General features: G+C 41.2%; 6 protein-coding genes across 16 annotated transcripts in view; 4 read left to right on the top strand and 2 right to left on the bottom strand.

The window, feature by feature from the left end:
- The first annotated feature begins 4,256 nt into the window (after nt 1-4,256).
- On the top strand, nt 4,257-17,531 carry acana (aggrecan a). 2 transcript variants are annotated; one of them, XM_035520841.2, is made up of 19 exons: nt 4,257-4,493; nt 6,940-7,025; nt 7,159-7,542; nt 7,689-7,863; nt 8,178-8,305; nt 8,390-8,683; nt 8,874-9,218; nt 9,599-9,773; nt 9,959-10,086; nt 10,363-10,656; nt 10,785-10,868; nt 11,011-12,708; nt 12,828-12,941; nt 13,780-13,893; nt 14,768-14,926; nt 15,056-15,138; nt 15,253-15,397; nt 15,503-15,685; nt 15,809-17,531. In XM_035520841.2, the coding sequence occupies exons 2-19, from the start codon at nt 6,947-6,949 to the stop codon at nt 15,880-15,882; spliced, it is 4,656 nt and encodes a 1,551-aa protein (XP_035376734.2). In that variant the 5' UTR covers nt 4,257-4,493; nt 6,940-6,946; the 3' UTR covers nt 15,883-17,531. The 2 variants fall into 2 exon arrangements, with proteins under 2 accessions (XP_035376734.2, XP_035376735.2); XM_035520842.2 differs by lacking the exon at nt 13,780-13,893.
- A 543-nt stretch (nt 17,532-18,074) lies between these two features.
- On the bottom strand, nt 18,075-21,732 carry LOC113579691 (hyaluronan and proteoglycan link protein 3). The gene is made up of 5 exons (XM_027013815.3): nt 21,628-21,732; nt 20,857-21,006; nt 20,145-20,513; nt 19,688-19,990; nt 18,075-19,356 (listed from the first exon to the last, which is right to left on the bottom strand). The coding sequence occupies exons 2-5, from the start codon at nt 20,978-20,980 to the stop codon at nt 19,073-19,075; spliced, it is 1,080 nt and encodes a 359-aa protein (XP_026869616.2). The 5' UTR covers nt 20,981-21,006; nt 21,628-21,732; the 3' UTR covers nt 18,075-19,072.
- A 1,256-nt stretch (nt 21,733-22,988) lies between these two features.
- On the bottom strand, nt 22,989-32,028 carry mfge8a (milk fat globule EGF and factor V/VIII domain containing a). 3 transcript variants are annotated; one of them, XM_027013810.3, is made up of 11 exons: nt 31,969-32,005; nt 31,778-31,877; nt 30,509-30,634; nt 30,274-30,405; nt 27,507-27,620; nt 27,112-27,293; nt 26,766-26,921; nt 26,528-26,672; nt 26,141-26,343; nt 25,793-25,948; nt 22,989-24,315 (listed from the first exon to the last, which is right to left on the bottom strand). In XM_027013810.3, exons 2-11 carry the CDS (start codon nt 31,851-31,853, stop codon nt 24,172-24,174), a joined length of 1,434 nt encoding a protein of 477 aa, XP_026869611.2. In that variant the 5' UTR covers nt 31,854-31,877; nt 31,969-32,005; the 3' UTR covers nt 22,989-24,171. The 3 variants fall into 3 exon arrangements, with proteins under 3 accessions (XP_026869611.2, XP_026869609.2, XP_081562670.1); XM_027013808.3 differs by having other exon boundaries at nt 31,778-31,880; nt 31,969-31,999; XM_081706544.1 differs by having other exon boundaries at nt 31,778-32,028.
- A 288-nt stretch (nt 32,029-32,316) lies between these two features.
- Nucleotides 32,317-45,096, top strand: cpt1aa (carnitine palmitoyltransferase 1Aa (liver)). 6 transcript variants are annotated; one of them, XM_027013806.3, is made up of 19 exons: nt 32,317-32,491; nt 33,364-33,530; nt 33,626-33,768; nt 33,889-34,060; nt 34,901-35,005; nt 35,447-35,584; nt 35,703-35,780; nt 35,860-35,967; nt 36,331-36,418; nt 37,611-37,806; nt 38,279-38,467; nt 39,227-39,332; nt 39,495-39,611; nt 39,766-39,930; nt 40,503-40,634; nt 42,349-42,501; nt 42,809-42,922; nt 43,363-43,455; nt 43,590-45,096. In XM_027013806.3, the coding sequence occupies exons 2-19, from the start codon at nt 33,390-33,392 to the stop codon at nt 43,662-43,664; spliced, it is 2,313 nt and encodes a 770-aa protein (XP_026869607.2). In that variant the 5' UTR covers nt 32,317-32,491; nt 33,364-33,389; the 3' UTR covers nt 43,665-45,096. The 6 variants fall into 6 exon arrangements, 5 of the variants coding, with proteins under 5 accessions (XP_026869607.2, XP_026869608.2, XP_026869606.2 ...); XM_027013807.3 differs by lacking the exon at nt 36,331-36,418 and adding an exon at nt 36,911-36,995 and having other exon boundaries at nt 33,361-33,530; XM_027013805.3 differs by having other exon boundaries at nt 33,361-33,530.
- A 6,757-nt stretch (nt 45,097-51,853) lies between these two features.
- igf2a (insulin-like growth factor 2a) lies at nt 51,854-56,510 on the top strand. 2 transcript variants are annotated; one of them, XM_027013840.3, is made up of 4 exons: nt 51,854-52,093; nt 52,444-52,582; nt 53,479-53,624; nt 54,922-56,510. In XM_027013840.3, exons 1-4 carry the CDS (start codon nt 52,019-52,021, stop codon nt 55,156-55,158), a joined length of 597 nt encoding a protein of 198 aa, XP_026869641.2. In that variant the 5' UTR covers nt 51,854-52,018; the 3' UTR covers nt 55,159-56,510. The 2 variants fall into 2 exon arrangements, with proteins under 2 accessions (XP_026869641.2, XP_026869640.2); XM_027013839.3 differs by having other exon boundaries at nt 51,855-52,093; nt 53,479-53,654.
- Nucleotides 56,511-91,602: 35,092 nt separating this feature from the next.
- The window catches only part of si:ch211-288d18.1 (USP6 N-terminal-like protein), a 21,568-nt gene continuing 1,488 nt past the window's right edge, over nt 91,603-111,682 (top strand). Inside the window, exons 1-14 of one of the 2 annotated variants that reach the window (XM_027013841.3) lie at nt 91,603-91,791; nt 103,084-103,157; nt 105,244-105,329; nt 105,654-105,693; nt 106,397-106,477; nt 106,813-106,920; nt 107,499-107,608; nt 108,696-108,744; nt 109,021-109,141; nt 109,330-109,424; nt 109,594-109,659; nt 110,774-110,873; nt 110,966-111,118; nt 111,216-111,682. The exon at nt 111,216-111,682 is cut by the window's right edge and continues 1,488 nt beyond it. In XM_027013841.3, coding sequence (XP_026869642.2) covers nt 103,092-103,157; nt 105,244-105,329; nt 105,654-105,693; nt 106,397-106,477; nt 106,813-106,920; nt 107,499-107,608; nt 108,696-108,744; nt 109,021-109,141; nt 109,330-109,424; nt 109,594-109,659; nt 110,774-110,873; nt 110,966-111,118; nt 111,216-111,682 — 1,542 coding nt within the window. In that variant the 5' untranslated portion in view covers nt 91,603-91,791; nt 103,084-103,091. The remainder of the gene's footprint in view (nt 91,792-103,083; nt 103,158-105,243; nt 105,330-105,653; nt 105,694-106,396; nt 106,478-106,812; nt 106,921-107,498; nt 107,609-108,695; nt 108,745-109,020; nt 109,142-109,329; nt 109,425-109,593; nt 109,660-110,773; nt 110,874-110,965; nt 111,119-111,215) is intronic. The other variant, XM_081706542.1, reaches the window with a different exon arrangement.

The raw sequence follows: 111,682 nt of genomic DNA, 5'->3' as shown, positions 1-111,682 counted from the left end.
CAGTAGATCTAAGAACTGAGTGACTTATAAAGATACTTTGTCATCTACTCATATATGTATAATTTGTTAAACTGCATGTTTACTCAATAAGTATATTTATTGACTAGATATATAGTTTAACTTATTTACATATGTCTTTTTGATCTCAGGATCCAAAAAGGAAAAGTTTGCTAGTACTGCTATACCTGTCATACACAGCCACACTAACCCAGTTACCCTGGTTATGGCCAGACATCCCATATATTCAGTCAACCTTATTTAGTGGTGTAATGACAGCCAGTATATCATGTGATTGCAGAGAATGTACAGCAGATCTGGAAAGGTAGATCAAATACACAAGTATTTCTAAGCATGAATGAACATGGATAAGAAGATTTAATATAGCAACTTTTAGAAAACATATAAATTATTAAACATATATCTTATTTGACCTATGTCAAGTAAAATATATAAAAGAAAAAAGGGAACGAGTCAGTGATTTCAACAGAAATTCACAATGATTGAAAGAAATTGAGGAGGATCCGTAATTAAATGAATTTATCTCTTCAGAATTGAGGTCATTGTGGCTCTTAGGCTTTGCAACCCTCTCAGAACACTGTAAGGAGTGTTCAAACATATTTGCAGGTATGTGAAACACGCTAATAGCAATGACCTCAGATGTAGACACAATCTTTAATCAGCTGCTGGGCAGAGACAGAAGAATGCCGGTTCTGTTCCTTAGCATAAGGATATAGTGTTCTGCCACTCTCTTCTCCAAACATTCACACACTTCAGAAACACATACACTCTTATAAAAACCATGACTGGTCCAACTTTCTTATAGGCTGTGTAAGCTAAGGGGAAATTTATCTTCTACTCATTTAAATTTGTGTAACTCTTATGACGCGTAACCCTCCTGACTCCAGAGAGGAATGGAAGAGGAGGACTCGGTTCTAAGAATTTCAGGAATCCATATTTACTTAGGCAAGAAGATTTGGGGAGGGGATATTTGTCCGAAATAAAGGTCATTTTGAGAAATTGCCTAAAAAGGTTAAATTAATGGACCTTATATATGGATTGCCAACAAATGCACATTTTTGTATATGCACATCTATGTACAGATCAAATTCAGGGTTACCTATCACTGTGGTACAATGCAGCCCTTATTGGCCTTTGTACTAGTAAGGATAGTCACATTTGTAAGATACAGTTAGCCGTCCTATGCTAGAGTGATAAGACACTGTAAATTCTGTCTCTACAATTTTAAGCCTGCTGGAATAAACAGAATATGAACTCACAATTTGTATTCTTATTTTATTTATTTATTTATGTTATATGCTTGTCTGGAGCCTTTTGAATGGGTCAGCAAAATGTTATTATAACAGTAAGGTCTAACAGTATGGCTGTATGTTAGAGAGGTTATGATGCACAAGATAGTCACTATTATGAGAGTGAGGGTACGTGCAGTGGGTTAAGTGCTTGTGTGTAAATGGGGACTATTGAAATAGTGCTCTTTCCCTTCTGCTCTGGGACTATCACAGAGCTCTAGTAACCTGTGGCTTACAATGGCCTGTTCAATTCCAGCAGGAAGTCAAATAAATATGTTCGGCTCTCTCCAAAAACATCATGTGAAGTTTTAACAGAAGGTCCCTGTAAGAGAAAGCCCATTTCCTGACAGCAGGGAGTCACTGAGTGTAAAATGTCTGTGAGCAGGTTATGGTTTTAATGAAAGCCTGAGAAATTTAATCCAAGAGTTACATTTTCTTGCTGATACTGCCTTGTCAACCTCTCCAGTGCCATGACTGCAAGTAAAAAATCAAGATGTATAAAATATTTGTTCCTGGCAGTTTGTAAAGAAAACTAAACATCAGAAATGTATTGTGGTCCAAATGTGACACAAGTATATGCTTTAAAAGAAAGGTTCCACATATTAAAATGGAGAGTCTCTCACTTCTCCTCATCCTCCTGCCAATGTGCAGAGCAAACATTTGACTGCCACTGGGCAGAAAAGGTACCTGAAATGGCCGCCACCTGAAGGAGCTCAGCCTCGTTGCACAGGTTTGTGAAGAAGCTTTCCTATTTCCCCTGAGGTTGGGTTTTTTCTTCCTCTATCAAAACAAGGTTGCCAGAGAGAGAGAGAGATGCCTGATGCCTTTCAAGCATTTGGCCTTTTGATGAAAAGAGCTCTTGAGCCTATGGAAATGTGCACTGGTCCCTTAAGGCTTCATCTGAAACCGCATGTCATCAATGTCAATCACCAAGCACTGACTTTATTAGGTCTGCTGTTTGTTGATTATAAAATGGTATTCTGGCTTAATACTGGGGAAACAAAAAATATTATTAGTTTGGAATAGAATTAACTTTACTCTGTCTGTCTTCTCTGTATCAACATGTTCTAAAGTAATTCCTGAAGCAACTTGATTTGGGAAAACTGAGATGAGTTTGGAAGAGCTAAGGTAACACTGGGTATTTGTTGATTCAGGAAAAAAAGACATATCCCTTTCTCATGCTGAAAGCAAGGAAATATATCTGTTGAACTTGGTTTTAAGAAACTAATTTTCAGCATATCAGCAATTTACCTCTTGCATGACAAATACAGTCAACCTCCATTATTTAGACCCCAGTGTCATCTGGTACTATGAAAAAAAGGCATATCATCAAGAGCAGAGGTACTATATTTCATAAACTTCTTCAGATTTAGTCATGACATTACCATGAAAGTGAGAAAGAGTTAGTGATCAGAGGACAAAGCACTTATACAGAGAGACAGTGGGGACCCATTTGAAGTTTGTTCCAAACAGTTCAGTTACAGTTTTCAGTTTAGTTCCATGCCAGAATAAGAAACCCTGCCCCACTCACTTTCCAGGGTTTGAACTCAGTGTAAACCGCATGTTGTGCTCATGAGGTTAAACTCTGCTGATTACATTAGTGAGGTGATGGTGGAAAAAATGCAGTTCTGTTGAACAGGTTAGGAATTAGTTTTCAAGCAGTTATCCCCTTAGGAACACCAAAGACCTTATTGATGTATTCAAATAATTGCATGGAAATAGCTTCATGTCATTCTGATGCAATGAGAATGATTAAAAAAACAGACCATGGGAAAGTATTTATTGTTTGGAAATACTGCAAAAGGGCATATCAGAGTAACAATAATACTATTAATACTATTATTAATAAAACATTAAACTGAAGTATATTCTGTTGCTGACTGCCAGGTACATACAATAATGATGTGTGCTGAAAGTGTTGACTCTGAAATGTCTAGAAATGTGGTTACTTTACAAATTAGTTTAATACACACTTACTGAAAAGGAATGCAAGTAGCTGAAACCCGTATGTGTACAAATTCTCAAAAATATTTAAAACTTGACCGAACTACAAAGCTTAAAATCTTTGGAGTGAATGGCTGGGAAGGAAGAAGTTAACAAAATAACAAACACTATTGTTTTATACTACGGGAGACACAAGACTCCGACATTCTCACTTGTAAAAAGTGCATTGGCATGCCTTTTAATTACGTATACAACTATTTCCTTTGCTGCAGAATGTTTTTGGATAACCGTAGGGGTGGCTCAGGCTGCTCAAAGAAGGCCTCTGTCTTCGCTTTCTCCTACTCTGTTACTGTTTGTTCACCTCCACCAATTAATGTCATTGAGGGTTAAGACAATTTATGTTTTTTAAAGCGTCTCAATTTAAATACGTATTTTGGGCACAATAACATAAAAGTTGCAGCAGAATACAGGAAAACGACAAGTAGCTACACAATGTTTTTTTTTTTCCCAGAATCTCTTTTTCAAATCAACATTTTATATTTCTAAGAGGTACAGTAGAAACAATAACCACAATAATGTTTCATGATTCCACAGAAACCAATAGCAAATAATTAGGTTTACGTGATGATTTGGGAGACGTTATGAATGTTTTCGCTATGCAATTATAAGCTAATTCAGAACATGGCAAGAAAAGCAAATTCTAATTAATAATTAAGAAGTAATAATTAAGGCCATTTGTTACTCTCATTTTAGAGAGTTTAAAGAATTCTTTTCCTGGAACAGAAGCAAGCAGACATTAGACACGAAGGTAAAAATCGTAAGTAAGTAAGAAGTGCCCATTTATCATTGCATGCCATTACTTTATTACAGAAAACGCGTCGACAAATCTCCCCTGGATGTGAGTATGTTCAGTCACGCAGAAGTACCATTACATCATTTAATGCAACTGCCAAAATAAAGTTGGCTCTCCCTACATTCTTAACGCTCTTTTCCCTTCGCCCCTTCCATACCCTTGACATCTAAACGCATTTCCCTTTCCAGTGGCTCTCTCTCTCTCTGCTCTTCGCTCTCTTAAGCGAAGCAACGTCTTACCTGAACCGGTGAACAGTAGGGGTGGATCGGATTCTTAACGGACTGATTTCTGTTTCGTGACGGAGTAGTAAAACGAATATAAAGTAATCGCCACCAATAAGAAAAGGGGGATTAGGTGTACATGTACAGGATTGCCTTTCCATCAAACAGGTAAAATGAGATACCATTTTCCGATTCGAGCTACCCACTGTCAGATTAATTTTGTTTGTTGGTGGGTTGAAATATTGTTTTTGAGTAGTTGTTAACGTGAAGATGCTTCCGTACCATGAACGACTACGCAATGTGAACTGTATCCATGATGTTCACTACATTTATTTTCCGGTGAATATTACGGTGTAATCTTCAGTAGCAAAATGTATTTCTCTAAGTGACCATAATTTTGTGTATAGACACATATCATTTAGTGACTGAACGACAAATAATTCAGAAGTATAGTGAATGCAGGCAGCCTACCCCAGAGACAGGAGATTTTAACACTTATCATCCCCCTGTTTTCATCTTTCATATGTATAAAGTGCCATGTCTGACCATGATCCCATAAAGTGGTTTAAAAGAGTCCTATCTGTTGCATATTCTGGATAAAAGTGATATGTACCCTCAAAGTACATACTGCTTTTTTGGGCAGTATTGTTTGCCAGTTTATTAAAATGACAATCAATTTATTCAAATGCTAAAATGGAAGATTCATAAAAATGATCATTCATGGCAATGTCACATGCTAAAGTTATGCTGATTCTTAAATATTCTGAGCCCTCATCCCAAAGTGTCCAATCTTACCTGTAATTGAATTCACTGTAGAATATATTTGTCTGTATCAGTACTGACAGAGCTACAGCCATTCCCCACACTGATGTATGATCAGTATACCACTGCTCTCATAATATGTTTTTTTTTTTCTTCCATTTATACTCCTCAGCATGCAGCATAGATGAATTTACAGCCATTCAGAGTGTATTCATGCGTTGACTACTGCAGTACTTTTCCATTTTTCAGTGTTAAGGTCTGGAAATGATCTTCAGCCGTAAGGGTTTAAAAATCTGGCTGCTACAGTCAGAGCTGAGAGAGCCAGACACCCACACACTGTAGCCACTCTATCTTTTTCTCTCTCTCTCTCTCTCTCTCTTTCACTCACACACACACACACACACACACACACACACACACACACACACACACACACACACACATACACACACACACAGACATCATAAGACAATAGAAGTTAAAGAGCTGAAGTATCAACATATAAAAAAAATCTGCTGGTCTTCTGAAAAACAACCCAAATTATTAAGAAAAGCTAAAGGTATGGAATGCTATATGCTGACTGAAAGGTTGCAATAGGCTGTGAAATAGAACACCTTTATTTTCTGCAGTCAGAGTCAGTCAGTATACAGGTTACGTCCTTTTTCATTCACATCATAAACAAAAGAACCAGAAACAGCATGGATGTACTACAAACTTGAAATATAAAAATATAAATTGCTTCCCCTTTAAATGTGCAGTGTGATACTGATTTCTATAGTGTCTGAGACATGTAGCTTCCAGTGGCTCAAAAAGCTTTTGTTTGAATATAATTATAAATAATCTAGTTTTACATGAGGACATAAAAGGCAGAAGGCTTGGTGCCATATATTAACCAACAAGACTGAAAATAACCCACCTCCCCCAGTGCAACTGATACTGTTTTATCAGTCAATTCCTGATAATTCAGCATCTAATTATAGCCTAGAATGCTTTACATTGCCACAATAAACATTTGGTGTATTTTCTAAATGACAGTTCTAGTATGCTCTATATGGACTGAAACCAAGTTATTTTTGGCTTAAGGGGTTCTGTATAAAAATGCTGTTAAGTTACATGGTTCAACAGATTAATTTATTTAACACTATCGGAAATGAACATTAATGTTGTTTACTTAGAAAGAAGTGAAGCAGGAGTTGCAGGGAGCTAGACAGGAGGGTGACCCAAAAGCATTCCCAGCATAAAGGTTTACTCTGCTAGGAATAAGGCACGCTTGCCTTTTCATGGCATGTGTAAGATTAGTCTCTATTAGGAAGAGAGGAAGGGCTTCTCAATGCTCTGAAGAAAGTCAAATAAATGCACTCTCACTATTAAATACTGGCCAAAACTTGCGTACTCTCATACCAGACAGCAGTTTTCTATGTGAGTTCATGTTTTCTCAAAGCAAGTCTTAAGGAACAATGGACTTTTCTTTATTCATCATGGTAACTAAGGACTTTTATTTCCAACTTGCCTGATCTAATAGTTATGATGTGGAGCGAAGTGTCATACAGCAGCATGGGAGCAGTATGTTTCCCATGCTTCTTTGTGGAAATTGGAAATTACAATGTGGTCTAGTTCTCAGAGAGGTATGAATTCCATAGACCTACAATAGGCAGCTTGTTCTGGGTTGCTTTTTCAAGGCACTTTAAGTAGACTGGCTTGATTGTATGCATCACCAACATATGAGTTTTAAAGTTTTTGTTATCCTCACTGCACTGTGAGATAATTGTTAGTTTTAGTTATTGCTGTATATTGCTAAAAATCTTAATCACTGTATAACATGGTCTAAAAAGTTTTTAACTTTTAACTCTAGGTGAGCCATGACATCATTGCTGTTACTGTGCTTGTGTCTCCGGGTCATCTCAGCCACTCTGTCCTTTACAGACTATCTATATACTGGTAAGTAATTTTCTCCTTTATTTTAACATATCCATTTTTTTTGCAACATCAGGGGTGTAAAAGCCCTGGATTATAGGCCAGCATTAAAATAATCAGTGTGGTAATTCAAGCTGTCTTTTCTGATGTATCCCAGAACCTGAAAACACTCTGAGTGTCAGCATTCCCATAGCGGGTCCTTTGCGACCCTTAATGGGGGACAAGATGGTTCTGCCCTGCTACTTCCTGGACAACACAGTCCTTGACCCAGGGGCCCCCACCATAGCTCCTCTCGCCCATCGTATCAAATGGAGCCTCATCACCAAAGAAAAGAGTACAGACATTCTGTTGGCCTCAGAAGGCACAGTTGCACTTAATAAAAGGTATATGGACAGGGTATCCATGATAGCATACCCCATGACCCCTACTGATGCCAGCATTGAAATCACCGAACTCCTCTCCAATGACTCGGGAGTGTACCGCTGTCAAATCATGCATGGAATTGAAGACAGCCATGACACTGTTGATGTGAAGGTGCAAGGTAATGCCACTGTTTGCAGTTTTCCTAGGCAAATCCACTTTCAGTGGCTTTAACTTAGTGTGTTCTACAAAAAGAAGAAATACTCACTAGTACTGTTGATCGTCATGGTCAAAAATGCATTCTAACCATCTGATGCTCTGATTTAGGCATCGTGTTCCACTATCGTGCCATCACTAGCCGTTATACCCTGACGTTTGAGAGGGCGAAGGAGGCCTGTATCAAGAACAGTGCCATTATTGCGACTCCTGAGCAACTCCAGGCAGCCTATGATGAGGGCTACCATCAGTGTGATGCAGGCTGGCTCTCTGACCAGACTGTTAGGTCAGTCCATGGAAAATAAAATTGGTGTACTTAATTTTGCATATGGAAACTAGCCCATTTTAGTGTTAAGAACAACCTCTTCAAAGAGATGACTACAGATTAAATAACCAGTAGCCTATGTAAACCATAATCCAGAAGCTACATTTTTTTGTCAGCCTTGTCCATCACCTGAAGAATGTTGGGGAACCATTCAGGACCATTCATATTTAATTGGTTGTATGCAGAACCTCATAACCCCATCAGAAACCCTTGTATGCTTTCTTTTGTGTGAAAATTACAGTTATTGTCTCATTTTATTTTGCTGTTGATCCAAGGTATCCTATCCATGAGCCACGAGAGGCATGCTATGGAGACAAATATGAATTCCCTGGTGTGAGGACGTACGGAGTCAGAGAAATAAATGAGACTTATGATGTGTACTGCTTTGTTCAAAACATGACAGGTACAGGAACTTCAATAAAATCATTGAAAGTTTTGATTTGACCGAACACTTCAAACATTGATATGATCTAATATTCTCTTACAGGAAGGGTGTTTTTTGCTATGTCCCCTGAAACATTTACCTTCACTGAGGCTGAGGCACAGTGTGTTAAATGGGGTGCTAAATTAGCCACTACCGGGCAACTATACCTGGCCTGGAAGGGCGGTATGGATATGTGTAATGCAGGCTGGCTAGCAGATGGGAGTGTCCGCTATCCAATCAACATTGCCCGGCCTCAGTGTGGAGGAGGCTTGCTGGGCGTGCGCACTGTCTACCGCTTTCCTAACCAGACTGGCTATCCTCTACCAGACTCACGTTATGATGCTATCTGCTATACAGGTATTCACTATTCAGGATTATAGTGGAATCCAGGGACTCCGTTATAATCCCTATTTTCTGTTTGTGTAGTATTTCAAAGTTTGCCGTTCTTTATGGTTTGATATTTCAGTTAGTGCTATTGGGCCTATAGCCAAGTAATACTGTCTGACTCTTTGAGTCCTCACTGGGTGACATGCTCTGTTTCACTTAGAAGAGGATGAGGAGGGTTCAGCTGACATATACCCAAGTATACGGACGACTACAGAGACAGGAGGTGGTGCAGTAAGTGTGGGAATGATGACAGACCGTCCCCAGCAATTCACCAAGCAGACTATCACAGAGAGTGAGCTACAAGGCCAGGTTGTAACCCACAAACCTCTCACCACCACTACTGGACTCCCAGACACCATGCAGAACGTTACCCAGCAGCCTCTGTCTCCACCTCCCAGTGCCATAGAGGATCTTGCAGAACTGATACAAGGGGTGACTGCTCGACCTGAACTGGGATCAGAGATCCCCCATGAAAATGCAACAGAAGCTGCCATGTCTCCAACTGGTAAGAAAACGTAATACTAATGCAGAGCTTTTAAACCTTGCACTTGATTCTGTAGGTTTTTCACCAGACCTTGATACAGGAGTCAGGTGTAATCACAAAGTGGCCAATCAGCTGAATTAATTGCTCACTAATTACAAATACCTGGATCATGGCTCAATTCAGCAGGCAGGATTGAGTATCAGGATAGTAATGTGTAGCTCTACTGAGTGATCACTTTTAGTACATTTTCCACAAATACAAGGGAATGTATTTATCAGAGATATTTTCATATATTCTTTGGCCATGCATTCATGTGACAGACTTGAATGAGTTTATTTTCTTCTACTTTAATGTAAATTGATCCACCTGCCTCTATGTTTCTTATCTTCTGTACCACCCAGGTGTTGTGTTCCACTACAGGGCAGGCTATGATCGTTATGCACTTACCTTTATTGAGGCGCAGATGGCCTGTCAGAACATTGGAGCAGTGATTGCTAGTCCCCAGCAGTTGCAGGCTGCCTATGAGTCTGGCTACCACCAGTGCGATGCAGGCTGGCTGCTTGACCAGACCGTCAGGTAAGAAGTTTCTGGAGCTATTTTCAGCTGCATTTGCAAGCTCCTTCATGCATATCTCTGCATGATAAAGAAGCAAAAGAGTCAAAATGATAACAGTGAAAATTAATTGGAAAATTAATTGGAAAATGAATCTATACTTTATTTGTTGTGATATTAATGTGCTGGTTTTCTTTCTCAAAATGAAGGTATCCTATCACATCCCCACGTGAGAAATGCTCTGGGGATTTGGAGTATCTTCGCGGTGTGAGATCCTATGGACTGCGGCCTGCCAGTGAGCGCTATGATGTATACTGCTATATGGACAAACCAAGAGGTACACCAGCTGCAAGTCTGAATCATACAGCCATCTAAAACTATGTGGATAAAACTAAAACAATGAAGCTTAAATTACCTAGTTCTGGTTGAAAAAAGTTGAGCATTTTATACAGTAAATGTTTTGTCCTTTATATAACAATATATAAACAATATAACAGACACAAGCCTCTGTTAGGCTCTCATGTTGCATACTGTAAAAGAGCAGCTTTTCACTTCACAGATTAAACACAAAAGGAGCTGTTATATAATTAGCCACATTTGCCATTCATTTCAGGGGAGGTTTTTCATGCGAGTTCATTCATGAGGTTCACATACGATGAAGCAGTGGCTTACTGCCAGGGTCAAAACGCCTCGCTGGCCTCCACTGCTGATCTGAATGCGGCCTGGAAGCAGGGCTTTGATAAGTGCCGGGCTGGCTGGCTCATCGACCGCACTGTGCGCTACCCCATCAATAACCCCCGGCCCCAGTGCGGAGGAGGGAAAGCTGGTGTGCACACAGTCTATAAGTTCCCCAACCAGACGGGATATCCTGATTTGCACTCCAGATTTGATGCCTATTGCTGTAGAGGTATGCTATATCTACTGATATATACTGTCCATCAAATTGCTATGCTGATGTTTAACAGAGGATAATCATGTCATTTCAGCAGTGGAACATAAAGGTCTAAACAAAGCTCTATATAAATATTTTTGCAGTTGATCTCCAGCTATATCTCAACGAGACAGTAGTAGAAGAGGAGATAGTAAACCTGACATCCATACCTAGCCTTCTTAGGCCTGGTAATATATGTTTATATATAATATACATTGTATAATGTATATGTTTATACCAACCAGAGTAACCCTGTGACTATATTATTAAATGTTTTTAACACTGTTAATGCTTAGTCTTTTAATTCTCTCTTTCATTCTATATTCACAGTGAGCCCCTCTGTTGCACCTCCCATTGCAGTGGAGCCATCTGATTCTGGCCCTGCAGACCTGCCTTCAGGGGATAGTGGCTCTGCAGATGTGCCTTCAGGGGACAGTGGCTCTGCAGACGTGCCTACTGGGGACGGTGGCTCTGCAGACGTGCTTACTGGGGATGGTGGCTCTGCAGACCTGCCTTCTGGGGATGGTGGCTCTGCAGACCTGCTTTCTGGGGATGGTGGCTCTGCAGACCTGCTTTCTGGGGATGGTGGCTCTGCAGACCTGCTTTCTGGGGATGGTGGCTCTGCAGACCTGCTTTCTGGGGATGGTGGCTCTGCAGACCTGCCTTCTGGGGATGGTGGCTCTGCAGACCGGCCTTCTGGGGCTAGTGGCTCTGCAGACCTGCCTTCTGGTGATAGTGGCTCTACAGACCTGCCTTCTGGGGCTAGTGGCTCTGCAGAACTGCTTTCTGGGGATAGTGGTTCTGGCAATGTATTTGCAAGCGGGAGTGGGGAGCAATACAGTGGGGCACTGGACATGACAGGAAACCTTTCAGGATCTGGTTTCGGTGGAGAACTGTCAGGCTCAGGCCATATTGGTGATGGCTCACGTATACTTGTGACCTTCTCAGGCAGCGAGTCCATCTTATCTGGGGATGAATTAGCTTCAGGGTCACCCCAGGAAGCTGGAAAAGGCAGTGCACAGATCCCCACTTTCATCCCAGTCCTGGGCTCTGGCTTCTTCAGTGGGGAAGGGTCTGGAATTGGAAGTGGTTCAGGTCTCAGCTCAGAGGAAAATGGGTCTGGACTGGACTCATTCAGTAGCTTAGGAGAGAGTGATGAGAGTGGAGATGTTGCAGGCATCTCTTCAGGTCTTGGCTCCAGTGAGGAATCCTCTGGTTTCAGTGGCTTACCATCAGGCCTGTTTCCGTCTGGAGATTACAGTAGTTTCTCTGAGATTAGCGGCAGTGGAATTATCATGGTGGATGGCGATTGGGTAGAGGTGTCCACTGCTCCAAGCCTCACAGGTCAGGAGCTGAGTGGAGCAGAGGTGGATTTCAGTGAGTCAGGCGATCTATCAGGGTCTGGCCTGAGTGGCTCCTTCTCTGGATTAAGCAGTGGCCTCAGTGGGGCTGGGAGTGGTTCTGTATTTCCTGAGACCACCTTTTTGGGATCAGGGTTCACCGATCTCACAGACCAATCCAGTGGGGAACAAGAGGCTACTGGGGTTTTGGTGTATGGATCAGGAAAGTGGAGCAGCTATCTCTCCGGAACCTCTGGTCTCCCTTCAGGAGCCTCATCAGGAGTATCTGCCAGTGGAGATGTTATGTTATTGACTGATGGTAACATGGTGGAGGTTTCTATCTACCCCACCCAAAGACAAGAGCTCAGGAAAGGGCCAATAGAGCACAGTGGGAGTGGAAGTGAACTATTTGCTGAGAGTGAAGAGCGCCATGCCACACCTGGTAGTGGAGACTACATTTCATCCCTGGCTAGCAAAGACCAATCAGCGGTTGATTCAAATGATTCAAATGTTCCTGCTGTTGTATTAACACTCCAAGCTCCGTCAAGGCTGCTCAGTGACATGGCAGGGCCACTGAAAGCTATGCCAGAGCCTGCCGAAACTATTTGGAATCCTGACACTGCAACTACTGAACCTACCTTCTTCCTGGAAGCACCTGCTGTCATGGCAGCACCTACCACAGAGGACTGTGAGTTCAGTCAGCAATAGCAATGTGGCTGATTGATGCAAAGATGCAAAAATATTCTGACTTAAAGATACATGCAAGTTTTCTGTTCATGTTTTTTCTTGTCTGTATTACTGTCACAGTTGCCATGGACCCATGTAATCCAAATCCCTGTGGTGCTGGCTCATGTTCTGTACAGGACGGGGTTGAATTGTGTCACTGTCCACCAGGACTGACAGGAAAAGGGTGTCACTTTGGTGAGTCCCATAAATTGACTTCATGTTGTGTAAAATACTTCTAAATCCCTCACGTTTTACCTGTGGTTTGGTAATTTGAGAACAGCCATTTTTGGCATTAATATCAACTTCTTATTGTGTTTTCTCTAACCAATAAAATTGTAAAAATGTACTTCCTCATAATTTTATAGGACTTTAACATTTCCCAGTGTTTTCTCTCATTAACTGATTACTTTATCTCTGTCCGACATTGTTCTGTCAGTGTGTTTATATCTTTTGGTCTGTTCACTGGTGCCTAACTGTCATCCTCACAGAGACATCCATTTCACAAGTTGTCTGGCATGCGTGTGGTTGCCTGATTCTTACATTTACAGGACCTCCCAGTAATCGGTTCGTTTCATTGACTGCCACTCCCGTGTGTTTGTTGTTTTTTGTTCTTCTCTGCTTTTGCTCAGGCATGGCTTAAACACCACTTCATTTCCAGTCTTCTGCACATCTACTAACACCTGGTAAATGCCCTATCCTTCTCCCTCTCCTTGATATGAATCTGAACCTTGAACTGATGCAACCCTGTGATCCATCCATGTAGGTTTTAGTATACACCTTTCAGTTTGAACCACCATGGAAACAACATCTGAAAAGCTCCTATCATTAGAGTACTGATGCAAATAATAGTTTGCTCCAAATACCTCAATGGGTTTAGTTTACTGATTTGAATGGGTTGGATCAGCATGTTGCACTGGTACATGATTTCTTATTCCATAAGAGCTGGTGTTCTACCAAAGCGTGACCCCATTTCACCCTCTGCCCTCCACCCTGAGGGTGTCATCAGTCTTAACTGCAGAACCTTTATTTACAGAGGTTGAAGTGTGCCATTCAAACCCTTGTGCCAATGGAGCCACGTGTGTGGAGGTAGAGGATTCTTTCAAATGCTTATGCCTGCCCAGCTATGGAGGGGATCGCTGTGAGATCGGTACGAGGTCTGCTTCAGCTAATTTTACTAACAACTTCTCAAAAACAACCAAAACTAATGCCATGAAACGCAATCTCAGTGGGAAGTACTGGCACCATCTGGCCTTTTGGTGGCAGCAGTGTGTTGGAACTGAGGTCTGTTGAGCTAGATGTTGATGTTTCCTGTGAAGTGGTGAGTGGCTGGGGGGAAAGGTGTAGGGCAGAAGATGTGGTAAAGGAACAAATGACACCTTTGCAGGTCAATATGAAAGGGCCAAGGGCACAACACAGCTGTCCCTCGTTAACTCAAACAGGTATAAGAGTCTGTTCTCCCTGTGATGTTCATATTTTCCATATGAACAAACTCAGGAAATAGGATTGGGTCATTTCAGTCCTCATCGTTTTCTCTGAGATGTTTATTCTTGACCCCATATAGAAATAAATGGTTAACTAACTTGGTGCTAAGGGTGTGTGCTGTGGAAAAAAACACTCTACTGAGGCTACATTCATTGATTCCTTACCTACTGCATACATCACTATACAAACTAGATTTTTAAAAGCCTCAGAGATGCATTAGCTTTATCTAAAGAACCACTGACATTCATTTCACAGCAAAAGCAAAAAAAAAAAAAAAAACCTCCCATTTACAACATCAAGCACAATTTATTTATTTTTTGTTCATTTTGGCCAAAATGTTATGTAAGTATCTGTGTCCTACATTATTAGTTTTTTTTTGTTTTGTTTTTGTTTTTTTAAATTTCACATAGCGCAGGGGAAATAAAAATATATATATATAATAGTTGCTTGTGTCCCTAAACATTGGTATATAGGTTTGCACGTACAGGTTCCATGGTAAGAGCCCACCCTGACTGCCACCCTCTCATGTGTCACTGCAGACGTAGAGAGGTGTGTGGAAGGCTGGACTAAGTTTCAGGGTCACTGCTACCTGCATTTCTCGGATCGGAAGGCCTGGGAGGAGGCTGAACAACACTGCCAACGTCTTGGAGCTCACCTGGTTAGCATCACCAACCGGGAAGAACAGGCCTTTGTCAACTGTGAGTTATGAATGTAGGCAGGTCGATGTGGTCAGTGCTTGTATTTGCTTTGTGTTTGTGTGCTATATACATGCATATGTAGATGTATGTGTTTCCCATCCCAGCTTAATGTCTCTCTATTTCTTGTAGCCCATGCACAGGACTACCAGTGGATTGGACTAAATGATAAGACATTTGAGAATGACTTCCAGTGGTCAGACGGAACCCCAATGGTCAGTGCATTCAACGGCCCACGCTGCCCACCCTGCTGAGATGCTCTGATGCTACAACCAGTCTTTTTTGGCTGAGATATAATTCTTGACTGTGTTCAAACGTTTTCCCCACAGCAATATGAGAACTGGAGGCCTAATCAGCCAGATAATTATTTTAACTCTGGTGAGGACTGTGTGGTGATGATCTGGCATGAAAATGGCCAGTGGAATGATGTACCTTGCAACTACCATCTACCATTCACATGCAAAACTGGCCCAGGTATGTAGTTGATATAAAACTGGGAATAAAATATCATGCATTTAGCCTTAATCCAGTATTAGCAGTTATTCCAGACCTGTGGAATTTTCTATTTTTTTTCCTTAGTCACATGTGGCCAGCCTCCTGAAGTGAAGAATGCCAGGATCTTTGGGAACAGGAAGGAGCGCTATCAGGTCAACTCTATAATCAGGTATCAGTGCAGTGATGGCTTCAGACAGCGCCACCCGCCTGTGGTCCGCTGCATGGCAGATGGACAGTGGCAGAAGCCACAAGTGGAATGCATTGCCCGTAAGTAACATGGGTAACACACACACACACACACACACACACACACACACACAAATGCATACAATTTGCTCATTTATTTACATATTTAAATATTCATAATTCTTTCTTTCTTTCTTTTCACAGAAATCAACAGCAGACTTCTAAAGAGAGCTATTCGGCAATGGTCTGCCAGGAAAACACCAGTCAGAAGACTGTAATGAATTATAAAGAGTTAGTTAAGAGATGTTAAGAATCAAAGTTATTTTCTAAGTAAACATTTGACATCAAAAAGTGTTATTTTTAAAACAAGTTCCCCTCTTGTATATAATGTCCTTACCCACATACATAGTTGAGTGGCTTGAGTGTCGCTCAGTGACAGAGACAGTAACTGATCTTTTTTGTGATTTTTTTTTTTTTCACCTCATTTTTTTTTCACTTTATTTATGAGAGTAGCATTATTAACATCGGTAGTGTAAATGGATCACTGTACTTGCAACTGAACTATTTTGAAGGTTTTACAGACTATGTTATACAGGTTCGTTTCAGACTTCTGGCATGCTTCAGGTTGTCTCCAAATATCTGATGAATTTTTACTAAACCTTGCAGAGGAGGAACTCTCATCTAGACTGTCTGGAATTTTGCAATGAAAGGGAACAGCTAAGAACTTGATAAGGCCTGTGTCTCCACACGCTTTTTTCTGAGAGGGACATAGGAATGGGAATTTTTTATTTTATTTTATTTTTTTGCTTTTTTTCCCGCTTTGGGCACCATAATATGCAGTTTGTGAGGTACAAAGTTTTCAAAGCACTTACTATATATAACAGTATATGAAAGATGACATGAAGTATTATTTTAATCTATAGTCTCAAAGGATGGAAAAAAAATCTAGAAATGTTTATAGCCATAAAGAAGAGGTTTACATTAATTTATTTTTGTGTAACCATAGAAATGATGAAACATTTTAAAAGTGTAATTGATTTTTGATACACCTAATAACAGCCAAGGTAATGTGAAATTAGGAGTATTTATTGATTTGTCACAATATGACATTGTATCTGGCAATTTGATGGGGTTTGCCATTTTTTATGTCCAAAATATTCAGACAAAACAATGCAAAATCCATACCAACACATATGCATTACATTTGTCAAAAGCGGGGCTAGACAGGCAGATCCTGTCAAACTGTCAGCTTGAATTTGTGCTGTGTTGTTTTCTCGTTTCAATTGTCTTGCCAAAGCTGTGCAGGACGCAGCACTGTGAGACCATGGCCTGAACTAGCTTACTGCCATCACTGTCATTCTCGCTTCTCTTAAAAATTCAGAAATGTCTTTTTTTTTTACTGTCTGTTACGACAAGTGCCTTATGATTTTGTTTTTGAAGCACATTGCTCTGGTGTCTGCTCTAGTACATGGGAGAGGCGGTGCCTCTTTCCCCCGGAGCATTGGGGGAGCTCTTTTGTAGACTGCAATCTTGTTTTCATCACCAGTGTTGACCAGTGAACCAATTAGTAAACTTTCCAATCATGCAAATTTTGATGTAAGCAAAATGGAGATTACTTCATGCCCAAAAGACTTGGTTCTTCATGTTGGAAAAGAAAGGGTTAAAAAGTTCTCTTGTACTCTGCTATGATCTCATATATTTGCCCCACTATGACTTAATTCATATCACAGTAAAGGAATGAAAGTAATGCTTCACAATAACATTGAAGTACACCTCAAGAGTCAGAGGTTGCCATGAGATGGGAATGGTTATCTTCGGAGATGATGTATATTGTCACAGATGACACACAACATGTTTTCGTTCAAATTAGTTTATTGGTGAAAAGGAAAACCATGAAAAATGTCCAAATAAAACATTCCATACATCACTTTTCACACAAGGCTTGAATTCAATGGGACTGTTGGGGGAAACATACCAACAGTCAAGAATATACTTTTTTTCTTTTTTAGATTTTTAAAAACATTTTACTAAGAAAAGCTAATTACTGTTCACAGGTAATGGAAAGTTAAGTATTATAACCTTGTCCAACTCAGTCGAAATGTATTTGTGGTCAGTGAAAAGCACATAAGTCCCTCTGAGTTATAAGAGTTGTAAAATTACAGGAGTTGCTATATGCATGATGGGGAGAGGTTCTGGCACACAGCCATCCTTTAGCTGAATGGGCTCTTTTAGGGCTCTGCTGAAGCACTGGGCCCTTTCTCCTCTCCTGCCTAGTGCTCCTTCATGTCCAGTGGGAAATCTCATGAACTGAGACCCCTAATGGTGGGATCATAGTATGGCATCTGTTACAGATTTTTTTCATGTGTGAGACTGAACTGCAACCACCCATACTGATCAATGGCTTTGCACTTATCCACAACTAGATACCCCTTGGTAATATTTTTTTGGAGGTAAATGACAAAAACTGATCCCTAGCTCATCAAAGGTGAAAGTACAGGAAAATAAAGCAAATTGAAAAATACACTCTATGTACAAGGACTATGTGATCATTTTAACATGTTTTAGCTATTTGTTTTACCAAAATGACATTATGTATTCAAATGTAACAAAAAGTAAAGATTACAGTACAAAAAAGCATTCAGATTTTAGAGGCATTATTCTGTAATATGTAGCAAGAACATTTTTTCTATTTCTTAGAAAGCACTGTAAACCTTTTAAACATAATTAAAAGCAGGTATGACTAAGTACTTGATGAAATATCCACAAGACCCTTTTCACATTATAACATTTGTTTCTGCATAATATGGTGAGAAGTTGACTTAGGTTTTGGAACCGCTCACTGAAACGATGGTGAGCAAACCAGCAATCCTAAAATAGAGCTTACCAGTTTTCTTGTGTCACTTTCTTATTCTAACCAGGTGAGGGCAAAATTGTTCCTGTTGTTAAAACTCATCAATGATCAGAAAATGCATATTCAGTAAATGTATGTAAGCCTTTGACTTTTTCCTGTCCTTAAGGAGCAAATATATAGTATTACAAAATATGAAAGTGTAAAACACCAACACATTTTCATGCCATTGTTCACCTAAGATTAATTAAACATATAAATAAAAAATAAATGTAAAAAAATAAGATGTCTAGCCAACACACTATTAACATTTGATGCTTTAGGTCACCAACCTAATCTGATGAGAATAAAGTGGAAAAGCATAGGAATTTGCCACTGGAACTGGCAAATATGTTTTGTACAATTTCACCTACTGGACTAAAGTGTTGAAAGCAACCCAGGAATTAATCTGTATTAGCACTGGATCATCTGTAAATTTGGATAGAAACCGGAACATTTCCATGTATTCCTACAACTCACCTCATGCAACCACTGTTGCTTAGCTGGTTGGAAGGCAATGGCACCATGGTAATTCACATTCACTATGCAAAGGCAGACTCCTGGTAAGTCTCAGTAGGCTTTCACCTAGAGCTATAGCAGTACACCCCATACTTGTAATACGGGGAGGGGAAGCCGAAGCTGCGGACGCCTCGTTTGTGAGGCCCACAGTTCAAGCGAGGAGTGGTTATCGGGTATCGCACACTCCCATCAGCCAGCCAACCGGCATCACAGCGATCCAGGCCTAGGAACTTCCATGCTGCGAAAAGGTGACCCACCTTAGCTATCTGAGTGTCATCCTCAATACAGGCCTGGATTGCCTCAGTGAAGTTGAACTTCTGAGCATGTTCAAGGTAATATACTCTCCCTGAAGAGCAGTAAGGGAATAATATGTCAATAGGTTAAGAAATTATTGATCAAAGTATGAGTGATTTAACTACATCTCTGTGCTGTGGTACTTAACAAAAATTAGCAGTGATTCAAAATGATAGCTATAGAAACAAATTATCAGTGAACTGTGGTGAAGGCTGTTATTTAATTTCCTATAGTGTTACAAAATGACATTATATAGCATTAATTAAAAAATTCAAAATCGCATTATGAATTCAGGGTTTGAAGTTGTCTGCCTTTGTGCTCCACAGAAGACTCCAATGAGTATAAATTCAATTCAATTAGAGAATAATGAGGTCCCTTCTTACCCCGAAGCGAGGAGGAGAAACAGAAGACGTCATAGCGATGAAGGTGTTTATGCCTGGGTCCATAGCTGCGTACCCCTGGGGCCAGTCCAAGGCCCCCACATGGGTACCGGGGCAGGTTAATTGGGTACTGCACTGTGCCGTCTGCAAGCCAGCCGGCATTGCACCAGTCCAGCCCCTCCTGCCAGGCCATGTAGAGCTGGTCAGAAGTGGCTACCATGGCATCCTGCTCCTCACAGACCTGCCGAGCTTCTGGGAAGGTCAGGTGGTAGCGGCCATTTTGAGGCTGATAAGGAAAGACCACACCTGAAAGAGACAGAGCAAGACCCCAGAAGTCTAAGGAAACGGTGCCATGACCAAGCTGATCAAATTGCAAGGTCTTATTTGTGCCAAGAATAAAAGGGACTGAAAGCAAGTGTTTAAAACAGAATTTAATTAAAGTTGAACTGGCTTCCTGCACCTCTGAGCTCCAGGTCAACTGTCACACTTTCATCTTCCAGGCCATCAATGATCTCACAGCGGTATTGGCCTGTGTCACTCATGCTGACATTAGTGATGACCAATGCAGTATCTCCTGGGAGGTCATGCTGAAGGTACACTCGATTCTTAAAATCCCCAAAGCTGCGCTGGTGGTGACCAATCGCGACCAGGACGTCAACCTCACGGTCTCCAGTGATGGGTGACCAGGACCACTTTACCCGCACACTGCGAGGGCTGTTTAGCGGCGGCTCGTACCAGAACCGACAGGGGAGGGTCACATTACTGCCCCTCAGAGTGAACACAGAGGGCAGTGTGGTCTCAACTCGCAGTTTTATGCCATTGAAATGAACTACATGCAAAACAAACAAACAAACAAAAAAAACAGTAAATGAACCTGCCTAAAGAGAGAGCCCTTACCTAATTACATCTGATAGATGGATGGATGGTACTTGCTTGATATATATATATGTTATAAAGGCTGGCACTTGGCTAATATATATGTTGTAAAGGCAGTCAGCCCAGTGTGTGTTTAGGTAAAATAGCTTAAAACTAGAAATTCTACTAATCCATTCCTATGGAATACTGTCAGAGCAAATAAACATCTGTAAAAGATTTAGTAATTAGAAAATATTTTTTTCACTGCATAACTAAGATTGTCTTTTGAAGTGCTTATCTTTCAGCAGGGAACATACGTTCTCCATTTCCGTTGCCCTTGAATATATCTTGATAGAAGAAGGTATTGTAGCTCGTGGAGACTGCCTTGCAGTAATAGAGTACTTGCAAGATCAGGGCCAGCAGAGTGCGTGATTTTTCCATTTGGCGCCGATCTTTGTGAAAATGTCCTAATTGGCGGTGAAAAAATTAGACATTAAAAAGAAAATCAGGAAAACGAAACAGAGCTCCTTAAAAAAGAAACGAAAAGAAACGAAAAGGGCGTTCTGTTGTATTCTGAAAGATTCGAAGGATCGTATATGTAGAGTGCTTATATAGAGTGCAATCCTAGGAACGGCTAAGATACTACACAGGACTCTCAAGCTCCCAGGCCTCTGGTAGAGAACCCTATCATGAATGGGCAAAAAAAAAATGCAAAAAAAAAAAATATATATATATAATATAATATATATATATATATATATATATATATATATATATATATATATATATATATATATATATATATATATATATACACGCACACTATATAAACATAGGCCTAAATATATATTTGTTTAAATTATTTGTTAAGAATTATATGTTACTGTAAAACACGTTAAAAGTGTTTCATATATCACAGCATAACAATGTAACAAATTCATAAGGAAACAATGTGGATTAAAATCGTCCATAAATATTTGCCAACGAAACATTCTAAACATCTGCTGCGCTTTATTAACGCGAATTAAACTTCAAATAGCACCTGCAACCAAAATCGAACCAACCATGCATTTCAAACATGTACTCACACTGTTGTCCTTAATTGTTCTGCTGTCTTTAATCCCTATTCCTGGAGTAAAACACAGGAACAGTACAACGCAGGTCAAGCACAGCTGCGGGCATAAAGAAGCCTGACCGTGACGTAAGCTTGAAGCTAACTCGTCAGTCTATCTCACGCATGTTTTTAAGATGTTTGGAAAACTCGCACTACATTGCGAGGAAACCGCTACCGCAACCACGGGAATTCCATTGTATTCATCTGAAAAAAGATATCCCTATCACTGTTTACTTTTGAAATTCCTAAATATAAATTCATGAAAATATAACAGGTTTACCTACAGCTGATTAACAATAATATGTACAGTTAGCTAATTAATTATAGTCTGCTATTACCTAATAACTGCTTGTTTCCACGACCTACAGACGTTTCACCCTCTTAAATATACTCTCCGTTAAGTACTGTAGTGTCTGCTTCCCATTAGTGCATTAGTGCAACGTATGGTCTACCTATCACTAACGCCTAAGTCATAACAAATGAGCTCATCCGGAAACGGCTGTCATGCAGCTCTATGAGAAAAAGATTGTTCAACACAACACTATGGGAAGGCATTCAACTGGCACGGATCTAGGAAGAGGTTACGACATTGTCTATAAGGTAACGATGGTTCTGCAAAAAGTCATTATTGTATTCAGGTGGCCTAGGGCCCGAGGGGATCTTTTTTTAAACCTCTACCTGTCACTCCATTTACCATTGTAAGCCTGAAACACTGCAAGCCAGGTCTTGAAAGGAGCCAAGAATGACTGCTCCCCAGCAACACCCACCAGTGCAGGCAGCAAGCACCTGGACAGATACTAATCTGATACTGCAGAGAAAAGGTTCTTAGCCAGTTCATTAGCTGTCTGCTTTTGGAGTACCTCTCCATTCGCCTGCCTTTTCTCAGCCACTCGGAGCCATTACGGCTGTTTGGATGGCGGTATGCATTAAGATGAAAGGGCCAGCCCCAGGCTAGGAATGCTAAGCCGGTGTGAATAGCAGACAAGGAGGTCATCTGTAGGAGTCTGTAATTTGTGCAGTAAACTGTAGGGTGAAGGAGGACTATGCTGTGAATGGTGAATATATTGGCTTCTTGGAAAGCTGTAAGAGGAAACACAATGCCAAGATGAGATGTTGCTTTGTTCTCTTTTTCATAATCATTCTCTGAAACACTGTAACTATAATTAGGGCTTTACAAATCCATAGTGATGTCTGGAGGCTCAGTTAAGATTTTACCCATTATAATTTGAAGCCTTCTTGTTGATGTTTGCTGTTTAACTCAGCAACAAAAAGATCAAAGGCGTGCACAACATAGATAAACTTGTACAAAGGCAAGCAAAAACAAAGCAGTGTCCTTCAATCTTTTATTAATGACTGTTAAAGAGAAACAGACAAAATATTTACAATTGGTAAGAAATCCTCAAGATTCTACACTTTTCTCTAAATTTGGTTGTTTAAACTTTATTGTTTAAATCAATAAATAAAAAGGAATAGATTTCAACATGAATTAGAAATCACACTAAAAATGCAAAGAAATATAGCCACTACAATGCAAATGTTGCCACTTCAGATGAATGTGTTGGTACATGTTTAATGTCAATATACTGTTTAAATATAAACTGTTTTAATATACATTTTCAATTAAAGTCTTTCCACAATATTCATGTTTTTTTTCTGTCAATTTATTGCACAATCCCTGACTATACTATAGTCTGATTATAAAAATGAACTCCAAAAACAAAACTCCAAATGAGTATTGAGTCACATGCTTTTTACTTGTGCTCCATTCCTTAAAAGCTTAGGGTAAAACCTTGGGGTAAAACGAGTCACTGGACACCATGCTGATTACGGGGGGCAGTCAAAGGTCCACATAGGCTTGGACACACAGTGAGGTCAAATGACAGGTTTCTGATCTGGCACCACCCAAGAGTAGCAGGAACCTATCCAGAGCTTGTCTGTGCAGGCAGAGTGAAATCTACACTAATGACTGGGGCATTTTACCCATACAGCAGACTCTAATAATGGAGAAGTTGCACTTAAGAAAATGTGTAAGCTAGCTGGACTGTACAAACATTTGGTTGTACATCAGACCCATGGTTAGTGTAAACTAAAAATGTTTGTAACAAAGCGTGTAGGTGTTGAAGAAAAACAAGCCACTGCTAGAAACCCACTATAACATCTCATTCAACAAGCATGTTCAACTTGAACAGTGTCATCTTTCCTTGTGTGATAACTTTGCAGCAACATGCAATACAAAAGAAAGTGCAAATATTAAAATTATAAGCATGTTAAAAACATAGGCAGAAGAGCAAAAGGAATGCTATTACAAAATCCTACAATTCTTAGTTGCAATGCCATTAAGACAATGCAGAGTCAGTACAATTGACGTTTTTGTGCTAAACCCAATCATTAACACACAGTGACTGCGCTATCATCTAGGCATCATGGGCATCAGCAGGAGTCTGAAAGAGAGAGGCCTGGGGCTGTGGGTGGGAAGCAGGGAGAGGGGTCAGGCAGCCCCCAGTCCTCCACAGGGTCTCTAAGCGTCACATCCCAGGAGCTCCATCCGGACAGTGATTCGTTCATGCCACTCCCAGGGGAGGAAGCGCACGAACCGGGCGAAGAAGGGAGGCTCAAACAAGTTCTTTTTGTGTGTGTTGTTGTCAATGTTGCCTTTGAAAATCTGGAATGGATATATGAACAGGACATATGCCAGTGAGTTTGGTGGGTCGGTGTTGGGTGGGTTACGGAGGAAGAAGTTCAGGTATCACACATACATTTTGCATTGAGCAAGGCCATAATTGGGGGCATGTGGAGCGCAAAAATGATTTCAATATAGGAAGATGTAGTTTCACAACTGCCCATAACAACAACCCATAATATGGAATTTTCCACATAAGCCTTTCTTTAGAGAAGCCACAAACTAAACCATGTTGAGAGAATCTTGAGAAGAAGAGACTGCCTATGATCCCAATAAACATCTCATGATAGGCAGTGAGTGCCTCGACCAGAGAAAAATAGGAAACTGTGGATTGATATACCACACAAAGAAGGTCTGGCTTGGGTGGGGCTCCTGTACTTCTTAAAGACTCATAAACAGAACAAACTGAAACTTGGTCACATAACCAAACCCAGCCCTGAAGTCTACTAAGATTCTAAAGACTTGTGTTTTCTTTCTAATTTGCTTAATATTCATCTTTTGGCCAAACAGTGTACATATTCAAAGTCCAGTAAATGCCTAATTTAATTTGCCAGAATTTCTCCCCTTTTGATGTAAAACAGGTGGTCCTTCTGTTACCTAAAGCTTATGTCAGCCTTACTCTCAACAGTCAGAAAGCTGATGCCCCTACAACACACCCGCTTTCTAAGAAAAATCCACATCTATGGTATAATTTGTGTGGAATTGTTACTGTACGCATAGCTGTGCTGTCCAAGTAAAAAATGTTTTTACACATTGATCAATATACTGTGGTGATTGTCTTGGAATAATTGATTCCATGCAGTCTTAAATTTGATTTTATAGATCACACAATTCACACATATCAAGGCATCCCAGTGATGTCATGCTTGCATCTTATAGAATCAGGTGTTATGGTGTTAGAACAAGAAATGCAGACATTACCTCCAGTAAAAGATGCTGGAAGTCAATGTTAGGCTAATTTATTCTACAGTGATTTTTTTTCTTTTTCTTTTCACCTTCCTCTGAGCTAGCCATTTGTGCCTAAGCCTATAATTTAATTTTTAGCATAACATAAAACAAAACAGCTTCCATTCTCTAAAAATGAGGCTTATCTGGTGCCTGAATTTCAGAAGGATTTGCATCGGAATCCTCATTGGTAGGTTCATAGATATATGGTTGTATTACACCAATGCTCCATCTTTGAGAATTATATTCAGTTCCAGTGGAGTACTATAGCAGGAAACAATCTGTGACAGACAGCTGTCAGTCAAGGACCATGCTCAGTCTTTTTTCATGTAGGACTGAAGAGCTAATTATATTGGTTTTTGAGCAGTGCTTTATCATAATTCTGTTTTTACTGAAAATCTGCTGGATATTAAATCATACAAACATTTTTAGGACTCTAACAATTAGTCCCCGAATCTTTAAAATTAAACAAAATTCTAATGCTGTATGTAAAGATGAAAGTGTGCTCACTGACCTTGTCTGCCCTCCTTGTTTCATCTTTTACAACACTCCACGATGTACCATCATCACTGAATGCAATCTTGAAGGCAGACACAAACTGCACAGTGCCAAAGTCTTTGGCTCCCTGCGTGATAATGCCTGCGATTCTTTTAGGCTTCTCCAAGTCCACCTAATGAAGGTATGGCGGAAGCTAATATAAAATCTGTGCACATACAGTTCAAATGAGTTTATTTGGCAACACTGCCATAAAGGCACTATAAATGTTTCTCACCAAAATGAAAACAATATCGTTAAGGTACATAAAGTCCCATGTAGTTATAGGAAATGATAATCCTATTGCTTTTAAAAAAGAAGGTGTCACCTGAAGCCACTCAGATTGGTTGTTGGAGGCTGGAGACCAGGCATTGGTTTTGCCTAGCTTGTCCAGGCGAGCGTAGTGGGGGAGCCAGGTGAACGCATCGATGCCCCAGGTGCGGAAGGCACTGGAAGCTGACAGTTGGCTGTCCAAAACAAGGCGAGACTTCATGCCCAGAGACTCAGCACAGCCCACCGCATTAGATTGCACTGCAAAACAAGCCATTAGATGAGAGGAATCAGAGCGGCACTTTGGCAAAAGTCAGGAATACAAACTTCCCTGCGTGCATTTCCACTACAGGCCAAGAAATAACAATGAGAAATAAATAGGGAATGCATTAGGAAAATGCTGCTAAAGAGGAGGCGATACTCCTCCCTGATTAGGGCACATTACCATCGAGTTCACAGCCAATCAGTTCCATGCGCAGAGTACATGCCTGCCGGCATATCACAGGAATGATGCGGATGTACTGAGTCACAATAGGTGGGTCAAAGAAGTTAGTCTTGGTGCCTTCGTTATCCATGTTCCCGATGAAGACCTGCAGGAACAGCACCTGAGGAGTGAGCAGCAAACCGAGGAGTGGCAATTTAAAAACAGGGAACAGCAGCATTGTTTCAGCTCTGGTGCTCACCACATCTTTCTTCTGACCACGAGCTCTGTACATCATGTAGTTTTTGCCATCAAAGCTAGATGCCACCTTGAAGGTCTTGATAAACTCGGCCGTGCCCATGCGACTTGCTCCTTGGGTAATGATGCCAGTCAGACGCATCTTCATCTGCAGGTCAATCTGCAATCCCAGCATTGGAATATGAGCAGACATTCATATAAAAAGACATGATGAACTTTCTAGGTTTTGTAATCTCATAACTCAATGTCTTCTAATTTCAATAACACCTAAAAATGTCAACAGGCTAGCATTTGCATGCCAAAATTATACCAAGAGACAGTAAGCTGTCCATGTGATATTTCTGACTAACCTCAATCCAAGGGTTCTTGTCATGCGGGTTAGAGCTCCAAGCATTGACAATTCCCTGGTTGTTGAGGCGGGCAAGCTCTGGGCCCCAGCGCTGTAGCCCCAGAATGCCAAAGTGGATGGAGGAGGCGGAGATCTGGGACTCAACTATTCCCCCATCTTCCATTCCTAACAGAGAGATACAACCTGCCAAGGCAGAGACATATTAGCACTAATATATTACTATTACACTATAAACCATTTGTGGCTTTTTAAAAATGTAAAGATGCTATATTGATGCTGCTATTTGGTCAGTCGCTTTTAAAAGTAATTAATTAATTAACTAACTAAAACAGTGTGAATTGTGGCATTAAAAAGTGCGGGTGGTAAAGAAAATGTCTTATTAGTCAGCGTACATACTTAGGTGGCATTGCTTCCCTACGTAAGGGGAGGGGCACTGGCAGGTGTAGTCTCCATCCAGATCTCGGCATATGCCCCTGTTCTTACAAGGCTGGTTGGCACAGTCATTCACATCTAGAAAAATCATACAAGATTCTTATGTTACCTTAAAAAGTGAATTGAAAACAATACAAAATAATGCAATGTTATTATTATTTTTATTATTATTATTATTTAGAGTTGATTAAAGCAAATCTCATTTTAATGCATGTAAAGATTACGAAACCATCCTTTTGGTTTCTCTGTTAGCCACAGCTGAAGGTCTTTGAATCTGCCTTCAGGTCCCTTTAATTGAGCTTCAGGTTAGGCATTTGCTGAGTGATGCGAAGAGCACTAAAATGGAGAGACTGTGTGTTTTTGCGGACAGATGCAAGCCCTACTCTCTCCTCCTTAAAAAGAGCCAGTAGGCTCAGTGGGGCATATCCCACTGTCATCCAGGAATCCTAGACGGCAGAGCGCAGCGTGTCTAGGGGAGATAAACACATCGTGGTGTCCGGAAAGGAACAGGTCACGCCACCTTTAAATCTTCTGTTTACTCCCAGACAATCTAATGACTATTTTCAGATAGGAGGCTTTGAGGGAATGTGGTGACACATGAAGAATGCCTGGGCATGCACAGTGCAGACACACTGCAGCTCCAGGGTCATGACCTCAGACAAAGCCTGGACAGACTCAGCAGTAACACCTGCACAGGACACACAGCGGGGGGAAGGGAGTACTGAAAGTCCAGAAAAGCATTTACAAAAAAGTGAAAAGTAACATAGTTGTTACTAATCTTACTATTCATTTGTTTATTTGCAGTTCCCAGTAATCACCACTAAAGGGTGATTCTTGCTTCCCTTTCATCAAAGACTGAAGCTAAAAAATATATTACAGAAAATGAATGGTGACAGTTTTCTTGTCACCATTTTCCTTATATGGTAACACACCATTCAAATTTAACACACCCTTCAAACTATCATTCAGAACAAGGCTAGTGTTCTATAAATATCGTCCAAAAAAGGAAACAAAAAAACAAGCACATGTTTACTGCTGCTAGCTCAAAACTTGCTCTATCCCAATGTTTATCACAGGCTTGGCATTCAGTAATCCAAAGAGGACACAAAACCCAAAGCAGCATTTACGTCAGCACCAATGGTCCTCATGGAACTGCAGCTCTCTGAACAGCTAATAGGATTGATGAAAACGCAAAACAACTCTGTCTCAGTAGACCATAATTCATTACAATGTGATTTAGTGCATGGAATAATTAAAAAACAAAGTAATCTATGGGTTTTCACCACTCTGTGTTTTCTTTTATCCCAGTGTAGAGACATCAAAGGTTTGCGCTTTGGTCTTCGGAATATGACAAAGTGCATATTTCACTGTTTTTGTTTATGTTTGTATTTTTCACATGGCATCATTTACAGATTAAAAAGAACTCTGGATTGCCTTGGAATAAAAAAAAAAAGAAAAAATGTTAATGCGCCCCTGAACCTCACTGAATATTCTTATTATGTTTGATGAAAATATGTTCTGGATCATTCTTTATGGTAAAGTGCCCAGACTGTTTTGTATAAAACTTCTTAGTGCTTGATGAGAGCTTGCCTAATTGTACTGAACATGCCTGAATGGCGGCTGTTCCTGGCGAAGACTGGTGCTCTCTCAATGCCAGCAGCTGGGATTACATGAGACAAATAAGGATACGTTCTCTGTAAAATCTACTTGGAATTTTCCATCACAAAATAACTAATAAAATTCAAAATCTTAGGGACCAGTGCAGAATTGGTTCAGATGCTGTGTGACTCTCAGAAAGTCTTCTGAAAATAGCAATGTCTCATTTCAGTAATCATCTTAACATTTTACCTTTGTAAAAAGCCATGAGAGTCTGCTACACTCTACAGAAGACTCAATATGGGATACATACAATTAGGAAACAAGCACTTGGGATCTGTCAAGCTAGCAGAAGTAATAAAAGTCACAAACATAACTATTCAACATTGAAAGCCTTTTACCACTTCAGTCCACATAGTTTCACTGAAGATGATATCAAAAATACCCATGTCCTTATTACACACAACAGACTGGAAGACTTCATTCTGAGACCTAAAGTTAAAATAGTTCTGCAGCACAACCTATGGGATATTTGACACTTAAAAATCACATCAGAACAAAAATCTTCCATTTACAAGTCAAGCCTGACCATGGAAATCAAATAACAAATCAAATAACAAATTTATAAATTCCTTCAGTTATAGTATTCCCTAACCATAAGCGCCGTCTGCATCCTGGGCATGTCTGCATGAGTATGAGTAGTTACAGAGCGTCAGAGAGAAAGAAAAATCATAATTTGTCAGAGGGCCTTTCCATTACCACAAGAAAAGTCATGTAGCAGAAATGTTCCTGCTGTAGCTGCGATGGGGGAAGTGTGTCGCAAGAAAACAATGTATTCCAGAACTATGGCCAAAGGCTGGCTCATTCATGTTCCTGTTTGCTGCAAAGTCCTGACTCCTCAATGAGAATTGACATTCAGTTCTTCACCAGCAGAATGATAAATGACACGAAGACAGCATAAGTCATTTTTTGAGTGTCACTTTAAATAATGTAGGCCATGAATATGCAGTTTCCTTTTGGACACATTTTACGATACCCACTGTGCGACGTACGATCAGTAGTAGAATGAATACACAGTTCTGCAAATTAGACAGCTCCTTCTCCCAGCATTATTATGATAAGGTACTTTACTCACTGATTTGACATTGCATGCCCTCAAAGCCAGGCTGGCATTTGCAGATGTAGCCATTAAAAACATCTCCTCGTCTGGAGTTCATGATCACCTCACACTCCCCGTCATTTTTACATGGGTTTGGGCTGCATGGACCTGATAGGGCAAGTTTATTAACACAAGAATAATTTTCCACTGACACTGTTTGAACATATGCAGGTTCAACCTATGTGCTTGACCAACATGAGCTAACCATTACCATTTTCCATAGTATTGCAAGTGTCCCCTGCAAACCCTTCAGCACAGATGCAGAGGAAGGGTTCTTCTCCCACACCGGTCACACACGTACCTCCATTGTGGCAAACATTCACCTCGCAATATTCTCCTACAAGGACACAGAAATGCACGCACACACACGCACACACGCACACACACATAGACATAGACATAGACATAACCAACCAACCAACCCCCCCCCCCCCCCCCCCCCCAAACATGCACACACACACAAACAAACAAACAAACAAGAATTCAGCTAATTTCAGAGTTAAAGTATGAACAGAATGGTTATTTGAAGCATTTTGGGAACAGATTGCCTTGCCCTGCATGTTAAGTTTGGCGAGAGAAAAAGAGGCGAACAGGGAGGGCGTGTTTTACGTGGCTCAATTGGAGCAGCACACAGAACAGTACAAAGGGGGTCCGAACTGTGAGTAGCATGGGCAATGGGGCTTCGGCATCTGCAAAGGCTGACAGACCCCATGTGTCAAACAATTTCTGTAATAATTCATAAATAATTAACAGGAAACGACAGTGGAATAAAGGGATGACACCTACTGTGAAACTAATTAATATGGAAATCGCTCAGGAAAAGAGCGATGTAAATGTAAATATTCAGGATAGCAATTGCTGCTGTATGAAGATGTCTGATGGGAATGTGTATAAAATGGTACATCAAGAGCATGTGGTTTCAATGTAATATTGGTTTCAGCAACAAAAAGGAAACTTAATGAGAGATGACAAATAAATCTGCCTTGAGAAGATCCTTGAACGGTACCGTATACCTAATCTTAAAAATTTGTTAGGACACCAATCCTGGGAATTAGGTCAAACAAGCTATAGAAATAAGATTTAGCAAGATAGCAAGAGAGTTGCTATTATTAAATTCAGTCAATAAAAACTTATTACACTTTGTAAAGAATAAAACACAATGTAGGAGAATGTGTTATCGTAAATACAGCGACGCCAATGAGACAACACAATACAAATGGTAATAGAAATATGACAGAGTCCGCCCCCGTCCAGTCATTTGTTAATCGCATTGTCACTTTGTTTTAAATCGTATCAAAAATTAAAATGAGTTAAACTTAACAAAATCAAACCATGTGCTGGTTTTATAGATAGATAACTGATCCCATATAGGCAACTAACGAATGCCTTGAAGATATTCAAGTTCTGTTTAAAATGAAGAGAAAAATACCACAAACTACGTGACATGGAACATAATCCCTGATCTCACATAACGACTTACCATTTACACCGCAAATACAGCAAACGATTAAACCGGCGATGCCGAGATCAAAGGGACGGAATCGTCTATACCTCATGCTGGTTCACTGCTGAATGTATTTCTGCTGAAATGCAAGTATGTTTACTTTTTCAAAAGTTATCCTGACGTCATTCAACAGCACATAAGGTTCCTTCAGCTTAATGAGGTTTTACCGGGACTGGTGTAAGCAACCTTCAGCTTAATGAGGTCGGTTTTACCGGGACTGATGTAGGTTAAGGACCAAATCCGTTCTTTGAACTATTTTTGAATATTGTGCGTTCCTATGGCCACCTATTGGTAGAATCGAGGTAATGTCAAACCGGCAGGACAACCGTAAATATATATAGCTATTTGCTGGTAGCTTTAAAAATGGTCTTTATAATTTTGTTAAATGTTCAGACGTTACATGTTAAATGCTTAGCTGTTAAACAAAATGGATAATTTTTTTTTCGGTACCCAGTTTCACTCCGCTCCTTCGGGTGGCGCTGTTCTAACTTACTGCTTTTGACGCGGTGGGCAGCGGGAGCGAAACCTTACTATGAGGGCACAAGATGCGCCCACAGACTTATTAGCTAGTTAGCTTCTTCATAGAACTTGGTGTCCTGGCTGACTATCTAGCGTTCAAAGAGAAATAATCCAGAGACCTATATCCCTAGATCGATTGCACTTGAAAGGTGCTACAAACAATCTTACAAGGTAACTTATCGGACGCATCAGCACACATTAAGTATGGCATCTCGCTAACGTTAGATGATTGGCGAACAAACTGTCGAGAAGAATGCGGAGAGACATAATCACATAACCAACATGATAATCATTATGAGAACATCTTTTCGCGATAGTCTTGACAACCTGCTTGCTATTTAGCAAGCTAACGGTCTACATATCTGTTTTCGCCAGGGAGCGGCAGTATATAGGTTTGCTAAATTAGCTAGTCGCTTCCTGACATTGGCTGTCTTCCTCTACTAACTACGAGTTCTGTCAAAGCTATCCAACTAATTTAAGTCCATGAAGTGCTTCGCCGCTTGATAAATTATAACAGCAACGTCTACCTAGATTTGTGAAACAACGATCATGTAAACGGCGTATATGACGTGTCATTCATCCCAGGTCAATACCGCAGTTCTCTTGACAGTAGCCACCTAGGTGCATCTAAGGAATGCTGGCTAGGATGCGATATATCCGCGTCGCATCTAAGATATGTGCATTCACGCGTTTAGCTAAAGGAAAGATTTATATATCCTTTGCACAGCAGCTTGATCTGCTGCGAACTGCATTGTTCATCATTCCACTTTAATGCGTAGTATTTAGCCTATTTCTGGACCTGTGGATTAGGTGGTGACTTGTGAAATTCATTTTCTCTTTTGTATGTAACAGATATGTTATAGGCAGCCAGATAGAGTCTACAGTCATTAGGCATATAGCATCTTGTGTAACTACAGATTGGATACACCCATCTCCTTTGACTTGGTTTACACTGGCATTACCAACAGGTTATCCATCTCCTTTATTCTATTCTGATATCTGCTTAAATTCTGTCATTTTTTTCTCCCTGTCTTTCAAAGTAGGTTTTGCTGACTGTGACCCAGTCAGTATGGCAGAGGCTCACCAAGCAGTGGCCTTCCAATTCACTGTGTCCCCTGATGGCATTGACCTGCAGCTTAGCCATGAAGCCCTGCGCCAGGTCTACCTGTCTGGCCTTCACTCATGGAAGAAGAGGTTCATCCGCTTCAGGGTAACATATCACATGCTGATGCATTCCCTTCAATACACAGAGGCTGGAGAATGGTAGAATCATGTACGTATTCTTCAATGGAAATGTGTCCACAGAATGGGATTATGAATGGCGTGTATCCAGGCAGCGCCCCCGGGTTTGTGGTGGTGCTAGCGGGGTACATGGGAAGGGCAAAATATGTTCAGGCGGACCCCTCCTTAGGTCTCTTCTGTAAACTTGGACAATACATACCAGTGAGGTAAAGCTAGATCTGACTTCTGAGTTGATTGCATGATGTAATCCATATAAAGTCACTGTCATAAGGTATGTTTGTGTAGTTTGCATAGTTTGCATGCTCTTTTGTTTCCCCTGGCTGCAGTAACTATATGTCCTTGGAAACCCAAAGGAGAGTGGGTGGCATTCTGGTGGGCACAGGACTCTGGGTGGCCATCATATATACCATGAGGAACGTCCTGAAGTTCCTGCTGTCCTGGCACGGCTGGATGAGTGAAAGGCATGGTGCTGCAACATGGAAGTCGCGTGTCTGGCTGGTGAGGATCATTAGGCCAGCCAGCGAGGCTTTCAGGGCTCTACGTTCATGGCCCTGCCTGGGTGCTAAACCTGACTAACACTGCTTTTTGACTAATTTTGAAGGTTGCATTTGCATCTATCACTAACTTTAAATTTTGTAGATAGGAATATTGCACATGCAACAAGGTACGTGGAGTGGTGCAAGAGGAAATGTGACATTTCAAATCTGCCAGTGCGACAGTAGTGTTGAACCCATTTTGTCTTAAAACAGCACTTGTGCTACTGCTTCCTTGGTCCTGCTCTTAGCGCAAACTCAGTCAACAAGGTGTTTCTCACTTCAGGTAGTCTCATAAAGACATGTCCACTTTCTCACAGTGGGCTTTTGACCATGAACATCACCCCACTAACAATATGTCCCCCTATTACTTCTGAAATACAGTGCTTAATTATTTTTTAAGGAAAACAGTTATTTTATGATTATTAAATGTGAATCAGACAGTTGGCATGTCATTGCGCACACAAACTTATATAATTCAAATAATTGGTTATTTCACAATTATGTAAATATTAACTTTATTCTCATCATGGAGAACAGAAGTAAACAATAATGCTTAATAATGCAGAAATCCCTGACAAGTATCGCTGTTTCATCCATGACTTTCTTGTTTGTGCTTTTGTTCCTGCACGCTTGCTGCCATGACAAAATTGTCACTGCTGTCACCAGCTCATGCTTTGCTTTGAATAGAAATGAGGACTTAATCTGATTTCATATTGAGGTGACATGTCTCACTACACCTGCTGATCATATATTCAGTCTAACCCTACATCTTTTTGTAATCTGTGTAAATGTGTGTTCATAGGCACTAGTGAGGATCTTCTCTGGGATACAAACACCTACACTGTGCAGCTTCCAGACTTCACTGCCAAATTTACCTGTTCCCTCTGTGAAGGACACCATGACAAGAGTAAGCCAAACTACTTCTTAAAGCTTCATAAAGAACATAGTTTTAAAATATTCAAAACATTAATCATACAGTTGGACAGCTCATCATTCTAATTTACTTTTAATAAATTTTCAGATTGGTAAGAGGTCAACGGTGGTTTAACTTTGTAGCTGGACCTGGGTCTAATTTTCATTTAGCTTGGCTTGGTATTTGTCACCTTAAAATATGAGGTACAGCGTGTGATGTTTTTACTTACTAAAAGGCACGCTCTTATATATTAATAGACTGAAATTGTGTTGATATGGATGTAATACTGAATGCAAGTGCCACTAGTAATTGAACTTGGCCCTTGGAGGAAAACTAACATCAACATTAATCTGTGTGACCCTTGTTTCATACATAGATTGTGAGTGCTGTAATACTGGACTTGGTCACGCCTTACTAATGTCTCTGTGCCCACAGTATCTGGAGTCTGTGCGCCCTCTTCTGGAAGAAAAGGAGTATAAAAGAATGGAAGTACTCACTTTAGACTTTCAGAAGAATTATGCCCCTAAACTCCAGTGGTATTTGAGGTTGAAATCCTTGTGGGCAACCAATTACGTAAGTTTGATTGCTTTTTTGCTTTTTGGTCATGTTGCTAAATATCTAAGGCTTTATTACAGCCAATTTGATATGTGTCCTTATATCACTCTTTTTTGAAACGGGGTCCTGGTTCCAGGTCAGTGATTGGTGGGAGGAGTATATCTACCTTAGAAGCCGCAACCCAATTATGGTCAACAGCAACTACTATGTAATGGTAAGCCGCGTTCTACTAGTTCCTCTGATCAGGGTATTGCTGGCCCTCTCTAACTTCAGTTTCACCTCCTTCCCTCCAGGACTTTCTCTACGTCTTTCCCACACAGCGGCAGGCAGCCAGGGCTGGTAATGCCATCCATTCCATCATGCTTTACAGGAAGAAACTGGACCGAGCTGAGATAAAACCGGTTAGAACATCTTTACCTTTGCGAAATTATATTTCACACAGTGAAGCAGTGTGTGTAGAGAGACCAAATAATGCTTTTTGGTAGTAGGAATGTTAACACTTGGGAATTAAATATCTACTTTAAATGCTTTGTTGTTCACTTTGGGCCATTTCGGCTACCTGCTTTGAAACACTAACCAAATAATGTGCTTCAGCTATTTATTTATTTCAGCCAATTACACCTATAACAGCATGATTGTGTGTTTTGGCTTGACCGTTTGGAATACTCTAAATGACATCTTTCCAGATTGGTCAGCTCTCTGCTTGAGTTTCTCTGCTGATTAAAAAAAAAAAACATTTTTCTTCATGCCTCCTGTTGGAGCAGCTCTTTGCCCTAGCAAGCAGCGTACCATTCTGCTCTGCCCAGTGGGAGCGGCTGTTCAACACTAGCCGCATCCCAGGACAGGAGAGGGGTAAGACGGGCAAGCCCCACCCCTGCTTAACTAATCCCCTTCCCCCATGACATCTGCTGTGCTAGTCCTGGGCTACCAGTCATTCCAATTAGTGATTAATTGGGGAAAAATCTTTACACGTTAAAAGCATTGTCTGTCCCATTGACCGGTTAATTGCCTTGAGCATAGAGACTGTAGAGTGCTGGTTAAACAGGGCATTCTGTTCAAGCTCCAGGTCTCCTCATTCCCATTTCATTCCTCTAGCATATCAGAATTTTCTTTTGTGTCTGTGTGCGTGTATGTATGTGTGTATATATGTATGTTTCCCCTGGAATTGCAACTAAGATCCCTTTCCTTGAGTCCATTGAGTTCAGCTCGAACTCCCTTGCTCTCTTCCTACAGTTTATTCCCTACAGTGCAGAGTTCCTATAGGACGTCGATAGCTGCTTGGCCCGTTTAAGCCCCTCCTCCCCTCCCCTATTTTATTTGACCTCTTCCTCTCTACTTTTTCAGTTTTTGCTGCAAAACACTATTCCCATGTGCTCATCACAGTATGAGCGCATGTTCAACACCAGTCGTGTTCCAGGCATAGACTCAGGTACCGACCCCAGACACATCACAGTCCGTACGCAAATCCCAGCACTGCAGCATGCTTCACGGCTGTCTGCCGTAAACCTAACAGACTTCAGTCGATTTCCTTTTGATCTGTGATTACCACCTTAAGGACTGATGACAAGATCAAGCTAATCTGTTTCGCCTTAATCTGTTTATTTCAGTGAATCTACTAGCTCCAGCTTGTGCGCGTGTGTGTGCGTTTAAACATAAGAAAGCACTCAGAGTGCAGAGCAAGGCCATTTTTAGTATTTAGTACTGTTTTATCATCTATCTCTATACATATCTCTGGATTTTTTTCCACCATAACCTTGTAATTCAAGATCTCCATTCATGGCTTGTACAAAAGATCAGACATTTATTTCATGTCAAAGTACTGCTAAATATGATGTCCTGGGGCCAGGGTGTTGGTTGGCGGGATAACCTGATGACTAGTATGCATTGTTCGTACATGAAATAATTGTCTTGACCTGACTCATTCCCATGATCCCAATATTGTGGCATGTTGTGTTATAATTACTGATTGTGCTGGAGTCTCTGAATTTAATATTTTTTTGTACACTTCAGCCTCCCCTCCATTCTCTCGTCCTTGTGACTGCAGACACCCTCCAGCACGTGTCGAACAGCAGGCATATTGCGGTGTACCACAGGGGGCGTTACTTCAAGGTGGGGATGTTTTATGATGGGCGGCTGCTGTTGCCACGGGAGATAGAGCAGCAGATGGAGAGGATCCTAGCTGACACATCAGAGCCTCAACCAGGAGAGGAGAAGCTTGCTGCCCTCACAGCAGGAGACAGGTGTTGTATTGGTCCTGTCTTGTATTTATTTATTGTTTGACATTTTTGTACTATATTGGATTGTTTGCACTTGTGTAGCATGTTGTCTGTTGCACTGTTGTTTTTTTTGTTGCACCATGGTCCTGGAGGAACATTGTCTCGTTTTTGCTGTGTACTTGTATATAGCTGAAATGACAGTAAAGCCACTTTGAACTTTGAGGTGCTATTCCCACACATTAGACAGGGTTGAACGGGAAGGTCCATTTGCAGGGGGTGCTGTGGATATGGTTGCTTAATGGTCTGACCCAAGCTAGCTATAATATGCAATAGTGGTAGTGGGTGAACTTGGTTTGTCTATGACTAGAAAGCAGAACAGAAGACAAGAAGACGACAGTCTAGGATTCTTGACTTCCTGGTAGAAAATGGTGAGAAGTGTTCAGTGTATTCAGTCTCAGATGTTGAGAGGTGGCTCACACGTTGCTTTGTGTGTCAGAGTACCTTGGGCATGTGCTCGTGACGCCTACCTCAGGCTGGGCAAGAACCGGCAGTCCCTGGACGCTGTGGAGAAAGCCGCCTTCTTTGTCACGCTGGATGACACAGAGCAGCGCCATGATCCAAACAACCCAGTGGAGTCCCTGCGCCGCTACGCCAAGTCCCTCCTGCATGGCAACTGCTATGATAGGTAAATGGAGAGCTCAAGAGCGCCACCTGCTTTGTTGGTAGCTTGTTGCAAGTTGTCCACTTCAATGGCTTAAAGCTGCTGTTATGGATGTTATAGTCCTTGCTGATTTTCACATGGCTACTAAAAACTTCACCCCCTTCCTTTAATGCAACATCCACTGTCCAAGCTTTTCTCCAAAGCCAAAGATGTGCACATGGAGTATTTATTTTAACCCAGGGGCGTCACTGGAGTGGGCCGTCAGGTCTTGAGCCACGAATGTTTCGATGCCAGCCCCGAAAGATTTTGTCCAACTCAGGGTTGGTAAAAACTGTGCTTTTGCACTGCTGTCACTTTTAAAAGTTACACTGCAGTATCTTTTTAAGACAGTGTTGCGCTTAATTACTGGCGATAACATTGAAGTTCTTGACTAACATTGTGCTCAACTGTGGCCATTCTAGGGGAAAAATATTTTGTGGCTAGGCTCAAGTCATTGGTGGCTGGAGCCTCGAATTAAACATCCCTAGTAATGCCCCTAGTCTAACTTCCTATGTACTGCATGCACCTGCAAAATATTTGACAGGCAGGGAGGACCGCCTCTATATAGACAAGGATCCTCATTGGTTATTCCCAGTAACATCACCCTGTTGAAATGTATTGCTGCTTATTACAGAGCCTAGGACAGTCATGAGACATTATCTTACTCAATGCAGCTGGTTTAGTGATGGTGATCTTAAAGTGAATCTCTTATAGCAGCATTATTTTAAAATCCTGCACTTTCAGGTGGTTTGATAAGTCTTTCAACCTGATCGTTTACAAGAACGGAACAATGGGTCTGAATGCAGAACACAGCTGGGCTGATGCTCCCATTATAGGCCACCTCTGGGAGGTATGTGCGTGCTGTTACTCAGATACGGTAACCCACATACTGTAATCAGTACAGCATATAATTATATGTTTATCTTATGCTCATATTATGGAGGCATTTTTATGGCTTTGTTTTTTTTTTGTGTGTTTATTATTATTATTATTATTTTTTTTTTAATTAAAGCATGTGCTGTTTATGGACCCCGTCAAGCTGGGTTATACATCTGATGGCCACTGTAAAGGCCAGCCTCACCGCAGCCTTCCTGGACCTCAGAGACTGCAATGGAGCATCCCGTCTGAGGTTGGTTACCAAAGCTACCAAAAGCAACAACCCCTTTTGTTCCCCCCTATTTGCCCACTTACTGTACTCAGTAGATCACCAGCAGCTAAGTGTCTGAAGTCAGTCCCATGCCTGTTTTTTACATCACTGATACACTCTTTCCATTCCTCGTTAGTGCCAGAGCATGATCGACAACTCCCTGGCAGTGGCCCAGGCTCTGGCCGATGACGTTGACATCCACATCATCCCCTTTGAGGATTTTGGGAAAGGCCTGATCAAGAAATGCAAGACCAGCCCAGATGCCTTCATCCAGATCGCTCTGCAGCTTGCCTACTTCCGGGTGAGTTCACAGTGCAGGGTGAAGGGTGACTTGTACAGAATTTTTGTGCCACTTTATTAGAAACATATGCCCAGTAAATTGAAGTAGCTGACATAAGTAGGTAGGCAGCCAATATGTTTCAAGTTCAAGTTTGGTTAATTCGTCACATACATAGTCATAGTTTCCATGTGCAGTTGGTTATCTTCAGGTCCTGCATCTTTCCAAACCCTGTGGACTTGATCATTTTGGGTAGCAGGCCCCCCCTCAGTAAACACTGCCATGTGTTACACACATGTACCAGTTCAACACCCACTACCATGTCACTGCCATGTCAGTGCTGTATTAAAAAAAAAAAAAAAAAAAAAAAAAAAAGCTTCCACCACCCAAATATTAAATGGTCAGCAGTGGTCCTGGGGTTAGAATCAGACCATTGATGCAATTGATAAATGGAGTGGAAAGAGTAATTGTGCATGTCTTAGGATGGACAGCTTGTAACTGGACATTTAGAAGGTAAGGGTAGGGACAAGATAAGCGTTTCTAATAAAGTGGTGAGTGAGTGTAGTTCCCACACTAAAGTTTTATGTGCTTTGCAGGACAAAGGGAAGTTTTGCCTGACTTACGAGGCATCCATGACTCGTCTGTTCAGAGAGGGACGGACAGAGACCGTACGCTCCTGCACCATGGAGACGTGTGCTTTCGTCAGGGCCATCGTCAACGCAGAGCCGGTACTATACAGCACTGGCCTCGAAACACCGCAGAGCATTCGGGCACATTGAATAACACTGCAGATTTCAGCCGAAGAATGCTACCGTTTGTGCACTTGCTGGTTTAAATATGTTAGCCTCAGCCAAAAGTGGTGGTTGGGTTGAGATGTGTTGCTTCTTAGTAAACCATGAGTGCGTTTGGTAGCAAGCGGGAAGGTGCCTTCACCAAGCAGACAATGACATTCACATGTGACCATGTACCTTTTGTCAAGCTCAGGATCAGATTCTCACACTCATAACACCTTTCAGCCTTACACATTATGGCACCTGTAACTGTTTTTGGAAAAGGTTGTGCCAAGTGATTCCTTAAGAACTGGTAAAAATGAGGGAAAGAAAGCTTCAGTCCATTTATTCATTTAATTATAATTTTTTCAAATAGCTACTATACTATTGTTTTTTATTTTCTCTTCATTGCAAAGCAGTCATGGGGCTCTAGTGAAGTAGTTTTGCTTTTTGTGCAGTTTTAGTTTCCCTGTTGCTATTTTGACATGTATATTAGATAAAAGCACATTTTCCAAACCTTTTCCACTGAACTCCTTTCTAACTGCTTAATGCAAATGTGCAGGAAAACTTATGGAGATGGGAAACCAAGACAAGTGTAATCCTTGTGAAAACTGAAGCAAGCATGACCAGTTATGAGGCACAGTGTCATTATCTTGAAATTACGGAAGTATTAAATGTTCAATCTGCTGGCCTTCCACTGAGCTTTTCTGCTCGCTGTGCTCTCCTGACGTACGCATGAGTGACTTGCAGAACTCCAGCACAACACAGTTGGAATTTGGGCCGGGTAGCATGTGCTGGGCCGGTTACCATGCCCACTGTTTGAAAAGGCTAACGTTTTGGAACACTCTGGCTATAGCATTCCATCTGGAGCATGCCTCAGGAGTGCACTGAGCCTGCACTCCGACAGTCTCTGAATTTATGGGTGATCGTATGCTTTGGCATTTAGGCAATACATTTTAAAACGCATGCAAATTTCTTATTGGCAAAAACGTTACGTGCATGTCTGAGGCGGGGGTTGAGTTATGGTACACTACAGTGGGAGATGAACTGAGGTTTTACCTGTCTGTAGCTTGCCCAGACAGGAGCCACTTCATCTGGGGAATGCAGGGTTTGATCAGTGGCATTGTGAAATGGTTTGTAATGCCAGTTCAAAGCACATGATTAAACATTTAATCCTGCACTTACCTATTTACATGAACATGCTTTTAAAAATAACACTCTGACAGAGTTCTGTCTTAATGGTCTCCTTAGACTTGTCTAATAACTAGCATAAGGACTTCTTCCTTTGAGACAACAAAGCACTTTTGTAAGCTGCTCTGAACAAGAGCACCTGCTAAATGTTGTAAATGTAAAATAAATGTAATGGTGGCCAGAAGTAAATGATAATAAATAGCAGTAGAAAGGCAGTATTCCCTTTAGGAAAGATGGAACTGCATGTCCTGGCTTTGCAGCCTAGCTGGCCAAGACTTTATAAGCAAAAGGTGTTTTATTAACAGTAAAAGCAAGCGTTGCCTAGCAACTCCCATGCAGTCCTTGCAACCAAATTGTGATGATCCTCTACAACAACCATGTGATCTTTTACTTATAATGTCAGTTTTACTTTTGGAGATTTTGTTTTTTTAGTCAGTGCTGAAGAGAAACAATGACCCTTCTCTCATGTCTTTTTGCTCAGAAAGAGAAGAAGCTGAGCTTGCTCCAGACAGCGGCCAAGAAGCACCAGCAGATGTACCGCATGGCCATGACAGGCAAAGGTATCGACCGACATCTGTTCTGCCTCTACCTGGTGTCGAAGTACCTGCAACTGGACTCCCCCTTCCTTAAAGAGGTAGGATGAGAATGGAGCCAAAATCAATGAGTGAGCCAACACCTCTGGATGCTTTCTTCCTCATCTGAAGTGACTTTTTTGCAAAGATGCATGATTGAAACTTGATGTAAACTCACTCTGCTGGTATTAGCAATGCCTGGGTTATCGATACCACTAAAATGCTTTAGTTTCCAGTATTAATACAGTGTTATTTCATCCAAAATTATTGTCTCTGTGTAATATAGAATTGACTCTGGTGATGGAAGGTGATGAGGTTCTTCCAGAGCAGTAGCACTGACGGCACCTGGGGCGCTCTCGTCCTCTACAGGTGCTGTCCGAGCCATGGAGGTTGTCTACCAGTCAGACTCCTCTTCAGCAGCCTGAGCTGTTTGATCTCGTCAGGCACCCCGAGCTCGTGTCCAGTGGCGGAGGTTTCGGCCCGGTGAGACCCACAGAAATGCAGTTTCCTTAGCATCAATACCTTGTGCGTCGCAGATTGAGTCGGTTTTAAGCAGCCACTCAAGGTTTATTTTACTTTTGGGGCTAAAGGGCATGTAAGTGAGACCTGAGTCATTGTGCTTGTGCAGAAGCCTAGGGTGTGCTGTCTTTGGACACAGTGTTCCCAATTACAGGTGATGACAGCCTGGTTTAACGGAATGGTTACGATGGTAAATCATAAATAAACACCATTGTAAAGCTGTTTGGAATCAACATTTCACATTTTAGTCCATTTAAAAAGAAAAAAAAAAAAAAAACCAAACTGTGCCCATCGCTGCCAGGACAGCTGACAATCAGGTCCAATTCCACAAACTTCCTTCAGGAATTCACATGTGGTAAGCGAATGTGGTATGTGTCCTAGAAGGTGGTTTTGTGCTGTTCCAGGTGGCTGATGATGGTTATGGTGTGGCTTACATTATTGTGGGGGAGAACCTTATTAACTTCCACATCTCCTGCAAGCGCTCCAGTCCAGAAACGGTCAGTAAAGAACCACACACCAGACTTGTACTCATACACATTTATACTGTTAACACCACATGACTGCCTTGATGATTGATTTGATTTTTATTTATTTATTTCCCCCCCCCCCCCCCCCCCCTTCCCACCTTCAGGACTCTCATCGCTTTGGCAACCACATCAGACAGGCAATGCTTGACATGTTGGACTTGTTTCAGCTACCGCTATAGGCCCTGAAATGAAAACTCACTGTTTTCTTTTGTTCTGTATTATGGTTTTAAACAACCTTGCAATACGAAACATGCTTCTGAGTTCATTTATAATTGATTTGACATCATTTGTGTATGTGAATGAGAGAAAAATGTCTGTCTGGGGGTCTGTGCGAGTGCATGTCTGTGTGAGCATCTGTGCATGCATGGGTGTTTGTTTATATGCAAGTATGTATAAGCAAGTTCTGTCTGAGTCCCACTTCAAAAGCAGTGGCACTACCGGAGCTGGTGCCTTAATGAGACATGTAAAGGGAAGTGTAAGGGTTAATCAGTAGCCAGTTTAACTTAAGCCCATTAATCAATTGCATTAAACACTAATTTAACAGGTGGTGACCTCGCTCCCAGCCCTTAATACATTTACATAATGAATAAGGATTGCATTCAAAACCACAAGAACTAACAGTCTGCTGACATTTCAACTTGCATTTCAAGTAGGCGAAATAACTGCCTGACCATAGGTCACTGAGGAAGTCGTTTATTTCCATTGGCTAACCTCGTGCAGAGCTCCACAGTCTAGATGTAGCTGATGACGTCATTGTGGTGAATCTTGCCTGAGGTGTTACCGAGCGCTGACCTTGTGGTTGCAGCAGAGATGGGCTTTGCTGGCTTTCTCAGCCGTTCAGCTTCATTCCTGGTGTGGTGCATTGCACACATCATGGCTTAAAGAGTCTTTACAGAGTGCAAGTGCTGTGATGCATGCGCACTGAGTAGCCTCTGGGCATAAAGGGTCGCAGGGCATAGTTCACAGCACTATGAAGGATGAAGTCATAATTCCACCCCCCACCCCCCCACATGAACAATTGGAGTAGAGTAGGTTTTTTATGGATTTTTATTTATTTTTTTCGTTTTCTTGTTCATTTTCAGCTTTACCATAGAAGATAGGCATGCATGAAACAATACTGTACTAAATTAAGAGTAGCTTTTAGGGATTCCTACCTACACCCAGATATAGGATGTTTTATTGTTCAGAGAAGGCTACAAACATTGGTGAACATTTTGTTTTTATTTCATTTTGTAGTGTTTTGCTTCAAGGTTTTACGTTTGGAAATAACTCAAACTTTTATTTATTTTGTGATCATTTATAAAGCTATTTATTGTGCTTGTTATTGCACAGACTATGTACAATGAATGTCACTTTAAATGTTTGTCTCTGTCCATAACAAAGCAATGATGTGGAATATTCATGGATTTAAAAAAATAATAATTTGCACCCATACATGTGCTTTATGCCCAAATACAGTAACAGTTAGAAGATCAGTCACATGGTTTTTTTGATCAGTCATTTGCAAGACTAGCCTTCATGAAGGTGCATTCATATAGCTCTTATATATAATCCGTATCCATAGTTTTAAAGTCCAGTAAGACAATTGTATTAAAGACTTCTAAGTCAAAAGTCTGGCCATTCCATTTATCCTGCCACAATTCTCACTGGTCCTGCCAAGTAAAGGTTCATTTTATATGGTCCCTGAGAAGTTACAGGTGCCACCAGAATCTAAATGCAGTTTAAGAAATGTACCAATCAGCCATAACATTAAAACCGTCTGCCTAATATTGCACAAGTCCCCCTCTTGCTGCAAATATAGCTCAGAACTGTTGAGGCATGGACTCTCAAGACATCTGAAGGTCTCCTGTAGTGTATATAGCACCAGCATGTTAACAGCAGATCCTTTAAATCTTGTAAGGTACACGTTTGGGTTTGTACTTGTTTTTTTCCAGCTCATCCCAGATGCTCAATTGGATTGAGATCCAGGGAATTTGGAGGCCAGTCAACACATTGCCATGTTCTTCAAACCATTCCTGAACAAATATTTTGCAGTATGTCAAGGTGCCATTAGCCTGCTGAAAAAGCCCAGTGACATTAGGGAATACCATTGCCATGAAGGGGTGTACTTGGTCTGCAACAATGTTGAGGTTGTACATGTCAAAGTAACGTCCACATGGATGCCAAGATGCAATGTTTCACAGCAGAACATTGCTCTGAGCACACTGCCTCCATCAGCTTGCCTTCTTCCCACATACCACTTTTCTTTCAACGATGTGTCCTTGCTTATTTTGAAGATTGTTCTGGTTACTGTGAACTAGCGAAACTTTTAAGAATGGACCCATGTTTCCACTGGTTTGAGAGTTCAACAATTACATATCAGGATGTGGGTGTTGTGTGAAAGCATATCTAACTGTCCAGAATCAACTTTTTTCCCAGCTTTTTCAGACTCATTGATGATTCATTGCTGCACTTATTTTGCTTTTAGTTGTAAATGGAGGAAAAGCAGGTAAGCGACTTTACTAGGAGATGCCACGACCCCTGGCCTTCATCCACTTGCTTCACTGGGTTTGTTGGTTCCAGACCAGAAAGATTATGGGGCTAGAGCAGCACTAGTTTTGTTGGCTGAGAGCCTTTTTGTGGAGGAGAAATATGGAACCATTCAAGATTTTGGCATCGGTACAGATGATCTTTACATGTTTGTCCATTTTTCCTACTTTCAATACCTCAACTTCAAGAAATGACTGCTACTTAAGATATCTCACCCCTTAACAGGTGCAAAATGTTACTGATTGTTGTATGTAAACTATATGATTTATTTTTGGAAGCCTTCTATTCCCTTGTTGCTCTTTGCTCATGGGCATAGTTCAATATATGACAAACTACAAAGGCATCATGAAGCAATGGCAGCTAGGATCTGGTGAAGTGAGATATAATATTGAGGAGGCAGGTTATTTTGTCATAATGGAAAAAAATGGGTATTTGGAAAAAAATATTTGTGGCAAACCCAAAACCCATGTGATTTTTTTTTTGGGTTGCCCAATATGCCTTGCAGTATTTGCCAAAACGTGTAGTCTGGAAGGATGACATGTCAAAATTTGAAATGTAGAAGTGAGCTGTGGTTCAAACAAACAACGTACAAAAGGCAAAACAAACCAAAACTCAAACAATGGAAGACAATGGACATAGACAGGGCAGACAAACAATCATGATAATACTAGAAACATTCACAGCAGGTACAAGGGCAACAACACAGTAGAAACAACAACAATGAGAGATAAACAGTTTAAATAGGCAGCACAACTGAACTGAAACAAGGAACATCTGATGACATTAACTTGTTTGGAACAACAGGATGAATAACAAGGTTGGAAAGAGGGGAAAGGAAAACGAAGCCATTTGGTGGAAATCACCAGTGGAGAGAGAGAAACACAAACAAGGGGGACCAGTACAAATTCTAGCTAACAGATTAATAAATTATCATTGTCCAGGCTACCTACCAGTAAACCTCCTGTATACAAGCAGATCAATTCTACTAAAAATAAATCTCATAGCATCAAAATCATGACATGACAAACAGTGCTGTCAAATTTAGGACTTGCCAATGTCATCCTAAAAAGGTAATATCCCAGTGTGTTAAAGTTCAAAATAGGAGATGTCCTTATGTATAACTCCAGGTGTCTCACAGTGCTGCCATTTGTATGAACAATATGCCACTGGTCCTGACAAGGTTACAAAGTTTGTCAAACCAGTCTGTTTCTTCCTGATTTCCTGACCCTGAAAGCAATATGGCTGTTTTATCAACCCTGTAACAATGCTGGCCAAGAGTTTGATATATTCTCTATGGACCAGGGCTGCAATCTGGAAGCTCCCTGTCCTTCCATCCAGTGTGACGCACTCCATGTCTACCTAATGGACCAGTCGTCCATTTGCTCCAAGAACCTTGTTGGAGATATTCAACTTTGCACAGATGTGTCACATATGTGAGATGTGTTGAAATTATTATTTAACATTACGTACACCAGCTACTTTATTAGAAGTGCTGTTTTATTTAAAACACCTCTTGCGTAAACACACTTTGTGTAATTCACCCTTTAATTCACCCTATAGCCATTTTCTGACCATGGGACCACTGTTAACTTGATTTTCTTGAATGGCAACAGTGTGTGTCAAAACCCCAGCAATAGTACTGTGCCTAATAAACTTGTACCAACTCAACATCCACAACTATACTGGTACCAGGTCATTGTTAATGGTGTAGTTAGAAAGGCCAACTACTCCAATAATATTTAATTAGCAATGGTGCTGTGATTAGAAATTGATCAGTCACACAGCTTTATCAAACATTATACCATTGCAGTTAACATTTTTCTGCCACTTGTAGCAGTTCCAGATTGGGTCTTTAAATCTACATAAAGTGTAAGATTTTGTGATTTTTAAAAAATAAAAATAAATAAATAAATAAATAATAATACATTGCCAAAACGAATAAAGGGAAAAAGCTTGCACAGTTTTTAATAGAGTTGGGATTGATACACGATGCCATTGTCCATTGTCGATGGCTGAGACTCATCATGATGTTGAACCAGATGTCACAAAAAAAATGTCATGTTTTTTGGTGGTGTTGTTTTTGTTTGTTTAGGGCACATATATGTAATTATAGTAATTAATATCATATCTTGTGAGTTTGTGAAAGCACAAGCTTAAAAGCCTGTTTGGCCAAACTAAAGCACATGATCTTGGGCTTGGAAATCCATTAAATATCAACCAGAATGAATAAGATGATGACATATTTTATTATGCAATGCACATACCTTTAAAAATAGTTATCTATAAATAAATTATTCAAAAAACTTGTCTGTTACCTTCACTCTGAAGCTGTTTTAAGCATTGTGGGTGGTGGGAGAGTGATTCAGAGCCATGTCTTGGGGAATCTGTGGATTGATGTGTGCTCCTCTATACCAGAAGATATCCATAATAGTGAACCAGTGGTGAAAATGGGGACTTACACTGAATTGTGAAATCACACTTACATTAAAAATTTGTTCTTGCTACTTTTTGGATAGTTTATGCATTTAAGACAGCCCTCAAAGTAAGTAGTGCAGACACATTTTATGCAGTAGTACTAAACTTATTTGAATTGATCATAAACTGCAAGTTACTCAATTTAAGCACAATACTTGATTAAACACCAATACAGAATAGGAGTAGATGATACAGATTTTTGTATCTCATGGGCATCACCCCATTCCAGTGATTAGTGTTAGTCAAGTGGCACTACTTGTGGGGTATCCAGATCATATGCTACTTAAAAAACAAATACTTCACAAATGTCTGGCGCAGGAGCACAGAGGCTAAGGATCACTTACCCCAGCTAAGAGCTCTCTACTTCTGAGAACAAGTATCCCTTGGAAGGAAGACAGACCCAGGATCAGCTTCCAGGAATTTCCCCTCTTGGCCTTCTCATCTAATGAACCAGTGATTTAAGATTTTAAGATTTAAGAAGACATTACTTCTTTATGCTGATCTGAAATTAGTCTTCAAACTCTGAATATTTAACAAGTAACAGAACGACAATCTTTTCAGCATTAATACCTAAGGAAAAACCAGGCATGATTTCCTGACCTCAGCCAGTTATCAGGTCTATTTGACCTGTTTCCTTGTCTCACAAGTAGGCTATGCATGATGTACATTTCAGGTGAATATCATGATATGGTCTGTAAAATTTAAATCGTTATGTGTCAGTGCAGCACATGAACAGGAAGATTTTTATTTACAGTGTGTTAAATGGTGGGGTTCCACCAGGTTCCAAAAGTAACAAACTTACCACACTGTCATCAGTGGCAATGCTGGTAGCCATGACAACAGGGATCAGAACTCCAGTCTGCACCTCTCCCATCTTTTATTTATCAGCCTGTAGTTTGAGAAGCAGCATCCTATCATGACTGAGAAGCAAGCTGCGCTTACATGCATGCATTGTTGCCACATGTTTGAATGTTAAAGCTTCAATCACAAATGGTTTTACAATCAAAAAACTCAAAAGGTTTTAGTCATGTTTCAAATGAATACATCTTGTGGTTTTACATAATCCAAACACGAATGTGTAATCTTTGAAATTAAGGCTAATGATTTGGTGTTTGGAGTAGATTCATGCTAATTAACTGGTCTATATATTGGATAATATACATTACAAACGCCAATCTGTATATTGTAACCAAATAAATGCTAGTTATAAATGGCTTTTGGTCAGTTTGAAATTAATGTTAATGAATTGATGGGTGGAGTGAAAGCACAGGTAAACATGGATAGGTTGGAAAGGAGGGATGGTATGACTGAGGGTGTGTGAAAATAAATCTTAGTAGTAAAATAAGGTTATTGCTACTGAGTGCATGACAAAGAAATTCCTTGACCTTCCTGAGTTGGCGTTCTAACAGACCTGGCCCTGGACACTGACTCTCTATTGTTGTGTCACACATCAGAATTAGAGACTATAATGTCAATATAGTCCCCCAATCCTAGTTCACTTTTGTTATCTTTTGTTCAATATCATCCATGCCATCATGATGTCCAGTGTTGACCAGAGGAGAATAGGTTCCCCTTTATGAGTCTTGGTTCATCTTGAGATTTCTTCATCTCAGCCTCGAGTTTTTTCCTCACCACTGTTGCTTTTGGCTTGCTCTACTGGGGGCTTGGACCCAGACATATGTAAACAGCTTTGTGACAGTTTTGTGACAACAGCTGTTGTAAAAAGCACTATATAAATATACTTTGCTTTGCTTTGCTTAATGTCCAAGTAGGGGCATGGGCTTTGGGCAATATGATTGTGTAAAAGGGGTCTCACAGAACATGTTTCCTGAGGCTACGCTTGGTACTTACTGCCTTTGAAATTCTATTTAATCATATAGGTATGACTCTTATCTTTATTTTATAAAGGATATGATTTTTGTTATAAAGAACACTAAAGTTTTGATGTTATAAGAAATCACTGGTCTGTCATGCAAGTTGTTGTATAATTATTACACCACTGGGGAGTGCCAGAGTGCATTTGTCATATTATGGATGCTGAATCCAAGGAAACACAAAGGAAACACGTGGTTCTCGGCTAAGACAGCGAAAAGTTGCTTGATGTGTAAATGCTTTCAGCAAGAGAGTAGGCTGGCTGGTGCCCCCCACCTCCAGGCCTTGGGGTGTTGACTGGGGTGTGGGCTCGGGTACTCTGGACCTAGCCGCAAGTCTCGCAGAGAATCTCCTCAGTGTGAGGCATGTTGGGGCATGTTCCTTGCACATCTAATTATATCAGCGGTGAAATGTAATCGTACTACAGAAGCACCAGTACTTCTAAACGTGCAATGTGCAGCTTGCATGTAATTACAGTGTTACATATTTCATTATTGCAATAAACTGCTTTGAAGGTTGTTTGCTTAATAGCTTGCTATTACTATACAGTAGTGTATTGTACAATGCACATAAAAATGTTTTGCTCATAACATTTATCCATAAAACCATAAACTAATTTAATTAGATTTAATTATCGATTTTCCTTCAAGACAAAAAAAAGATCTCATTAATTTTTTATGACTCTATAAACTACACCCTGTGTACTTTCAAAAATATCACGAAATGGAGTCGTTTAGAAAAGAAAGCTCCGTCGCTCAGACTACGAGGGGTGCTCTGCAATCAGACCCAGGCGAGCAGGATGCCAACCAGGAGTTTTATGTCAGGTACAAGCGCACCAGCACAGCCGGAGAGACGCGCCGTCAGTCCGCGCTTGTTTCGCGTGCCAGTGAAATTTCAGTCTCGTGTTTGCATACGTTGGAATGTGTCTGCAACCCCCTTTGTTATGGTGAGAAGCAAGAATGCAGTCTCCCCTCAATTAAAATTCCTTTCGTTGACCTCTTGACAAAAGGTATTTAAGGCAGAAGACATTTGATTAACAATGCGCCTGGTTATTTGATGTAGTTTTATTGTTGCCAAAACGGTAAGTGGGACTGAGCATGCATATCAGAACGGATAGATATTCAAGAGTATCTTATGTTATTCGGGTTGACAAACGTTTGCTGTACAGATTATGAGAGGCTGTTATTCCTTAACAATATATAGGATAACGCGAAACTCTTATAAAAAAATAATACATAGATAACTGTTTTCCTAAAACGGTGTTTTGACAAGGTTAATCATATTTTTATGCAGTTCTTTTAATCACTGTTTTGAAAATCCAAGAAAAGGTTTACAGTGTTCGGAGAAGTGGCTTGAAGTTTATTCAAGTAAAAGTTCTTCCCAGACCTAAGTTCGTCCTATAACGTTAATGCTCTCTATCTTGAATCACTCTGTCTACACAGTGCAGCTCACACATGCGCAAGGGGCAGTCGGGGCGATGGGCGGGTGTTGGTATAAATTGCCTCTCACTACCGTTCCCCGACTGTCCTCTGAACTCTGAGACAACCTCAAGCATCATCATTCACACAAATGCAACAGCTCGGAAACTAAACGGACCTTCTGGGACTACCCACTGCATTTCAAACCAGTCGAATCACTCTTTCATTTAGAACAGGCGATGGAGGATCAGCAGAGAGTCACCGATCACTCTTCTTGTAGCTCGTGCAAAAGAACGGTGAAGCGAAAAACAGCGGTAAGAGCAGTGAAATCTTAAACGATCTCATTTTTTGCCACTTATTCTGTGATGATTTAGTTATTGAAGCTACATGTTCACAATCAGTACTTGCATTTTTGTGAGGAGTCAGTATAGGTATAGTCTAAATAAACGACATTCATACGGACGTCAGTTACAAATGATTGTTATTGTAAATAGCCTAGTGTTAAATTGCTTTGATGGGGCAGATGTTTGGCGGTGTGATTATGCAAAAACTTCCATGCAATTAAATGCTGCTCGAAGATAGCTCATCCCAGTTGATAAGTAGCGGTGCTTTGCGTGGGTCAGTCCATGATCGATTTAAATGCAAACTTGTTTTCCTTTTGCAGATGACTTCATGGAGTAGAATTTGGCTCTTCACAATGGCATTGTCACTGTACTCATTACAAGCCTCGGCAGAGACCCTCTGCGGAGGAGAACTAGTGGACACGCTTCAGTTCGTGTGTGGAGAAAGAGGCTTTTATTTCAGTAAGTTTTAATTTACTGCTACTCAAGGCAATGTAGGCTGAATGTCAGCAGGTTTAAACTGGTTACTACAGCCCACAAACCAGTCCTTTACTAGACAGCAATCCAGGCTATCTATTCTAAATGGCTAACGCATTTTCTCTCCTGCTGCGTTTTTAAACCAATAGGATGGTTGCATGGGGCACCTGCATGACTTTTTCTAAAGTTACTCATGTATAAATCGGAGGATGTCTTTTTGTTCAACAAGCAGTGTTACATAGTTCACACACCTTTACTGGCCTATCCATAACGTAATTCATGTGATTATGTATGCGTTTAACAGAGTTCTCATATTCATTTTCATAGTATTTTTAGGACTATTTTTTGTTTCATTTTTATTGCATGTTTTTTTTCTGGATCTCTTAAAAAAAAAACTGAGCATGTGTTTCTTTTAACTCTGTAGTGTTTGAAGGCATTTGGTGCAAATGATGAAATTAGATTAGCTTCCCCCCTTTCTACCTTATCTCACTTTCTCTCTCTTCTGTGAAATGGGGGACTTCCCCTCATGCTTCTCCTGTTCTTCTTTATCTTTTATCTGTGTTGAGTAGACAGAAGGCAAAAGGTTAAAAGATCCATTTAGCATTGTCATTCAATCATTTTTGCAGAAACTATTGTTTCTTTCTTCCCGTTTTGAATAGCTAAAATGAAGTTTATTAAATAGTAAAACTAGTACTACTACTAGTACTATGACTACTAGTCAGTGTAATGTGAGTCACTGTAAACAGCCAAATACCATATTTTTTATGTCTTGCAAATGGTACATTTAGACAGCTATCAATGAATTAGGGGCTTGGGGTCCAGGGCATCCCCAGTGTTGATGCTTTCCCTCCATTAACCCCCTCCCCCTCTCCACCCCTCAGGCAGGCCCTACAGATCAAACGGCCGGCGTCCCCAGAGAGGCATCGTGGAGGAGTGCTGCTTTCGGAGCTGTGATCTGCACCTGCTGGAGCAGTATTGTGCCAAACCTGCAAAGTCTGAGCGCGATGTCTCTTCCACTTCGCTGCAGGTTGTCCCAGTGTTACATACCCTTCACAAGGTATGTGTGCCAGCTTAGCTGGCCACCGAACTGTAGCCTGCCACTGTGGTTCTGCTGGAGTGTAAGCACATCCACTAGCAGAGAACATTTGTTGTATTGAGGAAATATCGGTGTTTAGCACACCCCATCTGAAATGGCTAAATAGTTATGAAAACAGGCCTGCACAATATAGACAAAATACTGTTACAATTATATATATGATTACCATGTGCCTTGCATTTCATTTAAAGCTCAGTGGTGAAAACTCTATATGACGTGGTTAAAGATTAGTGTTGGTGTTATTTTGACAAATTGATTTACATATGTTGAAGATTTATGAAAACCCCCAATGAATATAGCGGTTAGGATGCTCAAAGCACGCAATAAAACGTTTTGCGTTGTTAGAGGGCTCATTGGCATATTGTAGCCTTCTGCTGCATCTATATGGCTAATCCAGTATTGCAATTACAAATAACAGTCGATATATCGCTTAGCCCTTGCGGGAAAAACAGCCGAAAACGGTTGACGTCGAGCTGGCAACATGGAGACTTACAGATCGACGAGCACATGGCCTTGGTAACACGACGCCAGTCTATTGGACAGCATTTGGAATGATGTCTTTATTCAAAGCACCAAAACAAGTGCTGTGTCACATTTTGGTGAGTTGTTACACCATGTGGTCTTGGCATGAAAATATGCTAAGCGCTGGCAAGGCTGTTGGCCAGCTGGCTAGGGCTTGAATTTCAAAACAACAAAAACAAATAACCCAACAACACAACAATTGGGCTACACTTAAGAACAGCACATTCGTGCTGAGTGGGTGTATGGAGTCACGCTCTCAGCACACCCTCAAGTCACAGTGGCCCCACACACAGGAGGGCTATTCTTTAGCCGGCTACCTTGACGTTTTCGGGAGACTGTTGCTGGTCCATTATAGTCAGTAATAACTGGAATGTGTTGGCTGTACCAGACTGGGGAGCTGGGGCAGAACAAAAGGCAGCCTATGTCTGAGATATGGGTCATAACCCCACCATTGCGAAACGCTACATGCCACATTTGAGCAAGAGGCACTCTACTAAGTAAGCACCATTCTGTTGACCGTCAAAGTCTTTAACAGGCCTGGTGGAGTAATTTAGGTGGTGAGATGGTGAACAAAGTGTATGCCCGGAGATGAAAATGAGGCGTGGAAGTACACGAGCCTTCTAGAACATTTATTGAGCCTTGTTGCAGAGTAATCTCAGAGAATAAAGCTGGTTACTTAAAGTGATAAATCTGTTCTCTTTTGCAGGAGAACTCAAGGAGGCCCATTAATGTGAGGTTTTCCAAATATGATGTGTGGCAACAGAGGGCTACCCAAAGGCTGAGGAGAGGAGTACCTTCCATCTTTCATGCCAGAAGGTTTATGAGGCAAGTTGACAAGATCCGTGCCCAGGAGGAGACTGACTCACACCGGCCTCTGATGACCATGCCTAGCCGACACCCACCTATCCTCCATCGCACCCAGAGACATGCCAGCCAGAAGTGAAGCCAGAACTGCCCAGACATCAGAAAACAAGGGATTATAACCCCCGGCCTGCATCAACAGAGGCATTCTTTGTGAGCCTTGCCATCAAGCATCCTTTGCAAATACAGATATGAGCATTCTGTGTTATGTCCCACCTAACCCAGCTAAAGACTTGTTAGCAACAGAGCTGAATGTACGAGTGATGGATCAGGCAACAGGAGAGATGAATATGGTGTCTGACTAACAGAGTGGACGCCCAGAACTGATACAGTTGAGTTTCCTGGCGAGTGTGACAGTCTTCCTTCCACAGCATCCATCTCTGAGACAGTGACTTGTCTCTTTTGCACCTGTGATTCTTAAGTTACACTATAGGAAACAATTTTTATTGAAATTAGACTCCTCTATACGCACCTTTCAACCAATACCCCCCTCCTTCCCCTTGGTGGTGCAATAATGAAGAAAAAACATCGGCACATTGCACAAGGCCACGAACAATGATAACGGCACTATTTTTTTACGGACTGCTCGATATGATAATTTTATGGTGCTACCTTTGGGAATGGACTCAAAGAAGAGATTGAAAGCAATCTGCTCTCGTCAACATGTTAAACTTTCCGTTTTAGGAAATGCAAGGCATTGAACGAGAGGCAAATTGAGTGGCTCGACCGGGGACGAGCTAAAGCAACTCAGACTGTGCTCTGAGATCCACTGCGTGGGCTCCAGGGAGAGGGGATGTAGCCCAGGGCTGCCTCATGAGCTAGCTTCCAGACAGCATGAGGGAAACATCAAGGAATACCATTGCTGAGGACATTTTGCAACCAAGTTAAGTTTGGACTTCGAGTGAGAGCAGTCTTAAGATGCCACAGACCTGTACCATAACATTTCTGTTTCCAGTCTAAAACTTTGCCATTTTATCAGTCATTTCCTGTCTTTACTACGTATATACAGTACAAAAAGAATGGAACAATCATTTCAAAGGGAAAACAGCAATAATGTCTTCTTGCATATTTTCCATGTACAGCAGCAGTATTCCAGTGCTTTTGCTTGAAATGAAATACTTGAATATGTATAATTAGTCTCCAGGGACATCATGTCATCGATCTTACAGTAGTATGAGCAGTTCTTTTGCAAAATGAGCCTCCGAGCATTTTTCTTGGTTCAGATACAAGTAATGGCACTGTATAAAGGCATTATTTATTTTGATATAAACATATGAAAAATGGTCCCAATGATGGCACACATCCATAACTGGCAGATTTGTGTTACAGTATCATTTTATTTGTACTGCTCATGTATGTAGATGCTTTGTACCAAAAAAGTTTTCTCTTTTTTAAGTAAAGTCAGTGGAAGCTTCAAAAGTGTGTCGTCTTGCTTTTTACGGGTGCCCAACATGGTTTTGCCTGCTGCACATGCACTGTATTCACAGGAATGAGATTAAATTTATCCATAACTTACAGCAGCTGCACAAATAGTGGCATTTCGTAGAGCGTATATCCTGAGTCAGCTTGTGCGTTTTTGGTGCTACACTGATCATTTTAAACAGGCAGTGACCTGGCCTCCCCCAGGGGAGGGTAAAGGCTAGAGAAAAGTTGCTGTTCATCTTTTACAGACTACTTTTCACAAGAGGTCAAAAGGTCAGACCACAGGCATGCAACATCCATATTAGTTAAATATGTGCCTTGTGGATGGTACTTCTCATGCAGGTGAGTGATCGAATAATTTCTGCAAGTGTCAGTGTAAAGAGAACTGTACAGCTAGAATATATATGGATTTGGGCATACAGGAAAGCTTTGGGATTACAGGTGAGTATCTGATGTTGATGCAGAAAATTCTCATTTACATGTTGGTGTACTTGACCCCGCCCCTCAGCAACAGCAGTTCTGCAGGCTTAAACCTGCGCTTGCTGCTCCTCCTCATTCCTTATGAATACTAAAAAAAAGTCTGAGGGCCAGATATTAGTTTCTGTCTTGCGGGTGTTTATATAAGGCTTGGAGAGACTGAGATGTGATTTAAGGACAGAGCTGTTTTCTCCAAAGACTTCAGAGGTTTGGGGAACTGTCAGAGAATGGTGCGGTGTGGGGGCTGAGGGGAGAAAAGAATGATACCCGAAGGCGCTGGATCAAAAGAGGCGAAATAAGAGCACTTTTTCTTAGTAAACAGAAGCTCCCATCAGGAGATGTTGGCATTGTCTTTCATCTGCTTTGCTTCCTTGTCCAGAGGTTCTGTGGAAACATTGTAATTTCCTGTTTACATTAGGAAGGAAGATTATAATGTCTCCATTTTATGTATTCTGTTTACTGGTATCAATCCACATTTCTTGGGTCAGTTATTCTGGTGGAGACCACAGCGCTTATGACTGCACAGGGGTTCTGATAACTGACCCCAGAGCAGTCATCCACTAGATTTGGGCAGCCAAAATGAGGACTAGGAAAGAGTTAACAGAGAACAATCCAAGCCCTGAAGTACAGATTCTCACTGACACACTGTGCCTGTTAGTCACTCTATTGTGAGAAGAGACGATGGCAAACTACTGATGCCCCACTGAGCGTGATATCTGTCACCCGATATGTGGGCATGGGCTAAAAACATGTTCCTAAGCAAACAAGCAATGATTTGAAGAAATACACACATGCACAAAAAGCCCTTGTGTGCAAAATGTTTAAAAGTTCAAAACAACAATACGAGCATGAACAGAGCTAGACTGGAACTGTAATGAGTGTAAATGTTAGTCAGAAGGATTCGATCAGCACTCTTGACCATCTGGTGATGGGTCGTGACAAGATGTTGTCTGCTAGCATCATGATACTATTCCTCTACTGTCTATTTCATTGTGTCCAACAGGAATGTCACTACATGAATAGGAAAATGTATGTACAGGAAATGTAAAACATGCATGAAATGACAGAGCTGGATAGCAGACTCACTATAGTTGTACATGAGTATGTTTTTATGGGGGAGTGATGGAGTTTCAGGGCTGGCCTAATGGTGTAGACTGTTAATGATGTATGACTTAGTGGATGATAGTGGATGGAAGTCAAAATTTTAAAAAACATTATGATGGTTCCTCGTACTCATAGTAGTATGTGGTGGTAATTTCCCTGCAAGCCTCATGTACCTACGATTTGGTTTAGTTGATGATTGCTTGTTTGTCAGTCCGTCAGCTTGTGCCCTCAGTGCTGCTATGCTTAGACCTGTGAACACTGAATTCTATAAAGCCATTTCCTGACAGTACCTGTTGTCAGAAACCCTAAATGCCAATGGCATCCTGACTGCACATGCTTTGATACCATGTCCACAAAGAGGGGCTTTGTCTGGCCGACACACTGATCTCTTCATTACTGCACTGGGAAGAGTGTATTTAGGCTACCCTCGACCTGGCCTTGCGTAACCCTATTACGCAAATGGCCAAATTTGCTTTAGCACATGCATTCGCTGTGACATGCCGGGCGACACGAGCAGGTTGAGTGCTGTGTGGCACACGCCACGAGCTGCCATCTCTTATGCTGCTGACTGAGGGAAGTGGGTCAGAGGTGAAGAGAGCAGACGCCTGAAGAATAGCAGGCTGCGGGAACACACACACACGCATATTTAAACACACATGTAAACAAATTTATATTGTATGCACCAACAATCACTGAAGCATGAACATATGCATATGTGCATGCACATACATATAAACGCACACACACACACACACACACACACACACACACACACACACACACACACACACACACACACACAGACACACACAAACACACACATTCAGTCTGATGGTTCAGTCTTGCAAAAGCCATTATTCAAATATTTTGACCTGAAGGAATCTCACAAATCCTTAAAGCCAAGTAATCAACAGAACATCACTCTTGACCATTATTTACTCATTTTACTCAAACTTAGAAAAATCTTTAAAGAGGACATTTTAAATGTACATCATTCTAATGTGCTGTCTGCTCCTATTTGAAGAATTATTCAGGCTAAGTGTTGGCCTAGAGAGCAGGGGCTGGTGGCGGGGGAGTGACGGGGAGTGTCAGACCTAATCCTGTAGCCCATGTTCACACCCACTTCACACTCCTGTGTCTGCCACATTTCGGATCACACAGCCTTGTGCACAGTGACATGTCTAATACTTCAAACTGGGGCATGGGGCATAGCTTTTTAAGTCTTTCATGGTCTAAATTGGGGTTGTAAAAGAGGTTATAAATGCAGTGAAACTTTTTCAAGAACAACGAGACTACACAAGTGTTTCATAAGACAACTCTTACAAATATTTCTGGATACTTTGTAATTCACAGAGATAAATTCTGTATTAAAATAACTATTTATGGTTCTGGCAAAATGTATGAATCTTATTTAACCAGTGTAGTCGCCAGTTTGGCATCTTCTGTCTTACCCCTAAGCAAACAACTTGTGTGCTGTCCATGGTCCTGAAAAATGTCTTGTTGAGATCTGCTAATGAAAGATCTTATAATTTTGTCACAACCTTGAACTGATGACTAATAGTCAAATATTTTTCATTAAATGAATGCTTAGTACTTCTGCCTCGTAACCAGGGTTTTTAGAAGATGAAGCATTACCCTGCATCATCATAAAGCATCTGCCTTGAATTCTAAATTCTATGGTATGTAACCTAAGGGCATATACCTAGTTGTTCCAAATTAAACAACCACAACTGTATTTACTAATATGATATTCTCTGATATAAATAATGTATACTCTATGTGACACAATGCATTGTGGTGTATGGCTTGACCAAACTCCAGTCTTATAGAAACTGGGCCCTAAGAAGATTATCTACGCAGTGAAGATCACTGTCAGAAAAATGCAAGAGAAAGGAAGTCACAGACACACCAACTCTGATTGTGTATGCATTAGAAAGTCAGATGTTATCTGGAATACAGCTAAACTAGATCAACTATGCACTATAGAGTGTTGAATTTCATATAAAAGCAGCAAGAAGAAAAAGCAGAAGCAGGAGAGGAAGTAGAAGAAGAAAATTAGAAGGAAAAACAACAATAATAATAACAACAACAATAACAAAATTCTTAAATATCTTTAATATTAACAAGGAAATAACTGCTAGAAACCAGAAAAAGTCATTGCATTCAACAGAACCTGTGGGCTATGGATTTGCTACATGAGGCAGAGATGACAAATAAGTGTCTAAGAATAGTGCAAAACGAAGAACAGATCTGAAGTTCATGAAATGCCAACCATCTACAGAGGAATGCCTCAAGGTCTTCACTGAAGCCATTCATTTTCTTGTTTAAAACAGTGCTGAAATATTATTTGGCGTCCACACACTTTGATCTTTATAAAGTCTTGAACTATATGCTACCAAAACAAATGCAAATATTGACCTAGACACTTTAAACATCCCAATTCTCAGGCTCTTTCCCCTTCTGCATTTTGGCAGTCATCCAAGCAGTTCTCTGGTCAAAGTTTAACTAAGCGTAGATAGTCTGTGATGAAAGCCAAAGACAAGGCACACAATTTAAACAATACAAGACCAATGACACTAATGGTGAGATGAAACCTGATTTCATTATTTGATGATGCAAGAAACCAGTTCTTCTGGATTTTGGGCCTGTTGTCTTGATTGAACACACCCTTTAATCATCAAGATAGCAGTTGTATTTTAATTTATTTGTTCATTCATTTTTAAATTCAAGTCACACACCTTTTAAATGTTTCTTTGATCACGTATTTGATTTTTGACTAAATCAGGAATTTCTTAAGAAATTGACTTTATTCTCATCTTTTTTGTTTTGTTTTTTTTCTCACAATATTCTCATGTGCATTTGGATCAGAGATAAGGGAAATTTTATGAGCTCAATTTTGAATCTACTCATTTCCACCAAAGTGCACCATCTCAAGAGCACATAGATTTTATAGATTTATAGATGAAATATTTTATTTAAATATTTTAAGAGGACAGTCTGGCAGAACTAATTATTTGGCATTACATTTCTAACATAAAACTAATCAATATTACATTACGACTTATATCTGCTTCTGTACTGCAGCAATCCATCCCATAGCAACAGGATCTGACAGACCTATTACATTAAATCCACTAGCTCCTATAAAATATATGTTCCCATTTTCCTTGACCAGGTCTAACAATTAAAAATGTCAGTAGTGTCTGTTGTAGGTTTTTCCATTTGCAGCTACTCCTACTGCGATACTTCCATTTTCACTGAAACAGATTTACAGAGTACACATGTGCTGTGCTAAAATATGTTCCTTTTTCAGTCTGTTATTTTTGCTTGAACTGGTCCTATGTTCAAACTGTGTCCATGGTGCAGAATGATACTTTCTGTTCTTTTTCTTTGCACAAACATGCTGATAAAAAGGTGTCCCAACTATCCTTCAGCTGAAACAGGATGTGATCATATTCCAGGTTCTATCCACCTTTTCCTAAGAGAATGTTAGACCATTTAAGGATGAAAGAAGTTTATCTGACTATTTCTAGGAACAGCCCCAGACAGTGGTATTCCATATTGGACACGTGCTCAGGTCTGCTGTGCTTACAGGTATTTTTCACATGGAACACTCTCCACTGCACATTCTTCCATTTGAGTTATACCACAAGTCCAGCATTTCTAAAATTGCTGAAGGTTATATAATAACATTTAGATTAGGCATACATGTATAAACTCTGGTTAGGGGCAGCACATGTGGCATTTGTGCTGACTGCTCTAATAAAGGACATAATACTGCAGGGCTTGAATGAAGATCTGAAAATGGCACTGAAACAGGCCTGTGCTTTTCCTGGTAGGGGACTGGCATACCTGCTATTGCTGCAAGGCCACTGATTGATCGTTCACAGGAACTTTGCCACCAGGGCGCATGCGACAGATAGCCATGGGTGAGGGGGTAGGGGGGTATTTCACAATTTTAATGGACTGAACAATCAGGATATCTGCTTTCTGGGAACATCACAGTACACAGAACGTACGAGTGGTGCATAGACCAGACAACAGACTTTGATATTGTTTCTTAGTATACCACAGCAGTAAGGCCATTCATTTTCAATGAATTTAAAAATTAAAAATCCAAGATGTATTTTATTTCAATTAAAGGCAAAAGCATGTATTTTGTAATGTCTCCAAGTACAAAACTAGAAAAAAGTCTTCACAATGTGATACAGTGCAGAACAGAGCACCAACTACAGTATATTTAATTAGATTTTTTGTAAACCTATTTTGGGAACATATTACAACCCTTTGTATATACAGTCCAACAATGCCTGGGGACCATAAGTCCATAAATTGGACCAATATAATTTTCACAGTTTCATATTTAGTATTTAATTGCAAGCAATTTGCAGTTGTGGATAACCACAACCCATACACATTATTAGATGCTGAATGTCTTCTCTGGTGAAGGTGTGCTTAGCCTATTATGCAGCCATCTCTGAGTCCAGTGTGTCCAATGCTATGATTTAGACTTCAGTATGTAAAATTCCTGATCAGTTTCAAGTGATTGACTTAGCCAGTCAAGAACAATCCATACTTACGGTCATTGCCCTGCCCTGCTGAAAGGTGATACGCCATACACTGAGTTCTGAGACATTTGATTGGTTCAGGGCAGATGGAGCTGGTTCTGCACACTTCAGAATGCATCCTGCTGCTCATGCTGGCACTCACATAATCAGAAAAGATGCATGAACCAATTCCACCGACTGCATTATGTGTCGTACATGACATGATTTACAGATAAGATGGTGTGGCTTAAATCATGAACATTTATTTTTATTTCCAAACGTTTCTATATCTATAACTAGTTTTGTTTGCATGTGTATAAAGTGATGATGTCAATTCTTCAGTTACTTATGTTACTTATAAATCCCTTTATATAAATACCCTTAAATTCATACTTACATTCTGCACTTTACAATTATAGTCAACATTTCCTTTTTGAATCAAATGTGATGGAGGGATTCTTAGCCAAAAAGGTGTCTTGTATAGACCAGCAATACACTAGCATAAATGCTCCTTTTTTTCTAAACTACTTGACACACTTCAAAAAACAGTTTCTGTAGCAATAAAGTTGTTCTATCATATTAAACAGACCACAGACAATATAAGACAATAGAAAGGCCTAAAAAATGTAAAACAATTTGTCACCAGAGGTGGGAAGTAACAAGGTATATGTACTTCATGACTGTACTTAAGTACATTTTGAAAATGTCCTTATTTCTGTCACTTTTACTTTATACTTCTCACTACATTTCCTAATAAAAATCGATATTTTCCACTCACTACATTTTAAAACCAGACTTGTTACTCAAAATATTTATTTATTATTTAAAAAATTGAAAATCCTCTATTCAGGCACCTCACCAAGTGCCAAGCTATTAGCCAATCAAAATCCAACTGGATGTGAAATTAGAAGGGGGCGGGGGGTTATGATCCTTTGAGATATAGTTGCACATTTCTACGGGTCATCTGTGATTGGCTACTTCACAGCTCCCTGCCTTAACAGGATGTCAACAACCTTTTCACACAAGACTGATCTTTAGTTCCAAAATACCATGCTTAGATTTCAAGAATGTTGAGAACGAGCTATTACTGAGATTAAAATAAAACATTCTTGTTAGAATGGCATGGTGGTTCTCAAGTTTTGGTACAGATGTTATTAAAGATGGTATTGGTTTACTTGCAGATGGGAATCTATTCTTTTTATTCAGTATTGACTAATAAAATAAACACTGACTGCTTATTATATGTCTTTAAAGCCACAGCTGGAGGTATTTGAGAATTGGATACAATTTTGTACTGAACATCTCTGTAAACTGTGTAGCTATGTAGCATAGCTATCTATCCCTCTACTCAAATCTGACTGTGTTGGGACACATTTAAAAATAAATATGGCCGGAGTATTTGCACTTTTACTTGAGTAAGGGACTTTTGCCTCCTCTGGTTGTCACAGGGATTGGTATAAGCATTGCTTAGAAATAAGTTATTTTGCGTTCTTCCTGAATGCTACACATGGAAAATTGGTGCAAATGTTCTTAGTCTGAGACGCACTGTACGTACGCTGTATGTACGCTATTCTAGTCCCCATATTCACAGAAGCATACTTCTGGGTAAGAGTGAGAAAAAAGGGGAGGAGAAAACGTTTCTCTGGATCTGGCCTTGGAAAGATAGGGCTATTTGGACATAGACCTACTGCAGTGCAGGGACCTATTGGACTGTGCTGAAACGGGAATCACGTGGGATAAACAATGCTCCAGTGATGTCACTATCCAGGAAATTTGCATTGAAATTAAATTTGTTCACATATTGATCCTTTTTTCTCTTTAAAAAGTTACGTTTGTTTTCTGTCTGCAAATGACTCTGTATGCATGCATGCATGCACCATATGTCAATAATGTACTGTGGCAACCACAGCCTCTTAAGTGTAACTTGTGGTCCCAGCTGCAGGTTTGCATTCTTTTAAAGTGACTCTTGACTGTGGCTAGTGAAATATCTAATACCAGTGCAGAGCTGAGTTTCTCGTGCCGGATTTCAGGTTCAAATGCCAGCTGTGCCATGTGATGATAGTGACTCAGTGTTCCTAAGAACATAAATGGCTATGTTCTCATTGAGAGGAAATGAAGACAGGGCCCCTCTTTCCATCACTGCTAAGTAGCACATAATTCAAATAACCTAGGAGCTGTGTCTGAGGCAATGTATTAGCATTCAGCTGTATTCCTCCTGAATGTTTCATCGCCTATATGTGGAGAGTAGCAGAAGCAGAATTCCTACAGGCTGGAGGAGGTGTGCATAACCTCATTCCTCCTGGATTGGTGTGTAACAAGGAAGTGACCCAGAACACAAGGAATTGACAACAAATGAACATGGCGACAGGACTGGGGAACAAAGGGTTAAAATAAACTGATCCTTTTAAACAGAGTAATGTTGTGCGAGACTTTGCTTTCACACACTGAAACTAGTGAATTATTGATTGAATCTAGTTTTACGCTGGTGTCTTTTCCTGTTCACTACGCTTTCTCCTGTGGTGCTGTACAAAAAGGAAATGAAGGTCTTACATAAGTATGATCAACATTTTGTGGAAAGCAAATATTTGTGGTGTGCCATAACAATACATAATCAGGTTATTGTATTTAGCAAATCTAACTTTTCTTCTGCCATTTAGATTAATTCTCAGGTCACAGAGAGAGAGAGAGAGAGAGAGAGAGAGAGAGAGAGAGAGAGAGAGAGCGACAGAGAGAGAGAGAGAGAGAGAGCGACAGAGAGAAGGAGTGTGTGTAAACAGTTTTCCCCAGCTTCAATATAAGCTCACTGGCAATAGCAGTTCCTCTGGCCTGACCTAGTTGAGCTATTTTCTCTCTTTCCATAAAAACACTGTTGGATGAGGTCAGAGAGATGCTGGGGTAGAGAGCGATAGCAGGGGATGCAGTTTGAGGTTTGCTGTCTGGATGCTTGATGGATGACATCATTGTGTTGAAAGTGTTCCCCTCTGCTTCCCTCCACCGTCTCCGCAGCAGGAGAAAGTTCCATTCTATTACCTCTGCCTTAAAGGGAAGTCCCACTGATTTTTCACCAGCGCACTGCCTTTCCTTACCTTATGAACACTATAGATGGAAGATAAATCACACTTGTCTGCCTGTGTTGCTAAGTCTCAATGCTAGCATTAGTATTTTTGGCAACAAAATAAAGGGATAGGGCTGGACAAGTTGGAGACTGCAGGGCCAAAACAATCAGACTTGTTGATTGAATGTTGATTAGCAAGATAACATAATTTAAGACATGACTACACATTTGAAGCATATACAGTTATGTGTATTGATTGCAGCAAATGCATAACTTAATGATAATTACTCCCTTCAAAATCACTGCAAAACAACATCTATTTGACTGGAAGCTTTCCAGAGGGCAAGTAAAACGTCTTCACCTCCAGAGTGAATTGTTTGAAATGAACGCATGTGTCCCAGAAACATGACCTAAACTTTGGGGAAAATAACACTGTACTCCAACCTTCATCCTGTCTCATCCTGTTTGTGACCCCAGTTCATGAAAAATATATATACACATATCAGCAGTATTAAATCTGGCATATGGCACAGGGCTGTTGTCTGGGGCCTTTCATGAGGTAAGTGAATATGGAGACAGGCATCTCTGAGAGTCATTTGGGGAGCTTGCAAGACCCTTCTACTTCTGGGGAAGTACATGGCATGGGGAATACAAGCACACAGTGTGAGACAGCCCATTCATACTTGTGTAACAGACATTTAAGAAGTGGAGTTTTAGGTTAAGGTTAGGAGTGACCTTAAGGTTAAATATCCAGATTAAACCCTGATTTGTACTTCAAATTGCTGATCATCTAGTTTGACAGAAAAGTCTTGCTATGTCTAACACTATTTCGGTACTTTTATGAACAAATAAGTAAAACAATGAAAATAATTGTTTGCTAATGAATCATTTGTTTTTTTGGTGAGATTAAAGACATCAAAAGGAACATCAATGACATCATTGTGTGCACCATGTGCAGATCAAGCAGTCTCCTGACGGTTCATTTAAAAGCTTTTCATCATTGATTCAATTTTTCCCAATTCTCTGTTGACTTTAATTCACATTGGCCTCTGAAACATTTCAGCCAGAAATCACTGTCATCCTTCTCAAGCCAAATACAGATGATTCTTTGTAAAGTGGAAACGTGATGGATGATGATTATTAACTTACTGGATGTTAGTAATTACCACCTACAAGACAGTTAGAACAAACATTCTCATATGTGCAGGGATCTCTCAAGAATCCTCTGATGATAAGTTCTAAAGCAGGCTGCTGGAGTGCAGTGAGCAATAACTCATAAAAAAGATTCTGATCGACATCTGGGGTCAAGACTCAATTTCAGAGCATCCATCAGAGTCCAACACTTCCTGCTGGTGCTTTGGAGCACTTGCCAGCTCTCAATGGCTCCAAAGCACTAGCAGGAAGTCTTTGATTCTGAGGTATTCAACAAATTGTGCAAAGTGTAGAAAATAACAATGCTGCTTTGAGAAGCGCTACAGCCAATATTTATCATTGAATGGCTGGAATTGACAAGGCGATGGTCACATGTCCTCATAGTAAGTACCTTGCTTTGTGGCTTGTTACATCCAGGCCCAATGCTTCCAGTATAGCAGGAATTTTATGCTCTTTCTTAAGGGTTCTGAATCTTGCTGGATAGCAAAGTAGCCATGCTAACGCTGCTCAGAAAACATCAGGGCAGCTGCAGTTCACAGCATGGCTATCAGCACCTCTTCAGACTAAATAAAACCTCACAACACAACACACTCATGGCTTTTCCCATGGATGCCAGCCCACTGTTTAACATAACCATATTAAGAATCCAGCTGTTGAGTTGGTGCTTTGTGTGGGACCAGATTTATCGTCAGGTTAATATCCCTTTTGCTCAGCGTTGGTGTGGCTGGAGTAAATTCATCTTAACCTCAGGGGTATTCTGATCTCTGACAAGAACCGAATCAAAATCTCAAAACAGTTGCTGTTAAACTGGTGATATTTTTCTGCAGTGGTCCAACTTCAAAATAGACATGAGGGAAGTCTGCTTTACTAAAGTATGATGATTTTCAAAAGGACAGAAAAGTAGGAAAGTTGTAACGTATGCCAGAGTGCCGAAGGGTGTGGAGCAGGACACACAGACTTCCTCGACATGGACGAACATTTAATTGAAACATAAAGACAACGGCACTCACGTGTTACAAACAATGAACACAACACGGTTACCACTGAACAAACATGATAAACACAGTTACATTTAGCAAAAACAAGAAGAACATTTAACATTAACACATTACCCCAACAATAAACGACAACACTGCACAAGACAAGAGTTTAAATACACAAAGACTAATACAATACAGGTGTGTGCAGGTGTGACTCACGGAAGGAGAGCGTTCCATGACAAAAGTAGCTTGTGATGCAATGTCTGCAGCTTCAAAGTATGTCTCACTGCATAATTTCACTCCAGGAGGACAGGAAAATTAAATATTCTTGGTTACACACTGCAGTTCTTTCCCCTTGTAAAATTAAATAATTAACATTTTGCATTTAAGACCCTTCAGAGGTTCTACAACTAACTGAATGAAATTATTTGGAATTTTCTTACTGTTGCTTGTGCTAAGTCTTCTGAGTGGTAAATGCCTAGTAAATTTTAGAGTGTGGGCTCAGTAGTGCGTTGGCTCAAATGAAGATAGTCACTCCTCATCAGACCACTAACCTACTAAAAACAGGCTTTTCACATTCCACACACCACTCTTGGCCTACATGTCCCCCTGGTTTCTGGAAAGGTCATCAAGCCAAGACCTTTGTCTCTCTGCAAGCTTGTGGGCAGCCATTCCTGCACAGCAATCTGAGGCTTTCAGCACTGCAATTACATCCCATCAAGATCGCTTTGACTCTGTGCCTACCAAACTCTAACAGAGTTTTTGCAGAGAAGTGCTAGTTGAGGAGACGACTGTTTCTGTTCTCATGTCCACAAGTTTGACTCAGTGTTTGCATCCACAGGTTTGGGACCGAGGATGCAGCAGATATGATGGGTTTCCTGGTATATGCATGCAAATACCTCTTTGCATATCTGTAGTGTCCACTAACTAGAAGAAAGTTTAATCAGAAAATGACATCTATGTGATCCAGCAGTTTTATTTCAAATAGAAATATGGCCAACATACATATATTTATATAATTGCACACACACACACACACACACACACACACACACACACACACATACACACACACACACACACACACACACACACACACACACAAACATAAATATATATATATATATAATTGCACTCTTGTTTATACTTGTTACCTTGTTACCTTGTTTCCAGTTTTTGCTCCCCATGTTGTTTTTTCACCTGAGCTAAAGCTATCACACACATATATCCTACTTCTGGTTTCTAATTAATGCCTACCTGGTTTTGCATTCTATTTGATATAAAAAATAAATAAATAAAAAATAAAAAAACTGAAATCAAGGCTTATTCCATTGCCATAGCCCTATCTTTAGACTACAGGCACTCCAGCCTAACAGCAGTGTAGAGTTTAGTGTCTTACTTAATCTGACACACCTAATTCAACCCATAATAATTATCGTAAAATTGACATCCGAGTACAGTGATGCCAAAGGACAAGCGCTGCCCTTTCTATAGAAAGCAAAAATAAATAAATAAATTAATTAATTAACATTTTGTCCAAAACTGTTAATTTGGCTGTGTAATAAAATACATCAAATGGGACATATTCTCTGTGTGCAATCAGCACATAGGGACTACTTAATATCAGCATCCTATATATTACGTAGTTAACTATATATAAAAATAGGAATGTCATAATTGAAAGGACTGGCTTTTTATAACCCTTGGAACATTGCCAAAAAAGTAGGGAAAGTAAGGAAAAAAACACACTAAATACATCAATGTATTAAAACTTTCCATATAACTGACAAACAACAAAAAGTGCCGTGATAAGGATTTTGCTACCACAAATCATGTGCTTTCTTTGGTTCAGCTCACTGTTCTTATAAATACCCCATTCTTATAATAGCTGTCTTCTCTGGCCCACTTTCCGCTGATGTGTGTGAGGTCGATCTCTGCTCCCGACCCTCCTGCCTGGGTTGGAGGGGCTAGGCCCAGCCCTGGCATCATGCACCATCCTGTTCCTTTGAAAACCATTGTTTCTGTGCTCATCTGCAGGGTGAGGCCTTGCTGGCTGCACGCAAGCCACCAGCACATCCTGCCCGAATCGCACGGCATGGCGAACAAGAAAAACAAGCGTCCTGCTGAGCGCTCCGTGCACAGGCTTCAGGCCGCGTGCGGGATGGGCGGGTGCAGTGCAGGCGCGAGACCGCCTCAGTGCAGGACGGCAGGATGATTAGGGAGCCTGGAGCCCGGGAAGAACTCAATAACCCGTGAATGGTGGATGGCGGGGTTTTAGAAAAAAGAAGAAAAAAAAATACAACCCTGTATTTGGTAACCATGTAACCTACATGGAGTAAACAGAGACGACAGCCTTGGCCTAACTCAGAACAGCCCCCCACCCCCCATCCATTTGATGTGCACATTCTTGGCACGCTGACTATATCGGCCACATGGAAGGGAACTCCTTGGGAAGTGTGATGAGAGCAGGAGACCTTTTCAAGTGAGCCTATTATTCTTTGATAACCAGTGTTTTGCATTTGGTCTCCCTAGTGCTTTTCATTAAGGAAGGAATCACCTTGGCTTTGCCAAGACTTAATCAGAAACAGTCCACTCTGATGCTTAACTGAAGCAAGCTGGACCTCCACGTTCCATACAATGCACAATATGTGGAAAATCTCACTACTGGCTGCTGGGTTCATAAAGCTCCCCACCGCACCTTGGGGCTCCCAGTCTGGAGATCTATAGATTAACCGCAAGATCCTTGTAAGGATAAAGATTATAGGGGCTGATGACTTCTTTATCTCAGTGAATTTACGGGGTGCTGCACTTGTTAAAATGCAAGAGATTAATTCCAATGAAGGGCACCCATAACTTGTGTCTGTCATGTGCTTGAGGAGTAGAAGGTCATTTAGTGGGCTTCATTGTGTTTTTGTCTGCATTGCATGGCAGGGGCCCAGGTTGAATAAGTACTGTATGCAATTTTTAATTTTTTTTTTTTTTGTTTTACAGCAACATGTTTCTAGCATGCTGGATTCCAAAAATAACATATTTCTTATATACTATCAGTATAATGGGAGCCTGGGGTATCTTTTTCTTCTTTTCCTTTCCATCTGGCTGTGTCTGTGGGGACATTATATAAAATATTTTAAATAAGCACAAGAATCCTTTCATGGAGACCACAGTGACAGTGCCCCAAGGGCTTAATGACTCTGTTCACTTCCTCATCATCTCCTCACCCAAAACGTAGAGGCAAACAACGCATGGCTTCAGTCACTCAGTGGTTTTGGAAAAGGGTCCAGCTAAGGCAATGCATATACCATTGCAGACACTAAGTCTAGTTCACGCTGCCCTTTGGAGGCAAAAGCAGACAGTGCATCTCTGGGTGTGTATGTGTGTGTTTGCCAGAGGGAGAGAGAGTCAGCAAGTGAGTAACAGAGACATGGTGTGATTTGAAATGGACAAACACCAACACTGACTCACAAACACTGACCTTTGCCAGTGCCCATGTTCCCAATAAAATGTACAAACATCTGCATGGCTCTTCACACAAAAGCTTTCATAATTTGTGCAACATGTTTCAGTTAAAAGGTGTTCTACTCAGTTTGTAAACAAGCTGCAGTGTTCAGCAGGGTTTAGCACACTGTCAGGGAAAATTCTGAAAACAATCTGTTGACTTTATGTACCAAGGCGTTTGTTGTGGTGGAACTGAAGTCCAAAATGTCAGATTATTCAGTAAGTAAGAGAAAATAGAGAAAGTACTGAACCGTATTTTGGGACAAGGTCAAACCTGATTGGAATGGTGTGCTTTGAAACTATGGGTACCTTTGAGTGCCACATCACAAGTAGTCAAATAAACCAAAAATAGAACCAAAAAATTATGTCCCCACGCACTTCATTTCTAGGTTAAGTGAATATACAATGCTTCGCTTTGATGTGTCTCGATGATGTAGTAGTTGGTCATAAATGGTTAGTAGATACAGAGTAAGAAATTTCCTTTCCATATTAAACTGAGCACCAAGATGTTCAACTAAAGTATCTGTTTTGGCCTGTCCAACAACAACTACAGCTACTAATCAACATTATGAACAAGAAAGAAACACCTAACTGGTTAGAACTTCACATGCAATCAGGTTTTTTTTTTTAAGGTGGTTTGATAATTTCATGCTAATGATATACTTTCATTGCAAAGTATCAATCACATTGATACTTTCCTGATATCTAGTGATCTTTAAATATTTCCTTCAGATAGTTTTTTCCAATTTCCTTTGTTTTTTTTTAACTTGAGATTCATTTCAAATTCTCCGCTCACATTTACAATCCTGTAAAATTTCCATTTGGCCCAATTGCTTTGCCGTCAAAACTAATAACTCTTCCATTGAAACAAGCTTTTTATTAGTTTAATGTGGTAAGTGCGACTGTATCAGAATTGGCGACAGGGGCAGCTATGTCAGTTCAGGGAGAGCCGGGTTCCTGTTCTGTGGCTTGTGGCTAGGAGTACAGCTAAATCAGATGCATGTGACTTCAGAGCAGTAGGCAAGCAGACATTAGAGGCAAACTCCTAAAATGTGTACTACAAAACTACTTACATTTTTAAAAGAAAGACAGTGAAGCGTGAACAGAGTTGGTAGATGATATTTGCTGTTATTAACTGAGTTTCAGCTGCCACTGAAAAGACACCAATAAAACTAAATTTCAGCTAGCTTAAGTCATGTCTGGGGCATACTTGTCATGGACACGGGTGGTGTTTTGTTTTTTGTTTATTTTGGTGGCCAAAAGTCAGTTTTCCCTCTCAAACTGTTAAGCATATCCAGGCAGCACTGGTGGTCAAGGTCTTCCCTGTGCTGCACTAATACATCCTTCCAGGACAAAATCTAAACATTCTAACCCTGTCTATTTGATCTAAGAGTGACTCTCATGTGTTTTTCAGGTGCTAGACAACACTCATTTCATTCTGTAATATGCTCCAGTGATGAGATCACACATATGTTGTAATTTAGTTGGATAACATTGGTGTGTGAACAGAATGGTGATTGGTAAACCAGAAGAACATGAATAGCCATGTTTTGTTTCCGATAACAAGTCCATGGCATACTTCCTGCGCCCTCCAGCACACAATCAGAGGTGAATAGTTCAGGTCCAGAAAGCAACAGTGGTTCCCACAAAGTTTGAGCTAATCATCTTGAACCAGCAGGTGGAATTAATTAGTGAAATCAACTGGGTGATACAAAATCATGGCAGGACCCAAACTATGTCCACACCATGCCTCTTGCAGGGAGAGAAATATGTGCATGTCAGATCAGAAGTCTAGCAAGAGTTCATGTGCTGACCAAATGTAACTGTGTTCTGATGAGCGAAGTTTATTTAAGGACACATTTGATTGGTGCAGAGAGGAATATTTCAAAGGACAAAAAAAGACAGATTGTGTCATGATATTAATGGACATTATCCTGATTTCGACCATTTGGAAGGATACGAAGGTCAACACAAAAAGAACTTGACATATCTGTAACGCCACCACAATGTAACGAGATAGGGCCACTGCAAAAATATATTTGCAAATTCAAACCACACCTTCTATTAATCGATTGTGGTTTGAGGAGTGAATGAAAAACCATAGAAGGGGGAAAGGGATCAGTGGACTGGAGCCAGGGTCTGGGCAGATTCTGTTTTTTGCTGGAAGGCTGAACACCCCTTCCTGGAGATCCAAGAGTAGAGTGTAAGTGCCATGGAGAAAGAGGAGCGCAGTGGGGAGCAAGAACTCATCACAGTGTTTTAGGCATGATGAGTCTCCCAAAACATAGTTATTGCACAATTCTACTTTGAATCATTAAATGATATTAAGAGAAACACTGTAAATCTACAGAGATATATAATGTGATAATGTTATACAAAAGTATCACCATGTATATGATCATAATTTCAAATTCAGCAGTCATAAGTCAGCATCAAAGACTTCACAACAAACTTCTAAAGATAATCCTAGTAGAAGTACTAAGAAAATCTGATTAAGATAAATTATTTGCACTTTTTCCCCTTGGGATAGGCTGACATAGCAAAATGTTTACAACCTTTACATTAGCACTATAGGGGCTTCAAGGTCAGACCTGTGGTTGGGGCTCTTTCAGGGGAGTTTCTCCTTCTTTCCCACAAGTTCTCACTCTGCCAGCTGGGTTTGATTGTTCACGCCGCTCTAATCTGCCTTGATCATTGCCGCCACAGGAACACCATGGACGCCTCAGCGAGCAGAATCAAACATGCCTACCTACGTCACAGGAAGCCATTTTGGAAGTCTATTACATCCCAGAGGAAGGCTCATTAAAATGGCGTGTGCATGCTGGGCAACACTAGCCATTGCTTTGTGCTTCCTGCAGGCCAAACCAGAGCCATGACGCTTTTCAAAGGTGGAGCTTCTCCACTCTCCCTCGCCTTTGGTTGTTGCGATCAACTCTGCTTATGTCTTTGGCAATGGTCATTTGAGCACATTTAATTGGATTTCAAAGTGAGGAGGAGGTAACTTGATTAAAGTGACCAATCAGAATGAGTGGAATCCTCATTGTTCCTTCAGCCCCAGTGAACCTTAATTACTCCAGATTCCACGCAGTGCCGTCATACTGTGTGAAACTGCCACGTTGGAGCTTTTAACGGCATCCCCTATGGCTTTATGTCAAAATCTTATGACGCTTGAAACACAAACAGCATGATCCCTTTCCACTACATATCATCAAGCAGGCATATCATTCTGTCATAAATGTCAGCCAGCTGAGGTTATCCAATGGCCCATACGATCTGCACAACACTGCAAATTGAGGTTGAACTGTTGGTTTTCTCAGCCTCTCTGCACAGTGAGAATGCTTCTGTTGCAAATTTGTTTTCAGCACTTCCTCCAATATGCCTGAAGTAGACCAAGATGTTATGTTCATTAAACTTCCAACCACAACATTCTCAGACATTTATGACTCTCCAAACATAATCTTGAACCATGTTAAAGTGTTGCAGTTCCCATTGGGCTTTTGTTTAACCTGGCCTCCTGCTTTCTGACACGTATGTCCAATTAACCTTAATATTTTCTTGCTGCTCACTCTCAACTCTACAAGCACAAATCTGGGGGATTGTGAAATCATGAAAAACCTTTAGCCTTTATAGACTATTTGATTAACTTAAATTCTTTCGACATAACTATTTCTATACAAGTATATATTTCTATATAACTTTCCGATGAACACCTGCAAGATGACTTGAAGTTTTGAAAATTTCAATAAATATAAAAAATGCAATATTTCTTCATCCTATATTAATTTTAAGTAACACAGAGAATACCTGGATTTTTATGCTCAAATATAACTCATATGGAATATTTGCCTTCTTGATTCACATTTTTGTCTCCTTTATTCCGGTATGGCTTTGCAGCTTTTTCCCTTCATGCCTCACTAGAATAGCATGTCTCCATTGCAAACAGCAGTGTGAAACTTTTGGATAATGTCCTTTGTGATCCTTTGTTGACCCCACTCTCCCTCATTCTCCTGGAATGCCTCCCTACCTCACATCACCTCCTGGGGATCTATCCACCGCAAATAAACATTTTCTTCCTTTCATCCTTTCCTTCTCCTTTTCACTCCCCCCACCCCCACCCCCACGACCTGCAGACTTGACGCTTCCAAATAAGGCGCTCGACATTATGCTGAATTCCATCTCTCAGCAGTTGCCTATCGTCAGGGCGTAGAAGTTGGCTGCATTATGTGTTTGTCCGGGCGACAGAGAGGGCTGATATTTGCAGTTGTAGTACAACACACTAATCCCCCCACACTCACTGAAAGCTTCTCCTTTTTTACAGGGGATAAAGAAGACAAACTATTAATATGTGTGTGTGTGTGTGTGTGTGTGTGTGTGTGTGTGTGTGTGTGTGTGTGCGCGTGAGTGTGTGCGTGTGTGTGTGTGTGTGTGCGCGCGCGAGTGTGTTTACTTATGTGTGAGAGTGTGCATTTGTGTTAGGCCAGCCTGACTCGGACTGGCATTTCTCTCTTTGTGAAGAACATCTCAGGGATGAAATAAAATGGTCTAGACAGAGACCAGGGACATGAGAGAGGAGATTTAAGAGGTTTGTTAGCCTCCTGTCAGGGTCATTTCAGGGGAAAACTGTCTCTGCTGTTAGCTGGCGGAGAGTCCAGTGGGCTCATCTCCCCAGACTCCCAGCCCTCACTGCTGATTTCAGAAAGGACAAACCCTGAGTTTCCCTGCATTCACAAATCTCTCCTCTACCACTGACATGGTCCCACGTGCGAACAGCAGATCTGTCCATCTCTCCTCCCATCCTCTTCTCAGCTTGGACTCGCTGAGCTGCCTACACTCGCTCCACACTCTCCCTCTCTGACGGGCTTAGAACTAGGTCATGGAGGGGAAATGGGGGCCCCCGAGGGTATGCACGTATGTTACAAAGGTAAGAAAAACATGTTCGCCACCCCAATGCGTGATCTCGGGCTCGTCTTTCAGAGGGTGGGGGACATCCATTCTTACCTTTTGCTGTGCTAGAGTTCCACAGTGGAGGTTGTTTTTGAGAAGGAGCTGGTCAGGGGTGTGGGAGAGAGACGTCCCACCAGGGCGGCAGCTCGGAGGGCGAGGGGCCACAGAGCCGCCCGCTCCACGCCCAGCCGTCCGATCCGAGTGGCCTTTCTTCACAACAAGAGTACGCACAGCTGCACAAGCTGGCTGTTGGCCAGCCAGAGTCTGGCTACACCGGCATCCTGAGCTCTGTGCAGCACCTTCGCCTCAGAGTGAGGGAAGCGTGAACTCACTCAGGTCAACAGATGGCATGGCAATTCTAAGGTTTTCAAAAAATTGATGGTTGAGAAACATTTTGCTATTTCTCAGTCCGCCTTCTTCTGGCTGCAGTCCTTTACTCGGGGTACAAATTAATGTTGTTCGGTTCTGTATTGATAATGGAGACACCAAAACATCCACCTTGCAATGACCAACCACTGTGCAACTGTATAATTTATTATGTGTTGCATATTTACATACTCTGACTGCACTGGGAATATCTTTGTCACAGCTGTGATTCATGGGTGCACCAAATATTTTGGACTCTTTCTGGTTTGAGTCATTTTACTGTATGGTTTTAGCATTAACTACACTATTTACTCAGGAATTGGAATTGCACTTGAATGGCTCAGCAGAGGGAATACAGTAAGCATTCCCAGTATCAGCAAAGGTGAAAAAGTCACAGAGTGAGGGAGAGAGGAATAAAGAAAGTGAAAGGTATTGGGGACAAAAATGGATCTGGGGTATCTTAAATTTAGATTAGTCCAGTTCCTCTGATGCAGATGCAGATTGTTTCTTCTCACTGAGATCCCAAAACATTCGAAGAAACCAACAGGCGTGGGGGCGGGGCGGGGCGGGGGGGGGGGGGTTTGTCAGCACTGCAGCCAAAAGCTGACGAGGGGCCCTGCCCTCCCCAGACGTGCACTTCCAAGAAGCAGAGCAGCGTGGCGCTTGCACAGAACCTGTCCCCGGAGGAGGAGCATGTCCTCTGAAACAACACACCTCGTCCTCTCCAGCCCAGGGGCACGACTCTCGCCCCTAACTTCTAGGAACGCAAAAGAGTCCACACTCTAAACAGAAGAAGACAGCCAAGCGCCGGAACAAATATCAAAACTATTAAAGCTGGGCCGAGTAATAACTTCACGCGGTCCAAGCTAAACAGTGTCTGCTTGAAGCGCTATCCCTCGTGAGAGCGGAAAAGTGATCACGCGCTTGCATTCATAAATTCGTCAACCAAATGGAGACTTAAACATGCCTGAAATAAACAAATGTGAATTAACTTGTAATGCACTGATTCAACAAAAAATATGGCCTGGCAGTTTCTGAAGGAGAGACCAGTGAAACGTTTATGCACATTTGACTATTCTCTTATTGTTGGCATGAACTGTGCGGTTCCATCGTCATTTATGTGTGAAACTGTGTAAGCATAGTCCACAGCTGTTGAGGAACTTTCCACAGTTTGATAGAACTTTGGAGTGAGGCATTAACATTCTATTTTGACTGTATATATTACACTCAGCAGTGTCAGAATGCCTTCTTTCACAGGCAATCTGAGTCATAGTGTCCTGTGCTGTATACCTAACCTTTGCTGTGGAAGAACACCTTTGTTCTTGTGACATTGCCCAAAGAGTTGAAGGCTAGCGTCAGAGGCTACAGCTTTGCATTAACTGGGCTACATTTCTTGGTAAATGATCGATCTTTTCCTGGAGGGGCCCGACAAGTCTCTTACCCATGGCGTGTCCCATTACACGCGATGATATTTTCTTCTCAATGTGAGCGCAGGGACGGGAAAAGGGGCAAATGTGGAACACAAATGTTGTAGTTGGACCAGAGCCAAGCCTACTCTCCCTTCATTTGGCTTATTAAAGTCAAACGCACAGGCCACATGCCCCGTGGTTTACATTCTGGGTTTTTTTTGCAGAGTGCAGCATGGAGGTGTGTAGGTTCATCTAAAAACCATTGCCTCGTGCTGTGTGCGCTGTAGGACTAACATGCTCTCTCCTGTCCATTGAAGCCATGCTACTTTGGAGGCACAGTATTCAGACCAGTACTTCAAGAACTAGAACTCAACCAGGATTTTTTTTTTTTTATCTGAAAGTTTTTCTTTCTTTTTTTTCGATTTTATACCCTCCCCTCAGATGACCCCAACTTGCCTGCACGGTGAGCCAAGTGTCCGACAGACTGCCAGAGGCAAGCTTTAGGCCTTCTTCGACTTATCCTGTTTATTTATTTAACTCTCAAACAATTCAGTTGGCCCCACTAATGGGGGGAATGCTTCTCACAGCATGTACAAGTGTGTGTGTGTGTCTGTGTGTTGTATGTGTGTGTGTGTGTGTGTGTGTGTGTATGTGTGTGTGTGTGTGTGTGTGTGTGTGTGTGTGTGTGTGTGTGTGTGTGTGTGTGTGTGTGTGTGTGTGTGTGTGTGTGTGTAAAAGCAGTGTTAAAAGCAACGTGAGGAGAACCTGGATTTTTTTGGCCGTTGGCAGCAGATGAGACAGCCCCAGCAGCAGTAAATTAAAACTATTAAACTGAATCATACATTCCACCCTGACAAGCACATCTTCACCCATGAAACCACAGCGGAGGGATATGCCGCCGGCGAACTGGCGGCACTGGCCAAATATGTTCCTAAAGAGTAGTTCAGGCCCGCATTGTGTAATAGCCAATGAAAGCCAAGTGCTCTGAGACGCACGGCCCACACACTCCCCATGTCTGCTGCATCTGCCTGCTTCCAGACCTCACCGAGAGCATTTCAGCAGCACCTAAATGTCAGCACTCCATTAACACGCTGCCCTGTCAAAGCTAAGGATCGGAAATGGAAGGACACGTTCACGAGCGGTCCATCACTGCCAGAGCCTTTGGGTGGGCTCTCCCATGTCCCCCCCTCAACCAAGTCACTGCTGGCTATTGATATTGAAAAACCACGGGTGTTTGGCCCAACATTTGGCAGTGCATCTCTAAGCCTTTTCAAATTGCACCATGGCAGAAATTTGGGCCAACTAAGTGGCGGGGCATCAACTGTTTTGAAAATACTTTTCAGTGTTGACAGAGAATTGATCAATGGTCCTCAAGCCTGAAACAATTAGTGCTTACATATTCATCACTGACTCATTTAGGATGTGCTGTGAAGAGAGAGGGCAATCAGGGTTTCATCAGCATATAATAGTGCTTCAGTAATTTCTCAAGGTTCCAAAACCACAGGCAATTGCATGCTTCCTCTGTTCCACACTCTATGACCTCTTGCCTAGCTCATAAAAATGGAATAATTGATATATACATTCTGCTAGTTTATCCACTGTTGCATGACAGACACAGCATGTGCATGTGTCTACAGTCTGACACTACACTGATATATATATATATATATATATATATATATATATATATATATATATATATATATATATATCTCATAGCAAAGATAGGTACCATAGCTGAAGGTAGTAACTACACGAACCCCAGACTTCTGGGAAACAAACATGCACACTGACCACCAGACTTGGTCACACAACCCTCTACTTCAGGGGGTGGCCATCTCAATTACTTTACCCACACCTTTGGGGAGCATACCCCTGCACTTCACACGCACCATGTGTCCCTCACACATCCACCCTTCATCCATTGTCACAGCAATGGCCCATTAACCACAGACACACACCCAGTGGCCCCATACTATCCCACTTCTGACACCAATTGTCTTTCTATCCACACTATATATATATATATATATATATATATATAATATGCAGGGAGCAAATTCAGTAGCAGTGGCAAATATAAGACAATAATAAAAGGTGAAACTTTTTTTTCACACCAGAGAATTGGATGAAAGTTATTGACTGGTTTTAATATACATATCAATAGGAATACAATAGGCAACTACATATATCTCACAATCTGCATCCCAACACTTTTATTATCTAGATACATTAAATTATATTAAAATTCAATTGTGGTACAATTCATGTACCACATAACCTATTCTTATTAATTCAGTTTCCAGCCAAAGTGGTCTAATTATCATTAAACATTTCCAACAATAAGCATTTCCAATAAACAATGTATATGGATAGTTATAAGATCTTCATTACGCAATTCTACCATAGTCTTAGCCAGGTAACTGAAAGAAAAAGGAAAACCGTGCTTAAATCTTTCAGTGCTGTTTCCAAGAGGGAACTATCTATAAAAAAAAGTTAAAACCAGATAAGAGTCAGGCTGGCATGTGCTATAAAATGTACGACTTTTCTGGAACATTTTTTTAAATAATGAAGCATTAATAAATAATCAAAAAGCATCAATAAATTGTGATTTGAGAGAGAGATACTGGTCATTCCTAAAAGTTCCTGCTGCTGACCACTGCCTGTACTGAAAATTATGACATCAATAAGACAGTTTGTTTTGTCTTTTTTCAGATTTTCAGATTTTTCAGATTTTTTGTAATTGACCAAATGATATATTTTTAGTAATAATATTATTAATACTAAATAAATAATATATTGTTTGTCATTATCACTAATTTAGTTAAATAATCAAAACAATGTTGAAGGAAACAAAAACCTATATCTTGCACACGGATACTTTTTTTTTTTTTTTTTTAAACAAAAATATAAACTTCTTGTAAAGCTTTCATAAAGCTGCATCATAACTCTTTCTCACTCTCTCCGAGGCTTCTTTTACCATGTACATCCTGTTTTTCTCGATTGGGCTGCAATTGGATCCCATCAGTCGAAGAGCATGATAAAGCCATTATTATCAAGTATCACATGGTTAGGATGTCAAGGGACAGAGGAGCACAATGACACACATACACCCACCCACACATATAAACACACACACACACATACAGGGAGAGGGAGAGAGAGAGAGAGAGAGAGAGAGAGAGAGAGAGAGAGAGAGAGAGAGAGAGAGAGAGAGAGAGAGAGAGAGAGAGAGAGAGAGAGGCACAATGAACCACAAAGACTCTCAATAATATAATCCCAAACATAACGTGTCTGGTCACAATCTGTAAAATGTCTACATGGTGACAGACAGATGGTAGAAATGAATAACGTTTGTGGGGTTATACAACCACCAGATAGCTGTCTATCAGTGGCCAGCAAGCACTGAGGAAGAGCCATGAATGTGGGTTGTATACGGACCCAGCATTGGTCATGTTTTTCTATCGCTTACAGCTGAAAATAATAGGAAGATCTAATGACAAATATATTATCCTGTTTCACACCAGCAGTGCCTTTCCAACCTTCCTTCCCCCCTCTAATGTGTGTTCGGTGAGAAATGAAATAGTCGTTCAGTTGTTTTTGTGCAAAAGACATATTCCACATAGTTGCACATATTATTACTGGACAACCACTACCTCCCCTCCACCCCACACCCCCTTTGTCCCATGACAAGCAGGGAAAGGAAAGACACCAGGTGACTATGAATCAAACAGTGACAAAATAATAAAATTCCAAAGTGATAAGCAGGATTTCCATTTGCGCCAAATCTGCTGACAAGGCCCTCAGCCTCTCAGGGTGGAGAGAGCTATATTTTGGCATTGAGTTGTGTGTCGGTCTCTGAAGGGAAGGAAATTCGGATCTCTCGCAATGATGTTGGATGCACTCATATTACAATTATAGTTATGGAAGGAACAACACAGAAACCTTAACAAGAGAGCGATGTGGTCAGTACAACGAACTCTCCTGGTTGAAAAGAAAACCGCTTTCTTACATCTAAATACACTGGTCGCCAGAGTGTCAGTTTTCCCAAAGATATCACAAGTACGTGGGGAGGAAATGATTAAAGGTTTAGGGAAAAAAATCCACGATTAAACTTTTCCAACCATCATTTTTAACCGAGTATTGTTTACCGCTAATGGAGCGGAGCTTGCCCATAACTACAAGCGCAACACCTTGATCTGATCTCGCAAAGAGTCTGTTTACTGCTGAGCCCGGTGCAGAAACAACGCTGTAAACCCCTTCGTTTCGGGTTATGGTGAAACAACCGCTAAATAATCACCCTACTCTACACAAACAATTCTGGTATTAAATGCCATCAGGATTATTTATTTATTTATTTATTTTTTCATATCATAAAACCTTTATTTTTTCAATGCGCTGTAAAATTATAAGTAAAATCAGGGAAACGGGAATGGCAAGATAATAAAAGAACTGAAATAACAGGCCTACATGTTATAGGGAAAAGGTGTATTCGGAGCCTGCTTGTTAACATCAGACTGGGATCATCACAGTCATTATTAAGGTTCATCTTGGAGCACTTGTGCGGTGCTCAGACAAGGTGCCTCTCAGGGGCAAACTTTAGCTAAAAGTCTCAGCATAGCTGCTTCCTGGCTTTGCCCTTGTCTGCAGGTTTAAGTTGTCAGAGGCCCGACAAAGTCTTGTTCATTTACTCGCCCCTTTTCCAGACCTCCCTGTTCTGGCATGCTGCCACCATGGCCCCAGTCACCTCTCCATGCAGCACGCCTTCATGCTACGTCCATCAGGCCGGCGCGGGAGAGCTGGTGCAATCTGACCTTCCTGCCTAAGAAAGAACTTATGTCAGTGTTCTTAAGGGAACCTTTCTGGGCGTCAGATCTGTATAGCCCTATCGGAAACCTTCTGTAAGCCAATTTACATACATTATGGAACAAACGTTGTCTGGAATAAAAGGTCACTAAACACTAAAAAGGCCAGCATGGAAAGCTTTACTATCCTCTCATTACTGTCTTTCTGTGGTAGGGGATGGTGGACATGGATATGTGTTAAAAGCTGCAACTACATGACAATTTAATTTTACTTGCTTGTTGTGGTAGCCACCCGTTGCACTTCAAAACTCTTCTAATATTATCATCACTGCTATGTTTGCATCCATGTTCTCTATAATGCACTGTATGTTGTTGGGTGCAACATAGATGACTGGCATAATATCTTGGCTTTCATAATATCTTGGAGTTCTTCATCGACTGCAGAGAACTACTAAACTATTGAGGCAGCAGAACCTTTGTCCAGAACCATCCCTTACATTAACAACCCTTTTTGGAGATTATCAAGAGGGCAGGGAGTTTGAGGAGAAGGAACTCACATCATTGCTACAGCATTAGCTGACAGACAGGGCTGTGTGGGAGGAATGACTGTCAGTATCAAACCACAGAACACCCCTCCCCGAACCCCTACCCCTATACACACACACATGTGGTCTCAATTAGAAAAAAAAAATATCTTGCTTTTACCCACCACTGAATAGAAAGGAAGGCTCTCAGGCCTGTTGTTTGTTGGCAAGACTTGCCAGAGAAACGGGCAGCAGTTCAATTTTACATAAATCGTGCCACTGTTTACTCACATTTAAACAAAGGAGACTTCAAAGGCCAAAGAATGAACAGTGGATCTTACTCTAATCATCACAGCTTTTTTCATAGTTTATTCAGGTGGGTTACCTTTGCAATGTGTTTGAGTGGTTTATACATTAGGATTATTTACATTTAAAAATCCAAATGCCTTTTTTGTGAGTGCAACAGCAGTGGAAATATAATAATTTTCCTCCATCTTGATTTATAGATGATTAACAGTTGTATTTATCATACAACTGTTAATCATCTATAAATCATGATGGAGAAAAGATGGATCTCTGTTTTATGGTAGATCTCTGTTGTATGATAGATGTCTGTTGTATGGTAGATCTCTGTTGTATGATAGATTTCTGTTGTATGGTGTGCAGATTACTCCTCTCCATGTGCCTCTGCAGTGGAAATTATCAAAAAACAAATGGATCTTGGAATGGATCAAATCTGATACATTAATAAATTATGCATATGCAAATGTTACATATGTACCAAGCAAACAAGTAAGAATACTAATATGACAAATTTGGAAATGTTATGAGACACAGGCCAAATTGCAAATGACAATCAATATATGCAATATGTTTGGTTAACAGTGTTGTGTTCTCCAGTTGTATAGGCTTTGTTGTGAGATGTGACAGATTTGATACATTTGAAAAATCATTGCTGCATGTTACAGTTCTAGTTATTTGGAATATAAAAGATGGGATTTATTATAGACATCGCCCCTAGCTTTCACTGAGAACCAGGCTGGGTTCTCAGAGGGCCAGCACAACAGTGTGGGAGAGACAGAACACAAACAAGCAAGACAGGGACCCAAGGGGATCACAGAGCAATAAGGTGGGGGCTTTGGATCAAAGTGTACCTGCCCCTTGGGTCTTTGGGTGGAACACAAGCTGCTACCGGCCCTGGAAAAGCTAAAGACAAACGGTCATCCAACATCATTTTTGAGAGGTTTTTTTTGTTTGGTTTAATAACCCAAAACTAAAAGAGGAAAAAGAACTCTCGTGTGAACATGAAACAGACACTGTCAGAGGTTATTTAGGCAGTCTACTCCCTCACTTGGCACTTTTAGCCATTAGGTAGTGTGAGAAACTCTTTATCAGCATCAGTTAAAAGTCACCATATAAAGGAAATGAAGGTAGTGCAAACTATCCTGGAGGAGTTAAGAAACCTACGGCAGAACTCATTAATGTCATAACCTAGGAGATTTCCGTGACTTCATCCAAGCTGAGGCCAGTAAACTGAAACCAGTAAATGTTATACAGTGGATACTGCTCTGCTTCTTGTCATCCTCAATCAGTCTGCAAGTACTTCAATGGTAATTGATGCATTTAATGGTGTCACACATTTTATGGATACAGTCGGATAGTGCATCACATGCATGGCATGCTTCACTACACATTTAATACATATGGCCATGCAGTGTCTGCTGGACTCCCTAATAGCAAATAATAAATACAGCAGTTTCCAAAAAGTTTCTGCTTCATCATTTTCGATAATTACTGACCTTTTCAATAGCTTTTTCATTCTCAATAAAAAAGTGAGAAGAATTCCCGGCCTTCTGAGTCACGGCAGTTCACATGTGTGGCTAATACAGTAATCACCTGTAAACACTGAGGGGAAACCCTTTACAGAGTCATTAAACTGAACCCCCTATTTTTCTCCACGGAGGCCTCAACAGGGGTTCAAGTGTTTGGGAAACTCTTTCCGCATTTGTTGACGCTATAAGACACTGTAGATTTAGTGTCGTATGAACAGGGTCATATTTCCACGTCTGTGGAAATAACCTCATGTTCTCTGTCATGGGTGAAAGAGAGGGGAGGAAGTGTAGCTCACTGAAAGTGCACCCCTGGTCTTCTGTTGTTCATGAACCTCACCATTCAGAAACACAATGGACTTAGTCATGGTGTTCAACATGACCCAAAAAACACTCTGGAACTCGGGCCACGTCTACTTTACAGAATGAGAAGGCTGAACTCTGCAAATGAAGAATTAGCCAATTTCTTTGTTCCTTTGGTCTTGCATGGCTGTAGATGACTGATTATCTGGTTCTGATCTAGCTCCAGTTATATTTCTCATAGAAATATTATGATTTGGCTTGTATGTGCTGATACTATTGCTCAACTTGCTAAAACAAGCTAGATTGCAGAAGAAGAAAACAAGGTCTAATAGCCAAACATCTGACAAAACTGCATGTGCTAGTGCACTTAAAGTGATCCAGCAATAGTTTAATGTCATTATGGAGGGACTATCCACTAGCTTGTAATTCACATGGACAGGAAGAAGCTAAATGAAGGTGCAATGTACCTCAAATGTGAATTGTGAATGAAAATATGTATGAATTAAATATTAAGGCAGGCCAAGTATCATGTATCATATATAGCAGTTGGCCATTAACCTAAGAAGACACTCACTGATGCATCACACACTGATAATGTAACTATGGTTTTCTGGTCGATGTCCATTTATGTCTACAGTAGAGCTGAAACAATAACTGGGTAAGAGACTGGGCCTTTGCTAAATAAGAAGGGGGCTTGGTAATGAACAGACACAAAGTCTGGACCACCAGACAAGGCAGCTAAGATGATGTGAAGCACTGAAAGTTGACCCATTTCTTCCAAAACACCACCTTATTTTAAACACTCAAATGTTCCTCCAAACCAGCTGCTGTCCACATAATGTGGAGGCGCCTATGATACTTTCAACCAGCAACTATGGGTGAAAACCCATGACGCAGGCAATAAGGCGTTTTCCATAACGCAAAACAGAGTCCACACCTTCCCTGTGTTTCCATCTGGTTTTCTGTCTCCATTCAGGACTTGTTTAATTAGATCTGAATGCAGGTGTTAACTTGTAGACAAGCTTCTATTTAATTTATTTTTCATCCTGAGATCACCCACGAGACAAGTGTTAGTGATAGATGTTCTGGTAAATGTTTTGAACATGAACTTCCTGTAATAATCCATCTTCCTGAAACTGAATTTGTTGTTTGCATTTCATTGTCATTAGACTTTGGATATCATGTGAATGTAAAATTATTTTCATATGTTTGCAATATTCACCATTCAGAACAAGAAAAGGAAATATTGATTTTTTTTCTCTTCAATTTCAGGAATTTATAATAAGTCCCATATTTAATGGTACTGTCTGATTTTGATTTCTAGTATTATCTGTACTCTGTAGGTATAGCTGTGTAAATGTAAGAAATCCAGTGGTTTGTTTCCATGGAGACTCCATAAACACGTTTTATTTCATTAGCCCTGTATAGTGACAGGGAAGACTTTCCTAGAGAGCATATAATCAGTGCTAATTCAGTACGAAATGATTTCCAGGCCATTGGAATGGAGAAACAAATTACTGTTACAGACACAAACAGCCACTTCAGTGCCGATCCCTTCTCTGGAAACTTGTTCCTAGTGACACACTCTCTTTCATGACCTTGTAATTTTGCTGCCCCGGTTGTGTTTTTTGACCCCCTCCCCTTGCCCACCTACGTGGCCAAATCAGCAGAGTTGCCCTGCTCTTGCTTGTGGTCTTTATTCCTGCACCACCTGGCAGAAAAGGAAAAGGAAACCAGAGTCAGGAATGACAACCCAGCTCCTCATTCATTCCAACTGGGCCTTCCTTAATTAGCCGAGAGCCAGGCCGCCGATGAGGAAATGCCCTGGAACCCAATCTGTCCACACAGCCAAAGGGGAAAACAAGAAAAGGGGCAGAGTGGATTAGGAATTCTCATGATCTTCAGGCAGTGAACTCTGAGTACATCTCAGAGAGTTTATATTGAGCTTTAAGGTACATTGTGTGATTTTAAAACAACTAAGGAGATTCACCCTGGAGCGAAATACTGATTGCTTGATTAGTGGTTAATACCATTAAATCAGTGTAAAAGTAGCAATACACTTAAGAACAAGTCCTGTTTGGGCCTGTGGAGAGAAAGCTGCAGCTTTAGAAAACTTTATCTTTAGAAAATGTACATGAACAACCTGGTCTTTTACTTGGATATGCACAAATGTTTAATAAAAAAAAATTGAAAAAGATTTCCCTTTAAACCTTACTGGAGTAGCACCAGGAACTACAAAGTCATTTATAGCACCCTTTGAATATGTTTATGGACAATAGGTGTCAACAATGTACCAGGGGTTCTTTCCATACTCTTACTGACACACAGGACAGCATCAGAGACAACACAGGGTATACGTAAGCTAAAAGCTTTTACTCGCTAAGCAGTGGTAGGAGGCAATGTCTGTTGTTTATTTTATTTGTTTGTTTTGGTTTATGTGGTTTGATTGATCTACAGGCACTACAGTGTTCATGTTTCATTTTTAACCTTCTTGTGGCCTACGTCATTGTAGGACCATTGACGTTCAAGCTACACAAACCCAGCCTTTCTAATTCTACGACGAGCAGCCATGATCTCAGTTTATTGCAATGTTCTAATGTATTGCACACATAAGTGTGAGTAAATGCATAACAGGTATTGAGTAAAGCTACGCTGACACCAAAGTGTAAGTGCAAACATAAATCAAATTATGAATGGTGACATGACATACTAAAGGAAAAGGAAGAGGGACATGTTGTCCCATTAAAATGATGAAACAACAGTCTAGACAACAGCAGTCTGAAGAATCATTTTGACATTGTCAGTTCAAGTTGAAAAAAAATGTCTTTTGATGGGATAAAAAGATTTGAGTGTTTGGATTAGTCAGCTTTTAGTAAGAAACAAAGGCCACTCTTTAAAAACACAATATTTTATATTAGAAATGTTATGATACAGGAAGTTAGAGGCCATGTAATGTGAAGAGCAAATCACAGTGAACAATTACAACCTGACGGTTTGATCTCCCCTGCGTCTTTGATATTCTTCTGCTATAGTACTCTTTTATCTCTGGAATCAAAGCCTGCTTTGTGGCAAATCAAAACATCACACACCAGACACCATCCTCCCAGAGCTGTTGAGCACCTGCGCTGGCATCTACTTTCAAGCTGCACACATGACATCTTGGATTGCATCAATGTCTAAATCACAATGGCTAAGTGAGGCCCAGAGAGTTACCATGCAATGGACAGGGCGAAGGGGCTGCCTGAATCTCCTCTGAATCAGGTTACACTGCCTCAGGCCTGTTCTCCACCTTTAGAACTCTTCTCACCTTTTCTTCTCTATGAAATACTCACAGCACAAAAGAACAAGCTCTCAGATTTTACTTTCTTTTATTCCTGCACCCCAATATTCACACCGCAGCACACCACCATACCAAGACCACTAAAGAATAGACCTTTATTATATCAACAATGAAATGAAATCAACAAGGAAACAATATGCTTTGGGGAATATGAATCGTATTAAGTGCACAAAGAATCAAAAGGTTTTCATTGATTTAAAACATTATAAGCAGAGTGTACAGAACTAGAGACAAGCTTCCTTAAATCATCCTTGTCCATAAATAGTCACAGATGTCACAAGATGTGTATTTGTGGCCATGCCCTTGCTGAACTTCTTGGAGCTATCACATCTCCACATGACCTGAAAGTGGGAAGAGACTAATGTAGTTCTTATTTGCATTTTCTCTTTTCCAGTGGACAGAGATAGTGCACTGACACACACATGCTTGAATTATGGCAAATATCTACACTGTGTGCATGCACTGAGCACATTTAAAGCAAATGTCCAACACATATCAAGAGCCTGTCATGATGGGAAGACCTGAAGAACCTGCTAGCTGACTCATTGTTTTTGTCTATGCAACAAATAAGACCGGAGGGTTCAACAGCAGGTCACGATTAATATAATATCCAGTTTTTTACATGTGGCATATCTCTCTAGGCCTGATACCTTTTATGGCAATTGTATACATAATAATACTTTAACAATACAACTTCAAGTGAGGTGTCTTTATTTTTATGTCCCCCTGAAAGTAGTCCCCTCCTCCGCTTTTTATTAAGATTTCGTATAATACTAGGCAGTCAGTTCCACCTAACCAGGCGAAGGAACAAGGGGAAAGGCGTAGCTGCTACCTCTGACCAGAGACAGCAAATCCCTTCAGAAAAATAGACTTACATAACCCACCGTGCACCTGCAGTGAGCAAAGAAAAGAAAACTTAAAAGCCACAGTGTTTCAATGGGTGGATTTGAAAGCTCTCCCAAACCAACTATCATAATATGAAATGCAGTGTGGTCACAATACAGGCCCTCTTTCATCTGCAATTACTGAGGCTTGAACTTTGCCACCACTTAGATTAGTGTGATACTCTAATGGCAACAAAATTAAAGATTGCAACGTGTTACGCTGTCTGAAATGAAGGGAACATCTTATCCTGATTTGTTTGAGGTAAAGCCAGCATAAACAGGACACAGAGAAGACATTCACTGAACACCTCAGATTTTCTCTAATGCCCTACCTTAGCTGCTCTGTCTCAGAGATTCACAAATGCCCTCTCTCAGAGGCTGAATAACTGAATGTTTTGAGCTTTTCTGTGGAAGTTTAGAAAATGTAAAAATCTTTTCTTAGAATTTGCTTCCCCCTTGTGGTGAACTGCTGTAAACAAAACCATCATGAAATAAAATCCATGGAAATGTTTCAAAAAGTGTCTATTATTTATCAAGGATTAATTATATTTAAAATGTTATAAATTATAGGGTTATATGTTAGCAAGTTCAGTACCTTGAGGAATCAATTTGAGGTGGTGAATTCCTATTGTTAATGTTCAATGGCGGGAAATGTTTTAACAGTATCATATAATGGAGAGCGTTAAATATTTGGTGAGGATATATTTGTCTTGAGAATCCAATCATGAGATAATCCATGATGCAATGTTATTACCTGTCACAGTTAGAATTACGGCCTCATTCTACACTCACAGAGAGGTCCAAAAGAGAACTGGAGTGTAGACCACTCAAGCCGAATGCCTTTCTGCATCCTAATAACTTCCTTACCTTCTGGATGCTAAGGTTTAAATTACCTTAACAAGTCATCACCATCTATGATTCTTGTCCTTAGGTAAGTGTAGACTATAAGAAACTCATAAAGCTGAACTGAACTGAAATTACTACACATTAACATAATGACACCAACAGTAAACATACTGGCTCGTTAAATGCAATGGGCTAACTCCATTCTACAGTAAAACGAACAGACCAACAAACGTTTAGAAGACCAAACTAAATAAATAAAAATCTAGTTCAGAATTTATCAGCAGAGGGCAGTATTGCATGCCTAACAACAACAGCTGTCCATTTATAATTGATCAAATGTATGAAACCTATATGCGACCCAGATCTTATTTCGCACACTATTCAGTCTATTCGTGAGAATCGCTAAGTGTTTCCAAATGCTCTCTTCTCCATTGTTTTAACTAGTTTTCTTTGTTGATCATTAAAAGATCATTAAGAGAGATAGCCCAGGCCAAGATTAGGCCTACATTTAGACTACATTGAGTTTCTAGCACTGCCATTTACTTCAAAACTAAGATTAATCCATGTGCAGAGAATCAGATTTAAGGACATAAATGTAGGCACATGTCTCCTTGTGCATTACCCCAGTTAGCTTGTAGCTGCGTGTGGTTTCCGCTAAACTGACTCCTCCTTCCATATTCAATAATATTTAAAACTGCTCTCAAAGTAACTTGAAAAATATTAGGAGTAATATGTTTTGGTCCGTTAATACTCTATACATTTAGAATTAGTTTACTATTTTGTTGTTATTACTATCGTTGTTGTTGTAACAGAATTGTGCGTGCTTAACACCGGTGTCTTAATAAGTGAGATTCATAGAATAGTTAACACTTTGCAAATGGACAGAGAATGCAGAAGAACAAATCAGATCAGAAACGTCAAATTATACTGCACTGCACTGTAAGTGTGCATAAAGGCCACACGCTTGTAGCCAACCTCGCCGTTTTGCTGCGGTGTTTTGATGCGCGTGCTCCGTGGCTCCCTTCTCAGCATCTCCCCCGAGTGCCGCCAGTTGCCTACGTCCTGACGCGCTGCGCTGCTTGTGTGTGTACTGGAGCGTTCTGGTGTCGGCTGTCGTGGCTAGTCTGGATTTTGGGTGACAGCACCGTTCGCTCATTCACTTATCAGCGATGAAATAATGAATAGCACGGACTGCACCGCATGGGAAGCGCAGAAGTGTGCCTCCGATAAGTGGTAACGTTTTCTTGACACGCGTACCTTAAGGCATCGTGTGGTTTTGTACATGCTGTAGCTGTCAAACCACCATAGGTTGTCGCTGCAGTTTTCTTTGGCTTGCGCTCGCTCTGTCATTTTTATCGGGACACAGTGTAACAGATCTGATCATCGGTAGTACCTATTGTACGTTGAAATGTAATCTTTTGATATTTGTCTTTGGATAAACATTCGAGCCGATCTTAGCTAAGTTGAGCGCACATGCATTGTATAATGGTGTAATGGTGCCTGTGACCGTTAGGCTAGCCTAGTAAATCAACATCTTTGTGCTTGAACTGGGTTATATTTTATTTTTATTTAGTTAGTATGGACTTTGAGCACATTGTAAACACAATGATGTTTCCAACAGAGACAAAATCTTTGCGTTTCGGCTTCACATGTTGACGTTTTAACGTCACGAAGAATGGTGTAGTTTGCCAATACTAAATCGCCTGTCGACTTTGAGATGATCAGTTTATAAATGACATGATGAAACACAAAAATATTACGATACAACTTACATATAAAACTACCAGATTTAGTCTTCCGCGTTCACGCTAAATTTCGTTCGTATTCTCATTTCGATGCCATCGCGTCATACGACGTAAAATGTTTGTTTACAAATCGAGCACTGATTCATCATGGATCCAAACCGCGAATACAGTACGGTATCGGTCGTGTCAGCTCTCTCAGGTCTCTATACCTAATTTACTGACCAGACTCAGGCATTCCTTTGTGTGTCCAGCCCAAAATCACTCTCCCCACCTCACACGATAGGCTGTGGCGTGGAGGGTTAATACCCTGCTTATTGCGAGGTGTGACTCTTTTGCGATTTGCCAACACAGATGCTGAGCGAAAAGAACTAAGCCAATTATTAATGTATGCCGATCATACTTAGATTTTTTATATTGAAAGTTAATTAGTCTCCAGTGGTGTGCTCATAGCTGTGCTCAATACATACTGGCAATTACTCTTATGTTTATATTACACTATTAGTCCATATGGACTTATATCTTCTATTATCATGCTTGTTGCTATTAAACAAGTTGTAAATTGCAAGTCTAATATAGCCAGTGTGAGATGTAATTGACTAGATGCTGGATTTGTGTTTGTATTTTAGCCAAAAATAAATAAATAAATAAAATGGGCATGGTCTCTTAGTTTAGACAGATGCCTTGTTTAGATGCTATGTTTATCTGTGACACAACTGCCTAGATATCACCACCCACTCATTTGTGATGGCCAAATGCACATCTGTTTATAGTCAATGCATTATTCTTTGTATATCTCTTCCTATAAATCTGCCTGAGGGCAGAGGGGTAAAGCTGTTGAGAGTCACATGTTTACATCCACGCCTCAGAGCCATTGTTCCAGCTTATTGGAAACATGTGTAGTTCGTTTTGTTTATACTGAAAGCAGGCGTCGTAGGCCCAGTGGGGCTGAGCATATAGCGTCATCCAATCGCGCGTGCACACACACACACACACACACACACACACACACACACACACACACACACACAGTATATCCTTAAAGCACAAGGCCAGTACCTGCAGTATTAGCCATGTTGTTGATTGCTTTATCAAAAAAAGGCCTTTGGATACCTTTGTGGCTGAAAGCTCAGAATGCAAAGTACATGCTTAAATGACATAGGTGTGTGAAGGCTGATTCATCCAGACCACTTACTTCTCTCGCCTGTGTTTTAAATGCCATCTCTTTTTTTCACTATGGACAGGCAGAGGCTGTTCTCATTACTGCCATTGTTTCGGGCTGCTGCCACTTGAGAGCATGCCCGATAAACGCCCACAGCTCTTCGTCACTGCAGTCATTAAGGGCCTTGCTGCATTGGTTAGCATCATGTAATATGGCACATGTAAGATGAATTCACCTCTATCTGGCTCCTTCAGTAGTGTTTTAATTTAAATACTATCATGGTGCTCTCTATAGTTTGTCACGCTATCCTTTGCTCGCCAAAGTTACGAGCTTGGTGATATGTACCAGTCTGCGTTTCCTGCACCTGCATCTTATTTACCTTTGGAACTCTTGCTCACGGTGGATGTTTACACCATCCTCAGAGAGTGCTGAACAAATTTAGAGAAAGCACAAGCATTGCTGGCAGCTCCTGCAGTCGGCCTACTTTGAGGCTCCCTGTCAGAAGCCAGGGAAGAGGTTGTGGTCGATGTGTGAAATACTGAGGCATCTCCTGAATGGGGTTCTTCATTGCTGCAGCTGTACTGCTGGTCTGAAGCACAGAGATGTGAGATTTTGTCCAGTTTTCCTTCAGGTTTGCGAGATTGTTATCAGTATTTCCTGTCTAAGGCTTTTTTTGCTGTGAAAGCTGGAACTTAGTATTCTAAGTAATGCCTGTATTTCCTGGTCTTGTTTTGATATGGTTTTGTTTTACCATAACATACTTGTTTGCACATTATGTGTGCCTGTAAGCAGAATGTGCTTGTGATTGACAGGATTTGATACATTCAATTAGTCACCTCAAAGTGCCCCTCTCAAAAGTACTGTATACCAAGCCAACTCTAGGGTATGAATGTACTGAGGCTGCCAAACCCCATTGAGTGTGTGTGTATGCATATGGGAGCTAACTCTTTTATGTTTTTTTCCATTCTAAAGAAAATTATGTAATTGATGTTAAAGCTAAAAGAGCTTTTCTTGTGTATTTGGTTGTGATGTTGGGGATTAGTCTTACTTTTACAGTTGTGGATAGAGTTAGGATTAATCTCATGGTTAGCTGTAAGGAAAGCGTAGTGGCTTGGGCTGAGACTAGTCTCAAGTACTAAGACTAAGTTAAATATTTGGACTAAGCTTTTTCAAAAATGGCATGGTGTACAGCTGCCTTGGTGTGGTGCTGTTACATGTATTTTGAATCAAATTCACTGTTTAAATTGTTTTGTGATTACGTTTTATTATTTTATCTATTTTTGCACTTTTCTGTATATCGGTAGATAGACCCATATGTTTGATCAGATTGTTTGGTCTGTTATATGTGCATTTACAAAGTCAAATTCCTTGTATGTGTACCATAAGTTGTGTGTATCATAAGTCATCATAAGGTTAGGTTTAGGTTTAGGATTAGCCTTAGGACTGGGGAGATTTGGTTATGCTAACATTTATATTGATGCTCAGTCCTTGCTAGCAACAGAGGAACGTGTGTGTGTGTGTGTGTGTGTGTGTGTGTGCGTGCGTGCGTGCGTGCTTGCGTGCGTGTGTGTGTGTGCGCAGGAGAATGAGGAAAGCCTCTCATCTGGGACAAGGCCCCTTCAGTTCACTGAAGTGCAGGGCATCTGTGCACTGGTACGAGGCAGTGACGACCCACCCAGATGGTATTGCGAGTGATGCCAGTCAGGCCGGCCCATTCACAGGATGTATTCTCACCTCTTTCGGCTGGCGAGAGCCCCAGTGTCTTGTTGGCCCATTTAAGGCCACAAAAAGAGAACTGAGAGCCAATTTACACTCTTTCTTCCCATTCATGCAAAAACAAGATGTCATGGTCTTCAGTTTCCTGCCCCACTTTCAAATGCTGCCTGAATGTTTTTTGTCTGGCTGCTGGAGCTAGAGAGGAGAAGTGTTGCCCTGGGCTTCTGAGTAGGGTTAGGGTTGGTGATCAGATTACTGTGCACACCCAGGTGCCATGAGCCGAGGTTGATGGCAGTGTGATGGCAGAGCGATGGTGTAGTGTAACAGGAGACTGGGTTGTAATAGAGGAGCCTGCCAAGCAACCAGGAATCTGTACAGACACTTAAATGGCCTAAAGCTCCTTTGCATCTACTGTGCTGACACAATCAAATAGTTATGAGTGGGTAACAAACCACTTGGTCTATATCACTTATAAATTCTTCCCAGATGCTCCTGAGGCATTTATGTACATAAGACTGTTGGAGTGCATTCCTTAACAGCCCTACATGTCTCCGAAGTCCTATGCATATCCTGAGCAATGATTGTGATTATTACGTTTCTCTGAGATTCTAAGACTCACCCTAATACTGAGATCAGTCTACACAATATGTTTGTCTTTCACTTTGATCAGTATGTTAGATTAGGCAATCATAGTGGCATAAATTTGTACTGTCTTGGTGAGCAGACTGTCAACACTTGTTCATTTGATGCTGACCAATCATCGTTCATGTCCATTTGTATGTCGTTTAGGAGGAGGGTGGAAAAATTGTTAACCATGGATAGAGAAGTGCTGTGTGTGATGCTGGTGGTTTTGTATTTGGAAGAGACAAATAAAAGGATGATAAAACAATTGTGGACCTGTTCCTGGGTATCACAACCTGTATTGGCTGTCTAATCTTCAAAGAGAACTTGAGGTAACAAAGGTGTTAACAGATAAAACAGTTTCACAATCACTATTCCTCTTTCTCTTCACCATGTTTACATATGTTCATCACAGAACACACTGTCATCCTATTGGTCAATATCAAAGAACATGTAATAGGAGTCGTCAGATTATGTCACACTGCAGGACTCGTTCCTCGTTCCCAATAATTGGGACCAGTACTGGAAATTTGCTGGTTTTGACATCATGATCATTCAGACTGAATTTGCATAGTCTTATCCTGGCATAACTGATTGAATGACTGTATCCCATTGTACATGGAAAGCTTGTTATCCTCAACAAGATCCACCAGGTAATTGGACTACCATTTATTGCACAGCATCTTTCAAGCAAATGTCAACAACACGACATAAAAATCTCCAAAGGACACAGAATTAGTGGTCTTTAGTCACTTAGAGAAGAAAATGCCTTGTTTTCCAGAGCCTTGCTACACTGATATTAACCTGCTGCATAGCAGGTTGAAATATCAGTGCACTTTGCACTTTACCATTGTTAATTATAGCCTAGGTAACAATAAATGTGAAACATGAAGGCTCTTGGATCTGCTTTTTATGTGCTTTTCAGCATTAGATATGTTACTCAAAAAAAAGACCCTTATGTTAACCTTGAGAAAATAAGATGACTACTATAGATGACTACTATAGAGCACTCCTCGGGCAATTAGATTGTTAACCAATCACAAATAAAGGCACTAATGTTATCCAAAATAATCATCCTGGGATGCAATCCACCCATGGAAGTAGCTACTTAATGTGATTAATGGGAGAATAAAAATAACTCCTCCCAGCTAACAGCGTGTTTATTGTTGTCTTCTGATCCCTTTGTATGTATAAATGCCTACCTAACTAGCTGGCTACTACACAGATGGGTCCAGATGCCCGGTGCATGTGCTTTTCAACAAAAGGATCAGTGTCGGCCAGTTTGTGAACAAATGTAGCAGATGCATATATATAACCAGTGGTCCCTGGTATCACCTTCTGCTTGCTTAACTGTATTGATAAGCAAAGGACACACACCTACTCATATACAGTAATGTTAGCTAAATAAATATATTAATCAAAATGGATATGGTTCATGTGTTGCTACAAATGCAATTCCTTCATATAACTTAGCTAGCTGGAGCATTTGATACAATTCAAGCAGCACAAACACATGAAATGACTATTAGAGAACCTACCCTCTTATCTCTACGCACTGTTCATGCACTGTTTTCTACCTAATGTTGTCGGAGTTCATATGTGGCTGGCGACATCCTGCAAACGTACATTTCACCAAAGGGACTCAGTCAGTCAGTAAATGAAAATACCTTTTCTAGGCAAAGCATGACAGTGGACACTAGCATTCACATCCCAGTATGTCTTCGCACGCAACTTCATCTAACCGAACGAAACCTCTTGTCTCTGCAGCACAAATTCTTATGATGTTCTTGGTAGTTTTGTGGCAAAGACTCATATATTGCACATGTGCGTTGGAACAAAGTGTGCCAGTTAGTCCGTTAGTGAGCAAAAATGCCTCTTCTAGGCCGGCCTGCTAGGCGGTCCAGCAAAATTTGAACAGTACAAGAAGAGAACAACAAGCTGGGACACCTATGGGATCTCAAATGCCCTCTTGTATGTGTGTCTGGCACTGCTGTTCAGATCAGCTTGCCATAGCTGCAGTGCCAACCTCACACCTCAAAGCTAATGTTGCTGCTTTTCTGGAAATGTGCTGTTTTTCCCATATGCTTTCCAGATTCCAGGAGCCTAGTGGTCACTGATTCTCAGGCCAGGATCCCACATCCATATGGGAAGGTGTTGACCAGGCTGGCCTTGTTTGTTAGGCAAAGAAACAGCATGTTCGTTGTGAGGGAGATAGAGAGAGAGAACCAGAGAGAGGTAGCAAGGGGTAGAGAGAGAGAAAAAGAGAGTGAGAGAGGGAGCAAAAGGCATCAAACATCAGCTCCCCAGGGGCAGAGCTATTTATAGCAGGCAGCGTAAGATGCGTGTCTACAGGTCAACATTTTCCCCATGACATTTGGCTCATAAACATGAGCCATCTTAACAAGAGGCACTCAGCTCTCTGGAGCGGAGAGTGCCCCCAGTGGCCAGGAAGAAAGCGACATTTGAAGCCCATGAGCAGTACTTGACACGGGGGAGACTCAGCTGTGCCGATTGGGGCTGATGGAATGTTGCTCCTGCCGCCGAGCTGCAATGTTACGTCTCCGGCTGGGAAACAAGTGAAAATCACTCTCCAAGAACAGCCTTTGAAAGCATCTCAGTTGAAGGCTGAGAGCTTTGCACGGCATTACTCACGGAGATAGCTTGGTGTACAGAAAAAATGTTGGTTTTTTCAGCATCTGGTTTTTCTGTATAGTATCTATTTCACACGAATTTCTTTCTGTTGATGCTTTTCAGTAACACTTTTTTTTCTGTGGGTGAAATAAGGTTGTGCTATTGTACCCTGAAGTCTCAAGACTCAGCAGAAATGGTCAGAAATAATCAAGCTGGCAGTTTGGCTGGGGAATTTTGACCCCAGTGTCAGCTTGAGTGGAGAGATTTACCACACAGACAAAAACACAGTACTGTGGTCAATCCGAGTCTAAAGAGATGGGAGAGAACCCAGTCTTACAAACAGCTATGATGGATTTTTAAATTAGCATGAAATGACCGATAATAAATCACTGTGCAAGCTCCTGTGATGCCAGTCGATTTTGTGAAAGTCACAGTAGTGTATTTGGATATACTGCATGACCAGTTCCATGTGAAATACCATACCTCTCTGTCTCTCCACTATGCTCGTCGACAGTATATATATAAGGCAGGGTTTCAGCTGAAATGTGGTGCACAAACTTTCCAATATGGTAATTAGGAATCATATCAATTTAACATTCTTGTACACAGTTTTTCCATTATACTGCCCAGGCATCTTTATTTCTCTTTCTCCCTCTCTCTCTCTCTCTCTCTCTCTCTCTCTCTCTCTCTCTCTCTCTCTCTCTCTCTCTCATTCTCTGCTGTGTAAAGTGAATGGTAACGCTTGCTGTAGGAGGGACACTGGAGATACCAAACCACAGCTTTTCCATTTCCCAATGGCTCTTGCTGCCGCAGAGACTGATGAACCCAGGGACCTGTGTTTGAGGAGTGGATAGATTCCACAGGAAACCGCACTGTTTTCTCTACAGCATAGGCAGCCTGTGCTCTGCCGCACAGAGACGCACAGAAGCACCCGAGCAACAGTGAAGCGTCATCTGGTCTTTGCGTCAGGGGCCCTGTCCTCCAGCAGCAAAGTAACGCCCGCTGTGGTCTCTTGCATGGCTCTCAGCACAAAGTGCTGCTGATGCTTTTTGCAGATATGGCTACTGTTGTGGGCTACGGGACTACTGAATGTTGTCTTATGTGTGTGCACACAACATGGGGCATGGATGACCTCCAAGGAGGTGTTTCTAGTCATGCAACCATGCAGAAAGAGCACAGCCTTCTGGTAGGCTGCTTGCAAGAGTACTTGTTTTATTGTAATGGGAGTGAAAACCATGACTAAGCAGAAACATAAAAGTAGTATTTCAGAGCAATGTAGACTTAAGTGCAGAAATAAGTTTTATATCAGACTTTGTTTACATTTGATGACCTAATGAACTGCATACAAAGCAGGAACTTATCTCCAAATATCTTTTGTGGCCAGTAGTCTAAGGTAATATGTTAATTAATTAATTCACTTAATTAGTTAATTAATTCACTTTTAACTGTTAGTAGGCCCAAATATGTTTATAGGTTCTAGGCAGAGTGATTTTGAAGTTCATCAACTTGTCCTTGAGTCAGCTAGAACCTTTCTATAGAATATTAGTGAAAAACCATGGAGGACTGGATACATACTACATTAGGGGGATTTCTTAGGTGAGATCTCTCATGACACCTCCAGGCTTCCAATATTCAGACCTATTTACTTTGCATATATCTTAAAGGGATTGGAACCCACATACTTGTGGTGCTTTTCCACTGTTGCCGCACCTTAATTCCCCATTCATGGAGTGTTTAAATATTATTGATACCACTAATATGCTGTTATGGTTCCTCAGACTTTGGTGAATTCTAAAGAATCACTTAGAGTGCAAGGGAATGTTTTACAATTTTAAATCACTGAGTCCAGAACCCCTTGAAACATCTTAAGACTTATTTTGAAAGAGCATTTGAAATGCATCATTTTTTTCCACTGAATCAGATCAGTACAGTAATGTGAGAAGGGATGATTTACTTCTGGAATCGGCACTCACAGAGAATGGCACCCATCAAACAGATGACACCACTTCCTGTTGTCCTCACAGAGACAAGCGTCTGGAATCAAGGTCGGTTTGACCATAATCCAGCAGATACTGTTCAGACTTCTTGCCATTTTAGGAATGCCAGCCTTCTATGTTAGAGTCCGCCACTTCTTGTAATTCAGATGCCGAGTGTGGTCTGCCAAAGGCCATGAAGGCCTTCATTCTCTGAAGGGCGAAGTCGGCTGCAGCCTGTACATAGGGAAAGTGGGATTAAGAAGACATATGAGTGCTTTCGCAAGCAGTTGCACTTTGATTTTAGGTAAAAATTAGGATTCGGGGGAGAAAAAAGCATCCCAGGAGGGTACTTTAGTGAAGTGCTGCTTCATGAGAATCTTTAATGACCTTTGCTTTTCTTCAGTGCATGTCTGTATGGCATTAGGAGGCAATGCGTATGGAGGCAAAATGGCAATGGTTCCCACAAACTGCATGTAGAACCCTCATATTAAATATTTTGTGTAACATGAAGAGAGAGGGAAACATTTGACATTAATTTAATACTACATAGCAATAAATTAGCAAATGAATTGCCCCGGACAGATGGGTGCATGTAAGCAGCATTTCTGAATGAGGCCATTGCACTCATTCCTAGTGCTCACATGAAATGCTTCTGTTAGAGGCATAGATAATTTGAGGCTTTATTGGCTGTGGGAGCGGGATCCGTTCCAGGGGAGTGGATGGAGACAAGCGAGAGTACTTTGCCCACAGTGTCATTTTCAGCCCTTCCAAACAGGGCCACACTGCTTTACATGAGTGCTTGACCTTTCCTCCTCTTCTTCAGTTTTGCATGGACTGAACAATTGCACAGTTGTGTAGTTATAGAGAGCCCAGACTTGAAACTGCAGAACTTTTACATGTCAGGATGGTGTTTGTGCTTTAAGGAACTTATGTTACATATTTATTCGATTTTGTTCTGTTGATTCAAGTTATTCTACTTTCAATATATTCCTGCTGTAGAACCATGAAAAGTGGCAGTTTATAAATAAAGCTACATTAGTTTAAATATAGTGCAGCATAAGTATGAATGTATTTTTTTAGCCATGCTCTTGTGCTTTGTGTTGAATATTTATTCATTAATCTCAGAGGAAGTTTAGGCTGTGTGCACTGATCTCTTATAGTGACAATATAACTTGGCACATTGGTGATCCACTTAACACAGAAATCCCTTCCTTTCATGTTTTTTTAATCTCCCCTTCCACCAGGAGTAAGAGAGGAAAAAGCACAAAAAGAAAGGTGTGGGGAATTTCCAAACAGTTGCTTTAAAAAGAAAAAAAACAAACAAACCCAGAATGCAGTTGTCTGCGACAGCAGGGTCACATCCCCCTCAGAGGGTCACAGTGGGAACAGGGACCTTATTGTCAGGGCCAACACATGGTGGTGGTGCTGGGCCTCAGCAGACTCCCCTGGCAGCACACATAGCAGAGCGGCATTCGCCAACTGCACAGTGCCACCCAACAGGTGCGCGGACGCCTGGCTGTGACAGAACAACCGGAGCCGTCGACTTGTCAGTCAGCGAGCGAGCTTTGGAAAAGTCCAGCACTGCGCGTCCCTGCACCAGAACCCCGAGGTCTCTGTTCGGCCCTTCAGAGCCGTCCAGTGGCTGGGCGGTGGAAGGCTGAGTCCAGCAGCATGCCATGTGGGGCCCTCGCCGAGCGTGGGTGCCTTTCCCCAGTGCTGAGTTCTATTTCTGGAGTGCACAGCAGATGTCTGAGGCTCAGGGGCAAGGACAACAGTTTCGGCAGACACAGCCCTGCCCTCACTGGCAGCTGAAGCCTGGCAGGAACCATCATTAGCTTCTGTGTCCTCTGAAGGTTTCTGGTGCACAACAGAGGCAGGCTTTGTAGGGGAAAAAAAATCATAACAAGACTTATTATCATTAACAAGACTTATGTCAGTTAAAGCCCAGGAGGGCAAATCCTGCTTGCCTGATTTCCCTGGGTATTATGTGTTGTTCATGACGTAATCAAAGTAGTAAGAGCAGATTTGCTTACATTTGCCAGGTGAAACTCCTGTATGCTGTCTTTTTACTGTCTGCATATGTAAGGACAGAGGACAGTATGATAAATAAAGCATAAGACATCCTTCCAAGAATTATATTATAGAGGTAGTGAGATAGGCCAGATGAATCAGATCACTCTAAGATGGTTTCAGGCCACCCTTTCTCTTTTACAGTATTGTTAATAGCAAATGTAGGCAATGTTGATGAACCTTGCTTAAAGTGGGATGTCTATGTCAAATAAAATGTGCTTTCAACTCAAAGACCTGGCCGAGAACTCATTTTAAAGCTAAACTCTGTGTGACCCATGGAGACCATGCCAGCCTTTCGTTTGTGGAATTATACCTCATATATAACATCTGTTTAGATGAGCGTTGCCCAGAAAAAGGGTTTGAAATAAACACTTAACATACCATTTACCCTGGTTAATACACTTTATTATGACAACTGTCCCTATGGATTTGAGCCATGTAAATGGACCATAATAGAATGTTTAACTTCAAAACTGAGTCAAAATAGCCAAGTGCAGGTCTTGTCATGTGCAGTTTTCCACTCATTTCATGTTGGATTCTAAGGTGAATTTCATGAATTCCACTTTCCTCTGCATTTACAGATGTTTTATGTGTTTTGCACTTGCAGATATTGACATGAAGAAGGACATAGAGGTGTTGATAGCAGAAGAACGTGCAGAGATTATCTCAAAATATGATAAGGTAAGATCCAGTGTAAACTGTTTACACTGTGTTTATATTTGTATACCAATGAATTACCAACAGCATTGCTAGAAACACTAACCAGCAGTGTTTTGTTTAGACTTATTTTTGAATGCATCCCTGAAGGAGACCTTGTTGATTCTCAGTTTCATTAGTAAAAAACCTGAGGGCAGGACTCACTGCTGAAGCCGAAGTTTTTGTGTCCGGGCTTGTGTTCGGGTGTGCTCTGAATGGCACCGGTGCTGTGGATGGTGTGTGGATGAAGCTGTGAAGCCTACAGTTGCTTTGTTTGAGGCTTGCAAGGGCTTTGGGCACAGACAGTCTACTTTCATGCTGTGGTCATTGCTCAGCGCTGAGTCAAAAGTGTCCATGTAAAGCTTAGGCAAGCAGAAATTCAATGTGATGAAGTGTATGTTGCTAGTCATTGGAATTCGCTTTAGTTCTTCTGCAAACACACTGCCTCAGCTGCGTGATTTAGTCATGAATTGCGGACTTGTTGAATCATTAGGTTATTTGTTCGAGGGCATTAAGTCCCATGAAATAATGTTATCACTCAATAATGATAAATAATGTTATCACTCTGTCCACTCAACTCCATTTCTCCATTGTTCCTGATTATGACATTGCCCATTTTAGAACTGTTGGAGGCAGGGTTGGCGAAGAAAATCTTAATGCTAGTTCACTGAAATGAGTTTTTGCAGGGTGGGTTGCCTGGAAATGTCATGAATGAGGTGATGGGAATTTCATGAAGTGCTTTGTTGCCCTGAACAGTGAGGAGAAATAGGGTGTGTTCATAATTATTCCCTTGGTCTGGCCCAAACAAGAAAATGACGCATTGTTACATTTCAGTCCTGGTTTGCTTATCGTTCACACAAATTTGCAATCGAACCAAAAATAAAAAAAACAAAACAACGTATGACAAACATGATACAGGCTTAATGCACTTATTGTCGTTGTGTATACCTGGTGGTATTTTTACCATCTGGAAACACAGCAAGACAGCAAGAGGTGGTAAAATGGATAAAGGAGTCAGAACAGCACCAGAAATTTCTCTGCTGCACATACCAAAGAAGGTACACTGCAAAAGGAAGAAGATGAACTTTTCCTATGGCTGTACCAAACAGTAAATGGTTTCTGGTTTTTTTTTGTACTGTGTTCATATTGTTCCTACTTTCTTCATACTTCAAACGAACTGTAACAGAACTGTTTAGAAATGGACAGAGACTCACTTGCTCAGGTGATCTTGGTCACCTGATTTGGTGCGCACCAGAGTTTGAAAGGAAGCATTGACACTTATTCTAGAGAACCGCACTAATGGACCAATCGCAACAGGGTTCGTTTTTAATCGAATCAAAGCTACCAAGTCTGAAGACCCCCTTAGATACCGGTCCAGTCTGGCCCTCTTCTCCTGCCTGTCTTCTGACTGACTTCTGAGATAAAGGTATATTTACTGCTGTCATGATGGAACTGAAATCTGCATTTCAGGATTATTTTGTGGTATGAAGGGCCCTCTGACAATTTCGTCTGCTCAGTGTTCAGCTGAATACTGCCTGAAGGGGTGAGGGGAACTCACATAAAACGAAGCATGAAAAGCCCTGAGTGGGAGCAAGCGTGCACCAGCCCTACTACATTACAACACTTGTGACTGCATATATATAATTTAATGATAACAGTGGTCCTGCATGAAACAGAACTATTTTTAAAATAATGAAAAATGTGCAGTGTCTTTAACTAGGACAGCAGTGGCAGGAATGGTAAGAGTGAGAGAGCTTACAGGGCTACAACCACAGCTTGCACAGCGGCCTGTGTTTTTGTAACACAGATGGACAGTGCAGCGTAGGGTCAGTGTTTAGCACACATTTAGAATTTGAAGGACACATTTGATATCACATTGTAATGCCAACAGAATGCTGAAGTTGATGTGATGGTTTAGACTCTGACAGTTTGCTTTATCGAGCTCTGCTTGAGGCACTTTTGCTGGTCTGTTTGTGCTGCTGTAGTATATATCAAACGTTTTCATAAAAGGTGTGTGTGTGTGTGTGTGTGTGTGTGTGTGTGTGTGTGTGTGTGTGTGTGTGTGTTTCAGGGCAGGGAAGATGGTGTTGAGATCGACCCTTGGGAGGATGCAGACTATAGCATTTACAGGTCCACAGATCGTTTTGGCTTCCTGCAGTAAGTCATCCGTTTGATTCTCAAACACATTCTATTCTGCTGTGGATCCTTAGATTCTACAATGACTATTTAAGTGGTCTAACATTGCATTGAAGCTCAAAATGTTACCTTTTTTTTGTTCTATATCCGATCGTGCATCTTTACATTTTGATTAAAACAACTTAACCAAGTAAAGTTGCTACCATACAACATACAAAAACATTCTTCTTAAACTATCATACATTGTGAGCTGGAGCACTGAACATGCACTCATTATGATGTGCTCTGTTGTTAAATTAGCGACGCTTTTAGCGTTTCCATCATTACATCTCCTTCTTTCTCCAGTGAGGAAGAGCTCCCTACACCAACGGCCCTTGAAGAGAAGGTAAGACTTATAGAAAGAACAAATTCAGTAGCCTTTAATGAATATCAGTACAAAACAAGTGCAATTGTGAACCACACTACAGGAGCTGTATCACTAGTAGAAACTTTAAACCAGCAAAAATCATAATATTCTCTTGCACGCAAACACACATGCCATAGATAGCACTCTGTTTAACAGAGTGACCTGACCTGGTGCCCTTCCGCCGTGGCCTTTTTATGTGTGGCAGGGTGATGACAGAAACAGCTGGAGGTGTGATCCCATGTGACACATTTGTGTTGCTTAGCTGACTTGTGGCTAGTTCTGCTGAACTCTAAATGTTTCAAGGGTAGGACTAGATATAGAGGGGAATTGCGCTCAGATCAGCTATAAAAAATGGGAGCCGCGTAACTGCATTTCTGCTGTTTGCAGTTTCTACATGTCCCATGGGCAAGGCACTCGTGGGAATTTTCTATACCTGATATTGCTATTACGCTGTTGCTGACAGCTTGATTTGATTTGCATAAATTTTATGTGAGAGCGCACTTTAGTGTTATCTCTAGGATATGACATGGCAGGCTAGAATTAGATGGCAGACAGGTTTAAAACATAACAGCTGTGTCACTCGGCTGATATGCAGTAAATTACTAGGTGCATGTATGAACCTCCTTTTTGCTTTGTTCTGCTTATCCTGATGCATCGCCACGTCCACTCCTCCCCCTCCCAGCAAAAGCAGCAGGAAATCGAGCGTGTGCAGAAATGGCTGAAGCTGGTGAAGAAATGGGAGAAATACAAGAGCAGCGACCGGGTGAGAGTCTGCCCTTAGCTCCAGCTCTGTCTGCCTGTCAGATCAGACATGGTGTGAATCTTTATTGTCTCCTTCAAAGCTTTAATTAAGGAGGACTCTGTACCTGAGAGAGATACACAACACTTTGTGCAAATGTGGTAAACCCCATAGTCTGGTGCAGCTCTGAACCTCTGACAGAATACTTTACTTAGGGAAATCATGCTTAAATGAAGAAGCACCCCCCCCCCCCCCTCCCGCATCCCAAAAGCCCAAAGGATGGATAAATGAGTTTCACACCAGGTTCCTAATACTTGTAAATATACGTAATTGATCTAAATCACTGTCTGCTCATCTAGATGATGAAGCGGGTTTACAAGGGGATTCCTCTGCAACTGAGAGGCCAGGTCTGGAGTCTACTATTGGATGTGGAGAAAGTCAAGAAGGAGAATGAGAGGAAATATGAGGTATGGCAGAACAAGCACACTTGCATCCATGTGCATGCACACACACATGCATACAATCACAAGAACACATGTACAGGCGCCTCCACAAAACCAGGATAGGGGCCAAACATCACACACACACACACACACGCACACGCACGAGATCAGTCGACAGTGTGACAGATGTATTGTTGTACACACTGTGGCCAGAGCAGCTGCCATGCTAGAACTGTTTAGTAGCCTGCACTGCACTGAGAGAGGCTGTGTGCTAGGAGCTAGGAGAATGATGTTTTGGGGAGAGGGGGCGTCTCTAGAAATGCACAGGCAGTGGAACACACTATACAGGAACCAAATTTAGCGCAGGGAGCTCTTGTGCAGGTGACAGCAATTAGGAAGAATTAGTGACGGAGGCATAGCTGTCTGAGATGCATGGGACCCAGCATGTACCTTCTACTCAGTAACTGAAACCTTTCTGTGAGTCATTGATTTTAAATAAAGGCTCAAAAGGCATTATAGGAACTCTTTAATAAACATTTTACAGAAAACTGCAGTCAGGAACGAAAAGATGCTATAAAGAGCTTCTTTTTCTTCCTTCACAGAAAATGAAAGAGCAAGCCCGGCTCTACTCCACAGAAATCAAGCAGATTGACCTTGATGTGAACAGGACCTTTCGAAACCATATCATGTTCATGGACCGACTGGGAGTAAAGTGAGTCACTCCTGCATGATCCCACCTGGACGTGTTACGGTACACTGCGTCCATCGAGTACATGTTGACAGGCGTCCGTTGCATGGAAGATGTGTATTGTTATCGCAGTTACTGCATCTAGGTCAATGAAAGACACTAAGTGGGTTCCTTTTAGTCTGCTACAGTGAGCTCAATCATGTGGCACTTAGCTGACCCTAACTAGCAAATACATCGTGCTCTTCAGCTGTTTGATTTTTTAATGTTTTAATGGAATTCTTCTTTTATTATCTTAGCAGTCACATGTTTTTTCAAAGTGATTCTTGTGGCAGAGTTAGAACAACCAAGTCTTTTTGCATTTAACATTGAAGAAGGGCAACTTGACACATTCCTCCAAGTCAACCAATATTTCTGTTGTTAAGTCCAATAATTCACATCTCTTTTTCATACCAAAGTGGGCAGTATTACCTGTTCCTTTCAGGAAAAAAAGGGTGGCTTCATTGGAAAGCTCTCGTGATTATTTTTTAGGCCTTTTCTTCTTCGTGTTTGGAGAGCTTGTTTCCTGAGTGAGGAGTGAAAAACATGGTGATGTCACTGGAGCCTTAATAGATTACAGGCCTACTGTGCTCAGCGGAAAGTCTTGTGCATCTAACTCATGTCATTAATGCTTCAGCATATAGGGAGGAGTTCGGCTACGGTTTAGGGAAATGCTCCATGCTCCTCCTAAAGACTTTGGGTTTCTGGAATGCAAAGCACTTTTTAAACATCAGGCTGCAAAAAAGAATGTGTCACAGAGTAGAGCAGTGGGCTTTCAGAAGTACTGGAACAGCTTTTCACAACCCAGTCCTCAGGACCCACCAGACGGTCCACATTTTCGTTCTAACCCAGGTCCCGAGATGCCTGAACCAAGGACACTAAATGCCTGGTCCAGGCCTAGTGGGAGCTAGGACAGAGCAACAATGCTTATCATCTGGGTGGATCTTGGGTACTGGGTTGTATTGGACATTGTATTCATTTTGGGTTTCATTAATAGATGCATGGCAAGCTCTGGTAGTGTAAGCTGGACTGCTATGTGGACTGATTTGATTGTGCTCATGCTTTCTCTCCGCAGGCAACAGTCACTGTTCCACGTGCTCAGCGCATACTCCGTATACAACACGGTAAGCAGGCAGCGGAGCGGATGCCTATCAGACTGCAAATCGCTGAAGTAGAACGGATGTCAATTGCTCTTTTTTTGCAGTATGAGACAGAAGAAGACAAAGAAAAGAGAGACAAAAATAAGTGCAGCCAAGTACAGTCCTAAGAAGAACACATTATTGGTATATTGTGTATGTTTGTGTATTCAATATTGGGTTTTCAGTTTCATGTCTTTTTGTGTGTGTGTGTGTGTGTGTGTGTGTGTGTGTGTGTGTGTGTGTGTGTGTGTGTGTCTATAGGAGGTGAGTTACTGCCAGGGAATGAGTCAGATAGCTGCCATTCTTCTGATGTATATGAATGAGGAAGATGCATTCTGGGCTCTGTCACAGCTGCTGACCAATCAGAAACATGCCATGCATGGTGAGCCCTCCTCATTGGTTAAATTTGCCTGGATACCAAGCAGCATATTGATTTAATTATTGAGCGCATGCAGGATGTTTCAGGCTTCTGATTTTGCAATAATGTGAGAACTGAGACTTTATTAATACATTTTACACATTTTTATGTTCACTTTTAATTGTGTATTTGTATTTTTGAATCCCTTCCAGGCTTCTTTATTCCTGGTTTTCCCAAACTGCAGCGATTCCAGAACCACCATGACCAGATACTGTCCAAACTTATCCCCAAGCTGAAAAAGCATCTGGTAGTGACACCTTTCATTTCTCACTCTAGAAACAAATTGCTAAAGACATTGAAAAATCGAGCCATGGCATTTGAGTAAAATAATGTCTGTTTGTGGTAAATCCATTTTGTCTGGATTTTTCACCTTTTAACCCACCCACCTGTCCCGTCTCCACTGTGTCTGTCTTCAGGACAAGGAGCAGATGTCCAGTGGGATTTACAGCACCAAATGGTTCCTGCAGTGTTTTATTGACAGGGTGAGTTTGCATGCAGCCTTCAGTGCCATACACATGAGCTTCCTTCCTGTCCACGCGGTGTCTAAGCAGTGCCATTTATTCCCTACACACGTTATGTGATGTGGGTCAAGGGAACTGCAGTTAATTAAATCCCCTCATCCGGAATGCCATAATGCAGAACACATTGCACATGTTGCATCTTTTCATTTGTCTTTACAGCTGGGCAATTAGACACTTCCTTTGTTTCCTTATGTGGCTAGAAAACTAGAACTGCATCTGTGTAACATCGACCCTTATTTTACATGTAAAATGAATATTTGCTTGACGTTGCCTAACCAGCTTTCCATAACCAATATGTAGGATAAGTCACATTAGCTAACTAGATAAAAGGTTACTTCCACATCATTGACAGTTTTCAGCAACCCCCCCCCAAAAAATAAATTAATAGCACTCACACACATAAGGGAACTCTGACATGTTCCGTTTATTTTCAGCTCTCTGATAATCAGGCAGTCAGACTCAACTCACCAAATCCTGACAAGACACACAATAATTTTTGTGTCAGCGCCCTGTGTAGTGATTTTCCTATAAAAATCTCCCATAAAAAAAGTGTAGTTCACTTCGCAGGGAACTGGTAGGGTGATTAGAATGCACTCTTTCCTCCTTGGTAAGACAGCCATATATAACATGGGTTACAAGAGGAACATCATTAAGGGAGGGTTGTACTATTTGTGTGTCATATAAGTAATGAGAGAACGTGCAAACTACAGAAAAAAAAGATCAGAAAAGTGATAGAGAGAATGAGTTATAGTGACAGCAAGCAAAAAAGGAGTCTTCATTCTCTTCCTCTGTTTGGTAGGTGGACAGATGGAAGGAGCGTTATTAGCAGGCAGGGTGCATTGAATGATTGTTTCATTGTATTGACTCTGCACAGGCACTCAATCCAGCGGCACAGACTGTGGTGAGGTGGTGGGCGGGGGGAGGCATTGCTGCTGTCAGTCAGGCCAGCTGTGCACTGCAGAGCCACTGAGACAAATCTCTACTAGAATTTACCAGTAGCACAGAGCTTTGAGACTGTTGCAACTCCTTGTTAAGTGAGGGTGATTTACAGAAAAAGACTTGTTCCTCCTCACAGACCCCTTTCACCCTGACCTTACGACTGTGGGATATCTTCATCTTGGAGGGAGAGAAGATGCTCACAGCCATGGCCTACACCATCCTGAAGCTGCACAAGAGTGAGCCGTCCAGATGCTGCTTCGCACGCCACTCACTGCATGCTTACTGAGAGTGACTGTGGCCGGAGCTAAGTGCAGCCTGTGCTTCGCAGAGCGCCTGACCAAGATGCCGCTGGAGGAGCTGAGGGAGTTCCTGCAGGAAAAGATCGCCGAGTCCTTGGACCTTAGCGACGACGCCGTCATCGAGCAGCTTCAGATCTCCATGGCGGAACTGCGCAAGATGAAGCTGGATCTTCCTTCCCCAGGTCTGTCGCCACTACCGTCTTGGATGACTTTCCATAGGTCAGCTGAGTTTGTTGCCAGTACTGCATTTGTGAACCATGTCATGATTGTTGTTTCCAGCCAAACCCGATGAGTTGCCAAGAAAACCCCTGGGTCTGGAGCTGCCCGTGGTGCTGATGCACATGCAGCACCCCAAACACAGCCCGGCGGAGGACACGCCTGACAAAAGCCAGCTAGCCAAGCAACCCCCAGCCTCACTCAACATCCACCTGGACCAGGACTCCATCCTGCCAGATCAGAGCTCCCAAGACAACAAGCAGCCCTACAAGGATGGGGAGATGCGTAGCCTGTCACCCTTTCCCTCTCCTGACCCGGTCCTGGTACATAACCAGATGTCCTTCGCCCCAGAGGGAACTATCGGTGCTCCACAGGATGGAGGTGAGCAGCCTCCCCCATACGAGCCTCCCAGAAACGGGCTGCACTCGCTGCCACCTCCCGTACTGGACGAGAATGCGGGCGGAACTTCAGCAGAACCGGAATCCTCACATGCACATCAGGACTTCGTGCAGTCAGCAGAGGGCAAAGAC

The sequence above is a fragment of the Electrophorus electricus genome, chromosome 23 (genome assembly GCF_041902795.1).
Source record: "Electrophorus electricus isolate QZ-2024a chromosome 23, ASM4190279v1, whole genome shotgun sequence".
Taxonomy (NCBI): Eukaryota; Metazoa; Chordata; class Actinopteri; order Gymnotiformes; family Gymnotidae; genus Electrophorus; species Electrophorus electricus.
The sequence above is the reverse complement of the archived record's forward strand: the minus strand, read 5'-3'. Positions and strand labels throughout refer to the sequence as shown.

Bases quoted from the DNA above. Each gene is read 5' to 3' on its own strand.
- igf2a (XM_027013839.3), top strand. From the start codon at position 52,019: ATGGAGGATCAGCAGAGAGTCACCGATCACTCTTCTTGTAGCTCGTGC. The intron at 52,094-52,443 runs GTAAGAGCAGTG...TTCCTTTTGCAG, and splicing joins CGGTGAAGCGAAAAACAGCG to ATGACTTCATGGAGTAGAAT. The intron at 53,655-54,921 runs GTATGTGTGCCA...TCTCTTTTGCAG, and splicing joins TGTTACATACCCTTCACAAG to GAGAACTCAAGGAGGCCCAT.
- mfge8a (XM_081706544.1), bottom strand. From the start codon at position 31,853: ATGAGGTATAGACGATTCCGTCCCTTTGATCTCGGCATCGCCGGTTTA. The intron at 26,922-27,111 runs GTTAGTCAGAAA...CTGGGATTGCAG, and splicing joins ACAAGAACCCTTGGATTGAG to ATTGACCTGCAGATGAAGAT. The intron at 24,316-25,792 runs GTCAGTGAGCAC...TATCCATTCCAG, and splicing joins AAACAAGGAGGGCAGACAAG to ATTTTCAAAGGCAACATTGA.
- LOC113579691 (XM_027013815.3), bottom strand. From the start codon at position 20,980: ATGGAAAAATCACGCACTCTGCTGGCCCTGATCTTGCAAGTACTCTAT. The intron at 20,514-20,856 runs GTATGTTCCCTG...TTTTGCATGTAG, and splicing joins GGGCAACGGAAATGGAGAAC to TTCATTTCAATGGCATAAAA. The intron at 19,991-20,144 runs GTGCAGGAAGCC...TGTCTCTTTCAG, and splicing joins AGTTGACCTGGAGCTCAGAG to GTGTGGTCTTTCCTTATCAG.
- acana (XM_035520841.2), top strand. From the start codon at position 6,947: ATGACATCATTGCTGTTACTGTGCTTGTGTCTCCGGGTCATCTCAGCC. The intron at 10,869-11,010 runs GTAATATATGTT...CTATATTCACAG, and splicing joins ACCTAGCCTTCTTAGGCCTG to TGAGCCCCTCTGTTGCACCT. The intron at 15,398-15,502 runs GTATGTAGTTGA...TTTTTTCCTTAG, and splicing joins CACATGCAAAACTGGCCCAG to TCACATGTGGCCAGCCTCCT.
- cpt1aa (XM_027013806.3), top strand. From the start codon at position 33,390: ATGGCAGAGGCTCACCAAGCAGTGGCCTTCCAATTCACTGTGTCCCCT. The intron at 42,923-43,362 runs GTGAGACCCACA...GTGCTGTTCCAG, and splicing joins GTGGCGGAGGTTTCGGCCCG to GTGGCTGATGATGGTTATGG. The intron at 43,456-43,589 runs GTCAGTAAAGAA...TCCCACCTTCAG, and splicing joins AGCGCTCCAGTCCAGAAACG to GACTCTCATCGCTTTGGCAA.